The sequence below is a fragment of the Talpa occidentalis genome, unplaced genomic scaffold, assembly GCF_014898055.3.
Source record: "Talpa occidentalis isolate TD23 unplaced genomic scaffold, MPIMG_talOcc4v2.1 talOcc4.10, whole genome shotgun sequence".
NCBI classification, from domain to species: Eukaryota; Metazoa; Chordata; class Mammalia; order Eulipotyphla; family Talpidae; genus Talpa; species Talpa occidentalis.
The window spans coordinates 68,894,535-69,016,430 of NW_023600993.1; the positions used below are offsets into that span (position 1 = coordinate 68,894,535).

Genomic DNA, 121,896 nt, shown 5'->3' on the forward strand with positions numbered 1-121,896 from the left:
CAGTTCTTGTATGCATAAATAAATTAAAAATCTTTAAAATATTGAAGAGTAACAAGTTTGGAGGACTGACAGTTCCTGACTTCAAGATTTTCTATAATTCTACAGTAATGCCATAGGATAGCATTTGCCAAATAAATTTGCAAACAAATTTATGGAACAGAATAGAGGACTCCAAAATAGACTGCCCCCCACATAAATATAATCAACTGATCTTTCAAAAGATCAAAGACAATACAATGAAACAAAGACAGTCTCTTCAACAAATGGTGCTGAAACAACTGGATATAAAAAAAAATCACAATTAACTCAAAATGGATCATAAACCTAAATGTAAAACAAGCATATAAAAAGATGTTCCATATCATATGTCATAAAGGAAATACAAATCCAAACAATGAGAGGAAATATATACCTATTACAGTGTCCAAATCCAAAGCCCTGAAAACACCAAGTGCTAGCAAAGATATTAATGGGTAGGAATACAAAATAATGGTACAACCATTTTTTAAGACAGTTTGACAGTTTCTTGCAAACTAAACATAATCTTAACAAAGATCCTACAGTTGTGATCCTTGGTATTTACCCAAAGTAACTGAAAACTTATCACACAAAAAACACCACATGGATATTTATATAAGTTTTGTTTATAGTTGCCAAAACTTGGAAGAAACCAAGATGTCCTTCAGTAGGTGAATGGATAAACAAACTGGTATAACCAGACAATGGAGTTATTCTTCAACACTAAAAAGTAATGAGCTATTCAAGCCATGAAATAATGTGACAGAAACATATATGCATTACTAAGTAAATGGAGTCAATATTAAAAGGCTAAATGATATTTAAATGATAATGCTATGATATTCTGGAAAAGGCAAAACTATGGAGAAAATAAAAAGAACAGAGGTTGCCAGGAATAGAGGCAGGGGAAGATGAAGAGGCAGAGCACCAAGGATTTTTAGGGCAGTGAAAATATTATGTATGGATGTATGTCAATTTGTCCAAATTCATAGAATATAAAACACCAAGAGGGAACCCAAAAATTAAGGATTTGGGGTAATTACGATGTATCAATGTAGTTCATCCTGGTTTAAACAAGTGTCATTCTGGTAAATTATGTTGGTAATGTGGAAGGCTATACATGTGTGGGGACATATGGGAATCTATGTATCTACCACTCAATTTTGTGGTTAATCTAATAAAATCGCTCTAAAATGTTTTCAATAACAGAACTTACCTTCTTATCTAGCACCTAAAGAAGCGACTATAAAATTTGTTCAAAAACAAGGGCCTCCCTGGTGGTGCCAGGGGTTAAGACACAGCACTATGAAGTTATCTGCAGCCACTGCAGCACAAGTTCATCCCCAGCCAGGGAGGTGACCCACATGGTGCACCAGACCTCTCCTGTCTCACCCGCTGCTCCCCTCAGCAGTATATTTCAGTATATCTGCCTATTTTGCTCCTCACTCTCTCTCCAGTGAATCCTCTCACCCCCCACATCTCTGGCCTTTACCCCAGCTCTTGTATGCATAAATAAATAAATCTTCTTTAAAAATGTGTTCAAAAACAGCATACATAACTATATTAAAAGTAACTTCTTCAATGATGTTGCACCAAAATAATTGACCAACAAGTTAAAAGATAGCAACTAACTATAAGGCAATAATAATTATTCAGTAAACATTTTAAAGCAAAGTCCAAAGTAATAAAGTTAAAGTCAAACCAAAAAAAGTTACCATTTCTATTAAACAAAAGGCACTTGTAATTCAAAAAAGAAAAAATGGAAATACCTTAAACAAAAATAAACAAAAGACATGAACAGATAATTTAGAAAAATAAAAGATAACTCATGACTAATGAACATGTGAAAGATACTTGGCTTTATTTAATATTTAAAATTAAAAAAAATGAAAATTAAAAAAATAAAATAACATCAAGATATGCATTTTAACTTACTAGTTTGGCAAACATTAAAGTAATTGAAAAATGAATTGCTGCTCAGTGGTGATGGGTAATGTCCTTCAGGGATGGGGAAAGAGAATGTAGACTGGACCATTCTCCTGGAAGGCATTTTAGCATTTGAATAAAACATGTGCATAACAATGACTCAGCAATTCTACTTTTATGAATTTATTCTATTGTAGCAAATTCACCCTTTGTTAGTATACAACTCTGACACATGTATACAATCCCACAGAATAGCTCCATTACCGTCCCATCCCTCCAATTCCCTGTTCTATTTCTTTGTAGTCAAATCATTCCCCCAACCTCACTACTGATCTCTGTCACTATGGTATTGTCTTTTCAGTTGTCATATACTGGAATAATAAAGGATGTAGCCTTTTGAGACTAGCATGTTTCACTTAGTATAATGCATCTGAAATTCCCCCAAAGCATTGGCTATACTCCATTGTATGAGTGGACCAGTTTGTTTATGCATTCTCCAGTATTTAGGTTGTTTCCAGTTTTTGACAATGGATCATTATTTTTCTTTTCTGGATTGATATTTGATGTTCCCATACAACCACAAAAATTTAAGCATAAACTAGAACATGAAATAGTAATGTTGGAGGAGCAGGAGCATCATATAATATCAAAATTTAATACTTAGATTTTTTTCTTGGAAACTATGTTGAAAATATAATGATTATACCTTCAGAGCATCACTTCATCATAATTTTAATGTTTATTTTCATAGGGAATAAATATAGTTATCTTTTAATAATTTTTTTTTTAATAGAGGCATGTTTATTTATTTATTTATTTGTTTGTTTGTTTTGTTTACACATGCACTGGGTACAGCCAGAAGCACGGGAGGGTGAGAGAATTCACCAGAGCCAGAGCGGGAAGCAGAGTAGGCAGAAGGACCGAAGTACACTGCTGAGGGGAGCAGCGGGCTGCAGGAGAGGTCTGTGCGCCATGTGGGACCCTCCTCTGGTGGCCGGGGAGCAGCCGGGGATCGAACCAGCGCCGTAGAGGCCGCGGGCAGGTTCGCAACCCAGCGCTCAACCGCTGCGCCACCGGGGAGGCCCTTATCTTTTAATAATTAATGCATAGGTGTGCTAAATGTAATTTTGACATAGTATGATGATTATTATATTGGTCGCATTATAGCATAGTCTTTAATAGGATTCTCCAGTATTCCCTGAAATCTTTCTGAGTTCAGATCTTAGTGTTTTAATTCCATTTCACTTAAGAAAAAAACTAATCCATATCTGCTCCTAGTAGAATCCCTTTGTATTTTATTATGATTTTCTGGTTTTAAGCATAGGGAGCCAACATCATTCTTTTGATTAGAAAAATTACTGCCCCTATTTTAAGTGAAAATTTGTACAACATTTTCCAGGAAAGATGGACTAATGTCTATTACTTTCCTATTTTTAATTTTCAAGGTTTCTACATTAGCAGTTTTTATATTTGCCAAATATATCTAGTAAAGAAATCCTTCAACTTCATGAAGTTGATCTAAATGTGAAATTCCTGTTGATCTTTCAGAAATATCTGGTTTTGAATTTCAGCAAGCAGGAAAATGTAATAAAAAGGATTGATGCAGTGGAATGCACTTGAGTAATACCCTAAAAAAGACAGCAAATTTTTTGTATATGCAATAAGAACTTATGTAGGAAACATGAAATCAAAAGGATTTACAAAAGATATTATAGCTTAAAAACAAAAGAACAGATTAGTAACTCTTTAAAAACAACTTCAAATAAAATCTATGACTTGGGACCCTGGTATATGACAAGTTTTATATAATATAAAAATTAAACATATCATAGCACTAAATGGTGAAAAATAAGTATTTGATTCCTCAGTTTTCCCAACCATGCATTTAAGTTTTGAAAATTAGTATTGGACATGAAACCTAATTTATTTCAGAACTATGTATGTTCACAAAGATAAATATACCTAAGCTAAATTGAAGAACCCACTGAAATCAAATGGTCATTTACACTCTCAACAAAAGCAGGGATACCTAAGAAATAAATGCTCCATGATGTCAGTTTGTACAATGAAAGTGGTTACTGAGAAAGACAGAAAATCTGAAAAGCAAGTGGTCAAGGGCAGTAACAGCTGCCTAAAGAGAGAATGAAATTACTGACAATGATGGAGTGATTTCAGGAGGAAATGGAAAAATCGCCTATCAATGAATAGAATTTTCACAAAGGAAAATAGGCACAGTTTACCCAGTTATGATGCTCAGCATTGTAGAAATAAATGCCCAGCTGACATCTGATTCATAGGATATTAGTAACTAAATCACCAAGAAATGGAAAAGCTCAGGACTAAGGCATTATTATTAGAGGAGATAGGACATGTACATTGATGTAGTTAAAGAAGTCATTTGAAATCGGGCACAACATAAATGTGTGGGCTAAGAAGCTTCGGGTTAGGTGTGAACAACCACATCCTAATTATCTGGAATTCCTGACACAGATATTATATTTTTTAAAGGTGACTGGTTGGATGGTTGTCTCTAATTACTAGCAACCACATAAACACCTTTGAGTTTAAACTAGCAATTTGGGGATGTGAAGTTGTCAGTATACTTGTGAGCCTACCTTTCCACACTTGGAGATGCCCAAGGATATATACAGATAAATTGCTCAATGATTGGTGGCTATAATGAGGAGTCTGACAGCTATCAGCTGTTAAGTCACATCCCTCTCTCTGCCCTTCTGCCCCATATCTGAGCAAGCTAATAAGAAAGTCTGGGTCCTCCCTCCATTGATACCGAAACACGCAAGACCTGCCTACACACAGGTACCCTCTCTCCAGCCCCTCCCCCAACCACAGTAAAAGAGCTTATCTCCTTTCCTTACTTTCTCCAGCCATTTCAGGCCTTCTTGGATTCCTGCCCTGCTCTCCACTAGAGATCTTTATTATATATATAATTAACTTTCTCATACCCTCTTGGTGTATGTGGTGCTGAAATGGAGCCAATGTGGGGGAATGGGATCCAGTGTGTGGGTCCTCAGCTGCACACTTAAGAATGAAGTATATGACCTGAAAGTGGACACAGGGTTTGAAATAAACAACAACAAGCTGTGTGTACATAGAGAGTAAGTAAAGGGAAGGGAGGGAGAGAGAGAGATTACAGGCTGGCATGTGGCCAGATGCCATCTGTCCTACCCCAGATAGCATCCATCGAGCAGAGACCAAGGTCTAAGCTGAAGCCACACTTGGCAAGTTGGCACTATTCCATAGACATCCCTCCTGCCAGCAGTTTAATTGCCAAAGCCCCAGCTATTTCAACTGCCAAAAAAAACCCCAGCCATTTTAATTGCCAAACTTCAGGCAATTTAACTGTCAAAAGCCCCAGAGGTTGCTCCTTACTCCTGTTACAGTGTCTCAACATGTGATGTTTAGAGGGTGTCCATTCTGTTTCTCAGTTTCTACAGCTGTTACTAATATATTACTTAGCTAGACTTCTTTTCCCTTATATATATAAAAATCTAGGCCAATTGATTAGTGACTTAAAAAAAGTAAGGCTTGCATAGATTTGGTCAAAGTTTGTTCAACTTAATAACAAGAGAAACACTGGTTCTATCTTCAATTTACTTCTGAAACATTTGAGGCAACTGTATAATCAACTGTGTAGACACAACCAATATGATCAAACCCGTTCTAAGTTATGCTCAATTTTTATGATGCCCATAAGATTCTACTTTACCACATGTGTCAAGAAGTGACTTCAGTGTTGGGTGTGGTATGTTGACGCACATCTGAGAAGGTATGAACCTATTCCCCTAAATGGTACACAGTGTTGTAAACCAATGTTACTTCAATTTTTAAAAAGTGACTTTATAATCTCTCCATTCAGCCTGGGAAGTCATCCTACAATATTCCATCCCTTAGCAAAACAGATTCTTGTGCTTAGATTTTTTTTTATTTATTAGAGGTAACAAACACATTTAATATTTCCATAAACCTTTGAGTGGAAAAAGAGTGAAAAATCAGAAGCCATAAAGGAAAATACCATCATGTATGAATGCATAAACATTTTAAAACCCATTTGGCAAAAGGCACTAAAACGTTAGAAGATAACAATTACAACTGTATCTATCTACAATAGATACACAAGAGGAAGAGTTAGTATCTTTGTAAAGGACTCTTACAAATCAATTTTTTCTAGAAAAAAAGGCATAAACAGGCAAACTCACTGAAAAATAAAATGACCATTACATATGTGAAATGATACTCAACCCCATTATTAATCAAAGATATGAAAACTTGAGATAATAAAGTAAGACATTTCCCCTGGTTTGGGTATGGGTTGAGAGAGATGAAAAAGAACAATAAAGCTCAACAGGAAGGGAAAGTGATCTTATGTACTACTAGTGGGAGCACAAATGATACTGCTTTTCTAAAGGATTGTGTATATTAGAATATAAACTCATCATAGGACTATTGTTCACAATATCTGAAAACTGGAGTGCATGAAGTAAACCAAAGTATAACCAGGTAATAGAATTTCATATAAATAAGAACATGGGAAAAGAACCCATATAAGGCCTCCCTGGTGGTGCAAGGGGTTAAGAAGCAACCTATGAAGCTATTCGCAGCCACTACAGGAGTTCGATCCCCAGCCAAGGAGCTACCCACATGGCGCAGCAGACCTCTCCTGACTCACCTGCTGCTCCCCTCGCAGTGTATTTTAGTCAATCAGCCTGTCTGTTCCCCACTCTGTCTCTGGTGAATCCTCTCACCCCCTGGCACACCTGGCATGTACCCTATTTATAGGGCTTGTATGAATAAATAAATCTTTTTTTAAAAAAAGAACTCAAATATGTTTAAGAAGCATAAAAGAATCCAGAAGACTACATACCAAATGTCTAGATGATTGACTCTTGGAGTTATATCTTGGAAAAGAGGCCAAGAGGGTGGGAGCATGATGAAAGGCCTGGGATTGTCTATCTCCATTGAAGACTGAAATTTGGAAAGCAGAAAAGAGTTATGAAATCTGCAGGTAAATCAGCTTCTTCTCTGGCCCAGCCCTCTCTCTACAGGGGATGGGTCATGAAGGCACAGGGAAAAATTCTCCAATTATAGCAGGTCCCATAAATAGGGTACCATGAACACAATGAGTGTGGATAGCTGAATCAGTGAGTTTATAAATGCATTTTCATTTAGCCCACCTAGCTAGTTATTTCTGGCCATAATGCCCTCAAGAAAAGGAAGATGAGGGGCCTCCCTGGTGGTGCAGGGAGTCAAATTTTGGCAAGCAGGAAACACTACTGCACAGTAGAGGCAACCTAGTGCAACCTTAGCAGGCACAGCAAATGTCCCTATCTATACCGAGAAATGTTTCAACTTTCTGGAATCTGGTGCTCAGCCATGTGCACAGTACAGAGTAAGGGGTAGCTGTTGACTGTGAGTGACCATGCTCAGTCAGTGTCAAGGCAGAGGTGAACAGAAATGATAGCCAACCCAATGAGAGTCACTGGTAAAGAGAATAGAAGAGATGAGGGTTCCCTGGGTTAAGGTTAAAAAAAAAAGAACTTCCCCTTTCATTCCTCTTCTTCTATAGCCACAGCTATCCCCAGAAGTGAGATATTAACTTAGAACCACAGACAAGGTATAAGAACATAGTTTTCAGTAGTTGATGCTCTATCCCAACTACCTCGAACAATAGAAACAAAATCTATCTACAGCTAAATATGGACTTGGAGAGAGGGTACTTTAGGAAAAAAACTATCTGGTATAGTAAGGTGTGTGCCAAAGGAACTAAAAAAGTCTTGTTTTGGAGGTAGGCAAGGGAGCAGCGGGGTCCTCCCAAACTTGATGTGCACTGTGCAGCTCAAACTCAGGCAATACAAGATAACATTAAACAAAAACAAAGACACTTTTACTGGGAATTCAGGGGAAGAAATACCCCTACTTCCTAAGTAATGTTTTATTCTTGAATACCTTTAAGATTAAAACAAATTTGCTAGAAACTACAAAGTAATTATGGGAGCAGAGTCAACCAGGATAGCATAAATGGTCATTGTGATATCTGAAATATTTTCACACGACAGGTTTAAACATGTTAACATTTTCATTCCATTATACTGGCAACATAATTAGTTTCGGGATATCTGTACCAAAGGTGTTGATCCAAATGTAATCTCTGTATTTTAGATCTGAAATATAAATGTCAATGAATTACAGCCGCCTAAGACATTTTTAAAAGTCAAATATCTATACACAGAGAACATCATGTTGTACATCTTGGGCTTGCCACAGCTTAAGTAAGCACTGAGATTATGATGGCAGTAAGAGTTAGCTCTTAGCCATACAAATGAATTTCAAATACGTGAGACATATAGATAAATAAAAGAGAAGCAAAAGCTCAGAAATTTTAGATATACACATATATGGCAATTTGATCTTCAAAAAAGCAAAAGGGCAATTCAACAAATGGTCTTCAAAATAATTAGATACCCACATGCAAAGGGAAGAAAAGAAGTAAGGTAGGAGAGAGGGAGGGAGGGAGGAAGGAAAAGAGAGAAGGAAGAGAGGGAGGGAGGAAAAAAGAAAATTGCAAAATAACTACATCCATACTACTTCTCACTCTTGCAAAAATTGAAAACAGATCATAGTAAAATCTAAAACATGAAAAGAGCATATTTGATATTTTTCAGTTAATGCAAATACCCTGTATTTTTATTGTGATGGTAGTTACATGACCATGAATTTATGGAAGGACACAGAACTGAACACTGAAGAGAGTAAAATTCAATGTATGTAAATTACACTGTAGTTTTATAACATTTAAATTATAGGTGCTAAGAAAGGATCACTTTATATAAAATCTATCAACTTTTACTTGGACAAAAAGCTAAATTTTCTGGACTATACTGAGGTCAATATAGGTGGTTCCTGGAACATATGAAAAATAATATATATATATATATATATATTGCATGATTGGAGGGGAAAAAATCAATGTACTGCATAGAATTCAGAAACATGAATTACATAAATTTCAGACATATCTCAAAATTATATTTCTTAGCCCTTAAAGGCAACTTTTAAAAGACTTATTTTAAAACTAATTTAAAAAGGTTTATTTTTTAACTTTTGGGAACAAGATCTGTTGCCTTAAAATGAAACAGTAAGATAGATGTAAAACAACCAACCAAGATTTTTCCCTCTTTTATCACTAACAATGAAGCTTTTATTGCAAAAGTAATACAAATAGTCATATTACACTCAAGCTTTGTCTTTTCAGTTTGCTATATATAGCAGTTTCCCAGCAATGGAGAGGAATTGGAACACATCTTGAGTCTACTCCTAAGCATGTAAGAGGAAAATCAATTGTGAGCAATGTTACCACACCAAGACCCAGTACTACACATATATGCAAATTTGCCTACCGGGATCTCATTTAGATGCATGGCTAGAGTCTGGACTGATAACTCATAATCTCCTGCTGCAGAGACATTCTGTGCCCACACTTAGCTGAAAAGTTAGAATTGGGTTCAAGGGACTATGTATCAGCTTCCTTCCTCAAAAGCAATCAACCATCATAAATGTGTAAATAGATTTAAATTCTATATAGAAAAAATTTCTGAGAGTGAACTTTTTCTCCTTAGAGAGCTTTAAAGGACACATTGTCTAAGAATCTCTACATTGGAAGTTGTCGTCCAAGACAGTTGACCTTTCATAATAATTCCTGAGGAGTTGTCACTTAGTTTCTACTTTCACATTCTCAGGAGAGCAGGAAAAACTTCGTGGTATTTCCAAATGAATTAGAATTGGATTTTTAAATTTCTAAATTACTATGTATATATCCAACATTGTTGAATAATTTTGCTAGAAGGTTAATATATGGAATTAAGATTAAGATCTGCCTACATATATAAAATTTCTTCTAATAGATCTTTTATGTCATCAAGAACAAACCTAACCCTTAATAGCTGACTACAGAACTGAGACATCAAAGGCGGTGAGAGAAAGGAGGGAAAAGAACAGGAAAGGAGGGAGGCATAATGGTCTGTGGTGGTAGAGTGTGGCCGTTCGGTATTGGGTGTGCTATGGTGGAACTACCTGATGGGGATACCCCAATGTTGCCTCAGTGAAAAAATAAATAAAATTTTTAAAAATAAAATAAACAGTAATGGGAGGGGGGAAATGAAGTTCTTAAATGCATAAAATTCTACTGTCTAGTAGAATTTAGTAGCCACTAAGTGCTCAGCACATTTCACCTCCAACATGAAAAGAGCTTAGAAGTCATCACCCTCCTCTTCACAATAAGCAAAAAGTTGTACAAACTGAAAACTAATGGCTTTACTTGGGTCCATTAGAGAACTGAAGGTATAAACCCATCTATTACCTTGAAATCTGGAAAAACAGGAGAAACCAAAAGTCACAACTGGAGATTTGCTTACCTGAAGCAGGTGCAAAAAACTGGCAGTGGAACTTAAATGGTAAATTCTTGGAGGCTGAGGGTGGGCTAGTGTAAGAATGAGAATCTTCTGGAGGATGTATTTTTAGGGGGGGTGGTCCACATTCTGTGGGATTTAGCTCCAGCAACCCCACCAGATTCTTACAGTAAAAAGCCGAGAAAGATTCCCCCTCAAGGACCTGGCAGCTGGAGAAGGAAAGTTACCATTGTGAAATATACCCAGAGCATTCCCCTATAGATGCCTGCTCTCCACAGAGAAGGACTTATGAGATTATAGAACACTTACCTTCTCCCACTCTACTACCACAAGGGCTCCAGGATAAAAACAGTGGATTATAACTGAAAGAGTTACAAGATACACTCTACTTAAGGGGTTCTTAGTGACACCCCCACACAACAGAAGAGATGAAAGTAAGACACTAGAAAGATTTTAATTCTCTGGTATCTACTGCTACAGAAAACATTTATTGTAGCACAACTCCCAACCAGATTAACAGTCAAACCTCAAAGCCTGTTTAGATGTCCTATCAGGAAAGGATAAGGAAGATCACTCCTTGGCATTTGGGGGCTCCTTGAGAAGAGACAAATTTACAAAAAATAGCGGTATTGCAGGTGAAATCTGATGGTGATAATTTGGCATGGCCTGTGAGTCCTAAGATAACTTTAAGAGCTTCATCTGAGATTTCATGCAAAAAGTTCCAGCAAAGCAGATCTTAAGTCTATATAGTTACTTGTGCTCTTATGCAATGAAACAGGCCACATTTAATAGAACCAGACTTAATTGCAATAAATTAATTTTACTGTGAATATTTGGTAGAACTGGGGTGAAAGTGGAAAGAAAAAAATATTTTAGCAACATGCTTTCTTGTAGACATCAGACTCCAATCCTCTAAATCATTTTTGAGGTTTGCCTATAAGCCGTGCAGGTTCCTGAATTTTTCTAACAACAGGCTATGACTTTCCAAACCAATATTTCAACATTTTTCACTTGTATTAATTGGAAACCAAAACCAAAGCCACACAAGCTAGAAATGGAGACCTTGGTATCAACTTTAGAGGCTCCATAATGGTGCTGTACATGGACTATCCCTGTGACTACAATGTTTCCCTAAATACCTGATAACCTCAGAGACACTGAAACCCAGTCACTTGATGGTGCTTCACCCTGACATCTATAAATCTCTTCCCTCAGGACCCCCAACTGGACTTCTGGTTTGTTTCCACCTGTAACCTTTGTTTTTCTTTTGTTTCCAAAGAAATGCCTCTTATTACTGGTACAATATAGATTTAACTTTGAGAAACACCTACAGCATTGCCTCCAGAAATTAGATACAACTGTATAATTGGACTGATCTATTCTTAAAATTGAAAGACTAGCTATATGAAATAATTGAACAACTCAGCTTCTGAATTGTGTAACTTCTTGAGATGCTCTGAACGTAGGACCCAGGTGGACAAAAATCTAACACCCCAAAATATGTCTTTAGTTAAAGATTGTTTTCATGATAGGGGCTCTGAAGGTTGGCAAGAGGTTACTTATGAAAAAGATATTCATAGGTAAACTTCTATATGGGCCTATACTGAGAAGACCTAACCTCCTTTCCAATGGAAAAGGCAAAACTTAAATCTGCATATTAGTGTCTACTGTGCCTTCCTCAGTAACCTCCCAAATTAACCTTGTTTCCCCCCTCACATGCACAAAGTCCTTCTATCTTAGCTAAGCTTTTTCAGATGACATCTGAAGCCATTTGGGCAAATTACTCAGTCATGCTGGGTCTCTGCCATGCATACAAGAAGTATACATATTATTAAACATCTTTTTTACTTTTTCTCTTTAAAAGTTTGTTCAAGCTATACTTATATCAGATAAAACAGATTTCAAACTCAAAAAGGTAGAAAGAGACCCCAACGGTCACTACATCATGATCAAGGGGACAATACTTCAAGAAGAAATAACACTCATTAACATATACTCACCAAACAAAGGAGCACCACAATATATCAGACAACTATTACCATCTTTGAAAACAGACATCAGAGAAAACACATACATGGTGGGAGACTTCAACACACCACTATCAACAATGGATAGATCAACGAGACAAAAAATAAGTAAAGGCACTAAAGCTCTAAATAAGGATCTAGAGCGCTTGGGCTTAACAGACATCTATAGAACACTAACCCCAAAAAAATCTGAGTACACATTTTCTCAAGCGCACACAGATCATTCTCCAGGATCAATCACATACTGGGACCCAAGACAAACATCAACAAGTACACCAAGATTGAAATCATACCAATCATCTTTTCTGACCATGAAGGCATCAAACTAGAAAGAAACCATAAAAAGAAGGCAAGGAACTCTCCTACCTCATGGAGATTGAAAACCACACTACTGGAAAACCACTGGACTAATGAGGAGATCAAAGAAGAAATTTAAAAAATTCTTTGAATTGAATGACAAGGAGGACACCAATTTCCTAAATGTATGGGATGCAGAAAAAGCAGTAATAAGAGGAAAATATATAGCAATAGAGGTTCACATTAAGAAACAAGAAAGAACTCAAAGAAACAACCTAATCTTGAAGTTCAAAGATCTAGAAAAAGAACAACAAAAAACCCCAAAACCAGTAGAAGAAAAGAAATAATAAAAACCAAAGCAGAAATAAATGAAATTGAAACTAAAAAAAACAATCCAAAAGATCAATGAAACGAAGAGCTGGTTCTTCGAAAAAATAAATAATATAGACAAACCCCTAGCCAACATTCTACATTCTATGAAGCCAACATTACACTAATACCAAAACTGAACAAGGACAACACAAAAAAAGAAAACTACAGGCCAATCTCCCTAATGAACACTGATGCAAAAATCCTCAATAAAATTTTAGCTATCAGAATCCAACAATGTATCCATAAGATAATTCGCCATGACCAAGAGGATTCATTCCAGGAACACAAGGATGGTTCAACATCTGAAAATCAATCAACATCATCCAACACATCAACAAAAAGAAATATAAAAACCATATGATAATATCAATAGATGCCGAGAAAGCTTTTGACAAACTGCAACACCCATTCATGATAAAAGCCCTTGAAATTCTTGGGATACAAAGAACATACCTCAACATCATAAAGGCCATATATGACAAGCCAACAGCCAGTATCATTCTCAATGGCGAAAAGCTGAAAGTATTCCTATTAAGATCTGGAACAAGATAAGGATGTCCACTCTCACCACTGCTTTTCAATATAATACTGGAAGTCCTAGCCAGAGCAATAAGACAAGAGAAAGACATCCAAGGAATCCAAATAGGAAAAGAAGAAGTCAAACTATCACTATTTGCAGATGATATGATAATATATGTAGAGAATCCCAAAAACTCCACAGAAAAACTAATTCAACTAATCAATCAGTTCAGTAAAGTGGCAGGATACAAAATCAACATGCAAAAATCAGTAGCTTTCCTATACACAAACAATAAATCTGAAGAAGAAATTAAAAAAACCATCCCTTTTATTATAGAAACAAAAAAAAATCAAATATTTGGGAATAAATCTAACAAAAGAGGTAAAGGACCTATACAAAGAAAACTATAAAACACTGTTAAGGGCCTCCCCGGTGGCACAGCAGTTGAGCACTGGGTTGCAAAGCTGCCCACGGCCTCTGCAGCGCCAGTTTGATCCCCAGCTGCTTTCCAGCCACCAGAGGAGGGTCCCACCTGGCGCGGAGACCTCTCCTGCCATCCGCTGCTCCCCTCAGCAGTGTACTTCGGTCCTTCTGCCTGCTCTGCTCCCCGCTCTGGCTCTGGTGAATTCTCTCACCCTCCCGCAACGCCATTCTTCAAAGAAATAGAACAATTATTGATGAAATTCATATGGAATCACCAAAAACCCTGAATAGACAAAGCTCTCTGAAAAAAAAAAAAAAAAAAAAAGAGGGAATGGAGGCATCACACTCCCAGACTTCAAACTATACTACAAAGCCATATCATCAAAACTGCATGGTATTAGAACAAGAACAGACACACAGACCAATGGAATCGAATAGAAAATCCAGAAATAAACACACAGATTTATGGTCAACTAATCTTTGACAAAGGAGCAAAGACTATGCATTGGAGCAAAGAAAGTTTGTTCAATAAATGGTGCTGGGAAAACTGGGTCACTACATGCAAAAGAATGAAGCTTGACTACTACCTAACACCATGCACAAAAACCAACTCAAAATGGATTAAAGAACTAGACATAAGACCTGAAACCATAAAATACATAGAAAGTAATATAGGCGAAACACTGCATGATATGCACATCAAAGACATCTTTACAGACACATCACCCAAAGCAGTGATAGTGAAGGCAAAGATAAACAGCTGGGACTACATCAAATTAAAGAGCTTCTGCACAGCAAAAGAGACAATAACCAAAACAAAGAGAAACCCCACTGACTGGGAGAACATTTTTGCACACAACACTAATGATAAAGGACTGATCACAAAAATCTACAAAGAGCTGATGAGACTCAACAACAACAAAGAAAATAATCCAGTCAAAAAATGGGCAGAAGAGCTAAAAAGAAACTTCTCTGAAGAGGAAATGCTAATGGCCAACAGGCATATGAAAAAATGTTCAAATCACTTGTAATTAGGGAAATGCAAATCAAAACTACCATGAGATACCATCTTACACCAGTGAGAATGGCACATATTAAACAATCTAGCAACAACAAATGTTGGCGAGGATGTGGAGAAAAAGGAACTCTCATGCACTGCTGGTGGGAGTGCAAACTGGTCCAACCACTATGGAGAACTGTGTGGAGATTTCTGGACCTACTAAACATAGAGCTTCCAGATGATCCAGCAATTCCACTCCTAGGTATTTACCCAAAGGACACAGAAACATCAATTCCAAAGAGCACCTGCACCCTATGTTTATAGCAGCACTATTTACAATAGCTAAGCTTTGGAAACAGCCCAAATGCCCAAAAATAGATGACTGGATCAAGAGGATGTGGTACATATACACCATGGAATATTACTCAGCATTCAAAAAAGATAAACCCATGCAATTTGCAGCAACATGGATGGCGCTGGAAGGGATCATGCTCAGCGAAATAAGCCAGAAAGAAAAAGAAAAATACCGGATCGTCTCACTCATAGCTGGAATCTAGAAAACTTAAATAATGGACCAGGAAAAAGAATAAGTATAAGAAAGAAAATATCAAAATCAACAAACAACTATGAACCAGAGAAACTCTATGGCAGGTGGGGGGTGGGGAAAGGAGGGATGGGGTCAGAATAAGGGGGTTGTAATTGTAAGGGGAATATAAAAATAAAATTTAAATTAAAAATAAATTAAATAGGGCCTCCCTGGTGGCGCAGCGGTTGAGCACTGGGTTACGAAGCTGCCCGCAGCCTCTACAGCGCCGGTTCGATCCCCGGCTGCTCCCCAGCCACTGGAGGAGGGTCCCACATGGCGCGCAGACCTCTCCTGCAGCCCGCTGCTCCCCTCAGCAGTGTACTTCGGTCCTTCTTGCCTGCTCTGCTCCCCGCTCTGGCTCTGGTGAATTCTCTCACCCTCCCGCGCTTCTGACTGTACCAGTGCTTGTATGTATGTATGTATCAATCAATCAATCAATAAATCTTTAAAAAAAAGAAATATAGAAGTTCTATGATGTAAGGTCTAATATTCAAAAAAAAATAAATAAAATAAATAAAATAAATAAATAAAAGTAAAATAAAATAAAATAAAAGTTTGTTCACAGTTCCTATTACCTGACACATAATTTTTGGTTTTTAACAACAAAAAAATATTAACAAATCATAAAAGGCAGTGTGAAAAGACAAAGCAAGCAACTGAGCCAAACTCAGGTAAGGCTCTCATTTTGGAATTATCAGATAGAGAATTAAAATAATTGTGATTAATATGTTTAGGGTTTTAATGCAAAAAAAAAATAAACAATAAGCAAAAACACACGGGTAAGTACAGAGATGAAAATTCTGAGCAGGAATCAAAAGAAAACACTATAAACAAAAACCACTGGTAGGCCTGAAGAACTTCTTAAACTGAAATACAAAGAGAAAAACTAATGAAAAAAGACAATTCAAAAGTTATAACATACACATAATTAGAACATCAGTGGGAGAAAAGAGAATATAAACTATTTAAAGTAATAATGGCTAAGAATCTTCCGAAATTAATGACAGACAACAAACTAAAGAGTCAGGAAGTTCAGAGAATACCAAATAAGATTAATTACAAAAATCAAAACAAAATTATACTTAGGTATATAATATTTAAGCTGTAGAAAAAAATACAAAGAGAAAATCTTGAAAGAAATGGGATGGAGGAGATTCCTTATTAGAGGAAACAGGATAAAAACTGTAATAGACATACTCATTAGGAACTAGTCAAACAAGAAGAGAAAGAAGTCAAGTACTTAAATTATCAGTAGTAAGTGCTACTGAAGATGAGATCACAATATCCACAGCCAAAGCGTTCATTAATTGGAGAGAGATGATTAACATACTGAAAACAGATAATCTTCATAACAACAGTCATGTTTAAAAAGTGAAAATCCCTCCCTTCATTTCCTCCTACTCCTGCTCCCTAGGGGCTGTTCTTTGAAACTATTTGGTGTGGCTTATTCCAAGTAATTTTTTTTTTTCCTTTTTTTTTTGAATTTTTATTTTTGCATAGAAGAACTAGGGGGTAGGCCCAGAGGTGCCGAGGGATGAGAGGATTCACCAGAGACAAAGTGGGGAGCAGAAAAGGCGCATTTATTGAAATTCGCTGCTAAGGGGAGTAGTGGGCAAGACAGGAGAGGAGAGGGTCCTCCCTGGTGGCACAAGGGGTTAGGACACAACTATGAAGTTATCCGCAGCCTCTGCAGCACGAGTTCGATCCCCAGGCTGACCAGGGAGCAACTCACATGGTGCAGCAGACCTCTCCTGACTCACCGGCTGCTCCCCTCAGCAGTGTACTTCAGTCAATCTGCCTGTTCTGTTCCCTACTCTGTCTCTGGTGAGTCCTCTCACCCCCCCACACCTCTGGCCTGTACCCCAGCTCTTGTAGGCATAAATAAATAAATCTTAAAAAAAAAAAAAGACAGGAGAGGACTGCTGCACCATATGTGGGTCAGCTCCCTGGCCATGATCAAACTCAGGTTGTACATTGATAGCATTGAGATTTAATCCCTAGGCCGCCAGGGAGGCCCCAAATAATTTTCTAGGTATATACATAGACTGGTAGAGTTTTAAGTATAAATTTAAATACCTGGTACTTTTTGTTAACAAAAAGCAATCATATCATGTGGTTTTATAAGTTATAACACCATTGCTATCTGTTAATGGCTGCGAATGCAGCTCAATGCAACCCTCTCTCACTTATTTCAGAGACTAGCATTTTCCTATGATGGGCACTTAGCTTATATACAATTCTACAGATTGTACTGCTATCACCACATCTTATATATAAACTTATAAACAAAGTTTATATATATTTGTATATAAATACCTGCCCAAATATTTTTGTAGGCTATAGTTCTAAAGATGAATTTAACAGACCAAAGCATATGTGCCTTTAACATTTTCAGACTACAAAAGCTGTATTACTTTACATTTTCATCAACAATGTACCCTTGTGGCCCTATATTCTGTAACTATAGATAGATTGCAAATCTTTCTGGGATTCCTGTGGCTGTTTTAATTTCCAAGTTCTACTACTGGGAAAGGAGCACCTTTTTGTGTGGTTATTAGCCATTTGTGTTATTTCTTTTGTGAACTGTCCATTCTCTACTGGGCTTATTTGTTTGAAGGCACTTTTATAATAACAGTATTAGTCCTTTACAAATATGCTACATTTTAGCCAATCATGCGTCTTTTAACCTTGCATTTTGCTTCATAGGAATTTTGAATTCCAGTAGCATCAAACCTGTAATGTTTTCCTGAACCAAATCAATGCCCTTCATTCTACACTTTTGGAAAAATCAACTCAAAAAAAGTCTGTTTTCTATTCCTAGACAGTATCAGAATCCAGCTCTATCTACATAATGCTCACCAACAATAACAAAATTACAAAGTGATAAATGTAATTGATAAACAATCATGTAATAGAGTGTAAGTGGGTATATGGCATAAGACAGGAGATCAAAAGGAACAAAGAGGCTTGAAAAGTGTTTATATAATAGAGAATTTAAGCAGGGAGTTTACGTAGAAATAGCATGTAGATTTTGGGGAGGCAGACAGGAATAAAGGAAGGGAGACAGGTCTATGCTTGGAGTGTCCATGGGATAATCAGACACCTCACTAGATTACAAAATGTATCCTAGAAGTAGGATGGTTAGGAAATAGTCACAAAAAAAGACTATGGAAGCCACAAGAGCTGAGTCTATAAAATATTGCCTCTACTTCCCTTAACCCACAAGAAGAACAGGGATGTGAGCTAGTGATAGTGTCCAGTGGAACCTGGAAGAGAAGTGGCTTTGCTAGCTGCAGTCTTCTTCCCTCCGTTGGGTATTAAGAAAAAGTGAAGAACGGGGAATGTGGTGGCAGCTTGAGGTCTACCATCAGCCAAAAGGTTCAGATCTATTGGTAATCAGAATAGCAATAGGACTGTATTATGAACAACATTAACTGTGAGAAACAAGAAGAAGGGAAGTCAGTATCAGAATATAGAATAAACATGTAGTTAGAGGGGAGGTGGTAACAAATTAAGGAAGTTTTAAAAAAAAAAAACTGAAGATGGTCCGTAGCATCAGTTGTAAAACAAAAGTCAAAGAAAAGGTGCTGGTGAAATCTATTGTATCAACAACAGAGTTTTGGTGGCAGGTATTGTTTGATGTATCCTGCCCCTTCCTCTAGTTGGAAGAAATTCTCTATACATCTCCACTCAAACACACACATATATTGAACCCAACAGTTCTAGCAGTGGTTGACCCCTTGTAGACTGTGGCCACAGTGTGTGAGCACTTGTCCCAAGCTGAGGCAACCAGTTCTTTTTGGGATTAGAGTAGAAGTTACTCTCTGAGGAGGGACTCACAACATGGGAGACCCATAAACTGTTGCTGGCCATTTCTTCTAACATAGAGGAAATTGATGCATAATAGAAAAAAATACCACCAACACACAGAGAGGTGGCAGGAGATTACTGTCCTGGTAATCTTTGAGTTTCTAGTTCCATTTGTCCCTGGCATCCAGTTGCACACACATCCTTCTCTGCTCTATGGAACCAATCCTAGCGTCATTCAGTTAAATCCCTCTTCACATAAATCCCTTCAAATTAGGGGCCTGTAGTTTGTAATTAAAAACAGTTATTAATAATACAATATGGGTTTAAATTAAAATTAGTGGCCTGAATTTCCACATGGGGCTATATGTATACAAGTATGTGTATTATGTATGTATTTAACTTACTCAATAGGACTTATACTGCTAAAGAGGGATAAGGAAGATAAATTCATATATTATGACGCCTAGGTTTCCAGACCAAACTATTCTGCCTCTTTTGCCTTGTATCTGTCCTCCATGTCCATGGCTACAACTTAAGTTCATTCTTGCATAAAATTTTGTAACAGCCTCCTAACTGGATGTCCTACATCCAGCATTCACATTCCTAAATGCATTCGCCAATTTGAAGCTTTCTGACCGACGTTCCAGTCCCACTTCCCACTAATTTCCAATTTGTATCTTATGCCCCAGTCACATATAGCCACTTGCCATTCCCTGAACACGCCATGCTTTCATGGAATTGGCACAAGGCAGACATTACTAAGTGGTCACTGACTTAAAATTTTTGTGTCTTTGAGTATACTGTTCTGTATGAAACACCATTTCCATCTTACCTCTCTGATCTATAAAATTCATCTCATAATCCAGATCACCTTCCTTGATCCTCTACCACCTACTTCCTCTCATCAGAATGAGTTAGGGATCCTTCTTGCACATACTTCTGAGGCCCTTCAATCATAACTACTACTACAATAGCACTTTCTAAAATAAATTTTAAAGTTGCCTCATTTATCTCTTCTTTCCCCTTCCCTGGCCCTACAGAGGATAAAGGGGTTTCACTGAGGAGTCTGTCCTGTCTTTTTATCTACAAACCCACAAATACTTATTGAATGAGGTACTGAGTGGATAAAGCACATGAATGTTTTCTCTATGGGCTAAAATCTGTGACCCTCACTAGACACAGATTCTGTAGTTGTTAGTTTAGCAGCCACACAATACTGGAATAAACTTATATAATAATTAGTGTTCTTCAGTAGTATACAAAATATTAAATATTGCAGAGTACCCAGATATGGTTTCCAGAAACATAAACTTCAGGTTATATTTACCTTGGCATAGAATTTTCCAAAGACAAACTAGATTGATAACAAAATTTGATAAGAAAATTTGATAAGAAAATTTGATAAGAAAATTTGATAAAAATTGATAAGAAAATTCAGAATTATGCAGTTGATTTTTTTCAAAAAGAAAAAGATAATCCTTTTATGCTCAAAGAGTCATGTTTTTCCAAAAAGAAGGATAATATTACTCCACATTTTGGTAGCAGAATGTCATGGCACAAAGGCCTCCCTAGTGGTGCAAGGGTTAAAGTCTCAGTGCTATCAATCTACCGCCAACCACTGCAACTTGAGTTTGATTTCAGGCCAGGGAGCTGACCCACAGGGCGCAGGACTTCTCCTGCCCACCGTCCCAGCAGTGTATTTCAGTAGATCTGCCTGTTCTGCTCCTAACTCTGTCTCCGGTAAATCCTCTCACCCCGCACCTCTGGCCTACACCCCCGTTCTCGAATGCATAAATAAATAAAAAGTATCTTAAAAAAAAAGGAACATCATGGGACAAGAGGAGATTAGGCGAAGGTGTGGTGTCATGAAATGATGAGACTTCCCACAAGTCCAGATGACTAATGTTATTTCTCAACTATTTTCTTTGACATAGCACAGGTCTCAATAAAACATGGCAACTTAGAAAAATGTGTCCTTAACCTCATTTTAAAGAGCAGAGAGTGAAAGTGAATGAAAGGAACCAATAAAAAAGCAAACATTTTGAGGAACATCTATGATAGGGTGATTTCACCTTATTCTTTATGCCTCTTTAATTTAATCTTCACATACTGATGAGAAAATTACGATTCAGAAGGGCTTACAACCAAGTTTTACATTTTGGTAGAGTAAGACAAATGAAATCTACCTGAATCTAAATCATAATTACTTTTTTTTAAAGATTTATTTTATTTATACAAGAGCTGGCGTACAGGCCAGAGGCACAGGAGAGGGTGAGAGAATTCACCAGAGACAGAGCGGGGAGCAGAACAGGTAGATGACCAAAAAACACTGCTGAGAGGAGCAGCGGCTGTGCCACTGGGGTGGCCCATAATTACTTTTTCTATGCCATATTCCTCTAACAGAAAAGTAACCAGGATGAAAATGTAAATATATGAGTCCTAAGTTAAAATTTTTAGCTGAATTTCAGGGGACTTTCTCCTTATACTTCACATATTTCTTGGCTAACTTTCTTTGCTTTTTGTTTTTTATTTTATTTATTTATTAGATTTATTTATTTATACAAGCACTGGGTACAGTTAGAAGCATGGGAGGGTGAGCAAATTCACCAGAGCCAGAGCGGGGAGCAGAGCAGGCAGAAAGACCGAAGTACACTGCTGAGGGGAGCAGCGGGCGGCAGGAGAGGTCTGCGTGCCATGTGGGACCCTCCTCTGGTGGCTGGGGAGCAGCAGGGTATTGAACCGGCGCTGCAGAGGCTGCGGGCAGCTTCACAACCCAGCGCTCAACCGCTGCGCCACCACCACCCGGGAGGCCCTGCTTTTTGTTTTTTAAATAAGCAAGAGGGAGCCTCCCTAGTGGCACAAGGGGTTAAGTCTCACTACTATGTAGCTATCTGCACCCACTGCAATAGCACAAGTTCGATCCTGGGCTAGGGAGGTGACCCACATGGTGCAGCAGACCTCTCCTGTAGTGCTGGCTGCTCCCCTCAGCAGTGTATTTCAGTAGATCTGTGTGTTCTGCTCCCCACTGTCTCTGGTGAATTCTCTCACCCCCTGCACCTCTGGCTTGCACCACAGTTCTTGTATATATAAATAAATAAATCTTTAAAAGAATTATTTAATCTCAGCTGTTTCTTTTTACTTTGTTTAGTGTAGTTACTAAGAAATTTAAATTACAAATGTGGTTCACTCTATTTTTCTGTTGGTCAGCACTGCTCTATATACTTGCAAATTATTTTTGTTTTGCAGCAATTTTCTATTTATTATTTCAATAATTTTGATAATATTGAGCTGATGCCAACAATGTCTACACCTACACCTACAATGTTAAAGTGTCTATACCACTTGAACATGAGAAATTATACTGTTAATTTTTCTAAGAAAATTATTTTATCACTGCGATAATTATGAGAAAGAAATACCTTTTATCAGGACTCCACTAATTCTACTTCAAGTCACTTGAAACTTCCAAACTTTCTACTGTCCTTGAAAAGAAAATATATACAGGGCCTCCGCTCGTGGCGCAGCGGTTGAGCGCTGGGCTATGAAGCCATCTGCAGCCTCTGCAGCGCCAGTTCGATACCCAGCTGCTCCCCGGCCACCGGAGGAGGGTCCCACATGGTGCGCAGACCTCTCCCGCTGCCTGCTGCTCCCCTCAGCAGTGCACGTCAGTCCTTCTGCCTGTTCTGCTCCCCGCTCTGGCTCTGGTGAATTTTCTCACCCTCCTGCGCTTCTGACTGTACCCACTGCTTGTATAAATAAATAAATAAATCTTTAAAAAAAAGAAAATATATATAATAAATAAATAATTGAATATTAAGTTTGTAACCTTCATTTAGATAACATTCAAAATAGTCTGACAACGGGCCTCCCCGGTGGCGCAGCAGTTGAGCACTGGGTTTCGAAGCCGACTACAGCCTCTGCAGCGCCGGTTCAAACCCCAGCTGCTCCCCGGCCCTGGAGGAGGGTCCCACATGGCGCGCAGACCCCTCCTGCCGCCCGCTGCTCCCCTCAGCAGTGTACTTCGGTCCTTCTGCCTGCTCTGCTCCCCGCTCTGGCTCTGGCTCTGGTGAATTCTCTCACCCTCCCACGCTTCTGACTGTACCCAGTGCTTGTATAAATAAATAAAATAAATAAACAAACAAATAAATAAATCTTTTAAAAAAAAAACAAAATAGTCTGACAACGTGAGAATAATCTAACAATAGCTATTCAAGTACCTCACAAATTTTGATCTATCAACCTTATAAAGATGCAAACAGTATAATTTTCTTTGAAATCTTTTTCCCACTTCTTTTCAGAATATTTTTTCACTTGAAATCACTGTCAATGTCTACCACACTTTAAGTTAGTTTCCATTGTAACTAAGAAATGAGATAGAAACCTGAAGTTCATGAATATACCTAGCATATTAGTAAATGATTAATAAATGTTAGTGGATTTTAGGACTACAGTCCTATCTCCACCTTACAAATAGAATACATTCTAAATAGTTCAGTTCTAAGTCAGTTGGCTCACATTTTCATATATATATATTCACATGCATATATTATATATGAATGTTTATGTAATTTAAAATAATACAGAAAGCTACACAAACATAGGTAGTATAATTTGAAAGTATTATTTCGAGATCAGGATATGGATACCAAGAAGTTTCTCCCCACTGGTGTCACAAGGGTTCCCATCCCAATCTGCTGAAGCACTAGTGACACTCTTAATCATATAGTAATCGCCTGATAAATTCTTTGTTAATTCAGTTGTACATGTCATTTCCGGTCTCTATGTTCTGAAAGATTCTTGGTATGAAAAGGAGAAACATAAGTAGGATAAAATGAAAATAATACATCTTCTCATATTTATAGAGCTGTATGGGAAGGGACTAAACTTATACTTTGTCGCCAAAGGATGAACAAAGACTGACCTGCAAATTACAATGACATATTTATTAGCCTCAGTATAAGAACTTTGTATAACCAGACTATTGAACAATGTTGGGATTTTTATGAAGTCTTTTTTGCAAAGCATGCTGTTCAGTTCTAGACTATCAGAAGGCTACATGATATATATCACCATCCTCAGAGCTACCTTAATTGAGATGATTTCGTATAGAACTCTCAAGTTCTTGAGGAATGGACTCTGTAATAAGCCAACTCTAGAAAATAATTAACTCCATCTGCTGTACAATTATTAAGAATTTTATATTTAGTGCTCCCTATGAGTAAACCCACCTATGAGAAATTTCTTTTAGAGCTAGAACATGTTTCTTTTCCTCTGGAATCAGGATCTTTTTCTTGCTAAAAATAAGAAAAATATAACAGGCTTCTTCAACCCAGAAGTTTAGAACCAAGTTTGACATTGAACTATGGGAACTTGATAGGTTCTGTGCAGTTGATGTCTTTTTTACCCTATCTTAACGTCCTACTATTTTATAAGATCTTTATTTATGAGCCCCTGATTCTAACTAAATGTTTAACATAAACACATAAATTTATTTATAAATGCCTCGTATCCCTTACAAATCAAGGTAGAGGGAGAATAAATGTTAATTAAGCTTTTTTTTTTTTGCTTCATATAATTAACTCCTATGAGTCCCTAATATCAAAATATCATGTGAAAGAGATGCACAGAAAGCTAAGAACAATACACAGAAAGCTAAGAAAAATTCAGGATTAGATGCTTGAATATGAAAAGTGATTGACTTTCATGAATATTTACTCACATTAATGTATTGCCTATGTAGTTAAATGCAACCACTTTGGTATATTGAATATATATAGAACATTTCCCACTTCTCCTTTAGAAATAGGTATAGGATATTCACTCCAATTTGTTCACTTCAGATCCATGACCAAATAATCTCTTTATGTCAAATAAATATTTTTTTTTCATGAGCAGGACACTTAAACCACACTTGCACCTACTAAACCCGGGTTTTATGTGAAAATGATTTCAGAGGACATTGGAAACCCCAGGTTTCTTTTTAATCCTCCAGTGTCTTTAGAAAGCAGTTCCTAAACTACCATTTCCATCACCCTTTTAATCTCTGCAAATTGTTGGTAAAAGCTGCATCAATTATGTTCACAATGGTAGCTCAATCATATATGCACTACCACTGATTATGCTAAAGAAATACTACATTTAAGGGATTCAGCTCTAGAAGACATCATTATACATAGGAGACTTTACGGAAAAATAAAACTTCTTGTGTGAAATAGTTCTCATTCAGATCTTTCCGAATATTTTGTTTACCTTAGTAAGCATACGAACCATAAAGGTACATAAAATAGTTGCTTTGTATTCTATAATCTAATTCCTAGAGCAACTTAAGCACAACATTCAACGTTAATATACCCTTCACAGTTCAAGAATTATTTATCCCATTAAAATATGACCCTTAAACAATTGTAAATTTGATTCCTCTGTCTTTTTTCACTACAGTATTAAAAAAATATCTTTCATCCATTGAGATCTACCATTGAATCTTAGGGTTATTTTTGAAAGCATATTTTGGATATATGTGCTTTCTATTTTGGAAAAGATGGCTACTTTAAAGTTATACATTTCTTCAATTAAATAATTACATATTCTTAAAGACATGTTGTATACCAGTGATAAGAGTTTTCATTCAAGCTGCTACTGATTTTCTCAAGCAGTTCTTATTTCTACAGCTTGGCATTTTTGACCCAATTTCAATAGCTTGTATACTTCTGTGAAAATTCCATTATTTCTAAAAGCAAAAAAAAAAAGTTTTAATCACCTTTTAAGTATTAGCCCCATAATTCTTTATGTAGTGCAAAGATAAACTTCCTTTGAAACTTAGCATTTCATTTTCAGAACTGAATAAACACTGAATTTATTGAACAGTTGGATCCCAGTATTAGTTTCCTTCATGAACTAGATTTCTGGAGGCAATAATTAGTAATTTTCAAGTCCATCAAATAGTTTGAGGTGGTTTAAAGGTTCATTAGGTTTTGGTTTTTGTTTTAAAGAAATTTTATCAGGCAAATTTTTATCAGTCAGGTTTATCAGTTATGGTACTCAATGTCTATATAAAATAATCAAATTATTCAATATGAAGCTTTTAAACTGCAAATTATGAAACCAATAATTAAATTATTTTAAATATATCAATATGAATACTGATTTATGAGATGAATGCTAGCCTACAGCATCAAGAATAATTCTCCAAACTGAATATAGATAAACATACTAATATCTGTCAAATATCTTGTCAACACTAGCAGTACACAGAAAAATAAAGCAAAGAAAATTGGGCAAATTGTCCTCCAATTATATTCTTTTAGTTATTTCTTCTAAAACATGTAAATTTTTATTAATAAGTGCAACAAGTAACCAATTCATCAAAATGTTAAATATTGGAGTTTCTGCTTACAATAAGTGATAGCAACAAAAAACCAATCACCTGACACTGATACTTCCTAGATAATTTACAAAATAATTTATAATGAATTTGTATACCTTAAAGGACTTGTCGGAGAAGCCACTTTACATTAAATTCACTGAATCTCCTAGACTTGGAAAATTTGACATCATGTGAGAAAAAATTATGAAAGTATAAACATGTATATATATACATATTAAAGGCTGTATGCATTCACTCTAATCAGGTATGTGTAGAGATATGGTATAACCTTCAGAAAGACTAGCTCCTCACACAAAATAATAAATAGAAATAGGATTTTGCTTAAAATTCAAGTTTCTTTTTCCCATAAAAGTCACTTAAGGACATTCCAAAACATGTTACATATGTCAAGGTTTTTTTTAATGTAAATGTCATTTGTATTAAAAGAAAGTTTTGGCCTTTCTATGTAAGCAACTATATAGAAATTTAAAATACACTTTGCTGTTTTCCCATTTCATATATTTTATTACTTACTCAAAAAAATGTTTAATTTTTTTAAAAACACAAAAAATGAAATTACTAGTTCATGATCACAATCTTAGGGTGAGGGAGTTGTGACATACTGCTCAATTTTCCATAATCAAATGTTATTCTCTACCATGACTGTTAAACCAGTATTACAGCTTGACCCTAGGAGGGGAGGTGTCTAGTTTTTGTTTTTGTTTGTTAGAAAGCATTTAATTATACCTATTATTATGATTTCAACAACGTCTTTAACACCTACCATTTGTTCTCACATTGTACTAATAATCACGTTAACTTAAAATGCATTCATTGCTCAGAAAAGTATTTTCAATCTAAAATTTCTGAATTTTAAGATTTTCTTAAGTAGAAGTTGTAAGAAGTTTGCATTTTGTGAAGAAAATATGAAAGGATGATTGTGTCACATAGAAATAAAGTCATAAACCCAAGTGTAAAATTATTATAAGCAATTCAAAATAATTGAAATAAACATTTAAAACAAAAAGTCTTTGAAAATTAAAAAGAAATAAGAACTAAATTACATAAATTGGTGAAATTAGCAATATTTGTAAATACTTAAACTTTGTGTTTCATCTCTATTGTAGCTGCTTCCTCTTTTTAACCTCAAATTTTGCTTCAAAATGGTAGTATCTTGACATGTTTCTTTATTTCTTCCCAAATGCGAAGATGATATTTGAAAATCCCTTCAAAAAAATGAGAATTTTATTAACCAAATTATTTCACAACTGTTTGAAATTAATCACAATATTGCAAGTGTATCATTTTTAAAAAGCATTATCTTCTTGAATAACAAGCAGACAGTAACATTTCAAACACAGTTTGTCTTTCTAAGGAAGTTAGAAATCTACTTGCCACCTCAGAAAAACAACATTTTCCTTTAAAGTACTGGCTGAATATGTAGGAAGGTTACTCAATGCCTCTCAAACCCCTTTCTCTGAGCTTCTGTCCAACAACAGAAAGTCACAAGTTTAGGAAGCTTCCTACTTCAGATTTTTTTTGGCCTAATATTTTTGCCCTAACAAAAATTACCATATCAGAAATTTTCTATAATTACCACATTTTCATCAGAAAGCAGAGAGCCTACTGAATCTTCCTGTTTAGGAAAATTTTCTGTCTCTGCCAGTCATTAATTTGTCACTGCTAAGTGTGATATATAAAATTACAAAAACCTGAACTTTGAAAAAAGCAAGGTAACCAAACATATAAAGCATACTAAAAGGCATATGCTTCAGGTGTGTGGACCATTCCAGAAGAAACAGACAAGAGTGTCTCTGAAGAGGGGCACTGGGAGTTTGGAGGAGAGGAGTAGGAGGGCTATCTCTTTCCACTGTGTTCTCTTTGGTAGTATTTGCTGTTGTTTTTTGTTGCTGTTGAGTACCAGCACTGTTTTTAAAGAAAGGAAAAAACCCAACAACAACAACAAAAACATTCCTCAGAAATAATTTCCTATGAAATCCAATCTAGTCAACAGTATTTAAGAATCTATTGAGTATAAATTTCCACACCTAATTTAGGCAGACAATGACTTGATGAAGGAATTTGATGGATAGCTTTAATGGAGTATGAATGGGCCTACTTTCATTTGTGACTATCTGTAAATACACATGTATACATACTCTAGACTACATCTGCTTTCAGAATACTCTATATATACCCACTAGTACTTCCAGGCATGTAATTTGGAGAGAAACAAATAAATGATGGGAGAAATGGTGAAAAACTGTGGAGTTTTCTTCAGAACTGCTCAACCTCCAGTGAAGGAGGTACTACTTTGGGTAGCAAGTTTCCAAGTAATCAGAACATAACTCTCTGCAGAGATATAATAAAGCACTTTTTATTCAAAGATGGGAGCCTTCCAAATGTAGATGCACCTGTAGCAGGACCCAACACAGTTGAAGAACAAAATAATAACTTGTAATATAACCACATGATGTGAACTTTTAGTTCAAAGTTCTTTAAAGTTCTATAAAAGAATTACAAGATGAAGTGTATAAACTGAAATAGTTATCACCTGGGGGAAGAATCCTGCCATTGTAAACACTTTTTCCATTTAGGTAACTATTTGACATGAAGATTATTACAGTAAATTTAATCTCTGAAACACGCTAGAATCTGAAAAATACAACACATTTCACAAGTGACTTTTATATCCATAGTGCTAATAACGATTTTTCACTTACCCTGTTTATCTCTGAGGAAAGTTTGAAATGAAAGATTTCTACTATCTTCTAATTTAAGCTAACACAAGTGAACAATACAGTTTGAATTAAACCAAAATATAAAAGCCAAACTGCAGTTTTTAGAATTCTAGCAATTTAAATATATACATTAATGATTCCATGCGCATCACTAGTCTGGGGGTGGGGGGTGTACACAATTCCAGTGCAGATAAGGACGAACACCTACCGCAAGCGTTTCAAGTGCCAGAAAGACCTGTAAAAGTAACAGCGTGTTAAAATTGTGGCAATGCTAACCTCACTAAGTCAATAACTGAACTCTCTACAGGCAATTTGTATATTTTGTTATTTTTGCCTTTTAAAATATTACTTCTTGCCCCTGCCTAGTTGACACTCTCTCCCCACAGGTGACTATAGTGGTCCCTTCCTCTACCCTCACCAGAGAAAAAAACAGATTCCTTACAAAACTACACTGAAAGGAACAAAACTGTTTAAAAAACAATAAGGGCAAAACCACAGAGGATATTCCAACCGAGTAACTGAAATCAAACAGAAAGGAATAAGTAACACTGTTCTTGCCTTTAAAACATGTACTGGTAGGTTAAGCGGAAATCATTTTCACACATCCTTTAGTTTAAAAAAAAAATAAAATCCTGCTTTAAAAAAGCACTCTCCTAGTGTTTCTTTCTCCTGTCTCAGTCTCCAGAAAAACTTAAAAATCCTGTTTTTGTGTCCCCATTATCATTGTTTTTATTGCAAGATTACTCTCAAAATTTAGTAAGGTTGGCACATTTCTTTTGTCTTATTCCTCAGAGTGTTGAGCATTTGGTGGAGATTGCACAATATCTATGCTTTTCTTTGCTATATAGGTAAATTTGCAAGTCAAAAGATGAAAGTCGGTTTATCTATGGTTTTGTATTTTCACAAGAAGCTACCATTTTCACCTGATTTATGCAACCATTTCACATTCCTTGAACAGGTTACATTTTTCTAACAACAACAAAAAAACCCATATCAAACAGCTAGAAATACTTGAAATTTCAGGGTTTTCCCGTCTCCTCTTCTTGATCATGGCAGTGCTAGGAGCCTGAATTCCTCAGTTTGATATTTACTTTCTTTAGAGAGAACGAGGAAAAAAAAAAAAAAAAAAGCAGACGGAAAGAAAACTGAAAAGAACTTTCCAGGTAAAAACTGAGCAGAAAACATGATCGCAAATAAAAACATACCCTCTTCCCCGTATCCACCCTCCATTCCCACAGAGGAAGAAAAAAACCCAGAATACTTACAAGTTAGCATCTGTGTGTTTGTGAGTGTCTCTATGTGTGTGTTTTCTCTCTTCTTTGGATTTGGATACTTTGAGCTAATTTGGAAGTGCCCGTTTGGTTGCCCGCAAAATGATGCTTAAGAGGCTAAAGATGCATAAATTAGGACTCCTACAATGGCAGAGGACGGTCATTGTACCTCTCCTCTTTATGCGCTCTTATCGTGGGACCCAAGAGCTTTTTTTTTTTTTTTTTTTTTAACACTTTAGACGATGGAGCAAGCGAGCGAGGGGCTGGCGGCCAGAGAGGACAGGGCGAACTCTTGCACACACTCACTCACACACACCCCAACTTAGCTCTACCCCCTCCCCAATTAGCCCGGACTTGACTAAGAAGTTCCTGCAGGAAAACCCGGGCGCGGGCGCAGAGGCGCGCGGTGCCTGCACGTCCAGTCTCCGCGCGGGCCTCGGGCTGCCTGTCTCCGCGGGACTGGGGTAACTGCCGGAATAAAGGCGGGAAGCATGGAGCCAGGAAAGGGGGGTGCTCTTTTCCAGAAACACCCAAATGCCCCCTCTACCTTTTTTGCCTCCGTTCTGGGGGGTGGGGGGGCGCGAGAAAAAGATGTCAATGACCATTGTTTGCTCGTTTGGGAAGTTGCTCCGCCCCTCGAGTCTGTCGTAAACCTGGCGCCGGACTGAAATAAACCCCAGCTCCCGCAGCTCGGGGGCTCGCCACCCGCGGACAGCTCGTCACAGGCGCTGCCGCCGCGGCCGAGGTGGCGCCGACGAGCGGCCGCCGCGTCCCGCCCGCGCCCGCCCGGGCCCCCTACCTGGCCGCCCGCCGCGCCATGTCGTTGAGCCCAAGCACACGACGCCCTTCTCCGTGTCCGACATCCTGAGCCCCATCGAGGAGACCTACAAGAAGTTCGGCGGCGCCATGGACGGCGCGCCGCCCGGCCTGGGGGCGCCCCTGGGGGCCGCGGCCGCCGCCTACCGCGCCCCGCCGCCGGGGCCCTCGGCGCAGGCGGCCGCCGTGGCGGGCATGCAGCCCCCGCACGCCATGGCGGGCCACAACGCGGCGGCCGCCGCGGCCGCGGCTGCCGCGGCGGCCGCGGCGGCCGCCACCTACCACATGCCCCCCGGCGTCTCGCAGTTCCCGCACGGCGCCATGGGCGGCTACTGCAACGGCGGCCTGGGCAACATGGGCGAGCTGCCCGCCTACTCGGACGGCATGCGGGGCGGCTCGGCCGCCGCGGCCACCGGCTGGTACGGCGCCAACCCGGACCCGCGCTACTCGTCAAGTGAGCGGGGCCGGCGGCGCGGGGCGCGGGGCAGGCGGACGGCGCGCGGGGCCCGCCGCGGCCGGGGCGCGCGCGCGCGCGGGGCGGGGAGCGCCGGGCCGGCGCGGGGCTCTCGGGGCGTCCCGGCACGCGGGCGCGGGCGCGCGGCGGGGGGCGCGCAGGGGGGCGCGGGGCGCGGCGGGCACTCGCGCGGGGTGCCGGTCCCCGGGGCGCGCGGAGGGTGCAGGGGCCGCGCCGGAGTCCCGCGGGCGGCGCGCGGGAAGGAAGCCGGGGGCGACGGGAGCGCAGTGCCCGAGGCTCTGGCGGTCACCAGGCTCCCCCCTGGGCTCCTCTCCAGTCTCCAGGTTCATGGGGCCGTCGGCGGGCGTGAACGTGGCCGGCATGGGGTCGCTGACCGGCATCGCCGAAGCCGCCAAGTCGCTGGCGCCCTTGCACGCGGCGGCCGCGGCACCGCGAAGGAAGCGCCGCGTGCTCTTCTCGCAGGCGCAGGTCTACGAGCTGGAGCGGCGCTTCAAGCAGCAGAAGTACCTGTCGGCGCCCGAGCGGGAGCACCTGGCTAGCATGATCCACCTGACGCCGACGCAAGTCAAGATCTGGTTCCAGAACCACCGCTACAAGATGAAGCGGCAGGCCAAGGACAAGGCGGCGCAGCAGCTGCAACAGGAGGGCAGCCTGGGCCCGCCGCCGCCGCCCGCCTCCCCGCGCCGCGTGGCCGTGCCGGTGCTGGTCAAGGACGGCAAGCCTTGCCAGAACGGGGCCGGCACGCCGACGCCCGGCCAGGCCGGCCCGCAGCCGTCCGCCCCGACGCCGGCGCCCGAGCTGGAGGAGCTGTCGCCCAGCCCGCCCCCGCTGCACGGCCCCGGGGGCGGCCTGGCGGCCCTGGACGCGGCCGCCGGGGACTATGGCGGTGGCGTGCTCGGCGCCAACCTGCTCTATGGCAGGACGTGGTGACCGCGCGGGCGCCCGGAGGCGGGGTCCTGCCTGCGGCCCGATGGGTCTGCGGGGAACTGCGAGAACGGCTGGGGGAACCGTACCGGCGCTGATTCTTGTGTACAAAGCGATCAAAAAACGGACGGGACGTGGAGAGGGGGCAGATCCTCTTTGCTGAGGGAGGGGGACAGCGACAGTTCCAGGACCTAATCTTGTAACATCACACCGGGAAGCTTCCAGATGACGGTCTCCTCCTTCCAGACCTTCTCAAATGATGTGAAAAGCTGGCTGAATCCACATCCACCAAGTTCCTAACGAAAGCTCTCGAGAGTTTTAGAAGTTGGAAACTTTGTTGTTTGTAGCTCTAAAAATCAACCCCAGCTTTCACAGTGAATCCCTTTTGAAGTGAACTTATCTCGGGAGATTAATTTTCGAAGGGCCCCCCTTAAGTGCAATTTCATTAATGTTTGATTGAAATTAAATTGAACTGTGGCTCAAGGTGGATCATGCACATAGCAACATTATTGCAGAGGAACTATTGCCATTTAGGTAATACAGAAATGGAATAAACATAATCAAAATACTGCTTATATGGATCGATATAGCTTTTTAAATTTAATGCGATTTTTAAATGTTTTGATCATTACTTGCAAGAAAGTGTTGTATATTACCCTAAAGGGGGATTTTCCGCCCTAAGGTTCAGCTCATCATAAGAAAGAAGGTTGTAAGCTACTTTTTGTATGGAATCTGGTCTCCCAAAATCAACTGATGAAATAAATATATCCTGTCCTTCTGTAGACATGTTATTTACTCATTCTAAGGCATTCACTGAATTTGAATATCTTGATGAAACTAGAATAAGCAGCAAAATTGCTAATATTGACATCAGTTAATCTATTTCAGAGCATGTCAAGAAGGAAGATAAGACAATTTGTTGAATTGTAACCAGGACATAAAGAATAAGTAACTAAGATATAATTTTTCCATCATATTTCAAACTTATAGGGACTGCACACCAATTTTGTTGGTGTTTTATTGTACAAAATAATGTATTTACTCTTTAATATGCCAATTTATATTTCCTATGTTTCAAATGTATATTTAAATATAACTTAAAAGAACCTTAAGCACTTACTTGGTAAAAGTCAAGTGGTCATTTCTTTTTCACTAAGTTGTACAGGCTTTGTTTTGGCTTGGTTTTTTTTACACTAGTTTGCATGATATGACAATACAACTCAGTTTACTCTTGATTTCAAAAACTGGCATAAAAAAAAGAAATATTGGCGTTGGAGTAAAGATACTAAAAGAAAACTGGGGAAGTGAACTTACAAAAATCAATGAAAATTAAAGACATAACACGGATAAAACATGATTTTTAAATGGTCAAAACCGTTTCTGAGACCCTGTATGTATAGTTTGAGAACTAATTTGAAGCTGAAACAATTTATTTCACTTCATTGTTGGGGTGTTTTTCTAAATGTGGGAAGTGAATCATTAGGAAGGTGTTTTAGAAGTTACAACTTGCACTTTCTCTGAACTATTTCATAAATTAAAAAAAAAAGAAAAAAAAAAGCGCTCCAGTCCCTATAGAGGGAGAAATAAACTACTTAGGAAGCAACAGGATCAGACTTTATCAAGGGGCTATGAATACATGTTTGGAAAATGAGAAGCAATTTTTAAAAAACATTTACATTAAAAATAATTTGAGCAGAGCAATTAGTGAAAATGGTACAATAGAGCTATGAAAATTCTACTGCTTTAGGTTTTTGCATGTTAATAATTAACTTTCAAAATGTTAACCAAGTTACCATAACGATTACTGATTTGCCAATTTCAAAATGCTTGTTAATATTGATTCCCTCACACTAGTACCAGAAGTCTGAAATTTCACTTCTAGAATACATCTGATGATTTGCAATACATATTTTTTACAGTCCAGTACTTAACAAAAGCAATACTAGCTTATAGACTAACAAAAGCAATACTAGCTTATATCCAAGTAACATATATAAAGAAAATAAATCTTTATGGATAGTTTTTTCCTTGATAATTTATTTCCAGAATCAAAAAATGTCTTAAACTAAGTGAACTCTCTATCAAAAAGACCATTATGATGAAACAGCCTTCTTTATACAATATTTCCTGCAAGTATATTTGGTGTGGGCATGTTTTTATTCCTTTCAGCATTCCTTTAAGTAGTAAAGGATTCAAGCCAGAAATAATTGCTGCAGAGGCTTAACACTCTATACCGAGAAATGTACTGAGTTTATGTCTAGTTTATGTCTATACATCCTGAAATTAGGATGAAGTTTAATTCTTGAAACATTAAAACAGAAAATGTTTTTACTATAGAATTACACATTCTGATTAATGCAAAACAAGTTTTTTTATTCTTTTGAAATTAGTGCTTTGCAGATCTTTTATAAAAACACAAATGGCCAGACTAGGTGAAACTCATTAACTGAAGAGGAGGATAAGTGTCTTCACGACCAAGAGGGAGGACTGACACAGGGTCTGAGTGGAACAAAGCCCCCTCAAAGTTTAATAGAAGCCACAACAAAACTCGGCTTCAGAAAAGCAGTCTGCAAGATGTGACATTTTTCAAAATATTTTGAGGTTTAACAAAACTCTAACTTATCTTTTCTAATTGAGGCACAGAAATCAAAATCCAGAATTGCAGAGAGGAAACAACAGGCATTGCAGGTACTTTTCTATAATTTGTGTTAGGATGTAAATTGAAGTGTGTGTGTGTGTGGGTGGGTGTATGTGTGAAAGTGTGCAATGTTGAAGGACACAGTAAGGGTGTTTTATGTATGGAAGGTTGTCTTGTGTTTAAGGCTTTGCTTACAACTAAAACCTAATGGTCAAAACAGTGAAAGAGACTTTTATCAACACAGATGTTGTGTTCAAACTCCATTCTGCTAGGGATTGTTTACTTTCAATTTAAAGCAAACCAGAGACTCAATCCTGTCCACTAAATGCAACCACCTTCCAAAGACTTGCTTTGTTAACTGCATAGAATACTTATGATTTAAAAAACTTTCATAATAAGTTTGTAACCATAATCACATAAAGACCCATTGATTGGACTTTCAGATATGAATTTGTACGCATGAGAAAACAGTGCATTGTAGTGGCAATGTAAATTTCAAATGTAATTCAAAACAGGAATGCTATTGCCCAACTGTGTAACACAACAGTAACAAGTGTGGATAAGAACCTTAGTTATTTTCAGTCCAATTAAAAAAAATACATTTACTTGTCAGGCTCAAATCCAATGAGACAGGGAACTAGGATACATATTATATATCAAAAACAAATATAGCCATTTACTGCTAGTGAGAATTGATGAGCATCTGGAGGATATTCGAAGGAGACTCATGATGGACTGGGAACAGCAACCACATCTGGGCAGGAATTTGTTCTTTCCAGCCATTATTAAGATAACTGTGATTTCAGGACACCTTTTATTGTTTTTAAGTTAGGAGGCTAATGGAAGCTTCTAGGTGTCTTTTTGGTTTTACTCGTTTTTGCTTCAGAATTTTACCTGCACTTGAATGAAATACCCTCTATTGCAGTTTTTAAAATATCCCATGTAACCTCGTGTTCAGTAATCATTTAGTGACTTGTAATAAGTTTAACCACTAGTAATGGCTAACTCTAACTTGTGCAAACTCTTTTGCAAGCTCTATTCTCATCTCACAAAAATTAAACGTGTTCTTTCTTGGCCCTCATTCCATAAATAAGCTATTGGCAAGCAAACAAAACATGCATTTTATTAGTATGTTGCCTTTTTTATCCTTGGTTTAAATGAAAGAGCAGCTGACCGCTAGGACTAGTCTGGCAGGATCCCCGCTCCATGACCTGGAGTGGGCGGCAAGAGGCATCCCAAGAGCAGAGCGGACCCGGCTGGACGGAGACAGCCAGCCACCCCTGCCGCGGAACAGGGAGTCTCAGTTGACATAGATGAATAGCTAAAATTTAGATTTCTACGCGTAGCTAAAGTCGGTTATGGAATTAAAAAACAGCAGCCTTGTAAGGAAGAACATTTGCATTATTTTCTTACAGGTTCGGTGTTTGCGTTCGTGCAGGGCAGTTGAGACGGTGAACCCCAGCGGGTTGAGAAACTGCGAGGGCGCTCCAGAGAACCTAGGGACGATGCTGAGTGCTCGGATCTGGTCTGGCGGCGGCAGAGACACACAAGTCACCCTGAGAGTCTGAGGTCTGAGCTTTCCCACGCCCACCTCGTTCGACTTCAGCCTCCAGCGAGGCTCCGCGGCGGAGGAGCGGAGGGGTCTGTGGCCCGCGCGCGGGGCGCGACCTTTGCAGGGTTGACAGAGGACCGCGAGTAGGAGTCCGGGGTGCCAGGCACACGCCCCACATGCTCCGAGAGGCCGGCGCTTCCTGACCCCATGGGGAAAACAATAGATCCGCAGACGAAGAACTTTGCCCTCAAAAGACCCGTTCTGTGCCGGCCACGGCGGCCCGCAGTTCCCGAACGCCGCCACCACCCGCACCGGGTGCGAAATCTAAGAGACCAGCGGTGGGAAACTCAGTGGAGGTGCACCCGACCTCCGTTGCGCACGAAGGGAAACAGTTCTGGACCCTCAGTCCCACTCAGGGCTGCCCCCGACGTCCCGCGTCATCGTACGAAGATTAATCTATGGGTCATTATATCTAATTTGCCTTTGTAAGCGCTAAACGGCAATCTCGGTTTGTAGATGGCTTTGTGCTTTAATGTGCATTACCGAACTTGGTCTTTAAAGCGACAACTGCTCGTTAAGGGCCCTTAGTGCCACAATAAAGTCATAATCTGTTTCCAGGTTCTACGATTTTGAAGAATCTGTAATATGAGAAGTTGAAAAACTATGTCCTACTTTAATATAACGGGGTTATTTTAAATTGATTCGTTGACTTTAACATCAGGATGTGGAAGTAATGTTTATTGCTTTAACTATTTTAAAGTTCGAGTTTGCTTAAATAATTGCATTTATTTTTTCTAGGAAAAGGAAAATTCAAAGGTGAGGGCAAGTAGGAAAAAGATGGAGGAATAATTAGCGAGAGAAGCTTCAAAGAAGAGTAAAAGATTAGAGCAGGCCAGGAAGCAATGTGATCAGTTAGCTGACAACCTCCATCAGGGTCACACCCGCTTACCTGTTAGAGGACATTCAGACCCCGCCTTATTAGTCTTCAAAAACTTTGAAAATTCACCTTCAAATTTAATGTTTTGAACAGTTACATATAATTGTGAAAAAGGCAAATCAGAAACATTTAAAAATTCACCCCTTTTCTTCCCCCCCATCACCCTTCCCTTTCTCAGAGCCCAGAAGGTTATTTATTATTGTCCACTAGAAAAATAATTAGACATGCTCATGACAGCTTAAAACAAAACCCGAAGGTCTGAAAAAAATAAACGTTCTGGAGAAGTGTGGGTTTTGGGTACTTACGAAGCTATACACAGTTAAGACATTTACCTATATTCTTTTGGAAAAGTGTACTTGACTTACAGGATGATACATTTTTAATATTCAGGGGATAAATTAGAGAAACTTAACGTAAGGCATTATCAATACAATGTAAGTGAAGTTAATATATGATGTGAGGTTAATTCCCATTGGAACGACTGTCTCAACAATAAAGGCCCTGCTGTATTCACACATCACCAGCATAGCTTCAAAATACCTTCCTGTTGAAGGTTAAGGTAGGATTTTTATCCATATAGACTAACAAGTATGCAGTAGTAGAACATTAAAGAAAGATGTCCTAAGTCAGAAGGTCAAAGAAAAACCTTATTTTATAATCTCAGGCTACAATGTAAGAAGGAAAACAAAGCAAGTCTGTGTATCTAAATTTGTTGTGGCAACCAAATGAAAATGCATATGGAACTGCTGTGTGTGACTTCCAAACATAAATTTAAAGAATTGTAGTGTGCTACTGTATCAAGAAAAAAAAAAAAAGTACAAATTGAATTGAAATCTATTATGAAATAATGCAAAAAATATGCTAAGGTGCACTTTTCTTGGATTTAAAGTAAGTATTAAAGCTGGAGCATAAGTCAACCCGAAAGTTGTAACATGTAAATAAATTCGTTCTCACAACTATTTTATAATTTAGTTAAAACAGCTGACATACTAGTAAGAGTTGGTTGTCTTGCTAATCATAGCCTCTTAAAATCTACTTCATTGGCTTTCTTTTCATATCTAATTGTAGAAATGAATTGGTTTTTTAAAAGACTGATTTAAAAAACCAACATGGTTGACCAAAATTTTCAAAGCTTAAATACTGTAACAGAATAAGAACACAAGAGACAAAAGTTTTTTTTTTTTTTTTTTTTTTACTAAAGTCCAGAAATTTCCATAAGACAAGTACATTAATGAAATGTTTTCAAAGAAATACTGAACAATATATATTCTCGCTGGCTGAGTGTTCCAGCTCAAGAGTTCATACCTAATTGTTGTGCATTAAAAATCAGCATGGATCTTAGATGATCTAGAATACACTGTGTTTTGAAATCCACAGCTGGTTTGATTTTTAACCATAATGAAAAACCAGTTTTCCTATTCCATCAAATGTGTTTTACAGCAATAATAAATTCAGATCCACTGTATTATGCAACACACATCTTTGGAAAGCAACAAAAAACAGTGATATCAGATCAGTAAAAATATACACAATTCAAAGAAATACACAAAGTACTGTAGTTTTATTAAAAACTACTACTTGAGAAAAAAATCTTTCCACAAATAGCATAAAATTGTAGAACAACAATGCAAGGATTTGGGAAAGCTTTACAAAAGCCTAATTCCAACTGTATCTTCCTGAGGGTGGTGGCAAAGGGTACTTCCTTCCTTCTCTGGGATAGCCCTGAAAATAAGCAAAAGAAATAATTTATTTTCTGGATTAATACCTGTACAAATAAATTAACTTTACAAATGTATGGAAATTTTACAAATGTATGGTCTTAAAGGTATCACTGGAAAGTCTCCATAAACAGGAGCTTTTAGTCCATAGCTTTATACAAAGGTATTGCAAAGCTGGACATTAGCACAAATGCTACCAGTGAAAACTAAGAAAACAAGCCCTAATAAGCATTTAAAATATTTCTTCAACTACACACAAATGAACTATACTTAAGTGTTTTGCGCAAAACACATCTGTGGTTTACAATCTGTGCCACCATGCCCCAAAGTATCTCAAGCCACACTGTGGTAAAGTACCCACAGCATGTTTGGATATATTACACTAGGAAAATCACTTTGCTTAACTAAGACAAGATCTTGCTAACCTAATTCAGTTAAAGCCTAATGAATTATCAATTATAGGAATTTTCTTTGTTTACCTATAACAGTAGAATATTAAGTAACAAATTTGGTTTTAAAATCAGTTAGTGATGACATTTGTAACATATCCCAGTACACTTATAAAAAACATTTCTGTACAATGTAAGATAAATGTGACACCTCTTACATCACAATTTCCTTTCGAGGTCTCCAGCATTCAGAAATGAACATTCCTCCCCAAAGTTGTCACATTGAGAGCATTTTATTTTATTTTTATTTTTTTTAAAGATTTATTTATGCATACAAGAGCTGGGGTGTAGGCCAGAGGAGCAGGGGTTGATTGGATTCACCAGAGAGAGAGAGTGGGGAACAGAACAGGCAGACTGACTGAAAAACACTGCTGAGGAGAGCAGCGGGCGAGACAAGAGAGGTCTGCTGTGCCATGTGGGTTAGCTCCCTGGCTAGGGATTGAACTTGTGCTGCAGTGACTGCAGACAGCTTCATAGTGCTGTGACTTAACCCCTTGAGTCAACAGGGAAGCCCCCATTTTTGCACTGTAAATTATATATATAGACTCTCAAGGCTATAATGCAGCTTAAGGCCTTGTTTATAGTCATATGAACTTTATATATACAGTGAAGTCATAATTATATTGTTTTTAACAATGAATTTCTATAATTTTAGTGCTTCAAATGTTGTGATTTAATGAAAAATACCTCTCACAGATATTAGAAAAGAGACTGAAAAAAGAAATACACTTTCAAAGGTTCTAAAATAATTATAAATTTACTGATTGGTATATATATTTTCAGTGTAAGAATTTTACCTCCTGTAACAGGAGGTAAGAAATACAGGGCAAGAAGCCCTCAGCTTGTTGCAGGTATTTCAGGGTCTTACTTTCTGACTTGGAAAATGAGGTGATTGGCTTCCATAAACATTCTCCAAGGTTTCTTCCAGTTTTAAGTATGTTCTCATTTCAGTAATACTCATTATTTAGATTGACTAGTATCATCTTGACTCTAGTGGCATAAACACTCTTAATCTACTGATAAGAAGATAGTATTCAAAATAAAATTCCATGGACTTACTCTAATGAACTGTTAACAATATTGTCTCAAAAGACAATTGACTGTTTTCTTATAAAGTGAAAAGAGACTTGTAAGACTATGTCAAAAAATAGTGTAAAAAAAAAAAATCTTTCGTAGTTGTCAAAGAATTTTCTTAGCTGTCTAAACAAAGGGAGACATGGCAAGAATCTGAATTAGAAAATTGATATTTGAAGTAGTGTGAAAGACTTGTAGGCAACACCAGGTAAGCAATTTAAGAACCACTTCACATCACCACAGGTACCAAACTCCATAAACATCATACACTCTGAATCACAGTGTTCTGATCCTGTTCTTTGGCAGGATTTGATAAAAGAGCATGTAAATACTGGCGAGGGTGTCAAATAGCTGAGGAACAGACTGTGGCAAACAGACATTACTAAGACTGAATACTCTGAGACATGGAAATGAACTTTACATTTACTAAATCTGTCTAGAAAGTAGTATACTCATTCAATTCACAACTGTTTAAATTTGGTAGGAAAATTATGGAGAGATTTCTTTCTATGAGGAGCAGTGTTGGAAGAATCAAGACAAGAAACTGAAGAACAACATAGTTAAAGCTGAAGAGGTAGATTCTTTCAGTTTCCACAAAATTATCTATAGTCAGATATCTAGTTCCTCTTAAAACAAAGATAAACAATGTGCTTTGGTGACTGACCATATTTATGCTACCACTGGTTGCTGTAATTATAGGGGTTTTGCACTAAAAAATTCTTCAGCAACCTCAAGGTATTTAATAAGGTAGATAGTCTACCTACAGTTTAAATTCAGCTGAACTACTATATCAATATCTTATCCAGAGTACTGAGAGGCATGGCTCAGTGCAAAGAGAAAATGATGCTTTTCATCCCATAGCCCATGCTGCATCACCTGTCTCCCTCCGCGGTCATCGCGTCTGGGTGGATAGCCGCCGGGCCCAGCCAGCATCTGGTACTGGCTTGGCTGGAAGGCTGCGTTCTGACTCTGGAGCATCCGGTTCCATGGCAGCAAAGGTTCAGCCCCAAGGCCTCTGTGGAAAAGCATCATGTTTCCATTAGAAGTCAGGCAGTTCATTATACAGTCAAAAAGCTAAAACTGTCAGGTATCAAAACCAAATTTGGATTTGTCCTATGGGGTATATAGTATATGTTTCATGAAGTATCAGCATTTGTTAAAGAGGGTATGTGTACTCAACTGGATCAGAAAGGTCTAACCAGAAAAATATTTTATTTTCAGTTGTGGGATTTCCTCTTTAGTCACTTAAGATTTGGACCCAAGATGAGTAAGTTGGCGATATTTAAGATGCTATTTGAAGAGTAAACATGCATAAGACAGGAGAATGAGGCTTTATTTTTAAAAATGTCCAGACTCGTTGTTGGAGTCCATTCTTTCCAGTTAATTGCAGGTTGCAAATGAATTCTTACTGCTGAGTATTCTGAATCTAGGGTAGGGGACTTGGCTGCTTTTTCCCATCTATTATTCTGCTCAATATGTCAGGAGGTCTGACTGGGAGGAAACCTTTTCAAGTTCTATTGATGCAGCTTTCAATTGACCATGGTGACCTAGCAACATGAGCACTAATTGGCATGGGCTGACTGGCATTTGGTGTACAGTTTACATGGGAACACAGATTCAACAGCTATTATAACCCAGTTTGCTGGCCCAGATGACTTGTCAAAAGAAATGTTTTAATTGTCTTCAAGTGCCTATTTTAACTTCACATATACAAAGCAACAGGTATGAGGTATTAAATCATAACTTACATGCAAAACTGTCATATAAATAATACAGAAAAGATATACTTTCTAAAGGCAATCACCATTTAAAACATAACTTTTTCCTTGAGGCATCTTCCTTCAAATTCCATTTTACAGAACAGTCATTATAAAGAATAAACTGAAGCAAAATTCTCAAGTATATTTTAACAGAAGCTTTGGGATTTTTAAGAATGTTAGAAGGAATTACAATAAAACTCTAAATTTGCCCAAACACTGACTAGCTGGAATTAGTTATAACCAAAATGGTCTATGAATTTCATTTCCTAAATATTGCGGGTAAAATTCTGAATTTGGCTCACTGGGTAAGGCATTCTCATAGCCATTCAGGTCTCAATGCCCTATCTTCTCTACTCCACCTCTTCTTCCCTTCACTTACAGCTTGCCTTTTTTTTTAAAAAAAAAAAAAAAAACATCATAGATAATAATTTTTGTGTGATGGCTCGACCATAGAAAACTCTCTGAAGAACGCTAGAAAGGTCAAGGCTACTCTTCAGTTAGTGGTAAAACCAAGCTCTAATAATATAATGCTATAAGTGAATCAAAATAAAAAAAATAAGTCTACAGGGCCTCCCCGGTGGCGCAGCGGTTGAGCGCTGGGTTGCGAAGCTGCCCGCAGCCTCTACAGTGCCGGTTCAATCCCCAGCTGCTCCCCAACCACCGGAGGAGGGTCCCGCATGGCGCGCAGACCCCTCCCGCTGCCCGCTGCTCCCCTCAGCAGTGTACCTCGGTCCTTCTGCCTGCTCTGCTCCCCTCTCTGGCTCTGGTGAATTCTCTCACCCTCCCACACTTCTGACTGTACCCAATGCTTGTATAAATAAATAAAAATAAATCTTTAAAAAAAAAAAAAATAAGTCTACATCTCAGAAAGAAATTGCATATACGCAGGCTTTTACTTCTATTTCAAATTTATTATTAGAACAAATATATTTTAGCAAGAATGCCTCATTTGTTTAGCGAGAACAGCTGTGTGCTCAGAGACATGAAGGGTCAGTCTCTTTTGGGCTCTACCAAAACATATGCCAAAAATGCAAGTCACACATTGCATTAACTATGATCAATTTTCCTCTTCAGTTTTAGAATAAAACTCAAATGAGTTTCAGGAAAATCTGCTGGTACAGGTAATACATAAAAGCAACTTCATTTTACATTGTAAAAACAAAAAAAGGTACATTAAAAAACACAATCTTCCTTTTTGTTTGAAATGATTACTTACAATTGACATAAGGCCTTTATCTTCCATAAGCTTATCATATTTCTATACTAATTATATTAATTTACAAATACCTGCAAACTGAAATATACGTAGGAAAACACTATTTTAAGATCTGGGATGAAACTGCCATGGCTGACACATTCTAACTTTTTAAAATCAGTAGCTACTAAGGCAACTTACTATAGACATTTAACATCATAAGTAGTAACTATGTATTTTTTTGGATCAGTCTTCCAGTTTTTCCCCCATCCCTTACATATTTCCCCTTGTCCTTTCCTCACTCTTAACTTCAGAGTGCTCAACAGTGTAATGTCTACTAGTTTTCTAAATATTTTAAAACATTATCCTGTATGTAAATGTCCAGTATTTGTCTTTCTGACTTGCTTTACTATACATAATTCACATTTTGCTGAAAAGGGCTGCATATTCTCTCTCTTTATGGCTGAGTAGAACGCCATACAGTGCTTAGATCACATCTTCCTTATCTAACTGTTTCTAGTGGTAGACAGGTTATTTCCTGTCTTCAGGTTATTTCCAAGTCCTAGCTATTGCCATCAACATTGCAGAAATATATTTTTTTGCATTGATAGTTTCGTGTTCTTTGGCTAGGTGCTCAAGAGTGGGACTGTTGGTTGTATGGAATTTCTATACTTAAGTTTTTAAAGATAATTCCAGGGCCTCCCCGGTGGTGCAGCGGTTGAGCGCTGGGTGCGAAGCTGCCCGCAGCCTCTGCAGCGCCGGTTCGATCCCCGGCTGCAACCCGGCCACCGGCGGAGGGTCCCACATGGCGCACAGACCTCTCCTGCCGCCCGCTGCTCCCCTCAGCAGTGTGCTTCGGTCCTTCTGCCTGCTCTGCTCCCCGCTCTGGCTCTGGTGAATTCTCTCACCCTCCCGCGCTTCTGCCTGTACCCAGTGCATGTATGTATGTACGTATACATCAATCAATCAATCAATCAATAAATCTTAAAAAAAAAACCAAAACTTTAAAGATAATTCCAGACCACCTTCCATAATGGCTACACCAAAAGGGGCACTGCTGGTGTAGTAGTATCATGCAAGATTCCCATAATAGCCACACCACTTTACATTCACAACAACGGTGTTATAAGGATTCTTCTTTCTCTGCATCCTCTCCAGCACTTGTTGTTGGGGGGGGTCTTTTTAATATGTGCCATTCTCACAGGTACCCCATTGTAGTTTAACCTGCATCTCACTTATTGGAAGCAATAGTGAACAATTTATCTATTGTCCTTCCATATCCTCTTTTTTTTTTTTTAAAGCATTCTTTTTTTTTTTTTTTTAATATATAGAGGCATGTTTTATTTATTTGTTTGTTTGTTTGTTTTGTTTATACATGCACTTGGTACAGTCAGAAGCGCGGGAGGGTGAGAGAATTCACCAGAGCCAGAGCGGGGAGCAGAGCAGGCAGAAGGACCGAAGTACACTGCTGAGGGGAGCAGCGGGCGGCAGGAGAGGTCTGCGCGCCATGTGGGACCCTCCTCCGGTGGCCGGGGAGCAGCCGGGGATTGAACCGGCGCTGCAGAGGCTGCGGGCAGCTTCGCAACCCAGCGCTCAACCGCTGCGCCACCGGGGAGGTCCCTTCCATATCCTCTTTTGACGAACTTTATGCTCAGATCTGCTGCCCATTTATTAGCTGGATAGTTTTTCTTTGGTTGAATTGTGTAAGTCTTTATGTATCTTGGATACCACCCCTCGTCAGGTTATATTTTGTGTATTTCCTCCCATTCAGTAGGTTTTTTTAATTTCATATTTTCTATTATAAGTTAAAAGTTTTTTAACTCATGATTTATTATAAACTAGTTTGTAACATTTTTTTAAAAAACATTTTTAAGTTTTTAAATTACTGTTTTGGAAAGAAGCTGGTATTATGAAGCATAATTACCACCAATTTGGGTATTTTTAATTTATACTTACGACAAATCAGCATTCTAAGGGATATTTGTGACTGATTTTAACACCCATGTATAAGGTAATAAAACTTGGCCACCTTGGATACAGCCAGAAGAGAAGCTCACTCTGACAAGAACACAGACAATGGGGCAGAACTGAAGACGAAGGAACTCAAATGCTGGACATCTCTTCTAAACACAAACTATTAGAACTAAGTTGTCTGTGTGGGGAGACAAAAGGGGGGAGGATTTCTGTTGTGTTTTTAAATAAAAAATAAAGATTATAAATTATCTCAAAGTTAGGAAATAATTCAAGAAATACGGTGAGCTTAAGGAAAAAATACACTAAAATGTTTCTTTGTTAATAGGGTTCTCAATAGTATTGTAAAAAAGCATTGATCTAAGAATCAATGAAACCTAGTCCTAGTAAAAGTGATACCACTTAGTAGTTGTGAAATCTCAATATTAAGTCATGAGTATATACTTTCTTCTCTATAACTTGTAAGGAATGACCGGTCAGACTGACAAGTACTACAGAAATGACTAATGCACTGTACTTGCTAATAGGCTAACAGAGACATTCAGGATAGCTATTTTCTTTGTGAATAAATTGGTAAAAGTGACCATAATTTAAGACATAAAATAGAACTAATTCTATTATGCTCACCAATTTCGGTATTTTTAATTTATACTTATGACAAGTCAGAGTTCTAAGGGATATCTGTGACTGATTTTAACACCCATGTATAAGTTAATAAAATCTTGGCCACACTGGATATAGCCAGAAGAGAAGCTCACTCTGACAAGAACACAGACAAGGGGGCAGAACTAAAGTTACGAAAACAGCCATCCTGAATGTCTCTGTTAGCCTGTTAGGAAGTACAGTGCATTAGTCATTTCTGTAGTACTTGTCAGTCTGACCAGTCATTCCTTACAAGTTATAGAGAAGAAAGTATATACTCATGACTTAATATTGAGATTTCACAACTTAAAAACATTTTTGTTTTAGGCACAATTTTAAGTTTCTTACTCATATTAAACTCAAAATGCCCCTACAAAACTTGTGCCTAATCTGCTGGGTATACAAAGTCAGTCAGGACAATACCAGTACTTGGCTAGGGCAGCAGAACAAAACCACAATGGATGTCAGGACAATAGAAGGGACAATGGTGATGATCTTGAGAAAACTTTTAAGGTATACAGAGAAGGAAAACTGTCAAAACTCAAGAAAGCGTGCCTTGGAAGTGAAAGTAGATCCTTTACTTTGAAGTCCCTATGGCTTTACTATAACATAGTAAATAAGTATTCAGATAAGTTTTGTTCAAGTGAAAAGTTTCTTAGTGAAGAATGGTGTGTCAGAGAGACCTTAGGTAAGCTACTGAACTTCTGTGTGCCTGTTTCCTCCTCTGTAAAAATGTATATACTTAAAAAGTGTATATTTAAAACAATACTTCGAAGAGTTACTAAAGGAAGTGAATTAAGTCATGTTTCTAAAAGCTTATTATTATTAGCACAGTGCTCACACCTGGTAAGTAGACAATAAATGCTAGTGACTATTAATATAGGAAGAAAACAAGGAACAAGGCAGGGAAGACTTAATTTTTAAGGCTTTCTTAAAATCAACCTGACAGACTTACTGTAGAATGACAGCTATTTAAGGATATTAGTTTAAGGTGATAATAGCATTTAGAAAAAATTTATCCTTTATTTTGTATCAGTTTGAAAATGGTGCTATTCTGAGGATGCTGAAATGGGACATATGGTGTCTCTGAGCATTTATATTAAAAAAACAAATACAGGCATTATTACTTGTATTATATTTAAAATGCAGTTTGCATTACGTAGTTGATATTATTAATAAATAACGATTTCTTTTATCTGTTTAAAGAAAATAATGAAATTTTGGTGCCTCCAAAAGGAAGGGTTTTCAAAAGAGGGGAACAGTATTCATAACCCTGTTCATAACAATGCTTTATTCACTTCCGAACAGATCAGACTGCTAAAATAATAGAGGAAAGAGGAACAAACATTGGAATTAGGAAGGCAAAGAAGGAAGACTGCGATGGGCTTAATTCATTTTAGCATTTACAAATTCTGACAAAACTAGCATAAAGGATAGATCTTAAAACTGCCCTTTAAAAAATTATTCTATGGATGTTAATGTAATTATTCATAACACGCCTTGCTGTCTTGTCATGTAGGGACCACCTGATTTAGGAGCACACAAGTTATCAATGAAAGAACACATGTCAAACATCCCTTGTTATTAAACCATGTCACATTCTTCCTAGTCTGTGGTACTTATTAGACTGCAGATCCCATAATCCTCTTCTGAGTCCCTTCTGCGTTTAATTCAGTTCAGTCTTAAGTAGTTAAAGAAACTGTTTTCAGTGGCAACTAATAACTACTGACCTACAGTGACACTGCCCTACAATAGGCTTGTCAGCCCTGAAAAAGTTGTACCAAAGAAGCTGATTAGGACTTCAAGAGGTTTGTAGCAAGAATCAATGGTTGGTCTGTACTAATGCTGTGTTGCCCGCACAGAAATGATAAAAGTGAAACACCATTAGTTATGCCTCATTAAGCCACACAACACTTCTAAAAAGAAATTTGTTTAGCCTGACCAAAACCTAATACAATTTTAAGCTCTCTATGTTGCATTTTTCAGGGCACCTGAAAAGCTTCAATAAAATAAAGGCCAAGAAGCAAGAAAAATAGGAAAGTATAGCAAACATAATCTTTTACTTCAACATGTTAACCATTTATTTTCCTGAAGGATAGGCACAAGAGAAACTTGGGAGGAAGTATGTTTCAATGCATGGGAAGCCCAAACCCCAAATGGTAAAGCGAGAAAATACTTAAAAAGTTACGTTTGTCCTAATATTACCTGTCAAATCTTTGCTGCTGGAAAAGGGGAGGAGGACCTCGCCAGGAATCCTGGGGCCTCATATCTGGAAAATAAACAGGGAAGGGTTAAACACGATTTTTAAAAAGTAACAGCAATTCATCTACCCACATATTTTATAATTAAAAATTCTTGAAACAAACAAACAAACCTAAGATAAAATATAAAGGAAACAAACTGGCATAATCTACACACACTGAAAACAAAAAAAGATATGAAACCTATAGGGTCAGTATGTTTTTCACTTGTTTTATTAATTGCATTTTGACAATGAAACATCATTAAACATTATTAAACTCACATTTGTGATGGGTAAGTGAAAGTATATATTTTAAGCATTGTGCAAAAGGATTTATGCTTTTTCCATAAACAGAAACTGAATGAATTGTAACTTCAGTAGAAGTCTTGACAATTTCCCCCTAAATGTGTAAATTGAAACAGTATTCTAACTTACAGAGCTGTTCTAACAGAAAGCTGGAGAGCACACAATCTTTCCAACACAAGTCAGTAAGACATGTTAATAAAGGGACCACCAACTTTTTTATTGTTCTCTGATAGCCAAACTTCTTTCCCTAACACAAAGCTGAACTAGCAACACAGAATTACAAGAAACGATCAAATGGCTGTTGTTTCTCTAAGTAATAAACAGGGCGTTCCGTAGTAGCACAGTCAGGTCAGTATCGACCAACCACCTCTCCAGTTTCCAGCCTTGCAGTCCTCTCAGTCACCCTTCAGTGGGGTCTGCATGTGACCTAATTAAAACAGCTGGTTCCAGGAGTTGCCTAATGACTTCACTGTCTGAGGACAGTAACCTCCTCCAGACTCCTGAGACCCAAGGACAACAAGGCTTACCATAATGTATTCAGACTCACATATTAATGGAAACACAAACTAGAAACATGCTTTTCAAAATTACTGTCTCAAAGGAAAAAAGAAATGAAAGCTTAACTCTGGTTAGGAACCAAAAAAATGCAATCTGGGTTTATTAAGAAAAAGTAGAATTGTGCTTCGAAAGAACTCCCAAGAAGAATGTGAGACAAGTAAAATACCTGTCTGCTCACAATGATTCTAATGCAAAACCACAGTTACTTCTGCTCCAGGTTTCCTCCCACCTCAGCATGGCTGAATATGCCAGACTGAACAAAGTTTCCTAAATGGACAGATGACCTGCGGCAGAGCAGCTGAGAAAGTTGTCCATCTGTAGCTACCCTGGCTGGCTGCCCCTTGGTGCATGGGTCAACACCTGAGTGTTAAGCAATCAATCCTACAGATATCTGCCTATTTTGAAAAGGAGCAGGGATACCTTCACCACTCTTACTTCTTGATGAATCCCACTTTAAGGGAAATGTGAAATCTCTAGTCAATTTGAATTAAAATTCCTTTTTAATTTTTTAAAAAACCAAACCAGAGTAGCAGTCAAACTGAGGAACAATGCAGAGTTTTCAAGGTACTCATTAGATATTCAAAACCTGAACAGAAACTCAGAAAGCTAATTGTTATACAACCCACAGAAAATAAGGCAAGAAGATCCCTGGTTTAGGTCCAAATTAACTTCTGAACCACTATTATAGACTATACGCTATCAGAAAATCATAATTAGTAGGGTTAAACCCAGAAATCCTTACAGGAACACCAATAGTTTAATCTGTGTGATTTATTTCCATGGAAAAATTTAAGATACATTATATAATTTTTAATGAGTTACTATTTATGAGAAAGCAATCTACTTAAAAGTACATCGAGGCCACCTTTCCAGAGCATTACTTTATTAAACATGAAGCCCACTGACCTATTAAGATACTGCATAAAAATTATTTTATGAGACTTAGTGAGTATTAAAAATATATACAGTGGATTTCATTTGAACCCCTGTTTAATTCTGTACCTCACATGTCTCAGAATCATTATAGACACCCTGGAAACAAGTTTATTTTTACCATTAAGTTTAATTCATGTCATTCTGGTTCCATGGTGTTTCTCTATATATCATCACAGAATACATATCCTTCTCAATAATTAGGGAAGCTTCCATACAGGATCCCTAATAATTTAAAACTGAGTGATGATAATGAAAAAAATACCTAATACCTACACTAAGAAAAGTCTATAGAAGTACTTATTCTAATGTTTTATGAAAAACAAAGGCCCTTAAAAAAGCTTGTCTATTTTCTCTGAGGAATAATACAAACGAAGGAAAAGCAATCACATTAGGAATACATATTTATTAGATTCAAACATACTACATGTCAGACTGAGCACAATATTTCTAAGAGAACTGGAATGTGAAAGTTCATTAAGTATAAATGTTTTTCTTAAAGAGAGGTAACCCCTCCAATAGCTATTTTCTGGGCTTAAGAAAAAATGACGAAATTTCTATTCCATTGCATTTACTATTGCTCACCCTCTAAAACAAGTTTTTTTTGACAAATTCTGCACATGTGAAAAACACAGTTTTCTGCTGAAAACTAAACAAACTTCCTAAAACTTAAAAAAAAGACACCCCTGTCACACAATTAAACATCTCTTGCTTTCAATTCACAAAAGAAAAAAATATCAATGAAAAATTCCAAGGCTACCTTTAAACAAATCTCTTCATGTGGCTCTGGGTGATAGACAGACAGACAGAGAGATCAATAGACAGATTGCCCCTAAGTATTCACAAGGCAGAAATTTTTCCTGGCTAGTAAGTAACGAAGTAGAAGGTAAAACAAACTTATTATCATTCATTTGTATGGCTCTAACAGAAGATCCATTTGAGAGGGAGGGAAAAAAAATTCTAAGGTAGTGAATTGCACTTCAGAAAGGCACAGGCAAGAGGAAAACGACAGTTAATTTTTTCCATCGGTCTTTAAAAACTTATCCCCTTCCTACAGCTCTAAGGCCATCTAAGCCAAGGCTTCACAAATATCTCAAGTGATAATTTACCTAGTCAGCATGGCAATCACACAGATGATTCCATGTTTACTGATTGTACTAATCAAAAATCACTTTTCAAATGTGGCTAATTGACAAGTTTGCTGACTGAAATGAAGAGAAAGGACATATCAGGTTCTCTAGGCTGAGAAACAAAATGCTTTATTCATATTCAGGGCTGCACTTAACTCCAAGTTATCAGTATACGAGGGTAATTACTCATCAGCCAAAAACTGACACATCAAAGACCAACAGTAAGAAACACCTACAGCAGACACTTGACAAACAGTTGGCAATTTGACCAAATGGCCCTTCTTGAATGTAATTTTGAACTGCATAAGAAAATAGCTGTGATACTAAAAACCATTTTAAAAGGTTATTAAATGGTTTAGATGTCTATTTTACTAAAACAAACTACTTCTACTTCTGACCAAATTTTAAAGTGAAATTCTATAAAAAAGAAAGCTGATTTTTCATTATTTTTTAATACTTTCACAGTACTTACAGGTTATGTTCGCTTAATCACTTTCTACTACACTATGCAACTCCAAGTGTCACATGTACTAGTACTGATGGTTGAGTTTGAACTCGTCCTGTTACTCTATTTCAGAAGGATCAGAGAACTCTCTCCTCAGAAGCTTATTGTTTCAAAAAGTAGGATTAGGAATTAGTAAGTTACTTTTAACATTTCAAAAGTTTACAATTAACATTTCTACATGTGTCTAAGACAGGAAGGGAAAATAAATGTACTGAACAAATGCATTTGATATAGTATGCATTTGATAAAGACAGATTCATGGGGAGAACCTGCTTAATACATTTGAATCACTGCTCTCTTTAACGGCTGACATTACTACTAAAGATTTAATATTCAAAAGAAAATAGGAAGGATCAGGCTAAAATTAGAACAGGATTATAAAACAGATAAGGATAGATGGATAGATTGACAAAAAGGAGAGATTAGTTCTGCATAAATATCAAGTCCAGAAATCACAAAATTCGTGAAACAAGTATGCCCCAAAAACCATGACAGTAAACTATAAAAAAAAAAAAAAAAAAAAAAGCCAAGTCACAGAATGAAATGTATGTATGTATCTAAAGAATACTGGGGAATATAGAAATTAGTTTCTGTTTCTGATAGTTGGTGGCATTTGTCTCAATATATCATACAGCGGTGACCAATTACCCTGCAATGACTATTCTAGATCAGGCCTGACAATTATTTATCCAATGAATCTCTTACAAAGTTATCAGGGAATTATCTGTGAAATGACAAGGCTGCCTTCTACAAAGTCCAACCTCATAACCTCAAGGCTTTTCTAGGTTTTCTTATAACCATGGACATCTGAAATTCATTTATTTATTCCAAATCTTCTTGAACTTTCAACACTTTTTATTTATATGCAGATAATTCCCAAATTTCTCTCTCCAACTCTGTCTTCTCTCTCCTGAGCAAGTATCAGACCCATATTACTACTTGACAGATAACGTCAAAAGCTTCAGGCACTGTGACCTCCATAAAAATCAGATTCATCATGGCTCTGTACCTTCTTGGGTTTCCACATTCTGTTTAAGGGCTCATTAGTTACCAGGAATGCACAACGTACACATAAGCTTCATCTTGAGTCTTCTCTCACACTCAGAACTTTTAATTAATTAGTTCTTCAATCCCTCTTCTCCTACCTTCCCCACTGTGAATTTACTTTGCCAGTGACCTTTCCTTAACTAGAACAATTGCCAGGTCTTTTCCATAACCAAAAGATTTGTGGTTCTAGAAAAGAAATGTAACCAGTATATTCTTCTGCTAAAAGAGCTTTAAAAAGCTCTCAAACTAGAGAAAAACTGGCACACAAATTAAATCAGCAAGGACAAGAATAGAAATTTATGGGGAAAAAAGTGGTTTATAAAAGGTGATCATAAAAATAAGATCAGAATAGTAATTTAAAAAAATCGTATCTTAAAACAAAGATATGTTATTTCTTGCTTATTAAATCAGAAAGCACTTCAAAGAAATAATACCTGGTATTGGTGGGACTTAAGAAACTAGAAATTCTCATCTTGCTGCTAAGGAAATGTAAATTGGCATATTCTTATTTGGGAGTTAATGTGACCACAACTAATCAAAAGTCTAAAAATTCAGGGCCTCCCTGTTGGCGCAAGAGGTTAAGCACCACACTATGAGGCAATCCGCCTCTGCAGCAGGATTTCAATCCCAGGCCGGCCAGGGAGCAACCCACATGGTGCGGTGGACTTCTCCTATCTCGCTCGCTGCTCCCCTCAGCAAGGTGTATCAGTCAGTCTGCCTGTTTTGTTCCCCACTCCATCTCTGTTGAATCTTTTCACCCCCCCACATCTCTGTCCTGTGTCCCAGCTTTTGTATGCATAAATAAGTAAATCCTAAAAAAAAAAAAAGAAAAAGAAAAAAAAGAACTGAACTCTTCACCAAAACTTTCTTAAAAAACAAAACACAAGGGCCTCCCTGGTGGCGGAGCGGCTGAGCGCTGGGTTGCGAAGCTGCCTACAGCCTCTGCAGCGCTGGTTCAATCCCCAGCTGCTTCCCAGCCACCAGAGGAGGGTCCCACATGGCGCGCAGACCTCTCCTGCCGCCCGCTGCTCCCCTCAGCAGTGTACTTCGGTCCTTCTGCCTGCTCTGCTCCCTTCTCTGGCTCTGGTGAATTCTCTCACCTCCCATGCTTCTGACTGTACCCAGTGCTTGTACAAATAAATAAATAAATAAACAAACAAACAAATAAATAAATAAAACTTTGGGGGGGGGGGGAAGAAATTATACCTTAAAAAAAAAAAAAAAAACAAAAAAGTCTAAAAATTCAGACTACAGTTAAATTAAGAAAGATCTATTTTTTAAATATTTATTTATTTATTCATGCATACAAAGACCTAAGGTACAGATAAGAGCTGCAGGGGGTGAGAGGATTCATCAGAAACAGAGTGGGGAGCAGAACACTCAGACTGACTGAAATACACTGCTGAGGGGAGCACCGGGCGAGTCAGGAGAGGTCTGCTGCGCCATGTGGGCACCTCCCTGGCCAGGTATCGAACCAGTGCTGCAGTGGCTGCTGACAGCTTCATAGGTTGCATCCTAACCCCTTGCGCCACGAGTGAGGCCCCTAAGAAAGATCTATTTTTAAGAGATTAGAGAATGCATATATGTTTAAAAATTAAGCAATAATACTTCAAAATAATTCATGACCATATACTAAAAAATGGGAATAAAAAATTTTGATATAAACTGAATAATGACTGGCACAAAACAAAATGAATGTATGAAAAAGCTAAAATGACTAGAGGGAAATTTACAGTATTTAAGTGCATGTATTAGATGAGAAAGACTGAAAATAATTATTTAAGTTTCCATCTCAAAAAATTAGAATAGTAATTTGATACTAAAGTAGAAAGGAATAATGAAGACAAAAGCAGAAAACATACAATTAGAAAAAAAAACAAGCTAAAATTAGTTCAATAAAGAAAAAACTAAATAATAATAAATAGGTCTGAGCAACAACTATCAAGAAAAAAAGCAACAGTGTACATTACCCATATCAAGATTGTCTATAGCCATTATCACAACAAAAGCATATAATGAACAACTTCTAGCAAAAAATTTGAAATTTTAGAATGGGTACATTCCAAAAAAAGAGGGGAAACTTACCAAAACCAATATGAGAAAAAACAAAAATAAGAAGCTATATCTACTTAAGAATGTAAATACATAATTAAAAACCTTGTGAAGAAATTGCTTAACACAAAAGAACACCATTGAATTCTTCTAAAGATTAAGATATGACAACTATCTTTCAGTAACCTTACAGAAAAAAGAAATGTAGGCAACCCTTTCTAAAATGCAAAGAGAAGAAAGTTATTACTCTCTCATAACATAGGTGGGAAAAAAACTCAATATATTGACACACAGGCAGTGACATATAATAAAAGAATAGTCTCTCACACTGAATTAGGCTTATTCCAGTAACGCCAGGTTAGTTTAACAATGAAACAATCAATGAGTGTAATTCACCACATAACAGATGGAGAAAAGCTTTAATAAGATTCAATACCCACTAGAAACATGGACTAAAAAGAAGGAAACTATCTCAATCTAATAAAGAAAAAAACAAAATCAAACATCTTATTTAATGGTGAAATACCACAAGTTTTCCCCATAAGACCAGGAATGAAGCAAAGATGTCCACCATCACCACTTCAATATATTATAACAGAGACCCTAGCCAGTATAGTAAAGCAAAAAGACCGTAAGGCATTAAGATACGGAAAATGAGTAAATAAAAAAATTTGCAGATGACATTACTGTATAGGCAAAAAGTACAAAAGAACATATAAACTTTTAAAAATAAATTTAATAAGGTTGTTGGAAACAGTCAATATTAGAAAGTCAACTTTATTTCTAATATACTAGAAAGCAACTGGAAAATGACATCTTGACGATAGTAATATCCTCCTTATCTTCTTGTGATGATTTCAAAATTTACAGAAAAGGAACAAGAAGAACATGGAGAATACCAATTCCCACAAGCCCTTACCCACTTTCCTCAAATGCTGGTATAAACTTCTGTTTCATATATGATGCTTATAAAGAGAAAATAGCAAGGTACCAAATGGAAAGAGGTATTTCCAGTACAAAAAAAATTCATAACCAGAATGTAAAAGTACTTGTTAAAAAAACAAACCAATAGAAAAACAGTCAAGGACTTCTCTCTCTCTCTCTCTCACACACATACACACACACACACACACACACACAAAGTTGTACAAGTGGCCAACAAACATGAAAAAAATTGCTCAACTATGTCATTAAGATGCTAATTAAACTTCAATGTGCTACCACTACCCATCTAGTAGAATGGCTAGAAAAAACTGAGAATACCATGGGTTGGTGAGAATGTGGAGCACCTAAAATTTTTCTAAAGCTGCTGTAGGAAGGTAAATTGGTGAAAAATCCATGAAATGTGGGAACCGTGTCTATCATTTTTATTCACTAACACTGAACATGAACAAAACCCTAACCTGGCAATTCTATTGCTAGGTTTATACCCATGAGAAATGTGGATCAAAAGGCATAAAAAATTTCACAGCAGTATTATTCTAATAGTCCTAAACCAGGAATCAACCCCAAAGCTATGCCTCCTGAATAAATGTTGACATAGTAATATAGTGGAACACTATAAGCAATGAGAATAAAAAAAGATTGCTAAAGCAACAATAGGATAAATCTTTAGAAACATAATGTCAAACAAAAGAGGGAAAATTTTACAGAGTCTAAGAGTCCATTAGATAATAAAAGAAAACAGTTAAAACTCATCTATGGTATTGAAGTCAGGCTAGCAGTTACCTTTAATGAGGAAGGAGGGATACCTGGAAAATGACATGATGTGGGGCTTCCGGGATACCAGTAATTTTCTATTTCTTGATCTGAGTGGTGGTTGGTTACTCATGTAACTTTGTGGTGGTTGGTTACTCATGTAACTTTGTGGTGGTTAGTTACTCATGTAACTTTGTGGTGCTCCCTTACTCATGTTACTCATGTAACCAACCACCAAAGTTACATGAGTAACTTTGTCCACTTCATAAAAATTAATCAAATAGTACACTTATGATTTCTTACATGGAATTCTTCTAAAGATTTAAGATATGTTACATTCTAAGAAAATGTATAATTTATAGCCACTTTTTAAAAATTGCTTATGTGCAGAATGATGAAAGTAACACTGCTTATTTTATAACTATGGCATAATGGATAATTTTTTTTATCTTCTATTATATGTTACATTTTATTTAATTAGTTTGAATCACAGTTAAAATAATTTTAAAATGTCACTACAAAATTGGGGGGAGGGAGAAATCAGTCTCTCACTCCCTAAGTTGTTTCACTTTATGCTCCCAGACTAATTTTGTATCCTCAGTTTAATACATCTGATTACTTGCCATGTACTTCAATATCATTATTTTTTACTCAGCCTAGAGTATATCCCAAATTCCCCCTTATTGGCTCAATTTAAATATCACCTTCTTGTTGAGTGTTTTCCATAAACTTTTCCACTCCCCCCACCACCACTTCCATTGAAAAGATGTTAAATATAATTAGAATCCCAGCACTAATCCTCAGGTGACTCAATGTTTACAAGTCACCAGGCAGAGAGGCCCACTTGTTTCTTGTTCTAAGTCAATCCCTACACTAGAAGACATGTTCCTTATTTTTAATGATGTAATTAAAATAAAGAGATTCTAACTGGAATAGATTCTAATCAAAGTCTCTTTGTAAGTTTTTAAAAAGATTATGTCTAATAGGAGACCTAACAATGGTAAATGAGGAGTTACTCAAAGCAATACAAGAGGATAAGGGATCCCACTATTTGAAATGAAATGCACAGATGACGAAAGTAGTCTGTTTCCAAAGGAGACAAACCAAGAACTATAGAACTGTATGCTCCTAAGAGTCCCTAAAATTGTTTACTTCTGGTGTGACCTGAAAAGTAGAATCTTTTAACTTCTCTTTGTGTATGTGGCTGTGTGTACACACATAAACTCACACAAATTTTATTCGCTAAATCTTGGGGGGAAAGCAGCTAAGTAAACCATTGCACCAAGCATATCCACCCTACCCCCCATTAAACTCTAAATAGCAAATAAATAAATAAATAAAAAATTCACTGATATTCATAGTGATGAAACAATGCTCCTTTCAGTATCATTAACGTCACCCAACAAAGTTACAGACACACAGAGAGAACACAGTGAAAACAGCGGACACTTCCTGAGAGAATGAGACCTTTAGAACCCATCTGTTCCTGGATGATATATATGGAAAATCTGGAGTTCAGGTTCAAAAAGTGGTTTGCAATTTAGTCAGCATGAACACAGTGCTAAAGGCATAGCATAAATACTTCCCAACAATAATATTAATCCGGTACGCTCTCTGATGACAACAGCAAGTTTGGTTTAGAGAATTTCGAGGATTCTCTGCAATAAACTACCTTCTTCCCATTATAAAAATTAAATTTTTTGAAACATTTTGAACACTTGGAAAAGAATTTAAACAATGAGACACTTAAGAGTTAACAACTGCTAACATTCTGCCTTAGTGCCCATTCCCCTCCATCATTGCCCCAAACTACTGTTGTCTGTCTGGATAGCAACCAGATAATCAGTAGAAGAAAAGCAGGGGTTTCATGAAAGAAGTGGTTGAGAACTTGGCACATAAGTTATACTTTCTTGACAAATGAGCAGTCATGGAGTTAAGAAAAAATAAAGTTATATAGGGATACAATTTAAAATTAATGTTTAACTTATGTAGAACATCAATGCAAAAAAATAACAGTACAAAACAGAACAAAGCAAAACCAGACAATTGTAAATCAAGAGACATACTTCAGGGGAGGGAGAGGGAGAAGTATCAGAGGGAGGGAGGGAGGAGCACAGGGGACTGAGGTGATGGTGCACGGGTGCATTGGGGAAGGAAATTCTTTGGGGTTGGGAGAAGCAAATATTTAAAAATGAACAATGATGTAAAAAATAAAAAAATCAAATAAATAATTAAAAAATAAAATTGATGTGTAACTTATGAAATCTCAAATTCATGTATATTCTCCCTTTTCTATTATAGTCCAAACGCCATGTAACTGTTTCCATGGATAACCCTGCTGAAGCACTTTTGTCCAGGAAGTTGAAAAGTATTAGGGAAAAGTCGCCGTTTTTACAGAAACACAAGTTAAAGGCATATTCCTACTTAGATCAATGTCTGGCATTATCTTAGATAGTACTGATACACAATTTGCATAAAAGGGGATACTGCTATCTTTCAAGCAACCAAGTGGCTGCAATTCTACATCTACTACAGCTGATTTAATTGCCCCAAAACTTGTATTTATAAACAGTAATTCATTTCACGTACTTAATTCTACATGGGTTCACTTAGAAGCAAATTTATAAATTAAAACAAATTCAAGTCATATTATTCAATTGTAGAGTCAGGATATTGTACAGCCAAAGACTGATCTTACAATCCTTCTAAATTACGTTCTTTAAGCCCACTATCTCTGCATTGATAAATCCTTTTAGCAACACAAATTAGAAAACAATCTTTATTGTAATATTTATCATGTAAAATGATAAGTAAAAACTTACTTGACATAAGTTTTGGAATCTGGGCTTGTCCTCTTAATAGCGGCCTGTATAAGTTTCCCTGATAAGCTGCAGGTGGTGGTGCAGCGTTGCTGTAAATGCCAGTTCCTGAGCCTCTTGGCATAACATGGCTGTAAAAGGATGTCCCCCACCATCAGAAAAAATTACATATAGATATAGTTATCATATCACAGCTAACACAAATGCAACAAATGCAAGTGTCTATTTCTTACTACTAGAATTGATTAAAATAATATAAATTTAAAAGATAATTTAAAAAGTTCAAGATCTTTTTTCTTTTTTAAAGATTTATTTATTTATGCATACAAGAACTGGGGTACAGGCCAGAGGTATGGGGGGTGAGAGGATTCACCAGAGACAGAGTGGGGAACAGAACAGGCAGACTGACGAAATACACTGCTGAGGGGAGCAGCGGGCATGTTAGGAGAGGTCTGCTGCACCATGTGGGTAGCTCCCTGGCCGGGGATTGAGCTCGTGTTGCAGTGGCTGTGGATTGCTTCATAGGTTACGTCTTAACCCCTGCGCCACCAGGGAGGCCCTCAAGACAGTTTTTGATGTTAATGGTGACAGCAAAAGTTAATTTGTAACACCAAATTCTTAACTGATAATCATTTAAATTTTTATTAATTATTTTATGCAAAAAACAATGAGTCTATTTTTGCTTTGTTGCATTGTATTTCAGGTATTCAAGGATCAGGATGTATCCGTGTACTTTTCTTCCTAGTTTGAATTTGCTATATCAAATATTTTGTGTCTCTTTGGAAAACTTCATAATTAGAGTATATATACCTATAGACTAGCATGTTATTGAGCCATTCCACTGATTTGGTACTAGTATTATAGATAACAATGCACCAGAGATGGTTAGGCATACAACTTTATGTACCTCTAAAATTCTTTTCTCAGGATAAATTCCAAGAAGAAGGGATATGGATCAAAGAATACACTTCAAAACTTGGAGTTACAGGAAATAACCCCAAGATATTTTTAGACTATTTAAAAGTTGCATCTCTTTTGCTATTAAGAATGAAGAGTTCCAAAACAACCACAATAACAGTTACATAGTTTAGGAACTATCCTATGCATGTGACAGACATCAGCTCACATTAGTAATTCTCACAATAATTTTGTAAGACAGGTGCAGTTATCATTCCTACTTCACACACAGGAAACAAAGGCATAGTTACCTTCTGCCTTTGAATGGATGAATTTGGATTCAACCAAATGCCTGAATCCAGACATTTAGGATCCAGCGTCTGTGCTCTTAACCACTACACAATACTGTCCCTTTCTATTCACACCAGAAAGTACATGCCAGTGATTACCTACTGCCTAAATCCCATCTTGAAATTTAAGATTTTTCTATGAATTGGAAATATTTATGAATTATTGTTAATTCATAATAACTCATGAATTCTTCCTTCAATTCTATTGCTGTTTTTATAAGTTATTGTTGTGAAACTTTCTTGAGGGTAGAGTATTTTATTCCTTCAAAATAACTATATAAAGATAAGTAAAACCTCTTAAGAGAAAACAATGGGATTCTCAAGCAACATATAAAACAAAATATAAACCACAGAAGTAGAAGTGAATTTTAGACTATGAAAAGCAGAACGCATCAAAGTCATTAAAATATCTGCAAAACAGATGTATTTAATGGTCTTTCAAATGTCTATGGCACAAATACTGACAATATTTTGTGGATAATTCAGAAAAAGCAAAATATACAAAGGGTAGAAACCTACCACTCACCCCAAAGTCCTGAATGCTGCCTGATCCAGGTGGACAGGCCGACGGTCCCGATTAAAGCCAAGCTGGGGCTTCCACTGCCGTCCATTGCTGGATTTCTCCCAGTCACTAGGTTTCAATACTGGTGCTGGTTTCCTGACCATTTGAAAATACAATATTTAGTTATGGTGATGAACACTGTTCATACAAAATAAACCAAGATAATTTATACTTTGTAACTGTAATGTTACCTTGCTCCTGGAAGCATTACAGCTTTGAAAATGTAATCTTCAGCAAACTGTGGGTCTTTAAAATTAATACTAGAAGAGAACAATAGACAATTTAATGATCTTATTAGCTGGTTTCACTGTCATGTAAACTGAGGTGCTTTTCATGTTCAAATAGATTAACTAATACTCAAAAGACTTCTCTAAAAATTACTGCAGACAACAATTTTGCCAAAGGGTTAAAGTATCTCCCTCACCACACTGCTGCTAATTCCTAGTACGTAGCCTTCATGTAACTTTATGGAAAGAGCCATGGTCTAGCTAACTGTGGATGATCAAAGGGAAATAATAGACATTGTTCCTACTTTCAAGAAATTCCAACATATTAGAAACAGGTGGAAGCGGTTTGGAACACTAAAAAATAAAAACCTACCTTTCACTTTGTTAGGTCTATGGCAAAGACTGTCTCTACCATCTTAGAGAAGATTAGTTTCTACTGCACTAAGGTAAAGATGCAAACACCAACAGAACATTTGTAGAATCAAAAAATGAACACAATAAAAAAACCAGGATGGAATCTGGCATTCTGCTCTACTAATGTGCACTTCTTTGATAATATTGCAATTTGAAAATGACAAAAGGTTTATATTTTATGGGTTGTACATTTAAGTTTCGAGTATAAGCTGGGTCAAACCTCTCTGGTGACATGTCTAACCTAAAAGCTGTTAGTACACAAATATTTCTAACACAGCTATGTCTCTTCTAAGTCTCTGGATATGTGCCAGATTTATATTTAAGGATGCTTATAACATTAACATTCCTATGGCTGTAAAACAATAGACTGGTTAAAAAAATGGTAGCTCTTCCTAAAAATGGAATCCTCAATTGAGATTTAAAAAAATTTAGTAATACTTAATGACATGGGAAAAGTATATACAAGATTGGTCAAATATTCACCAAAAGATAAACAGCGACATTCTCTGTATTAACTATCTCTTTTCCTTCTTTGTGTTTTCTTATATTTTCCAAAATTCATCCCAAAATTACAGAATACATTTGTAATCAGTATGAAAAAACAAAAAAAGGTTTATTAAACAGGTTGCCATTTTATAGCCAACTTTATTCTTTTCAAATACTGCCTCTTTAAAGAATTAGGGTCCATCTATTACAGAGAAATGTTTCTTGTAAGGAAATTAACTGTATAAATAGCTTAATTTATCAGAAAAATGCATGATAACAGATGAAAACTTCATTTACTCAATCTTTTCCACTTACAACTCACTCTTCACTGCAACTGCCTTTATCTCAAATGTTCTCTACTGGTCAAGGTAGCACAGAGCAGGGCAAAATAGGACAGGCAAGGTTTTAAGAGGATGATAAAACAGCAGTTAAGGATCTGGACTCATTAGGGGTTTGCAGATACAAAGAAAAAAATGGTAAACAAAGCAAGACTTACAAATAAAGTGTCTGAAAGCAATTATCTTTGTGTCAGCGGGACTTGACAGCAGTTTAGCAAACAAACTTTTAGTATGCCCACTGTACACATGGAACTACGGAGGGAGCTGAGGTAAAAACACTGACCAGGAACCAAACCTGCCTCTCCTAGTAAGGGAGATAGGAAATCTTAGTAATAATTTTGTAAGGAAATGGAACAAAATACTAAGTCAAAGGGTGTACATACATATGCCTTCCAAAATAAGCATCTCTTTGTGAAATGGGCTAAAAGTAAGGTGTACGGGGAGGAGGAAAGAGATTCTTTCATCTGGGACCACAGAAGACAGCATGTAAGAGGACACAGTTTAAAGTGAGACAGAACAGGTTACAGAGAGGCAGAGGAACTAAATGAAACAAAGAAATGGAAAGAGATACCAGACAAAGACTGGAGCAGCCTTTTCTTTCCCTTTTTTTTTTTTTTAAAGATTTATTTATTTATGCATACAAGAGCTGGGGTACAGGCCAGAGTTGTGTGGGGGGTGAGAGGACCCACCAGAGACAGAGCAGGGAACAGACAGGCAGATCGACCAAAGCACACTGCTGATGGGAGCACCGGGCAAGTCAGGAGAGGTCTGCTTGGAGCAGCCTTTTCAATAGGGATCTAGGAGAGAAGTTGTCCTACAAAGAATTATGAGTGACTTATATTCTCAATTCTCCCAAAGAAGATACACAACTCTTATCATTCTAAAGGCATAGGACATGATTCATTACATGTAACAGATACTTTAAGTTCTCAAGGCTTAATTCTCAGATGGGACCCTAACTAAGAAAGGCTGAATTAGGGTGTAGAAGTCTGTGAACAGAAGTGGGCAGTAAGACAGGCTCGTTTAACTGGGCTACCTTTGTGAAGGGCTTGTTCTGACCACAACATGAAACCCCTTCAAGCTGTCTGTTAGTGAAAGTGATCAAAGATGCAGAGACCCTCCTGTCAGCAGAGTATAAGAGAGCGGAGGGAAAGAGCCAAAGGGAGAACTCTAAGCAAGAGCCTCCAGCATTCACTTGACATGGGCCTACTGGGCAAGCAAAAGAAACAGCAAGTTGAAACTGGAATGAAGACCATGTTCAGGTGAAGGCTGAAGATAATGATTCCAAGTTATGCACAGAAGGAGTTGAAACTAAGAAAATAAAGGGAGATAATCAAGACAACACAATTCCCGGGGAAGAGATAATTCTAGAGCCACAGGGATAATTTCTCCCTGAAGCACAATGGTTATAACAAGAGATTTAACAAGGTAACTGAAAACTGTGGGAAAAACACAACCATTTTACTTATCAAATATGTGTAGCTTATTATACATCTATTATTTTGTGATAAAACTGATATACTTAGTATTTTAATTTAATCCCTTAAATATAAAGGGATTAAAGAACAAAAGAAGCTAAAGCACAATTCAACTGTACTTTTCCAATAACAACAGCCACAATTTAAACAAATCTACTAAAAGTCAAACACACCAGGAACCCAAAGTCCAAAAGGATAACTTTTTTTTTGGAAACAAATTTTGAAAGCTTGGTCAATTTTTTTCAGATTTAATTTATATAATTCAAATGCTTTGATGCAGAACACTAAAAACAAGAGAGAGAATCATACTATAAAATATATCTTAAAAATAATGGCAATAATAAAGGAGGAAAAAATACAGATTACTCTGACAAATTTCCACCACCACGAACAAGAGAAGTACTTGTGGAGAATTACTAAAAGAGGGAAAGCAGTAACACTGATACAAGACAGAAGACCCATAGAGGGAATTAGTTATCAGAATAGCCAGTGGACTCAACAGTCTGCCCAGATGTGATACTAGAATTGTATTTAGATTTATACAGTTTCATCTAATTCTGTAAATAGGAAAATAATTTTTTTCCCAATACAATCCCTTATGCTCCAGACCCCTTTTGATACTTTTCCCTTCCACTTCCCTCTTAACCTCAGAAGTCTTACTTCCTTCATTAGCAATGGCTAGTTTTTACAAGTACATGGTTTATCTAATTGTGTCTATGTGAAACTCCAATATTTGCCTGTGATTCTGACTTGCTTTACTACACATAATTCCCTCAAACTTCTTCCCTTTTACTATAAATGGAAGTATTTTGTGCTCCATGGCTGAATAATATTCCAGTGTACGAATAAAACACATCTGCTTAATTCAATCCTCTCAGTGAACACAGAGATTGTCTCCATGTCCTACCTACTGTAAGTAATGCTGCAATAAACACTGAAGAGAATATAATTATTTGAATTGATGGCTTAATGTTCCTCAAAAAATGCTCAAGAATGGGACTGATCAGTCATTTGGTATTTCTACTTTCAGTTTTAAGCTAAATCCAAACAGTTTTCCAAAGTGACTGTGGCAGTTTACATTCCCACCAAGTGTTGTAGCGCTCCCTCTTCTGAATCCTCTCCAAGTATTTATTGTTGTTTTGTTTTGTCTTAATAATTGGTTGTCAGAAAAGTCATGATGCATTTCTTCTGTTTCCAAAGAAAAAAAATACGTCATGACTTTTTCGGCAACCCAATTCGTGATACACATGCATGATATCAAGTATCATCTCATTGTGGTTTTGACCTTTTTCTCCCTAATGAGGGATCATAAACATTTTTCCAACGTGTCTATTAGCCATCCTGATACTCTGGTAAATTGTTGAGACCTGGGGCCCATTTATTGATTGGGTTGATTGTTACATTGTTAAACTGAACAAGCTTTTGGTATATCTTGGATGCTAACTGCCTTGCTAGTGGTACAATGTTATGAATATCTTTTCCCACTCAGTAGGACTTCTTTATATTTTCTTTTATGTATAAAAGCTTTATAACTTGAGGTAATTCCAAATGTTTTATTTTGGTGTTTTTCTCCTAGCCATAGGGTTTAAGTCTCCAAAAACATCTTTTACTATTGATGACATAGAATGCAACACCAATGTATTTTTCTATGTACTTTACTCTTGTGTGTCTTATATCTAAGCCCTTAAACAACTTAGCATTTATTTTTGCACATGGAGTTAGGAGTAATCCAACTTCATTCTTTTTACATGTGGCTGTCCAGTTTTCCCAGCACCATTTCTTAAAAAGACTCTCCATTCCCTGACTTCATGGTTGTGTTTTCTTTACCATGAATTAAGTATAGATATATTATGTGGCTTTACTTGTGGGCTTTGCAATCTGTCCCACTGCTGCATGTGCATTATTTTTATTCCAATACCACATTTTTTTTTTAATTACCCTTGCTTTATAGTATATGTTAAGGTTAGGTAGCAAGCCTCCATTTCTCTCCTTTCTAAAGATTTCTTTCTCTTTTTGAGATCTTTTGTAGTTCAAAATAATTTTTAATATTTTTGTTCATTTCTTTGAAGAGTATTAATGGTATTTTTTTTAAAGATTTATTTATTTATTTATACAAGCACTGGGTACAGCCAGAAGCACGGGAGAGTGAAAGAATTCATCAGAGCCAGAGCGGGAAACAGAACAGGCAGACTGATGAAATACACTGCTGAAGGGAGCAGTGGGCAGCAGGAGAGGTCTGCGCTCCATGTGGGACCCTTGTCTGGCGGCGGGGGATCAAACTGGCTCTGCAGAGGCTGCGGGCAGCTTTGCAACCCAGCGCTCAACCGCTGCACCACCGGGGAGGCCCATTAATGGTATTTTAATGGGGATTAAATTTATATATCACTTTTGGTACAATAGTTATTCTGACTATATTGATTTTCCCCATCCATAAGCAGAGTATCTTTCCCATCTCCTTATGTCACTATCTAAATCCTTTAATAAAATCTTGTTGCTTTCACTGTTTAAATTTCTTCCCTTCCTTCTTTAGGTTAATTCCTAGGTATCTGGTTCTTTTTTTGATGCCAAATTAAATGGAATTATTTATTTTCCTTAATCACTGTGTATAAAAATGCAACCATTTTTTGTATGTTGACTGTACCTATTTTGCTGTATTCACTTGCTTGTAATAGCTTCTTAGTGGAGTTTGTATGATTTTCTACAGAATATCAGATCATCTGCAAATAATGAGTTTCACTTCTCTTCCTACCCAGATTCCTTTTATTTCCTGTTACCTAACTAAAACTTCTAGTACAAAATTAAACAGAAGTAGTGACAGTGGGGCTCTTTTGTCTTGTTCATGATCTTAAAGGGAAAGCTTCCAGTTTTTCACCATTGTTTTATATTGGTTGTAGATCTCTCATCTATTTACTTTATTGGGATAGGTTCAGTCTATTCCCATTTCGTTTAGAATTTTTATCATAAAGGGGTACTGAATTTTATCAAATGCTTTCTCTGCAACTATATTACCATATGATTTAAAAAAATCTTTTGTTGATGTGCTGTTTTACACTGACAGATTTGCATATATTAAACCATCCATGCAACTCTGGGATAAATTCCACTTGGTCATGACATATAATCCTTGTAATGCACAATATGCTGAAGATTTCTGTAGTAATAGTCAACAGGGATGTTGGTCTGCAGTTTTTCTTTTCTTGTACTGGCTTTATCTGGTTTGGTATTAGGGTAATGTTTACATTGTAAAATGTATTAAAGCATTCTCTTTTCTTGGATTTTAAGAAATAATTTGAGCAAGATGGGTATAAGTTCTTTAAAAGTTTGAAAGAATTTACTTATAAAGCCATCTCATCCTGGGGTTTTGTTTTAGGTATATTTCTGATTACTGTTTGAAATTCTATATTGTGGTTGGTGTATTCAACTCCTTTATTTCTCCTTTATTGATGGTTTAGCTTTGGTAAATGACATTTTTCTAGAAAGTTATCAATTTCTTGAAGGTTACTGAATTTACTGTTGCATAGTTGCAACCTCTTATGATCCTTTGAATTTACATGCCATCTGTGATATTTTCTCCTATTTCATTTATTTTCTCTCATCTTTTGCTAGTGAACTTGAGGGTTTATCAATTTTATCTTCTTAAAGAACCAACCTTTAGTTTCATCAATCTTTTGTATGACCCATTTATTTTTCGGATTTCATTTATTTCCACTCATAATTTTATCAATTCCTTCTACTAACCTAAGATCTTGTTTGTCACTTTTTCTTTTTTTAATATTTTATTTTATGTAATTCTTAAATCATTTTTCATTTTTGCACAATGTATATTCATTTTCATTTTGGTTATATTCCCCATACAATTGCACCACCCCCCCTATTTTGACCCTAATCCTTCCTCTCCTTGCCCCGCCCCCATAGTGTGACTCTGGTTTATAGTTGCTTGTTGACTTTGATTTTTACTTTGTACTAATTAGTCTTTTTCCTGGTCCCTTATTTAGGTTTTCTAAATTCCTGCTATGAGTGAGACCATCTGGTATTTTTCTTTTTCTTTCTGACTTATTTCGCTGAGCATGAGCCCTTCCAGCTCCATCCATGTTGCTGCAAACTGCATGTGTTTATCTTTTTTGATTGCTGAGTACTATTCCATTGTGTATATGTACCACATCTTCTTGATCCAGTCATCTATTTTTGGGCATTTGGGTTGTTTCCATAGCTTAGCTATTGTAAATAGTGCTGCTATAAACATAGGGGTTCAGGTGCCCTTTGGAATTAACACTTCTGTGTCCTTTGGGTAAATACCTAGGAGTGGAATTGCTGGATCATATGGAAGATCTATCTTTAGTAGGTCCAGAAATCTCCACACAGCTCTCCATAGTGGTTGGACTAGTCGTCACTCTTTTTCAATTTGTTAAGTGTAACGTTATATATTAGGGATTTTTTGTTTCTTAACGTGGAACTGTATTGTAATGATCTCTCTTAAGACTAGTATGCTAAATCTCATAATTTCTGATAGTTTGTATCCTTATTTTCATTTGTCATGAGGTATTTTTAAAATTTCTGCATTACTTTTTTAATCCAATAGATTAAAAAAAAAAAAGTAGCAGTACACTACTTACTCTCCAAGTATTTATAGTTCTTCCTGTTTCTTTTCTCTTTCTCTCTCTCTCTCAATTGATGTCTACTTTACGGCATTATGATCAGAATGAGTACATGGCATGATTCAATCTTATAGCTGTATTGACAACTGACTTGTGTCCCAACATATGGTTTATACTTAAAAATATTTCATGTGCACTTGAAAAGAATATGTATGAAGCAATTTTTGGGTGGAATATCTGTTAAGCACATTTGTTCTAGTTCCTCATTTAAGATTGTTGTTCCCTTATTTATTGTCTGTCTTATTGACCTATCCATAGGTGTATTAAACCCCCTATTATTATTTTATTTTTGTCATTTCTTTCTGCAGTTCTATCATTAACTGCCTTATAGAAATGTAGGGTTTCATCGTTTGGTGTATATATACATTTATAAGTGTTATTTTTTCTTATTGTATTAGGTCCTTAATCATTATGTAATATCCATCACTCTCTTATTACCTTTTAAAATTGGAAATCTATTTTATCTGATGTAAGTATAGCTTGTTCCTTTTTTTTGATTGGCTTTTGTCTGTAGGATTGTCTTCCAGCCTTTAATTCTAAGTCTGGTTGTAAGATGAGCATCCTGCAAACACAGAAGGACTTTATTTGCAATCAACTCAGCCACTCAATACCTCTAACTTGGTGAATTCAAGCCATTTGATTTTTTGAAACCTAAGTGCTTGACATTTTGTTATTTTTAAAAAGGTTTAGGAATCTCAAGATCAAGCCAGTAATTAACACTCTGCACCTTTACTATAATAGTTCTCTAATAGTGCACTTCTTGTTCTGTACACCAACTATGTACCCACTTCTCCAGGTCAATGCCAGGTCTCCAAAGTCCTTGATGTGGGTATGACTCTGAGTCAACAGAAGCAGAATTTCCACAGAGTTATCACCACCCCCCTCCACCCCTCATCAATTATACCACCCAGGTATTGCTCTAAACACTGTTCGGTCACAGTTTTTCCTTTCCTTCCTCCCCATGTCATTCCTCTTGATATATGCAATGGCTGGCTGTTTATCTTTCAGGGGTGTTGAATTTACTCTGTCATAATCTGGTTGTAGATATGTGGAGAAGGCAGGCCCGGTGTCACCATCTTGCTGGACTCAGAAATAGCTTTAGCTATTTCTTCGAGCATAAGCTTCTCTCCACGAGGCCAGCACTGATTCAGGAGTAGCATCATGGATATCTGCCTTTATAGATAATCTGCCTAGTAGCTTAAGAACCTAACTGCCTTCATAAACACACTGAGGACAAAATACATGAATAAAAACAGAAAACCTAGTTTGGCTGAAAATAAGGAAACCAGGACTGTATTCCTGTAACAACAAGTAGCACTTTAAACAATATTTGTAAGAAGAAAATAACCTTAGCAAAGTGTGAACAGAATACAATGTATACCTTTTTTACCATTCTATTCACTTTAAGAATTATCTCTAGAAATGCCCTTTTAAATACTGATTGTTTGAGAATGCTAGCACACTTCATAAAGATAGCAGAGAATTCTGAATACCAAATTTCACCTTTACTCTACCTTTTCCTGACACATTCTATAATTAATGCGAAATCAGCATACCAATGCAAACTGATACATTTGCATGATTCATAAACTTGATATTTGAAAACACCTAGAAGAGTTCATAGAACTTAAGTTGTCTTTTCTAACATTCTATAAAAAGAGGGTGACTAGTTCAGAGTCCATGAAGTATTACAGGCAGTGAAAAGTAAAACCCTCCCAAATGTTTTCAATCATCAAGTCTATTACTGATTGCATATACTCGTCTTCCTTCTGATTTCTAATTATCCATGTGTAACCATATGCCTTATATACACTGTAACAGTTACAGTAAAAGTTCACTTTTACATACATTCACATTTTTTAAGGAAGTTGCTTGATATAAAACATTCTATCAGTTGCCCAATTTATTCAAAGGCATACAGAGGAAGTTTGAGAAACACTCCTCTGAAGAAAGAAGTGTAGGTTCTTAGAAGACTTTGGCAAACACTGATTTGAACACTATGAACATTTGAGTTTTTATGTGGGTTTAAAAGTATGCTAGGTATTATGAGAGAAAAAGAAAAAATTGACAATTCAACTGATGAAAATAACATTAAAATTACACACACATTATCTTTTAAAGTGAAGAAAAGCAACAAAAGGCAGGCTACAAAAGGACATTCCAGACAATGGGAGGAAGGCACAGGTCAATGGGATATCAAAAGGACCAAACTGGGTAGCAAGAAGGCATTCCTAAGGAACTGTGGGGATTCAGACACAGAGCTATGGCTGGACCAAATTACAACAGGCCTTGAATAGACAAAGGATGCAATTCCCTGGCACTACAGAGTAACCAAAGATCTGAGGGATGGTAGTGTTTAGGAAAGCTAAGCCTTATATATACCAGCAGATTCAGTAGGAGAAAAGGTAGAATCAAATAAATTAGATTGGAGACCACTATAATAAATCCAGGAGAAGAGAGTATAAACTAGTCTTAGTGGGAAAAGTCAGATATGAAAAATGGGAAAGAAAAAATTATTCTAGAACAGTGGTATAGATATAGGAAGTAATGTAGAGTGAGTTGTAAAAGCATATAATGGGCCCCTAAGTCTGGGTAAGCAGTGCACAGGCCCAATAATAGAAAGGTGAGGTTGGCAAAGAGAACTGTTAAGGGGCAAAGAATAATGAAGACAGTTTGGAACTCTTGAGTCTGAGTAAAACAAATGTAGTGAGGTGTGTTTATATAAATGTCAGTATGTGCATTGTTTACTCCTCCAGATGAACAGAAAATTGTGCTGATACACCGGGAATATAATTTTTCTGTAATTTTAAAATCATATGCAGAGGCTTTTCTATTTAAAGTTAATAAAGGACTGTCCAAAGACTTGGACCTTGAGTTGATTATGTTAGGTGAAATTACTCAAAAAAAAGTGAAAGACCTATCAGATGGTTTCACTGATCTGCAGAATATAAGTACCCAAAGAACAATTACATGCAAACAATAGAAGAAATACAAATCTGAACTCAGCAAAAAAGACTGGTTACCAGAGAAAATAGGGAAAAGGGTGGAGGGGATGAGGCATGGAGACAGATGGGCTATGGATATAGGTATGGGTGCTTTGGTGGAGGTGAGGAAAAAAAAAAAACCTAAATAAAAAAAAGAAAATGCCAAATTATAAGTGATTAATATTTTTAACAGATTCATTGTTGTGAACAATTCATTTTGCTAAAATAGCTAACAAATACTGAGCACAATTTAATGTTAAAGCACAGTGTGCTCTGTCATGAACTCTAGTCTATATTTTCCCTTCCAAGAGCCAAAACTCCTAATAATGAGGCAGAATTTTCATGTAAGAATTAAGGGATCATGTCCATTGTTATTATGAATGAAATTAGATTGAGCTGTTTCTAATGATACTCATTTGCAGGTATACACATTATTGCTGAAATCACTTCAGCAAATATTTTAAAGAGGGTCAATTATAAATTTACTTTAATTGCTAGACTATACATGTATTAAGTTCAAAGTATAAAGTTCGTCTTAAAAAGCAAAATCCAAGAACTGTCCTAAAAGTATTATATCTAAGCAAGTTATAATGGTGGAGGAAGATCAACATGAAGGAAATTGAGGGAAACAGCTCAGTTCTGTTCAAAATTCAGCAACTAATATGGTTGATTTATAGAATCAGAATTGGGGAAAAAAATTTCCTAGGTCACAAATAAATGACTGCAATCTGAGGGTCCTTTTATGAACTTAAAGGATGTTCAGTAACTTCTATAATATATTTTCTCAACACTACAGATAAAAATGTGATGGAAAGTATCCACCTAAATTCAGCTTGAGGAAAGGAAAGGAACACTGGATACACTCAGAGAAAGGGGAAACGATAAGAATCAAAAGAGAAAAATACCTAATAACTGGCACTGGAAGCTGTATTTTCAGGTTTTCACTTATAAAGCAAAAAAACCACTGGGATACACAAAGCCAGAAACAAACAAAAAATTGCAGCAAAATAGATCTCAATCTCGTTATTACCCTAAGAGAAAAAACTGCAAATTAATGTACAAAGCAAAAGTTAACTTTGGTCTTTCAGGAATCGATATGAAATTAACTCAATTAAATCAATTCCATTGTAAAGTTATTTCCAACATAAACTTAAAATGCACTTCAATCCAGGGCTTATTATATAAATTTAATAATTTTGTGAACAAAAGTGAATGCCAAATAATATGAAAGGCTCCTTCAGGCTCAGAACTAACCAACTAACAACATCACAAACAAAAACTCCAGGATTTTTTAACTCGCCCCTTGGGCAAGTCTCTCTGTCCTAATTAGAAGGTTAAGTAGTATTAACTATTTCTAGAGGGCTGTGTAGGAAAGCCCTTAAAAACCTGCAGAAAAACTGAGGAGCACAAGCAAACATGTAACCATCCAAAGAGAGAACTGGTGGGATTAACTGGCCTGAAGAATTGCTGCAAACCAGAGACCACAGGGTCAACAGGCATTGTCCACACCAGATCTGTGATGGGCAGGCACAGAAAGCACGGTTTACAATTCTGAGCTCCACCCTTAACAAAAGATCTCAAAGACAAAGAGCCGGGACAAATTATTTGTAAAGATAAATGAAAGCAAGTAATATAGGCAGATTTTCCAAATTCACTAGTTTTCTTTAAATATCTTTCATTTGAATGGTAGTTGCTATCTCAACATTATATAGGAAATATAAACATTAGAACATTATCTAAACATAACATTGGCAAAATGTTATATAGGAAAATATACAATCACACTTCACAATAAGAAATATAAGTAAAATCTAAAATATTTCCTGAGAGTGAGAGAAATAATGAGAATGAGTAGGAAAGGAAGATTCAGAAATAGACTTAAGTAAGCTTTTAGGAAATCCTTGAATGACTAGAATGTGTCACATCTATAGACTGAAGAAAACAGTAACATAAATTCTGCCATTAAGATTAGTAATTATATACAACTGTTACACAAATGAGTAGAAAATTTGATTTTCATTTTAAACAGTCATGTTATGTTTTACATTTCTTCTTCACAGAAAAATTCCATTATTATTGAAGAAATGAAGTATAAATGTCTACCAGATAGCAGAAACTACCCCTTTAAAGTATACAGTTATTGATAAAAATTTCCACAAACATTCTATTTCACCTTAACCAAAATAAAGTACAAAACAGTTGTTTTTAAATACTGCAGGGACAAAATTATAAATATAATTAAAATAACCTGCCTCAGACAGTAAAGCTGTGGGGGTCAATGAGTATAGCGGTCTATTTGCTCCTATATAACAAACTACTCCTAGAAATTCCTACTTTCTACCTCCCAGTTTCCTAATCCAGGAAGAATTAGGTTGTCAGGGAAACCAGAAAGCAGAGAAGAAAGCTTGTTAAATCGGTACCCTTAACAATATACATAATTTAAAGTCAAGAGGTTCTGCTCAGAGTTTGTAACATTGGGACTCTCCAATCTCAAAGCACTGGTAGAATAATAGTCGCCATTTCCTTGTGAATCATAGATCTTTTGAAACTTATTTGCAAGTTCAGAGATGGGTGCTGGGCTAATGCCATGAATTTTGGGAAGACTTACCTGATTGCAGCATTCTGTGTCAGATCCCTTAACATGGGAACAGGAGAACATACTACTCTAAAGAAAAACAAAGAGAAGAACCATCTATTTGCCAATTGTAACGTTTTAAATAGTTGGAATAAGATGTTGACATGTTTGGCAGGTTTTAGGAAAGAGAAATCATCAAAAGTACCAACAAAAGAAAATGATATAACCATTAACATTTTTAAAAATGGACTGTTTCCCTTATTGTAAACTCATCTACAGAAAACAATTATGGACAAAGGGCTTATACTAAAATTTGTAAAGATTACCTACAAACCAAAACTGGGGGTATGGAAAATAGGTAACGAGGAAAACCAAATGGTTAATAAATGTACTATGTGGCATACAATTTCATTAGTAATCAGAGAAATGCAACTGCAAATTGTAAGATGCCAGTAAGCACAATCAAACTAAAATTAAGGTTGTGACTATTCTAAACTTGCAAGAAGAGTAGAGCAACAAGATCTCACAAACTGCTGTGACTATATAAACACCTTGCATAACTAGAAAAGATAAAATTACACATATGATATGACCAGCAATTCTTTTCCTAGATACTATGAACAGCAACTGTTAAATTCTGATTTCAGAACCACTTTACACTTCTATAAAAATTGAGGACCACAAAAAGAGTGCTTTTGTTTATGTTGGTTATGTCTATCTCTTGAAATATCATACTATAGTTTGCCTCTGGACATGCAAGAATGAAAGAGAGTAAGAAAAACAAATAATATCTTTGTTTTGACATGAAAATAGTTTTGACCTTGTGATCTCTGGGAAGAGTTTTAGGGACTCCTAAGATTCTCTTCACAAAGTTACATAGCTACAATGGCTGAGGAGCTGTCCAACCCAAAAGATCTTTTTAGTTCAGCACATTTTTTGTTGTTTTTTTCCTGAGTTTTACTATAAAATAAAACTTAGGCAACAGGTAAAAAAATGCTAATTAAACTTCCTCACCCGAATTATACACCCCAATTATACACAAATGAACACTTACTGATCTGGAAGAATGGCTACTTCATCCAAAGAAAACTTTCCTTGAATCCCATGGCATAGTTCAGGTGGTACATCTACTGGCTATGGAAAAAATGCACCCCTCATTAGTTACCCCCCCAAAAGGAAAGTAGAGAGTCAAACATACACTTTTACAAAAAAGTTCATAGTAGCACTATTTTAAATAGTCAAAAGGTGAAAACAACCTAAGTTTCCATTAATAGGTGAACAGAAAAAACAATAGTTTACACAAGCAATGGTATATTATTATTCAGACATAAAAAGAATGAAATTCTGACATATGCTACGTAACATGATGAACCTTGAAATAAGCCAGACGCAAGAGGATAAATACTATATGATTCATTTATATGAGGGAACCAAAATAGGCAAATTCATAGAGGTAGAAGGTAGAAAAAGGTAGAAGAGAGGTTACCAGAAGTAGAAGAGAAGGGAGAAAGGAAACAATTGCTTAAAGGGTACAGTGTTTCTGTTTGGAAAGAAAAGTTTTGGAAACTGATAGCAGTATGGTAGTACAACACTGTGAATTGATTTTAATGCTACCAAATTATTCACTTAAAATGGTTAAATGGCAAATTTTGTTTATATTTATCAAAATTTAAAAAAATGCATTCCTGAGTAACCAAAAACTTAGTCTAAAAACACCTGATGATGGAAAAAGAGACCATACCTCTGTGGAACCTGTCTGGTAGAGTTCTAAAATGAAGTCGTGGAGTGGGTGATGTTTCCCCACAAATAAAACATCACCTCCAAGACTATTTCTTCTAGCTGGGGGTAAAGTAAGAAAAGAATAAAGATTAAACAATTATATATGCAAGAACAATGTTTATGAGGGTGAACAAAAAGAATCATCTACAGTTAAAAAAATTCTAAGGGTAACAAAAATAATTTACAAGTAAAAGACCTACATGTTTGATATGTATGTAAAATAAAAACTTTTGACAGTAAGGTTCAAAGATTAAAGACTATCAGAAAAAAGTGTCACTAAAATATACTCTAATGTAGTACTGCAAGATAAGGAACAAAATTTTCTCCTTGTATTGAACTCAATTTCTTGATATAAGAAAAACATAAACAGACCCTGAGAAAACACAAATTGTATCACAACGAAGATAATTCTAAGGATATGAGAAAAATGGTTTCTATAAGCTTATTATATGCAAATTAAGTAAATTTTCCAACATAATCCAGCTTCTGTCAATATTAATATTAAAATGCCACTTTTTGTCTTATTGTGCAAAATAACATTTCATTTAAGCACTGACAGCAATGTTTCTGTTTCAACCTAAACTCTCAGGCAAAGTTATTATTTGGGGAGGGCTAAAGGGAAGAATGGCAAAGGAAGAAATAATCTCCTAACACAAAAAAATGCTTTTGTATGCACATACAAAAAATAAGAATCATAGGACATTCCTGAAGTGTTGCTTTATAATACATCTGAAAAATACTTAAACTAAAAAGTTTTAGTTACTATTTAACTATGGATAATTTTTAAAGATGTAAAGCTAATTTTTATTATAAAGAAGCAAGATAAATTATTTATGTCCCCTCTGCGGGAAAATTTAACAAAAGCCAAAAAAAAAAAAAAAAGAGGCAGGGGGTTGGGTGGGCTGGTCAAGTTTTATTTTATAAGGAAATGTAGTCTGTAATTCACAGACTCAACGTTGACCAAGAAGTATAAGCAATCCTTACTCTCTTCTGGAGTGAGATCTGGATAAACCTCCTCTAGAGCAGCTCGAAGTCTTCGTTCATCCACAAATGGTAACAGTGCAACCCCTGGGGAAACAAATGTACACCAAACCCCTCAGTTATTTGAACATCTAAATTCCAACACATCATTAGTGCCAAATAAACATTTCTGTTAATATAAAAACACAGAACTGAATTCTATTTAACCAAAGCTCAGATATGTAAGTACTTTCCACACGTAGTAATAGAACAAAAAATTGTACGTATTTTCTACTCTTAAAATGACTCATATATAGAAAACCATATCTGCTGAATCCTAAGTCTGTGATAAAAAATTTAAATTAAATGAATAAGCAGCCACCTGGACACCAAAGTATGTTCCTGCTTTACTTACTACGATGCCTTCGGGCAAGTCTGTTAATCTCCTAGGACTTGAGCTTATCCTTTCATCTTTCTAAGACTTCTTTCGGTTTCTCTTATTGTAAAAAGAAATCATTCATCTATAAAATACTAAAAAGAATGTCTTTTCTAGCTCTAAAACTGCATAATAAACTGTTCATATTTTCAGAGCTAGTAATTTACATATATAATTTATATATATATATATTTTTAGAGATTTGCTTAAGTAACTTAGGAGGAGGATGTAAGAATAGTAGCTATTCATTCTCGAGCTGAAAACTGTCCTGAGTGTGCTAAAATTAAGGTAATTGTTTTAGTTGGAATATACATGCATAATTTTAAAAGCAGCACATCAGTGATAAAATATCTATTACTAGAAAAATATATGCAGGTACTGAAGCATATATATCCTCTACTGTATACAGTACAAACAGTATTTTGGTTAATTAAAGATTTTAAGAAAAATAGCAAAAAAGAAATGCTGAATAGAGATAATTTTGAAACTAGTGTCACTCGAAACTGATAAATTTATGATTATTCCCTTGAAAATGATGATAAAAAAGTTACCTACGTTGCCATTAATTATTCAATTACCATACCATCAAAGTTAGAAAATATGTTCAATTCTACAGCAATATGTGTATTTTAACATTATAAAGAAACTAAGTTCCAGTGTGAATTTTAAATGACTTCCAAGACATTAACATGTATTATCTGAGCCAGCCTATTTCAATGACAAGTAAATATTTACATGGAACACATCTTAGGGGTTGTTCAAGTTTTATTTAATCATACACTTAAAATTCATACCATGAAAAACTACATTATCTAGCTTTCATTTTTACACATTAGATTTAGTATCTAAACAAAATATCAGCAACTCTTTCCTACTTTATCCACTACATAAGCTAACTACAACTCATAAGCAACTTGCAGAGCTGATGACAGAAATATGATTACTGTGTAACAAAGCATCCAGGGTAGGAAGGAATGCCTTACACACAAATGTGATAAATGGCAGTGCTTGAGTGAGCTGATGGTAAAAATAAGAGCAGCTACTTTTGTCTGAGCACTTATATATTCTACTACAAGCATTGTAATATGCTCAACAACCCAGAGATAGTACAGGTATAAGTAATAATTAGGAAAACATAGGGAGTTGACGTGAGTTTTAGTCATACTCTCCAGCTTCATTTATTAGCTCTACCACTGTGTGACTTTGATCAGATTACTTTAAATTCTCTGTTCATATATAAAATATATAGAACTCAAAATGACTGCTATATTCTTCTTATATATACAAAGGAAATATGAAAACACCATATTGCTATTATTACATATAAGCATATATGTTCAATAAATATTGAAAAAATACCCAGACACACGGTTATCTTCTACCACTTTAAGGTGTACTCAACTTAAGCAAGAACTTAACTAAGTATTATTATTACTTTCAATAAGTTTAAAAGACATGGAGAAATAGTTACATCACCTATGAGTATTAAATTTTACCTCAGGAAAGGTGTGCTCCTGCTAGTCTAGTTAATGAAAATATTTATATAAAATACAAAATTCTAAAGAACTGAGGTTAGGGTCATTCTAAAATTCATTTGGAATCCCAAGGACCCCAAATAGTCCAAACAATTTTGTAAAGGGATGAAGTTGGAAGACTCACACTTCCTGATTTCACAACTTACTAGAGAAAGCTATCATAATTAAAACACTATTGCACTGGCTTAAGAAAACACATACTGACAAAGGGATAGAGCACCCAGAAAAAACCCTCACAGTCAAATGATTTTCAAAGAGTGTCATTCAATGGAAAGGGGTAGTCTTTTCAACAAATGGTGCTGAGACAATGGGTATCTACATGAAAAGAATGAAATTGGACCCTTATATCATACTGCAAAAATTAACTCAAAATAGATGAAAGACTTAAATGTAAGAATTAAAATTATAAAACTCTTAGGAGAAAATAAAGTGGGCAAGCTTCATGACATGGGATTTGACAATTTCTTGGTTATGACACTAAAAGCACAGGCAACAACAAAACAGATAAACTAAATTATACCAAAGTTAAAATCTGTATATAAAAAGACATGGAATGGAAAAAAAAAAGGATGCAGGTCATATATCTGATAAGAAGTTAGTGTTAATATATTAAAAAGAGTTCCTAAAATACAGCAGCAACAAATTCAATTAAAAAATGGGGGGCCTCCCTGGTGGTGCAAGGGGTTAAGACACAACCTATGAGGCTATCTGCAGACACTGCAGCACAAGTTCAATCCCCGGCCAGGGAGCAACCCACATAGTGCAGCAGACCTCTCCTGACTCGCTTGCTGCTCCCCTCAGCAGTGTATTTCAGTCAATCTGCCTGTTCTGTTCCCCACTCTGTGGTGAATCCTCACACCTCTGGGCTGTACCCCAGTTCTTGTATGCATAAATAAGTCTTTAAAAAAAAATGGGCAAAGGACCTAGAAGATGAAGAAGATAAAGAAACAGCCAACAAACACATACTGTACAACATAAAGTATGAAGATTATGACTAATAACACCATATTGCACATGGTATGAAAGCTGATAAAGGAGAAGATTGTAAAGGTTCACATCACAAGAAAAAAAATTTTGCAACTATGTACAGTGATAGATGCTAGAAAGATTTACTCCATATTGGGTAAAAACAAGATTTACACATATCCATATGTGGTAGCCATTTTCGCAATATGTACAAATATAGAATCATTATTTTTATGCCTACAACAAATATAATGCTAAATATGAATAAAATAATTTGGGAGAGTATTAATAGAGATTGCTTTGCTTTGGTGATTCATCCCCAATAAAAGCAATTTTTTTTTTATAAAGTTTAAAAAAAAGTCAATAAATACATTAAAAAAGTTAAAGATCACTAATTATTAAGGCAATGTAAATAATAAAAACAGTAACATGCCACCTCATATACATTAAGATGAGTTGTACAAAAAACAAGCCAAAACAAAAAACAACAACAACAAAAAAAAACCTACCTGAAAATTAAGGTTGGTCACGATATGGAGAAATTTCTTTTTACCGCCCTCCCATTCTCCCATGCCTCCTCTTCTTCCCTCAACTTTAATCAAACTGTACTTCACAAAATGCCTCAAAAGCAACTAAGAGTCAAATACATCTACATATAATAAAATGACTACAAAACACAATACTTACATAATACCAATCAATGGGTTACACTTCCTATAATCACTCCATTAAATATGAAACTTGTTACTACATAAGCCAAAATTCAACCCTAAAATATCATCAAATGATTTTCAATTTGTAAATTATTATTTACCCCCTTAGCCCCCAATTTTCTTTGAGTTGTTTTACTGATCATCTGTATGCCAGATAACACTCAAGTAAAAGAATGAAAGCATGGTTTTACCAAATGTCCTTACCCTAGAAAAATATATGGTGGAAGAAAAAGGTTAGAATGATTTGCTGAAAGGGGCTCTGGTATGAAACAAGTTTTATGTGTGAGAGACTCCTTTATTATGTTTATATTCAGTCATTATCAAACATTTGTTTATTGGTAAATAGTGTATTAAATTTAGTACTAATTTCATATTGCCATTTTTACAAAATCTGTGAAAAGGAGTAAAAAAATAACAAATAAGAAATAAACTTTCAGTAATGATAAATGTCAAGTATTTAAACCAAATTTCTAACACATTATTTCAAAATCTTCCATGGAATATAAGCAAATTTTCACATAGATCTTGTCATGTTTCCTCATGCCTCAGCAACCTTGCTGGGTATCAATGAGTTACTGACTGGAAGGAGCAAGTCCCATGTCTCATTAACTAATTACAAAGAAAACAAAAGATAGAATGACTAATGTATTTCAACCTTCTTTACTACCTATCTAAATGTTACTACCTGTCTATTTACTACCTTTACTACCTATCTAAATAGGTGTAACTACCTTTACTACCTATCTAAATGTTACCATTAAAATTACTATTAATCATTACTAATTTTGGGGTAAATAGAAATATCAAATTTTCATATGTAATTCTTTAAAAATCTCTAACAGAAATTCTTTCATACCATAAATCATGTAGGTTTACAGTTTTACGAAAATGAGTATAATATTTTAACAAAAAGGGATAAAATCTGTAGTTTACCTTGCCATGCATATTTCTTTCCATTCAAATCAATAGCAAAATCTTCAGGGTAGAAGTCAATTATACTAGAATCCTGTATGGAGGGAAAAGTAAAAATTCAAAACTGAAATATTTTTTCCCAAAACAAAAATATTTATAAAGAATCTGGTAACTTTTGTTCAAGTTATCAGACTTTTTGAGAGAAGTTTTCATTTCATTTAAAAAATATTAAGATATTAGATTATTAAATTCCTGTCAATAAATCAAAATGGGATTTAGGGCCTCCCCTGGTGGCACAGCGGTTGAGCGCTGGGATGCAAAGCTGCCCGCAGCCTCTGCAGCGCTGGTTCGATCCCAGCCGCCGACGAGGGTCCCACATGGTGCACAGACCTCTCCTGCCACCCGCTGCTCCCCTCAGCAGTGTATCTCATCAGTCTGCCTATTCTGTTCCCCACTCTGGCTCTGGTGAATTCTCTCACCCTCCTGCGCTTCTGACTGTACCCAGTGCTTGTATAAATAAATAAATAAATCTTTAAAAAAATGAGATTTACTGGATTGGGTACTGATGGCCAAGGAAAGCAAGGAAAGAAAGTAGTAAAAAACATACAGAAGAACTCAAATACTTTAACTTTGGTTCTACACACCACTCTTTTAACTATGAAATGCAAAAGTAATCATGACTAATATTGGTAAAATGTATAACATATTAGTTACCAACACATTCAAAATACTTGGAGACTCACAGGATCACTCATGAGCTTTCGCCAAGATGGAGGTAGAAAATTACCACTTGCAGCTGGGAAAACTCCCATAAGTTGTTCCAATGGTTTAAACTATAAGAAAGGAAAAAAAATGTATATAAATATATAATTTTCATCTAAGCCAAACTATGAATTTTAAGGCATGAAATGATCATGCTTACCGGTTTAGTACCCTTCTCAAAATCAGAAGGCATGTCTGCAATACCTTCAAAGTCTGAAGCAAATGGTGCATAGTGGAATGGATAATACCATTTCCAGGAAGCACAGCCCTAGAATCATTAAAAACAAACAAAAGTCTGTGTGAATGATGGCACCATACACACACACAAATGAGACTAATAACCTATAACGTTCTATTTATGAAACAGGACTTTTGGTACACATTCCATATATTAATTTTTTCCACAAGTCTCCCAAGTGGTTTGGATTAGATCTGAACTTTTAATTTCACATTAATGGGTTCCTTGATTTAAAAAATACACTGCAAAGCATCTTTAAAAGTGGGTAGTTGATACCATTCACAAAAACATCTAGTGAAGATTTTTATTCTTAAAATGTGTTTGGTGACATTTTCTTTCAACTCTCAAGCTATTACCACCAAATAAAGAAAAACTGCAAATAACAGTTACTCAGCATATACATGGATAAGGGATATAATCAGAATAGTGACTGAAACAGAAGTTCTTTTTATAATTCCCTATTACATTTTCATGATAAAGACTTAACATACCAAAAACAAAACAAAAGCAAGTTATAGAACGCTCATGGAAGTGTTACAGAACTGTATTTTGACTTTGTGCCTATGAATTAAAATGCTGAGAGGGAAAATAGAATGAAAGTAGAATATTTAGTCAATTCTTTGTGCATTAAATTACTTTCTACTTACTGACCATCTTCCTCTATTCCCAGGTCACACCAAATCTAGCTTGCTTCACTCTCTGAGCACGAAACCCAATATTAACTATTAGTGTTATAATCCCTAATATGTCTACCTAATCTCTCATCAATCTGGTATATCTCAATTATCAAAAAGCTTTAAGTCAGACACAGATTACTTCAATTAGAATGTACTTCATGTAACATCACTACACTATGGAAGGAAGAGAATCATTTAAATTTCTTTCAAATTCCTACTAGTATTTTCTAGGCTTTGTCTTTTGTTCATCTAGTGACTACTTATTAGTTACTCAGTTATTTTTTAATTCCAATTAAAAAAACTAAACTTTTAATCATTTTTAAAGACACACATTACTTGATGCTAAAATTCTTTAACATAACACACAATAACTTTGTTTATAAAGTAATACCTAGGGAGCTTTAAAGGCTTTACAAAAGATATTTTTTAAGGTAATGAATTTCTAAATAGGAAGCTTTTTAAAATAAGTCTGGGTTTAATTTCAATATAACTCAATAATATGTATTATTATAGAAATTACTACCTTCCTAAAATTATTAGCTAGAGATGTAGCGAAGACCAGTCTTTCTTGTACCTGGTAATAATATCGAAGAACCCAGCAGAGCCCTTCAACATAAGACTGTACAACTTTACGGCGGAATTTCTCATCAGCTGCGTCAACATCAAATTTGTTCTTGTAGTACCGCTGCTTCCAACCAGCTTCCCACAACCTAAAAACCAGGCAAAACCAGTTTATGTTGAATTAGAACACTTTCAGCAATTGTCTACTAATTTATAACCCAAATTAATATCCAGGTGAAATGTAAATGAGTTAAATATCAATGTTAACCTAGTTCCACTTAATTTTTTCTAAAAAGTTCACTTTCACAGTATTTATTATCAACTTAGACAAACACCAAAAACCCAAACACTGATTCTATTAAAACCATTATAAAACTACATTTAAAAAATGATAATCACTTATTAATATAGACGACTTGTTTGTTCAAACATTAGTGATGTTTTACATGTTGTTTAAACATGGAACAATTCTAAAACCACATTTTAAGATTCAAATACTTAAGGTATTTTATACAAGTTCCTTAGTTTGTTAAACAGGTAATTCTATATCTATACTATTCAAAGAAAAACAATTGCTCTTTTAGAAAAGACTTGCATGGGTAATTTTTTAAAGGGTAAAAATAGTTTATCAAAGAACAACCTAGGAACCAGGCAGAAATTATGTGTGTAACTAGTCTCTCTAACCTCTCAGCTAAGAGTTGTTGTTAGTTTAAGGTCACACACACAGGTATACTTGCACGTTCTGATAAAATTTAGAAGCAATCAATCAATTCAAGAAATTATCATTAATTACTGAAAATACAATGTAACAAATCACATTTTCACTCAAAGTACATGTTTTAAAAAAGTACTCCTTGTTCTCTAAAAGATTTAAACATTTTATTGAAGGAACACAAGTAAGTCAAAGAACACTAAATTAATCAGGACAGCTCAAGAATACCAATATGATTCTCCATTAAAGGCTATTTTCTACTATGCGCCTGCTTCTTACAAATTAATTGCAGTCATGTTTCAGAATACACCATACCAATTTTAATCACCACCCCCCCAACACACACTCACACAAAGGAGTCACAGAACATCAATTAGGAAAAATATCCTCTCGATCCCATATTATTCATAGATATTATAGATTATCTATATTTTACAGAAAATATTAATGAAGCAAATGTTACGAATCCAAACGCTTCTTGATAGAAGCATCTCTACCATCATTAGCCTCAACACCAATCTCAAAAAATAAAAGCACTAAATAAATCAACAGAACCTACCAAGCTGTTCTGATCATGATTACAACATAGTGAAACAAAAGCATACTCTAAGGAGAAAATCTAGAGCTACAGTAGCACAGGACAAAAACTCAGATCAGGTAAATGGTCACTCAAAAGTCATCACAGATCTCAAAATCTTACATCAGGATGTTAATGTTGGGAAATACAGAGCTATACATGTTACTGGTTAAGTTTCTAATCACAAATACAAATCACCCGTGTCCTGTAAAGGAAACATGAGCTGTGGATCACTATTGTTTAAATCTGAATTACATCATTTCGCCCAATTCTTAATGAGTTACAATTACTGAGATTGTGGGTCTTTTGTACTTGCAGCCCAGAGTTCAAGTCTGGATTTTTTTTTTTTTTTAAGCACAAGAGGCCATTAATTTCACAATGATCTCAAATGTCTAGATAAATTAAAGAATAAAAGCTTCCTGATACAAATTTTAAATATACAGCTAAAGGGAACCTTCTTTGTCACAAAAAGTATTGTGCATACACAAGATTTTTAAAATTATACATCTTTATTGCTTAACTGAATGACTATTGCATATTTCATTTTATGGAAAAGCCTTTCAATTGAGAAGATTAAAGCAAACTATATTAAGTATCCAAGTGTAACTGAACTTTCTGGGTTAAGCAGCTTGAAAATTTAATCTCAAAACAGTAACATTCAGATCACATAGTCAGAGCTAAACACCTCCTGTCTAGCCCATCTAGTGCCTGGTCTCAGAGGGAAAAGTGGCTTGGAGGACAAAAACCTGCACGCATACTAATCTAGATACTTAGGTTTAACAGCTATAGCTTATACATCTCACTGGAATTTACTGACTATTCTAACTCTCCACATTAATTACTAGTGGATAAAAAGATCACAGGCAAGCATTTGAAGGCACTGCTGCTCTAAGCTAAATAGCATTAATTAGACCGCATCTATTTCAGCAATTTGCTAACAAAGTGCTACCAAAAAATGGCTTCACCTGACGTTATCCTCTGGCTCAGGTTCACTGTCACTGTCTTCTGCTTTTCGTTTAATTCCTCCTATTGGAGATGGGGAGCCATCAGAAGTGAAACTTGTATTAGGAGACACTGAAGGACTCTGCAAACAATTACATTACAGAGGAAGAACTTAATTATTCATTTCACATAAAAAGCTGAACACAACCATTACTATCACCATGCTTCACAGTAATACATTTTTAAAAGGCTGTTAAATAGACATGATAAATATATTTAGAAAGTACAAAGATTGATCTTGGTCTATTTCAACTCCCCTCAAAAAAGTAATTAATAGTACACTAAGCATCTGTGCTTGACCTCAAAATAATTTTTAACTAGGTAAAAATTAACTGGGTAAAAACTGTTTAAACAGATAAAGAAAAATTTAATTTTATGTTTTTTAAAATCACAGGACTTCAATGCTTTATTTTCCTTTGGTGGTTTCCTTGTGTTATGAATTTACAATCACTTTCCATGAAATCAAACAGCAAAGTTGTAAGGGAAAAAATTACATTACTGAATACATGAGTTAATACTGAGGAAAATGAAGGTAAATAAAAATGTTCAACCTAGCACAACTACTTCAAAAAGTAACAGTTTAAGGAGACTATTAGATAACTGTCAAATTATTTTAAATGTACTGTTTTAAAATTCAATATACAAATAAAAATCTACTAGTCATCTTAGGAAAATGAATATTTTATTACTATTTCACAGACTTAGCTATCATTTTAATTTCAATATTATATTCCTTTTATATCTAACTCAATACTATACTTTGTATTTGAATCTATATTTTAATACTTAATTTAAAAAGAAAATAAAACCTTTTTCAACCTTAGTTTTATGTTAATGACCAAAAATAAAAATAGCAAAAAGTTTTTCATGGTAAAGTGTACCTTCTGCTATTCACAGTATATATTAGATATTTTGAGAAATTGAGTATTTTTTAACTGTGCACTTAGGTGGCTATTTTAATGATACTTTAAAATAAAACCTTAGTAAGAAGGTGTTAACAAGAAGTTACAACAAAACAAAATTGTATTTCTTATAGAGCTTAGAACAGTTTCCTTTTAATTATGTATATCAACTTCATTCATTATAATGTATGGGCAATATTGTTTCAAAAAGTCCCCCCCCCCCAAGAAAACACTATTGTACTTGGAAAATGAGATTTGGGCTTGAAACACCAAATCCAACCTTCAATGAATGGCTATGTGGCCTTGGGCAATTTATTTAGCTTCTGTCAGCCCCAACATCAAACGGAAATGGCAATCATATTCTCTTTTTACAGGTTATTAGAAGGATAAAATAAAACAGTATATGTGAAAGAGCAACAGACTGCTGCCTGCCTGGGACATTGGTGGTTAACCATTCAGTCAGTAAGTGAATCATTATTATTTCTTAAAATTGTATGATATTTCCATCAATCATCTAAGTGCAGAGAAGCTGCATAAAAAAACTCTCCCAAACTGACAAACATGCTATGGTCTCTATCATACAAAAATAATATATGTTCAAAAGTTTAAAAAACTGTTTGCTCCTTAAAGTCTCCACTGTTCTCTTTTCTGCTCTGTCTCTAACCAACAAAAGTATTCTTTCTTGAACACTGGAGTATACCAATTCATTCAAATTTCTTTTTTTTTAAGCTGTTTTTACAAGCAGACAACTATTAAGTTGAGAATGGTTGCAGATATCCTTCTATACAAAGATTCCCATAGAAATAATTTTGTCAAGGGGAATTAAGGGAGGATCAAATAAGCAACCTAATTACCAATCTTCCTGCTCCTACTCTCATGGCATGTATTATTAATCGAACGTGAGTCTAGTTATGTGGAGCCTGAGTCTAGTTATGTGGAGCCTGAATATTGGGATTCTTCTCAAAGCAATCATAGCTGGCAAAGTTTAAACCAATCTCTCTCTGAGATGAGGAAAAAAGCATTCTAACATCAATGTGGTGTTTGAAAACATCATCCCCTCTCAGTTCCATTCTGAGGACTTCAGTTACTACGGTATAATCTTAACCAAGGACAACAACTTTTTCTGTTACATTCAAGTGACTCATTTAACCCCTCTCTCTGACTAATAGTATAAGGAATAAGAAAACAAAATCAAAGAGAACAAAAACACAACAGAAATGTAGGCTCCTTCTCTCAGGAGATGCAAATCTCAGTTCTCAAATTCCAAATCTAAACTCCTAATATTTCTAGGTCTGAAATTAGGGTAAAAAGGCTCAGAAAGCCCTCCATAACACCTTCCACTTTGTCATGAGGATTATTCAGAGCTGTAATCAACTGTGGCTCTGCAGGCTCAAGAGAACCCTTTATTACTTCCTTAACTACTAGAAAAATGTCCTCGGGGTCTTCCAAAGAATTAGGAAATAACCTTTCTAGCTGCATAACCTATCTACATGACAGGGAAAACATCTAATTATTGAACATCTGCTCTTCTTTTCATTATGCAAATCATCTTCCTTTGCTCCATGAAAGCCATAGGTCCTTATTCCATTCCCAGCTCAGAATGGCATGTACACCCTTACTTTACCTTTCTGTCCTCAGAACCCCCATGTCTATGTGGATTCCCCCATACATACAAAATTAAATTTAGGTTTTTCTACTAATCTATCTAACGTTAATTTGATTACTGACCAGCCTGAGAAGAACTGAGTAGGAGGAAATTTCTCTCCCCCACAACAGAAATAATAAATGTATATCAGTCTTCAGATATAGCAAAATTTCCACAATAAGGTTGCCCTGTACTATGAAATTCAATAGGATAATTATTAGAATAACAAAATTTAAATATCCAAACTTATGCAACTCCCTTAGATAAACCACAAAGGTTCATGTAAGAACCCAAGCCTTATAGAATATCTTTTTCCTTCAACTACTCTTTTGCCCAAGCCCACTAGCCTGAATAAGCAACAGCTTTAATTATCTGCTGTCTGTGAACACAAAATTTCCTTTTGTGTCTCCCCCCGACCCCTGCTCTGCCATGTGCTTTGAGCTAATGGTTTTCTATGATTACACAAGGAAGCTACTGGATACAGTATATACAGTCTTGCTATTGATTTAGATTTTCTTCTGCAGCCTGGATTATAAAAATCCAAATTAGAGATGCCGCAATGCAAAAACATATTGAATTGAAAAGTAAGAGTCTGGGCAGCAAGAAGTACCTGTATTTGATAGATTAAGGAACATTATTCTATAAAATGCCCATAACTGATGCCTGGAAGGAAAAGGGAAATAAGGCAACAAAACCCACTCTCTTTTCTTGCCTACTTATGAGAGTAAGATGCTCCCCTCATGCTTCTAGTACCATCACCACCGAGCACCTTTGGAAAAAAGGAGAAGCGCCATGGTCCATTTACATTACAGGAACATTGCAGCCCCTCAGTTGTCTATATTTACCTGTATACTCTGGGAAATTTAAACTATGTTAAGGCAAAAGAAGTTCAGAATCCTATAAACAAAACAACTCCAGGCTAAGTGATAAAATTCACACACAACTACAATAGGCATTGGATAGTCATTATTCTTCAATGCTAGATAAAAATAAGTCACTTACAGAGTTATTCTGCATCCTCATTTCATAGGCTGCTTGTCTTGGATTATTGGCTACTTGAGAACTGGGTGAATTTCTTAAACCCAAAGCATGAGGGGTTAATAATCCACCAGGAGTGAAAGCTGGCTGATCTCTCTAACAAACAGAAATGAATACAGAAAATTAAAATTAAATCACAACACCGTAAAATGACAGGAAAAAGAGGGCAATGGTGTAAGCACTTAAAAAAACAAATAAATTTCCATCAGCATTACAGGGGTGTCTCCACTATGATGAGACAGTAACTTAAACTGCAAACAATAGCCTTTAATATCTACTAACTCTGGTCTAAAAATACATGTGATGAATACACTGTTATGACACATAAAACCTATTCAAGTCTTACTAATCTAATCTGTTCTGTTTATTTATAATTTCAGACTATAGTCAAAACACAACATCAGCCAAATAAATATATTAACTACTATTGGGAAAAATAATTTAAGTAAAACAATGAAACTACTACTATGGCAAAAAAAAAAAAGTCAAGAATTTGATTTACACTTATGAAATAGACCTTTCATTAACCCTTCAATGTGCTAGAATTTCACTATTTCTAATTAATCAGTTATGATTACAGCTACAATAGGTGACAGTTGTAGGTGAATGAGAAAACATTTTTTAAGCAGATATTGTTTGAAAGAATAATGTATGGTAGAAATCAAAGTTGTTCCTTCTAATTTAGTGATCTTGAAGTTGCTGGTAGCAGTAAGTAACTACTTTTCTCCCTTCCAGGTTCTTGAAATTGCTTAATTCTAACAAAATATAATAATAAAAGGTGGTTGCTAAACTCTATGTGTTTAAAATCCAGAAAACACAAGAAAAACAAAAACTCAAGAAATTGACTATAAAGGTATTAATCAAGTGAGGAAACAGATATTACAAGCAAGAAACAACAGATTTCAAGAAAAGGATTACTCAAGAGGACATCAGCAGAAACAAGACTGTATGGAAAGGAAAAAGTAAGATGGGAAAGAGGCGCTAGTGAGAAATCCATTTGGAGGTGACAACGAAGACACTTTGAGTTAGGAGGGACATGATATCTTTAGAAACGGCAGGGGAAAAGCCGGGCAGTTAGAACTTGGAAAGATCATAGTATACACTGCATGTCAGACTAAGAATTAGATTCTAAGGGGACTAAGGAGTCAGTGGTAAGGAGTCAGGATCTGAATAAAGAAACAACTAAGTTTCTAGTATCATATTCTAGAATAATTAACCTGACAAAAATGTAGGAAGAAATAAGAATGTAGTAGCTTTCAAGATGATATAAAAGGTTGACATTTTATTATAAAAACAAGATAAGACTGTTGAAAAAATTCAGATAGCTAAGTGATGCCTGCCCATCAATGATATCCTCTCAGAATTCAAAGCTCAGAAAGGATTTCTTTGAAATTGACACCAGCATTCTTTCTGCAGGTAAAAGGCTGCTGGGTAGACATTATGTCCCTACCAAATACAGAACAAAGCAACTGTAATAAACATCTTCCTCCTAAATAAACCTACATTATTGTTAATCTTACAAAATTAATTAAAACTCACCTTCATTCTCTTTCTTTTTTCTTTCTGTCGTCTTCTAAAACTGTCCTAAAAGTATAAAATCCACATATTCTGTCAAATAATTACACAAAATGTAAGTTAAACATTACCAGGAATGATTCAGGAGACAATTTAAGTTTTAAAGGAAGACCCCAGAAACTTAGTTATATAATTAAACTAGCCAATGGACATTGTACATAAAATGTTGCTTATCAGAGCTTTCGACAGAGAGCTTTCTAAAATGAGTTTCGACACAATTTAATTGTTCATTTTGTTTTTTTTCCCACATAATTTTTGATATCACTTCAGGAGAGAATGTAGAGTCATGAAAAAGACCTTTGGTTTCACCCTAGAGTGAGTAAGCTTCAATTTAGGGAAGAGACAAATAAGTAAGAAAATTAAGTTTTACGTTGTAGCTGAATACAGTCAATAACCGAAATGTCAATTTAAAAAAACCAACAAAACAATAACCTTTTATTACCAAAAAAGCGCTTGCCAGTTCCTAACTATGTAACATGGACACACAGAGGGTAGGGAGAGAAGTGGGTTCTATGCAAGCCCTCCCCAACCCGCTCCCAAATTACAAAAAAAAAGCAATCAAATGTAAGAAATGTATATGTATATACCACTTATTCTGGAACATTTTAATTGACAGGAAAAGGGTCCAGTCTGAACTAATTCTTCCCCTCCACTCATTGTCAAAATGTAGCCATGGTTTTCAAATGAACAAAACTTGGGGTTGATCTTGCTCCTCACTATTTGGGAGCATTGAAAAGCATCCTTTGCCTGAGAAAGAATTCCTCACATGTCCAAGTTTCTGTGAGTATTAAGGCCTGAAAAGATAGCTAAAGTGAATATTGCTGCTGCTGAGGCTTAAAGCAGGGGCCAGCAGGTACTATATTGATCACAACCTTACTAGTTCTGTTTCTATTCCTTTCAAGTCAGTATTGTCAACTGCAATATAATTTCTTAATGAGATTTGCAATGTGTGTTCTCTGCCAGGAGAGGAGCTGAATGTTACATTCATAGTGACACTCTACCTTAAAACCTCCCAAAGACATGAAAAACACCGATTTCTTTAATCAAGATTTTTGGCCCCCTAATTTTTAAAGAAATATCCCTTATCTAGGTCACCAGTGACCTGCAGTAAGTTTCCAGTCCTTATCTGACCATGACTCTTTGCTTCTTGAATCATGCTCTTTAGTTTCCACGATACTACACTCACCTGGTTCTCTTCTCTCTCTGGCTACATGCAAACAACCCCTTAACCTTTTAATGTTGGTGTCCCCATGGGCCCAAAACTTGGAACTCTCCCTCCTACTTTCATGGGAGTAAATATCTACTACCATGGCTCCAATCTGGACCTCCTCCTACTCAACATCTTCATTGGGATATCTCAAACAACTGGTCCAAAATGGCATCCCCACCTTCACCTTTGTACCTCCCAGTCTAGCTCAATGCTGTTGCTCAATTTTACAAGTGCTCAGACAAATACCATGGAATCATTCTTGACACAATTTCTTCTTTCACACCACACATTTAATCCATTAGCCAATCTTACTGTTCTACCTCCAAAATATGTTCAAAATCTAATTACCTCTTATCTCTACTGCTACCATGCTAGCTCCCTTAGATTACAGCAAAAGAGCCTTTTAATTAGGTTCACAGCTTATATCTTTACCTCCAGACAGCCTGCACATGGCTACCGAGGGATCTTTTTAATAATGTGTCAGACATGGTCTCTTCTTCCATTGACGCAGAATGAAAACTAAAATCCCTACAATGACCTACAGGTTGTGAGCAGGTCTCTCCCTCCTATCATCTTTCTGATTTCTTATCCCACTACCTTTCTTCTGCTTGCTCTGTTCCTGCCACACTGACTCCTTGCCGTTCTTAAACGTCCTGAGTATGCTCTTACCCTAGAGTCTTTCCACTGAATCTTTCCTGTGTCTGAAATGCTCTTCCTCTAAGCATCTGCATGGTTCACTCAATCACATCTTTCAGGTCTTTCCTCAGTCATCTGTCAGAGGCCTTCTCTAGTAACCTTTCCTAGAACTGCAACCTCCCCATCTCCATCTTCCTAGACATTAACTCACTACTGTAGTTTACTTCACAACACTTACCACTCTTTAATATACTAAGTTTTTGTATTTAATATCCATCTCCCCTAGAAGAATGTAAGTTCTATGATACCAGGAATTTTTATTTGTTCTGTTTTTGTTGTATCAGTAACACTCAAAACTATCTGGCACATGGTAAACACTTAATAAATATTTGTAAGACAAAAGGCAAACATCAATGCTCATAAAATAAAAGGCATTGTTTCTGGCCTAACTCCTCGATTTTAATGATAAATATTGATGTATCCCTTTTCTACCTATTCTGCTAGTTAAACACCTATACCTAAAGGTGCTAGTCACAAATAAGCAAAAAGAAAAACCTGTATGGCCTTATTGATGTTTAATCTTTTGCGTGCTATGAACCTCTTTGGAGTTTTGTCAAAAGCTATCAACATACTATTCAGGAAAATACACCTAGATAATTTTATCTTAAATTTTTGAGGGTTCAAAAATTTCCCCCAGGCCCAACCATGTTGAAGGATTTCACCCCAAAGTCAGGAATAACAAAAAAGATCCAAAGCGTTAAAAAACCCTCTCCATCTGGCCAAATGGAAACCATTTACTTAAACCTGAGGCACAATGGTATCTACCAAATCCTATACATGGTTTCTCTAATATCAACTAGCCCCAATAGCTAATGGTACAGAATCTGCTAAAGTCACAAAGGATTGCTTTAATGTGAAGTGTTTACACCAAGCAGTACACAGTAAATATAATTCTTTCTTAAGTATAAATGGCAGCAGGTCATATAATTGTTGGAGACTTACTTAAAAAATGGCTGTTCTGGCAGACATTTGATACTCCAAAATTAGTTCTGTTATCTGAATTTTACCTGTGAAAAAATTTTGCCATCACAGAAGACTGACAAATACCAAAGGCTAATGCGTACAGTCAATTCACTCTGTTATATGAAATCGTTTCCTAAGCTCTAAAAAAAAAAGTTCATTAGCTATAAATTAGTAGTATACAAAGTTGAAGAAAATACACACTCCTGTCAAACAGAGTGACATGTTTTAATCTGTTAATTAAGCAATGTAGCAATATTATAGTGCTATTTATTCAAAATAGCCATACGACTTTTTACAAAATAAATTTCTGAAAGGACTTCCTTTTCTCTCTAAGAAGCTATTTTTATAACAATGGTTTGCCTTTCCTGCTACTCCCCCACAATCACCCTTTAACCCACTCTGCCTCCAGCATGCTGCCTCTCCATTACTGCACCTCCCAAGGGCCTCTGAAACCTTGGCTGCAGCCCAGGTATTTGTCCATCTTGCTCTGACATCTCAGGCAGCATCAACAGCTTCTCCTCTCTTACGGATTTCCTCCACCTCTCTAAAATGGTCTTCTCTATCTCTTTCAAAGTCCACACAATGAAGCTCCTATGGGAGGTGCTCTGACCTCACACAAGTTCTAAGGGATTTCAAGTTCACAGTCATGACTTGAAGTATTTCCCAACTGCTAATGGTTCTCAAATCTCCTTTCAAAAGACTTCTACCTTGAGTTTTACACCCCTCCATCAAACTGTTCAAGGACTTTTCTGTACTGTGGCCCCTCAAACTCAGTATCTCCAAAACAGAACTCAATTTCTACCTTGTCTCTACCCTAACTTGTTCTACCCCCACTGCTGCAATATCAGTGAATTGAACCAGGAAACTTCCAACTACCCAATCATTCACCCAATCACTGGGCTTCTCACCCAATCACTCACCCTATAGTATGTAATCAATTTTCAAGAGATGTGTTACCTTTTTTTAATTTTTTTTTAACATTTTTATGTTACATCTTTTATGTTTAAGTGCCTTACTCAAGTTGCAAGCCTTTGCCCTTGCTGTTGCAATCTAACCCAGGTTCCCTACAAAGTACAAGTTTCTAGAACTTAACCTGTCTTCTGAAACATAAGTATTTCAAATAAAACATGGAGACAACGTAGCTCAATCCCAGCACATTCTTTTAGCCTTGAAACTTTCTTATATCCTATTAGACAGTATTTGAATTTATAACTTAATTGAAGTTGTGGAGAAAAAAATACAATGCAACTCAAACAATGTGCAATATAGTACCACAAAGCATCACACCCTTTATAAAATAATCAAAGCACTGACCACTCACGATTACATTGATGTGTGATACACTATAACAATATAACAACACACTCAAAGAGATTAAAATTACAATCACAGGATCATCACAGCCTATTAGAGACAGGAGCAATTTAGCTACTGCAATAGAAACACTTTACCTCATCATCCTTTCTCTTTTTAAAAATGCTATCCTCAACTTCACCAACTGCTAACATGATCATCTGTACTCTTTGCAGATTGACATAACCACTTTCTGTAAGGTAACCCTGTAAGTGATAAAATACATGTAAAATGATCTTCTTTTAAAAGCAAGTACTTTTGTTTTGAAATTATTTAAGAGTGAACTTACCCCAGTTTTGTGTACCACATTTTTGTATATGTTAACCAAGCGGTCAATTGCACCTTCCCTGCCACCGGGAAACAAACATTATGCATTAGGACCAGTATGCACTATAAAGGCAAGAAGGCTCAAACTGCAGTTTAAAAACCCACACAAACAGACATACCTAATCTCTAATGATGGCAGGTGAGGAAGGAAGTCATTTCCCACAAAGAAGCACATGAAGACCCAGTCATCAATGCTCCTCTCAATATCAAATGTGAATGGCAGGCTGGCCATGGTGAGTTCTCTTTCCAAATACTACAACCAAAAAAGAACTTTGTCATTAAAACTGTTAGAAGGCAACCTGCTTTAGAGTGCCAATTCTTTTTTTTTTTATTTTGTGTGTTTTATTTTACACCTTTAAAAAAAAAAAAGATTTATTTATTTATTTATATAAGAACCAGGGTATAGGCCAGATGCGTGGGAGGGTGAGAGGATTCACCAGAGACAGAACGGAGAGCAGAACAGGCAGACTGATGAAATACACTGCTGAGGGAGCAGCAGGTGAGACAGGAGAGGTCTGCCGCGCCCTGTGGGACCCTCGCCAGCAGGCCGGGATGGGATCAAACCAACGCTGTAGAGGCTGTGGACAGCTTCACAGTGCAGCACTCAACCACCTGCGCCACTAGTGAAGGCCCTAGAGTGCCAATTCTTATGTCACTGCCACATACCTCACGGAGAACGTTAAGACGAAGGAAGATGAACTCTCCTTCAGCACAAGGAAGACTATCTGCAAGTTCATCATGCTGCAAGAAAGAACAGATTAAACAAGTCTACTCTAACCCTGTATTTTTTCCCAAGCAAACAAACATGGTTTTTTCTAACGGACGATCCATTTTAGTGTTACATGTATTAAATTAAAAGGAACTTAACCAAAACATTTTAAAAATAAGCCACCAATAAAAATAAAAGCACCAAATAATCCATTTTTTTGCAAAGGGTCAGACAGTAACTATTTTAGGATATGAAGGACAAATACAGTCCTGATACATAGTCTCAAGTTTTATTGTTTTTATAACCCTTTAAAAATGTAAATAACATTCTTAGTTCATTGGTGAAATCCAGAGTGCCATGGTTTGCCAACCTCTGACCTACAATCCAACTAATATTAACACTTTGTGATGCAGATGGACCTACAGCCTTCTCTGTGAAGATATATGCTGAAACACAAATATTTATTTGTTACAAATATGAAATCATATAGTGTTATTTCTTACGTGCTTTTTTTTTCCCCCCCTCAACATTTCTTTTAAAGAGGCACCATAATCTTAAAACAGATAGAAACTTCTTCAAAGGGGACTGGCTATAATCAAATGAGCCCAAAATATACAGAAACTAGGAGTAATTAGAAGTATCAAGAAACTTAAAATATTTGATTAGTAGTTCCTTTTAAAAATAACCATTTAAAACAAATAACTTCTACAAACAAATCATGTTCAATGGGCATTATTACCTATGTCACCTGAGCATCATAAAGGTAAGTTATGTTAGAAAAAGAGCACAAAAAAATTGAGTGTGTGCATGCTTCTGAACGCGTATTTGTTTTAAAGCACTGTAAAAGATACATCTCTCTGAGGGTTAACAGAGTGCATGGATACAATCTAATCAGTCTTCTCTTTATCCATTTCAAAAATAAGGCAGCCTAAGTATACTTAATACCACTGAATTTAAAAATGATAAAAATAGTATATTTCGTACATTTTATCACAATAAAAAGAATAAATTTTTAAAAATGAGGCAGCTACTATCATCTCAAAGTTCTTACCTTTCCCTTCTTTTCTCTTGGCAAACCTTCACAGTCCTTGACCTCATGTCCAAACTGATTACAAAGACCACATGGTTTGGGTTTGTTTGGTTTGAATTCTTCTCTAATAATGGTAAAGTTGGGTTCGTGTGTAGCAAGGCCGAGCATAATTAGATCAGCTATCAATCAACAAGGACAAAACACTGAACAGTGAGCACTTTGAGAAGATCCTTACCATAACTAAAGACATAGACATGACTTTAACATGAGGCACAAATGTAAAGAAAAGCCCAAATGAACATAGAGTAGCAGCAGCAAAGCCAAAAAGCCTAAAACGCCCTAGCGGTTCTCAGCCAACAACGTGTTCCATATACATGAACTAAGAATACAGACTACCGCTTGGGAATCCAGACAAGAAATTTTCCATTTTCAAGGTATGTGCAGCAGTATTAAAAGGTTGAAAATTTTTAGAAAATTCAAGATGGGTGAACACGATCATAGCTTAAACAACTCAACATTAGTTCCACCTTAACATGAAATAAGCAAGGTATTTTATAATTTTCAGCCAATGATGACAAATCCATTACAACACACCAACCCATTGATTTGCTATGGTTTAAAACAAGAGAATCAGGTTCCAAAAAAACTTACCATCTGCTCCACATAAGCAATGATGAGTGTTTGGATCATGGTTAGGTTGAGCTAAACAGGGGAGAAATGTATTTGTATTTATATATATAAAGAGAGAGAGAGAGAGAGAGGGGAGAGAGAGAATCACAGGAATATCACATTTGCTAAATATCTTCTACACATGGCTTTTTTTTTTTAAGTAGAATAAGTCATCCCTCATAATTCATGGTTTCACTTTCCATAGTTTCAGTTATCTGTGGTCAACCACAGTCCAAAAATATAATGCATAGAAAAGAGTTTTGAGAGAGCTCATTCACATAATTTTTATTGTAGTATACTGTTACAAAATTGTTCTATTCTATTTTATTATTAGTTATTGCTGCTAATCTCTTACTGTGCCCAGTTTATATATCAAACTTTATCATAGGTTATTATGTACAGGAAAAAACATGGTGTATATAGAGTTAAGTACTATCTACAGTTTCAAGTATCCACTGAGAGCCTTAGAAAAGTCTCTCCTGCGGACAAGGGTGGAATACTATAATCAACCGTTTACAAGTGATTTTTACCTCTTTGTCTTCTAATGTAATCCATGATTTTATGTTCTCCTTCTCCAGGAGCACTAGCATCAGATAAAATAACCTATAAAAAAGTTTCAACACTTTCAGCTCAATCCCAATTTTCTAGCATGAAAATCAACAGAAGTGAATATCTGAAAATAAACTAAAGTAATTCTATTAAGTCTTATTAATTGGAAATTCTTAATAAGGGGTGTGTATGTGCCTGAGCACACACGCTAAATAGAAAAACCATTCCACGATTAATTTACTACATGGAATATAAAAAATGTAATGTCTGGGTCAGCCTTAGTCATTAGAAAAACAGTTCACAAGTTTCAACTATTCTCACTGCTACCCATATAAGCTCCAGGGGTAGTGAATAAAAGACACCCATTAAATACAATTTTCCACATTAAATACAATTTTCAATTAATAGGAAAACAAGCTTAAGGACCTAAAATTACATAAAAGTTTGTTTAGATTTTACTTACATACTTAGCAGGACATAGCCATACTTTAAAGGGAGCCCCACAACTTTAATATTGCTTTATTTTGATTTCTACTGACAGAAACTTTCATTTAAAAATTACCTTCTCATATATACATTTTAAAAACCCGAAGTCCCATTTTATGGCTTTATAGCAATGGTAAGAGGAAAAATTGGCGTTGAAAGAAAATTCCGCTGTCTAAAACTGGAGCATGCAAGCTACCCCATTTCTAATAATCCTGGAATCTTCTTTTTCCTCTGACAGTCAACTACTATTTTATGGGGGGAAAAAGGACAAATAGTATCAGTCAGATCAAAGTACAGTCTTAGATGATCACCCTAATCTTTCTGAAGTACCAAAATGTGAAACTTACTGTCAAATTTTTCCACCCAGGGTCATTATTTAAACGATCAGCTATGTAATAGCGAAGGCATTTAGCAAGATTGTCCATGAACTCAGTTCCCTAAAACGATAGAAGGAAATAAATTAACCTATCATTTAAGAGTTAGCAATAGCTAGCAAAGTATGAGATTACTTACTGGTGTAATACAGTTGCTATCAAATCTTTCTTTTATTTCTTCTGGAGGAAGATAGCCACCTGGAGAAAAAGAGGCAATGTTTTCTTCATCTCATAAGTAAAGTGAATTACTTAATATTAACCCAGAACAACAACAACAACAAATACAAAAGAAAGAGAAGTATTTTCATCTGAGGAACAATGCTCCCCCTTTGGGGAAGAAAACAAAGAATCCTCCACTCAAATTTAAGTTAATTTTTGACATGACTCTCAAACAATACGGTACATAAAAGATACTATCTTGCTATATTATAATGTAAAAATTATGATATTCTTCCTAATGCCCTGTGCAGCAGTACATGTGCACACACAAATCAAGAGTTGAATTTGGTAACAGTTCTTAAGATAAAGGTGTCTATGAAAAATAAAATTAAAATGTTGAGTTTACCACAGCTTTATATAAAAAATGAAATTATCAGCTAGAGGGATATAAAAAAATTCCATTTTCTCCTCTATGTCACTATTTGGCTATCCAGAACACAAATACATTTCATAGCATCTTTGAGAAAGAAGACATCTCTAAAAATCTTTCTCAACTGCCAAGAGCAATAGCCTGAGTCAATAAATTACGGTTAACAGAACACCAAACAAATCACCCTGCTACAATCACACCCTATCTCACACAGGGGGATCTTGGAAAAGAATCAATCTCAGTGGTTATCAGGACCCCTTGACCTCTCTTCTCTCTGAAATTTAATTTCTATATACATACCCATTGGGAATTCCAAGCTTTAGTGAGCTACAAAGATGACTGCATCCCCACCCCTACTTTCAAAGTTGGGGAAATCCTGGGGGTACAGCGCCTCCTATATCAACCTATTTTGAAAGTGTTTATGACTTGGTGAAAGTCTGTAAATTTAGGTCCTGACTTCATCCCATACATATCTATGGGGAAGCGATAAGTAAACTACCAAGACTGATTTAAGAAAAATGTTTATAGAACTGTAGCTTCCTAGTAGCCGCCACAGGAAAAAGAGATAGTAAGCACTCTTAATGTATTTCTACATTACAGAAAGATGAAAGTTAGCTGAAAGCTGTACTTGCCCTGAAAGAGGTTGACAATTTGCTCTCTCAGTGAGAATTCCCTTCTTTTATTTCCATATCCTTTTGACCACAGAGTTGGGAAATAAAGTTTATTAAGGGGAGTAAAAGTTTCCACAAACTACTCAACATAAATTTTTCTTGAATAGTCTGGGATTCTAATTAAATGAAAAACATCACCTATTCATAAAGGAAAGCTACCACCCTTCCATTTCTGCATTCATCTTGTAAAAAGTCCAATTTCAAGATGCATATTCTTTACCTTTTGCCAGTATTTCTTCCCTGACTCGCTGCTTTTCTACTGCGGCTTCCATTCCTTCTTTTGATGCTCTGAACCTCCTCGAACGTTGCTGGTTCATTTTAGCACGTGGTGCCTAAAAATATGCATTTTATAGTTACAGGATGTTATACTAAGTTCTGTACATTAGTTTGAACCAATTCTTATAAAAATAGTATACTGAAATAGAAAAGTAAATAATATGTCTAGCAATCCTTTCATGTCAAACAGTCTTGAGAACTTTAAATCAGACCAAGAACCTAAAAGTTGAGTTCAGTCACAGGAGTAACAATGCCAACTAGATAAACGTTCCATGAAATCATAGCACTTAATGCTGCAGGGTGCACAACCTAATGTGCGTTCCATGGAGTTACAGTGCTTGAAGACATCCACAAAGATCACTTAGCTCAAAGATCCAATTAGCTTAGAATCAGCAGTTGCTACAGAACCAGAATCAGGGAGACATACTCTTTGTTCACACCTTAAAAAAAAAAATTTGGTCTCCACATGGGATTCATAATTCCCTTAAAAGTAATAGAAAACTATGGCTTAATCTATCAAGAGTTTCTGTTTTGTATTTTCCACAATAAGGTTCATTAATTACTGCCGTCTTTACAATAAGCAGTTAGAAAGGAACAAGATTTTAACCAAAATACTTTTTAAAATTATTTTAACCAAATTTAATTTAAAACACTGGAAAGGCCTAAATAACTACATAAATTATAAAGTTTTGATGTTATTGAACTCAATTTTGGCACAGGAAGGGAATTTAAAATATCCTGCATTTACCTAAAATAAGTTATTTTAAATTCTTTTAAAAGTCTTTCTAAAATGAGGCCATCTAACTCTTTTATGCACTAAGTATTAAAAATCTACATTTATATTTTAACAAAAAATATGTTCTAGACGTGTATATGTATATATGCATGCAAATATGCACATATTTTATACTTGATCTAGTAGTAAAAGCATATTGGATAAAAGTTAAAGATTTGCTTCATGAAATTTACTTGGACATTAAATGGCATATGCTCCAAATAAGACATATATGTGTTTCCTTTATTGTTTACCCCACTTTAAGTGCAACTTAACAAGTTATTAGGCAGCTTTTCATTGAGTAAACAGAACCTTCCAGAAAAATTCTTATACCCAAAGTTTTTTAGATTTTCAAAAATAGTTTCATTAGTCACTAGGATGACTAAATCAAAGAGAAAAAGAATCTATTTGCATATGACTAAATAAATTTAGGGTTATGATTTACCTAAACTGTCCTTGAATCCTGACATAGTTTGCTGGTCATTTATAACCTAAGCTATTTGGTATTATTATAGGGCACTGTCTTGCCTCTAAGATAAAATCCAAATTCCTGAGTGTGGCAGGTAAGGCCTTCTCAAATCAACAAACTACTACTCTTTTCAATCTACATCACCCGCAGTTGCCTCTCTGTGTCACTGTGAGTAAGAGTGTGGAAAGCGTGTTTATCTAATATTTGAGGAAAAAGAAGTTCCCACCTCTGTCCCTCCATCCCCCCACCCCCACCACCCACCCATCTCCAGCTATTCTTCACTTTTCAAGAAACAGGACAAAGTTGCCTTCCCCACCTACTCCCCTCAGCAGCACTGCTCCCCCTTTCCCTCCGCGCCCAGCATGTAACATCAAGTGTCTATAAATTCCAAAAATAACCAATCCCATTAATTTATCTATGTTTCTGTCCCTCTAGTAATAAACCTTCAAAGCAAGGGCAGTTACCAACACTCCCAGCATTTCTAGCACAAGCCAGGCATAAAAATTGTTTGAATGAATGGCTGAAAGATGAGGCTTTATTTCCAAACTCACTCATCAGTATTTTTCATAATTTATCTTTCAGTTCAGAAGCTGAAAACACAGCAAGAAAAGGGAAAAAAGGAACCTTCTAAATTAATTATTTTAGTACTTACCACTCCGTCTATTGCCATATACAGAAGTCGTCTTGGTCTTACAATATTGAAAAGTCTGTCGATATACTCAAAAATTGCAACCATCATTTCATCCTCATTTTTTGGTGCTGGTCTATAATGATAAGTAAACAACGTAATATAATATAGTACTCTTTGTAATTTGTGATATCAGTGACCATAACAGGCTACATACTTGTCTTCGGGATGAGTGCAGGGATGGATAATTCCATTCATATCCAAGTACAGATTATCAAACTCCACATCATTTGGATTAGGTTTACTGGCATCAACAGGAATCTTTACACCATTGCATTCTTTTGGCTATGAAAAAGTGATAATAATTTATTCATGTCTGAAGTTGAAACATCTTAAGCTCAGTATGAACCTAGATTTCATGTCTGAACTGAAAATACAACATATTAGTAATCTTTAAAGTACATGATAAGCTATCTTACTCCTTAAAATAAATGAAGCAAATACTTCATCTGTACAGAGTTTCAACACAAGTTAATCTTGACTGTGTAGGGGATATTTATCAAATTCCTAAATCATTCAGTTGCCCAAGTAAGATATCATTAGGAGTAATACTATAAATCTTAGAATTCCTCACTACACATTTTATCAATAAATCCTGTCAACTTAACCTAATGAAAAATGCCCCATCACTTTATTTTCCCACTCCTATGACAAATACCAGAACATCATTCCTCACCTAAAAGATCAGTAAAATTGTACAGACTCTCCCATTTCTAGATTCTCCAGTCTCTAATCTACATGCTGCACTGTCAGTTTTTTTTTCCTAAAATACAAGTAGGACTGTATCTTAATCTTGTGTAATTTTTCCAATGATTTGCTGTAGCAATTGCAGACCAATAAGCTTGGACCATTACTATCTCCTGTCCTGTCACAATACTGTTTAGTTCCATCCTATTTCTCCTTAAGTTCTTGAAAAACATTGTTTCATTTCACATTGTCTTTGCACACCGCTTCTTCTTTCCTGCCAATATCCACTTCTGGAAATGTTATTAATTTTCCAGGGTATAGACTCAGATCAAATGTCGTTCAATCCAAAACACTTTATACACATACCCCCGGAAAATGAACTGCTCCTCCTTCTGCATTTCTTCATAATTTTGCTTATTCACTTGCAGTACTTCCATGGCTTTATAATTAGTCATTCTAACCCAACTACACAGTGAGTTCTTCAAAAGGTAAGGACTGTGCTTTATTTGCTACTGAAGACACTCAGCTTCAGCAAATGATAAGAACATGAGATAAATTTCTACTGTTACTACTAATAAAATACAGCCAAAAACAACAGTTCTCCTACACATACACTGTCATTTGTAATGCAAAACTTTGCAAACTTAAAAACCTATCATGTACATGCTACATCATGGATAAACCAAAAAACATTCTGATAAGTGAAAGCTAGTCACAAAAGATCCCATTTAGATAAAAAGTCAGAACAGACAAACCCAGAGACAAAAACAGATGAGCTCCAATCTGAAGAGTGGAGGAAGGGTGAGAGATAGGAAATGACTAATGTGGGTACACTTTTTGGGAATAATGAAAATGTTCTAAAATTGGTGATTGTTGTACAACTCTCTATATACACTAAAAGTCACTAAACTGTACACTTTAAACAGGTAAATATGATATAAATTGCCATGATAAAGTTGCTAAAAAAATAAAAATAAATGGTCAATTAGGAAAAAAAGAGAAAAGACCCCATAGAATGGATTAATAAACTGTAATGTGCATATATAATGGAATGCCACATAGAAGATTCAAAGAAATAGAAATGAATGGCCACAAATATTAAGCCAAAAAAAGAGCAATCTATAAACACATACAGTATACCACTTATAGAAAGTTATAAAATAGACACAATATTAGATATTGTTCAGGGATGAATACATGCATAGTGAAAGCACAGAGGAAAAACCAAGGAAATGATAAACACCAATTTCAGGACAGTGGTTATCTTTGAAAGAAAGAGAATGGTAGTAAGACTGGGTTTTGTTTTTATAATTGTGAGAAAAGGATATCAAAGTGACTTAAGGGTAAAACAGGGAAGAAGTTATCAGAGCATTTAATACATAGATGCTGCGAGACTGGAAAGAAATGTTTGATCAGAAGCAGTGAATTGAGTAAGGGGTAATAAGAAGAGGAAAAGGTGAGTTTTGAGGTGTCCACTGAAGAAGATAAAATGGTAACTTTCTTTAATTTTTTAAAAAAGATTTATTTGTTTGTTTGTTTGTTTATTTATTTATACAAGCACTGGGTACAGTCAGAAGCGCAGGAGGGTGAGAGAATCCACCAGAGCCAGAGCGGGGAACAGAACAGGCAGACTGACAAAGTACACTGCTGAGAGGAGCAGTGGGCGCAGCAGGAGAGGTCTGTCACGTCATGTGGGACCCTCTCCTCGCAGCCAGGGATTGAACCGGCGCTGCAGAGGCTGCGGGCAGCTTCGTAGCCTGGTGCTCAACCACTGTGCCACCAGGGGAGGCCCTGGTAACTTTCAAACATGTACCCAGCAGATACCACACTCAGTGCAATCGAGACCCACCTTCTTTATGCTCCTTAGGAAGCCAGATAATAAAATATTTTAGACTTGTTGGCCAAATGATCTCAACTACTCATAACTGTCTTTGTAAAGAGCAAAAGCTATAACCACTATAAACATGAACGAAAATGGCTGTGTTCAAAAAAACACCTCTTTTGCTTACAAAAGAGGTCAGTGCTTGCTAATCTCCTCCCCAGTGCCTAGCACTAGGCATATTATTGTTTGTCAATCACTGTTACAGTTGCGTGACAATGGCTATTTCTACTACCTAGAAAATACAGCCTGGGGAAGGGAATACAGAAGGCCCCACCCTGAGAAAAGAGCTTTAAGCATACACAATATAAAAACTGTACATATTTTCCTCTCAGCACTATTATAAATATATCCAGAAGTTAATTATGTAGATTTAGAGTTTGTTTCTTCAAAAGAGGATTTTGATGCTCAACAAAGGAAACCATTCCCCAAGAGCCTTGCCAAATACAGTGCCAACTTGACAGATCCTTAACTCTTGCTGATTTAAAAGGGATTCTTAACCAATCAAAGAGGAGCTAAAAGGAGAGCCACTCTGAAACCTAAAATCAATTCATTTCAAATAATGTTTCATTATTTTTAGATTTTCTTGACAATAACCTGGAGCATACACTGCAGTTCTACCTTTTCTACCCCCAGGCCACATGAAAGGCTAAAAAGCAACCAAATAACCACAGTTGTGTAACTATGCTAGAAAACCAAAAGAACCTTCTATTGTTGAGAAATCATGAGGGATGCCTGAGATGTAGAAAACCAGTAGATTTGACAAAATGGAGTGTACAATTAAAACATGCTGAGAGGAGCTCTTGATGACAAGAAGTGGGAGAAAATAAGAGGACTCTGGGAGAGCCTCTGCATGAACCATCGGCACAGCCACTCAAAAACCATGTGGGTGAACCCCTGCATGCTCCTTTCCCTTCATCCTCTCAGGCCACATGTGGACAGGGCAGCTTAAGAGGCAATCCCAGAGAACACACAACCTTAAGTCCCTTGCCTGATTAGCCGTTCCCAAGTGAAATACAAAGCACACTGACACAGAAGGTTTGGCAGTCAAGGTAGCTCTGCCCAGCAGGAAGCCCATTTCTCCTTCACTACATGGAAAAAGGAAGGGCTATATGGATTTCAAATACGTAGCTGGAAAATTGTTCTATTTGTGCACAAAGATGCCAAGAAATCAAGATTAATTATGGTACAAATAAACAAATCGCGGATCTGCATAAAAATATACTCCATAGGTTTTTTTCTTTTAAAGATATAGTTATTTTTATACGTACAAGAACTAGGATACAGGTCAGAGGCATGGGAAGGTGAGAGGATTCACCACAGACAGAGCGGGGAGCAGAACAGGCAGACGACTGAAATACACTGCTGAGGGGAGCAGCGGGCAAGATAGGAGAGGTCTGTCACGCCTTGTGGGAATCTCCCTGGCCAGCCGGGAATTGAACCGGCGCTGCAGAGGCTGCAGACAGCTTCACAGCACTGCGCTCAACCCACTGCACCACCAGAGAGGCCCTTCACAGGTTTTTTTGTTTTTTTTTTTTTTAAACTTTTTTTTTTTCCAAGATTTATTTTATTTTATTTTTATTTATTTATTTATACAAGCACTGGGTACAGTCAGAAGCGCGGGAGGGTGAGAGAATTCACCAGAGCCAGAGCAGGGAGCAGAGCAGGGAGCAGAGCAGGCAGAAGGACCGAAGTACACTGCTGAGAGGAGCAGCGGGCGGCAGGAGAGGTCTGCGGGCCATGTGGGACCCTCCTCCGGTGGCCGGGGAGCAGCCGGGGATCGAACCGGCGCCGCAGAGGCTGCGGGCAGCTTCGCAACCCAGCGCTCAACCGCTGCGCCACCGGGGAGGCCCCCTTCACAGGTTTTGAAGTAAACCCCTAAAATGATTTTCACATCAAACTATGTTCCAGTCAATTCTATGCCAGCAGCCCCATGTGGCAGCTAGCACTGGCAGCCTATTATCTCCAACACAAACCTATAGATCCCAGGCTTGGAGAGCTGGGAGATTTCAATACATGCATGTGTTATTACTGACTAGCAACACCTCCAAAGAGGGCTGGGTGCTGGAAGTGGGCTTTGGCATGGTTATCACAGCCTCTAAGGTGCAGAAGGCATCCATCCAGGAGGGAGAGGGATAAGAGGGAGGGAGAAGGAACACAGAGGACTATGCTGGTGCACCAGTGAATTGGTGAAGGAAATTCTGTGGGGACCACACCTGAGGGAAAGGGGAGCAAACATTGTTTAAAAATGAACAATGAGGGTGGGGGAAAAATATCAATGATGTAAAATATATATAAAGAAAAAAGAAAAAAAAAAGAAGGCCTCTATCAAAGATCACTGAATTATCAAGTGCAATGACACCATCTTCCAATGGCTCAAGGATTGGGCCACACAAGCTGGTTCCTTTGAAGGGACTGTGGGAAGAAGTGGTGCCCATCTTGCCATACTGCCACTTTATTTTTTTATTAAAGATTTTATTTATTTATGCATAGAAGAACTGAGGTACAGGCCAGAGGTGTGGGGGGGTGAGAGGATTCACCAGAGAGAGTGGGGAGCAGAACAGGCAGACTGACCCAAGTACACTGCTGAGGGAGGCAGGCGAATCTGCAGAGGTCTGCTGTACCAGAACAGAAGCACTACTGGGGTAAGCGGAACATTAATTAGCAATTAACAACCATTAATCTCAGAAACTACTGCCAAGAGAGTCACAATTTGACTGAATTAGTCCGCAAAGAAATTTATGCCCCAGGAACTGTTTAAAACAACAGAGCAATGGACCTCAATTGGGGGAATTTAAGTACTGAGTGTGATCAAAGTTAGAATGGAAGAATGGCTGTGGGTATGCTCCAAACTGTACCTTCCTGGGGAGCAATATGGTGCAGTAGTCGAGCGCTGGGCTGCGAAGCTGCCCGCAGCCTGTGCAGCGCCGGTTTCCATCCCCGGCCTCCAACAAGAGTCCCACGCAGACCTCTCCTGTCACCCGCTGCTCCCCTCAGCAGTGTACTTCAGTCCTTCTGCCTGTTCTGCTCCCCGCTCTGGTGAATTCTCTCACCTTCCCGTGCTTCTGACTGTACCCAGTGCTTGTATAAATGAATGAACAAATGAATGAATGAATGAATCTTAAAAAAATAAAATAAAATAACCCAGTCAGATAAATCAATGAACAACAATTACAAGTCTTGGAAAAGCTCGGAAGGGAACAGCATCCAGAGTTGATACAATACATCCAGAGTTGCTATACTATACATAAATAAAAACAAGTGCAAAAAACTACCAGGCATGCAGAAACACAGAAAATTATGACCTGTACAGAGGGGGAAAGGAAAATAAAAGAAAATGTCCATGAGATTCTCCAGGTGTCAGATAACATAAGAAATTCTACAGGAGCTATTATTATATGTATGTTTACAGAAAATATAGAAGTAAAGCTAAAGAAGTAACTTTAAAGAAATAAAGAAAGTATGATAACAGTTTGTACAAATACAAAATGTCAGCAAAGATAAAAATCATATTAAAAGGAAGTAAAAAAAAAGAAATAAAAAAATTCACTAGAGGGGATCAACAGATTTGAACTGGTACAAGAAAGAATATGCCATCTATACTATGCTTACAAGAGACCCATTTAACATTAAAAGACAAAAACAAACTATATATAAAAGAGTTAAGATCATACATGCCAATAACTTAGAAAGGGCAGAAACACTATTCTCCTACCAGAAAAAAGGTAATCAAAGAAAAAGATGGCCACTATATAATGATCGAGGGAACAACTCACCAAGGAGATAACTTTTAATATTTATACACCTTATGCAGGAGCACCTAGTTACATAAATCAACTATTAACATCTACAAAAATACAATCATGGTCAGAGACCTCAACACACCATTGACACAAAGGGATAGATCATTCAGACAGAAAATTAACAAAGAAATATAGGCCTTAAAAGAAGTAGTAGAACAGATGGATTTATAGAGCTTTCCATACATTTCTTCTCTAAGACACATGGAACATTCTTTTTTTTTTAAAGATTTATTTATTTATATTTTATTTATACAAGCACTGGGTACAGTCAGAAGTGCGGGAGGGTGAGAGAATTCACCAGAGCCAGAGCAGGGAGCAGAGCAGGCAGAAGGACCGAAGTACACTGCTGAGGGGAGCAGCAGGCGGCAGGAGAGGTCTGTGTGCCATGTGGGACCCTCCTCTGGGTGGCCGGGGAGCAGCCGGGGATAGAACCGGTGCCTCAGAAGCTGCGGGCAGCTTTGCAACCCAGCGCTCAACCGCTGCGCCACCGGGGAGGCCCAACACATGGAACATTCTTAAGAGCAGATCATGTAGTAGAACATAAAACATATCTCAGTAAATACACAAAAACAGAATTTACATCAAACATTTTCACAGACCACTATGCCATAAAGCTAGAAGGTTCTAATGCTATAACCACAAAATGAATCATGGAATAAACCAAAACATGTGAAGATTAAACAAAAGGCCTCGGGACAATTCCCAGGTCAATGAAGAAATCAAAGAAGTGATCAAAAAGTATCTAGAAACTAATAAAAATGTAGACACAAGATACCGGACCTTATCCTGTGTTCTAAAAGCAGTTCCAAATGGGAAGTTTATAGCAATACAGGTCTACATTTAAAAAAAAAAAAAAAATTCAAATAAACATTCTAACTGCAGCTGCAACAACTAGAGAAAGAACAAACGCATCCCAAAAACAGTAGAATAAAGAAACTGCAGCAGAAATAAATGAAATAGAAAACGAAAGAAAATGTCCAAAAGATCGATGCAACTAAGAGTTGGTCCTTTGAAAAAATAAAATTGGCAAGCTATTAGCTTATGTTTATGAAGAAGAGAGTAAACCCAAAACAAGAGAATCAGAAAAAATACACATGATCATAAGAACCCATTACAAGTCTCTATGCAAACAAACCAGTTTTAGACACATACAACCTCCCAGGATTGAACCAGGATGAAACAGCTTAAACAGTCCAATCACAAGTGATGAAATTGAGAGTGGTAAAAGTCTCCCTCAGAACAAACGCCCAGGGCTAGATGGCTTCTCCAGTGAATTCTACCAAGCCTTCAAAGAAGATCTAATACCTCTCCAACTCAAACTCTTTAAAAAATTGAAGAGGGAGGAAAACTCCCCAACATATTCTAGGAGGCCAAAACTACCATGATCCCCAAACTAAAAAGACAGGACAAAAAAAAAAAAGTATAAACCTAAATCTCTGATCAGCATAGATAAAAAATCTTTAACAAAAACCTAGCAAACCAAATATAGCAAACATATCAAGAGAAGCATCCACCATGACTAAGAAGGCTTTATCCATGCAAGGCTGGCTCAACATATGCAAATCTATCAATGTCACTCCCCTTATCAACAAAAAGGAATATAAAGACCACAATGATCATCTCGACAGATACTGAAAAAGCATCTGAAAAATTCAATATTCATTTATGATTAAAAACATTCAATAACATGGGAGTAAATGCAATTTACTGAAACATTATAAAAGCCATGTATGACAAACCCATAATCAACATCACAGTCAATGGTGAAAAACTGAAAGTATCTCCACTTAAATCAGGAACAAGACAAGGATGTTCACTATCACCTCTAATATTCAACATAATATTAGAAGTCCTGTCAAAAGTAATTAGGCATAAGAGAATCCAAATGACTACAGAAATAATAGATGAATACAGTAAAGTCTTAAGACCAAAAATCAGTTGCATTTCTGTATGCAAACAAGCTATCAGAAGAAAGGGAAGTAAGCAATACAATCCCATTTACAACCATGTCAAAAAGAATGAAATTCCTGGGTGTTAACAAAGGACCTATATATTAAAAACTGTAATACTCTGGAGGCCTCCCTGGTGGCGCAGCGATTGAGCGCTGGGTTGCGAAGCTGCCCACAGCCTCTGCAGCACCAGTTCGATCACCGGCCGAGGGTCCCACATGGCGTGCAGACCTCTCCTGCCGCCCGCTGCTCCCCTCAGCAGTGTACTTTGTCAGTCTGCCTGTTCTGTTCCTTGCTCTGGCTCTGGCGAATTCTCTTACTCTCCCACGCTTTCGACTGTACCCAGTGCTTGTACTAAAAAAAAAAAAAAAAAACCTGTAAAACTGTTTAAAGGAAATAAAAAACACAAAAAAAATGGAAAGATAGCCCATGCCCATATATTGGAAAAACTAACATCATTAAAATGCCCATATTACCCAAAGCAGTTTACAGATTCAATGCAATATACCACAGTATCAGTGACTTTTCAAGGAAATAAAACAATTGTAAAATTTATATAGAAACACAAAAGGCCCCAAATAGCCAAAACAATCCTGAGAGAAAAGAAAAATGGGAGGTATTACACTTCCTGACTTCAAACTATATTATAAAACAACAGTAATTAAAACAATATGGTACCAGAACAAAAGCAGAAATGCAGACCAATATAAAAGAATAGAAAGTGAGAGGTAAACTTACACAAATATGGACAGTTAATCTCTGACAAAGTAGCTAAGGCCATACAATGGTGAAAAGGTAGCCTCATTAATAAACAGTGCTAGGAAACATGGATAGCCACTTGCAAAAAAAAAAAAAAAAAAAGAAAATATACTTAACTCCATACACAAAAACCTTAACTCATACTTAACTCCACACACAAAAATTAATTTGAAATAGGTTAATGATGTGGATATAAGAATCAAGACCATAAAATACTTGAAAGGAAAAAAAACAGGAGAAACACTACAGGACATCTACCAAAATGATGTATTTGAAGACTCAACTACAACCACAAGAGAAACAAAAACAAAAATAAAAAAGCGGGATGAAAAAAGAGGGACAACATGAAATTAAAAAGTCTTGTACTTCAAAAGAAACCACAAAAACAAAATGGGAAAAAAAATTGCACATCACACATCGACAAGGACCTAGTCTCCAGAATTTACAAAGATACAATCCAACACGAAAACAAAAACCCAATTAAAAAATGGGCAAAGGACATAAATACTTTTCTAACAAAGACATCCTGTTGGTCTACAGACATGAAAAATTGTTCAACATCGCTTATTTATAAGGGAAATGCAATCAAATCCATACTGAGATACCCCTTAACCCCTGTGAAAATGGCCCATATAAAAAAGAATGGAATCAACAAATGTTGGCATGATTGCAATAAAAAGGGAACTCTCACCCACTGCTGCTGGGAATGCAAGTGAACACAAAAGGGACACTTCCACAAGCTCTGTGTAAAACAGTAGTGAGATCTCTTAAGAAAAATAAAAATGGAAATGTCATGTGATCCAACAAATACCTCTATTAGGTATTTTCCCAAATAATGTGAAAACTCTAATATGAAAAGATTTACCCACACCTATGTTCATAGAAGCGCTGTCCACAACTGCCAAATCATGGCACCAAAATAACTGCCATTCAGCAAACAAATGGATAAAGAAATTGTGGACTGTATACTCACTGGACTATTACACAGCTATGAAAAAAGAAGAAATAGTGGCATTTGCAACAATATGGATGGCTCTGAGGTGATTATGTTAAGTGAAAATAACATCCAGAAAAGATTCTGTTTAAAAAAATTAAAGGGGAAATAAAGACTTAGCCAGATAAACAAAAACTGAGAGGATTTGCTACTAACAGACCCAATTTACAAGGGATAGTGAAAGAATTTCATCAAGCTGGAAGCAAATGACTCCAATAAAGCATACTTTTTATGCTTTCTTTCTTTAGGTGATTTAAAAAACAAATGTATACAATGGTATAATGGACAGTTGGGCTATCACACAGAATATATTTTAAGTAGCAGAAACAGCCCAAAAGGAGGTCGGTGGAAGCAATATTGCAAAGGGCTAAGGAAATAACTGCAGATGATGAAGTAATAATTACAATGTTGCACTGTTAGGCTTAAAACATTAATATATACACACACACAAATACATATATCAAAAAAGGAAAAATGGGAACAAAGTATGTACAAGTATTCGACTTATTACTAGAATTAAGCTAGTATAAATCTAAAGATGATGAGATGTATATGGTAAACCCTAGAGCAACCACTTCAAGACCTCAAAGAGTTTTAAAAGTCACTAACGAAATAAAAATGCTGTATCAGAAAATCCATATAGGAAACAAAAAGTAAAACGGCGAATTTAAATCCAACTATATCAACATTAAATGTGAATGGATTAAACAATCTAAGCAAAAGATTGTCTGAAATGAAAACATATTCAGTATCATCAGTCATCAGGGGAATGCAAAGCAAAACCACAATGAGTACCACTTCATACTCATTAATATGGTTAAGATATTAAAGTTACAAAGGTAACAAGTGTTAACAAAGAATGCAGAGAAACTGGAACCCTCAAAAACTGCTGGTAGGAATGTAAAATGCAGCCACTCTGGAAAAGAGTCTAGCAGTTCCTCAAATAATTACACAAAGTGACACATAACCCAGCAATTCTACTTTTAGGTACATACCCAGAAGAATTAAAAACATGCCAACACAGAAACTTATACCGATGTAGTAGCATTATTCTAATAGTCAAAAAGTGGAATAACCCAATTATCCATTAACACACAAATGGCTAAACAAAATGTAAAGCCATACAATAAAATATTTGATAAAAAAGGACATACTAAACTACATACTACAACATGGATGTGTCCTGAAAACACAATATGAAGTAAAAGACATCAGCCAAAAAAACTATGAATGATTTTGTTCATATGAAAGTCAGAATAGGGAACTCTATACACACAGAAAATAGTAGCTGCTTAGGGCTGAAGGTAACTGGCAGGGACAGTGGGATAGTAGCTAAAGGGTACAGATTTTCTCTGGTGGTCATAAAATTGTTCAACAATTGACTGTGATGCACACATCTGTGAATATACCAATAAAAAGCATGAATTACTGACTACACAATTTCTCCATTTTAAGTTTGTAACTCAAAGGTTTTTCATATATTTACAAATGGGTGCAGCTGGAGTAGCCAGCTCCAAAAAATAATCATATTGAAGAAAACAGAATCCAAGGACAGAGGCCAACACCACCCTTATTTACTATCATCCTCCCTGTCCTTAGAGCATTGCTGGTCATAAAAAAAAGTAAGCAATGAAACAGAAGGGAGAAAGGAAAAAAGCAAGGTAGAAAACCTGGATTTTACAACATAATAATAGGAAGAGCACAATTCTACACTGGCAATGTTGCCAAGAGTCAGAAACAAAAATATCCAGTTTTAAGTGGACATAAACATTATCTTGGATAAAATTCTGAACTATCAAATGCTTCTATGCAAGGCTATTCTGAGGTACTTCATTTGTACTAATTGATTTAATCCATACAACTACCCCATGTGCTACATATACAGCTAATCTTTATTATTATTCATGAATTCCTATTTGCAAATTCACCTACTAACATTTTTTTGTAATCCCCAAATCAATACTTGCAGTACTCTCTTGGTTATCTGCCAACATGAACAGAGTGATGAAATTGAGTTCACCAACTTACACATCTTTAGCTTAGGTTAAACAAGGTGACACTCTTATTTCAGCTTATTTCAGCTCTCATACAGAGATAAACAGAGGACTGTAGGGAGAGCAGTACAATGTTAACGCAAGAAGTTTCTGTTCTTTAGAGTTAAGGAGAGCTCATTCATTTTCCCCAAATCATGAAGTTATTGACTGGAGGACTGTATGAACTAGGACACAAAGTGAAGAAACTGATGATTGAATGAATTAAAAGTAGTTAAAAAAAAAAAAGATATAATGGAATCACAAAAACGCCAAAAGCAGAATTAGAAAATGAAAATAGGGGCCTCCCTGGTGGCACAAGGGGTTAAGCACTGAACTATGAAGCAATGCGCAGCCTCTGTAGCACCAGTTCAATCCCCAGCCGGCCAGGGAGCCTGGCGAGGCAGACCTCTCCTGTCTCACCAGCTGCTCCCCTCAGCAGTTTATTTCAGTCAGTCTGCCTGTTCTGTTCCCCATTCTGTCTCTGGTGAATCCTCTCACACACCCCCCACACCTCTGGCCTGTACGCCAGCTTTTGTATGCATAAATAAATAAATCTTAAAAAAAAAAAATGAAAACAATGAAGATTGAAAACAAGTAGTAAGATGATAGGTTTAAATTTAATTATCAATAATCATATTAAATGTAAATGTTCTAACTGCCCCAATTACAAGACAGAGATTGGGAGAAGAGTTTGGTAGTTCCTAAAAGTCCATCATGGGGCCTCCCCGGTGGTGCAGCAGTTGAGCACTGGGTTGCGAGGCTGCCTCCAGCCTCTGCAGCACTGGCCGGGGTGAGGATCCGACATGGCGCACTGACCTCTCCTGCCGCCCGCTGCTTCCCTCAACAGTGTACTTCGTCGGTCTGCCTGTTCTGCTCTCCACTCTGGCTCTGGTGAATTCTCTCACTCTCTGACTGTACCCAGTGCTTGTATAAATAAATAATCTTGGGGGGGGGGGAGTCCATCATGACCCAACAATTCCGGTCATACATATCTACCCCAAAACAGTGAAAGCAGGGACCAATCACAGATATAAACACAAGCACTAATTTGATGTACAGATACTTGTGTAAACCATTTCATAGCAGAATTTACAAATCAAAAGATAAAAACAAGTGTTCAAACAAAGTATGACATAAGGATACAATGGGAAATTATTCATTCAAAAAGTATTAAACCCCTGACACATGCTAAACACAGATAAAGCTCAAAAACATTATGCTATGAAAAAAAAGCCTGACATAAAATGAGAAATACATTATTTCACTTATATTAGGTACCAATAATAGACAAATTCATAAGACAGAAAGTAGAAGGGAAGGGAGAACAGGGAATTATTGTTGAATGGGTAGAGTTTCTGTTTGAGATGATGAAAAAGTCCTAAAACTGAATAGTGGTTACTGCTTCACAACATTATGAATGCATTTAATGCTACTTAGTTGTATGCTTAAAAGTGGTTAGAATGATAAATTTTATGTATACATATTTTTCTTGAGTAAAAAAGGAGCAAAGGGCGTCCCTAGTGGCACAAGGGGTTAAGACACAACCTATGAAGCTATCCACAGCCACTGAAGCACAAGTTTGATTCCCGGCCAGGGAGCCACCCACATGGCACAGCAGACCTCTCCTGTCTCACAAGCTGCTCCCCCAAGCAGTGTAGTTCAGTCAATCTGCCTGTTCTGTTCCCACTCTGTCTCTGGTGAATCCTATCACCCCCCACACTTCTGGTCTGTACCCCAGTTCTTGTAGCATAAATAAATCTCTAAAAAAAAAGGAGCAAAGATCATCAAAATGTATTAAAAAAGCAAGACTCAACTGCATGTTGCCTACAAAATATACACTTTAAAGACATAGACAGAATGAAAGACGAAGTATGAAAAAAGATACACCATGCTAACTAACACCAATCAAAAGGTCTGGTTATATTAATACCAGACAAAATAGATTTCTGAGCAAAGTAGTACCAAGGGATAGAGAAAGTCATTAATTTATAATGATAATGGGGAATATTCATCAAAAAGTCTTAACAGCCCTAAGGATTTCTGCACCTAATAAAAGAGCTTCAAAGTGCAAGGAGTGAAAACCAACAGAACTCAAATAAATAGACAAATCCACAAAACTCAGATGTCCATACTCCTATCAATAATTGATGGAAAAACATGCAGAAAATCAGAGAGTGTTACTCAAATCTTCTATTTTCTAGCTGTAAATGGTAACATTTAACCAACAAGAGCAGAAGCTGTCTTTTTCAAGTCAAAATGAAACACTTAACAAGACCATATTCTGAGCCATAAAACAAATTTGATAAGCTTTAAAAAAAAATTCGACTCAAATAAAGTATGTTCACCGACAAAGGATCTAAATTAGACTTCAAAAACGGAGAAAAAAAAGATCTGGGAAATCCCCCAAGTATTTGAAAATTAACATTTTTAAATAATAAGTAATGGACCAAAGAAGTTATCAAAGGGGATATTAAATATCATTTGTTAAAGAATGAAAATAAAGACACATGGAGCTGAAACAGTAACCAGAAGACAGTTTATGGCACTATATCAGAGAAGAATGTATCAAAGCGATCACCTCAACTTCCACTTCAAGTACCAAGGACAAGAAAAGCAAGCTAAAACCCAAAGTGAGCATAAGAAATTAAGAAAAGTCAAAATAAAAACAGAAAAAGAGTAGAGAAAGTCGCCAAACTGATAATGGAAAAAAGACAAAATTATTAGTATCAGGAAGGAGAGAGGTGACGTCACTACAGATATTACCGACATCAAGAGGATAATAAGGAAATCCATGAGTAACTGTATATCAACAAGTTCCGCTACTTTTATATGACATGGCAAATCTATAAAAGATATAAACTATAAACACCCATTCAAGAAGAAATAAATAAATCTGGTAGCTCTATGTCGACTGAAATAGCAGGCAGAATAAGAAATAAAGGCACATTACTTAACAGCATAAAGTTTACCAAAAGAAGAAATAAAGACAGTTATTTTCTATTACCAGGAGGAGGATGGGGTAGGGGTTGCATGTGTGGTTAAATATTCTTCTAGCATAGCTAGAATTCAATAGATCTAAAATCAATAAATGAAGAGAACCAAAACAGTTTTTAAAACACAAAAGAGGTAAAATGCAAATAAAGTCTGATAGAAAGTTTCTAAATCAAAGGAAACGAGCATTCCGTTTAAAAGCTTCTCGGAGAAAAACAAAGAATAGTGGGGATGTCATAAAAACAAGAATTTAGGTTCCTTCTTGGACAGAAGTTAAGCAAAAAATCTAGATCTCATCAAACTAAGTAAGCGATGTAAGTTCACAGACTGACCGATGCCTTCTTCAAAAACGAAGGGGTGGGGATATGCCAATGCCCCTGAACCTTTCCAAACCAGAAAATTCTAATTGTAAAGCACAAAATCGAACTCGGATGGAATCTTGGCAAAAGGAAATACAAACCTCAAAATGGCCCCAAAAAATCTATTTACACATTACAAAGGATCAACAAAAAGTGCATTCAAGCGCACCCACGGTTTGCGAAAATTTCAACAGGCATCCTGTTCAGCAGCGGGACACCGCGAGGAGGCATTGATCAGAATTCTAGTTGTCTCTGACATTTCGCGCTGCTTTCTTTCACCTTAAGACCCGACAACAACAAATGGCCTCCAATATTAGGACAAAACCTTGTGGGCACGGCCAGTAAGCAACGAAACCCCTGCCGCCGGACATTTATTTACAAGGTAGTCACAAGGTGGGAAGCGCCAGCGCCTCCCCAAGCCGCCAGCTCAGCGAGTGGCCTAAGAGTCTCCCGGACTCTTCTGAAAGCCCCGCGCGCGGCGCCCGGAGGAAACAAAAGCCGGAGGCGGGGCCTTCCGGTCCCGGGAAACCAGCGGCACGGTAGGTGCGGCCCTCCAGCTAGTTCACATCCCGCTCGGCCCCTCGCCCCATCAAGGCCATTTTCCAAGGTCTCGAATCCGGTGCCACTGCCAACCGCGTGCCGGGCGGCGGCGGCCCGCGGGGGCGACAGGAACGCGAGTCCCCCCGGCGAGGCTCCCTCCAGGGCGAGCGCGACCGGCCCCAAAAGCCGCGGCCTAGATCCTCCGGGGGTGCCGGGGGTGGCGTGGCGGCCGCCGGACACCTCCTTACCTTCTCTTCCACGCAGTTGACAATGATAGACGGGTACTTGCGGCTGAGCCAGCGAAAGAAGGCCGGGACTCCCATGGCTGAGGCCGAGCTGGAGGCGCTGGCCCGGCCCGCGGACGAACGTAACCAGAGAGACGGGCGAGCGCCGCGGCTACGGGAACCGGCACTTCCGCCCACGTGCGCGCCGGCGACAGGAAGTGGTGTCACGGCAGCGCCGCTGGGGAAGCCGGGAAGGAGGCTCGGGTGGGTCTAGGTGACTCTGGACCCGGGGGAGCAGGGGCCGATTGGTTGTTAGGGCGGGGCTGGGCCCCGGATCAGGTGCCGAGCGGTGCGGCTGCGCTGGCTTGGAGCCTTCGCTTTCCCAGGTGCGCAGCTCGGAGCCCGAGGCGGAGCGCGGCTGAGTCCCGGGGCCCCCTGGGTGGTGCCTTTGCCGTAGCTCCCCCAGGATCCGTAGCTCTCCCAGCCTCCAAACTCTCGGGGGGTGAATCGCCACACCCCGCAGACCTCCAGGGAGCACTTTGCCCGTTTGGTCATGTCCTCTTTCTCATTCATTTCAATTCGAGTCTAATGAAAGCATCTAAACTTAACTGTATTTTTCCTTCCTATTTTCACCCGGTTTTTGTGCCATAATATGTACCTGTACTATCAGAAGGCGTATTTTCAAGTATTTTGCACTAATGATGGCTGGTTTGCACAACTCATTCATCTTAAATAGTTACAGAATGGAATCTAGCCAGTGTTTTTACTTTCTAATTCAGCCTTCCGGCTATATTTGAGTATAATCACTAATGTCACTCTCCAGCATTGAGTATTTACAGCGTACTAACGCCTTGGCTAGGGGATTATCTCATTTAATAGTCATTTGAGCCTTTTGGGGGTACTGTTACTTTTATGTAACAGATGAGAAAGCCAAGTTGTAGAGGGGTTAAGTCACTTGTGTCTTCTAGCAGCTTGTAAGTCAGTCCAAGCAAAGATCATTTAATCCTCTGTTCTTGCACTAACAGGATATTTTTATCCTTTGTTTTCTGATGGTTTCAAATACATTTTTCAGCATATGAAAGGAGAAGTCTGAAAGAGGAGAAGGTATTTATGTCCACTTTCTCAAGCCTGGAAGTCTCTCTCCCTGGAATCCCCTCTTGGCTTGATAGATCACACTCAATCCTAAAGGCTCACCTCAAGAGGCCTCTATGAAAGCATTTCTCTGAGCTTCCTGCCATGCAATATTCATTGCCCCCCTTCTCTGTGGTCTGATGCCACTTTGTTTAAACTGGTAGTGTGGAAATTAGACAAATGGTTATCCCATAGTTTACATCCCAATAGTTAAAATTATTCCAGAGTATTCTGCCTATGGTGAAGTCTCTCATTTCTCCTAGAAACAGCCCCTCCTCATCAAGTGTTTGGGTTTCTTAGGACAAGCTGTGTTCTTAGTGAAATACACATACTTTAGGCAATGGGTACAGGGATGAACAATGGAGAAGTTGGGCCATTCATATGCCTTGCCCAGCATTTTTAAATTTTACACAATAAGGAAGGTAAGGCATCCCCTCTCAGATGGTTGAAAGCGAGACATTAAGAGTTTGGACGGTTGCCAGCCTGCAATGAGAGAAGCAAATTTAAATCCCTAACTCCAGTGGTTTTTGAGTACAGCT

At 36.8% G+C, this 121,896-nt stretch overlaps 2 protein-coding genes and 1 long non-coding RNA gene across 4 annotated transcripts; 1 reads left to right on the plus strand and 2 right to left on the minus strand.

Moving 5' to 3' along the window:
- Positions 1–26,012: 26,012 nt before the first annotated feature.
- LOC129145921 (uncharacterized) lies at positions 26,013–31,144 on the minus strand. Its single transcript, XR_008552099.1, has 4 exons — positions 29,715–31,144; positions 27,864–27,991; positions 26,882–26,931; positions 26,013–26,129 (listed from the first exon to the last, which is right to left on the minus strand). It is a non-coding gene; the product is annotated as an uncharacterized LOC129145921 (long non-coding RNA).
- A 124-nt stretch (positions 31,145–31,268) lies between these two features.
- On the plus strand, positions 31,269–32,998 carry NKX2-4 (NK2 homeobox 4). Its single transcript, XM_054701722.1, has 3 exons — positions 31,269–31,417; positions 31,467–32,047; positions 32,385–32,998. The coding sequence occupies exons 1-3, from the start codon at positions 31,269–31,271 to the stop codon at positions 32,996–32,998; spliced, it is 1,344 nt and encodes a 447-aa protein (XP_054557697.1).
- A 6,288-nt stretch (positions 32,999–39,286) lies between these two features.
- XRN2 (5'-3' exoribonuclease 2) lies at positions 39,287–120,423 on the minus strand. 2 transcript variants are annotated; one of them, XM_037493879.2, is made up of 30 exons: positions 120,251–120,422; positions 104,166–104,293; positions 103,973–104,084; positions 102,021–102,132; positions 100,680–100,738; positions 100,514–100,603; positions 99,662–99,734; positions 99,114–99,164; positions 98,484–98,641; positions 97,390–97,464; positions 96,843–96,976; positions 96,686–96,743; positions 96,495–96,602; positions 92,139–92,183; positions 90,564–90,695; positions 86,978–87,096; positions 84,737–84,872; positions 83,408–83,515; positions 83,229–83,318; positions 82,507–82,579; positions 77,948–78,031; positions 76,926–77,023; positions 76,239–76,318; positions 75,218–75,274; positions 62,219–62,287; positions 61,992–62,123; positions 60,222–60,349; positions 49,134–49,197; positions 42,237–42,375; positions 39,287–39,841 (listed from the first exon to the last, which is right to left on the minus strand). In XM_037493879.2, the coding sequence occupies exons 1-30, from the start codon at positions 120,323–120,325 to the stop codon at positions 39,776–39,778; spliced, it is 2,853 nt and encodes a 950-aa protein (XP_037349776.1). In that variant the 5' UTR covers positions 120,326–120,422; the 3' UTR covers positions 39,287–39,775. The 2 variants fall into 2 exon arrangements, with proteins under 2 accessions (XP_037349776.1, XP_037349784.1); XM_037493887.2 differs by lacking the exon at positions 96,495–96,602 and having other exon boundaries at positions 120,251–120,423.
- Between the last annotated feature and the right edge of the window lie 1,473 nt (positions 120,424–121,896).

Coding starts and splice junctions, on each gene's coding strand:
- XRN2 (XM_037493879.2), bottom strand. CDS start 120,325: ATGGGAGTCCCGGCCTTCTTTCGCTGGCTCAGCCGCAAGTACCCGTCT. Junction 104,294..120,250: donor TCAACTGCGTGGAAGAGAAG/GTAAGGAGGTGT, acceptor ACTTTTTCATAG/CCAAAAGAATGCAATGGTGT. Junction 75,275..76,238: donor GTAGCCATTCTTCCAGATCA/GTAAGTGTTCAT, acceptor GTTTTTCTTTAG/AGTAGTATGTTCTCCTGTTC.
- NKX2-4 (XM_054701722.1), top strand. CDS start 31,269: ATGGAGCCAGGAAAGGGGGGTGCTCTTTTCCAGAAACACCCAAATGCC. Junction 31,418..31,466: donor GAAGTTGCTCCGCCCCTCGA/GTCTGTCGTAAA, acceptor CAGCTCCCGCAG/CTCGGGGGCTCGCCACCCGC. Junction 32,048..32,384: donor GGACCCGCGCTACTCGTCAA/GTGAGCGGGGCC, acceptor GCTCCTCTCCAG/TCTCCAGGTTCATGGGGCCG.